General features: G+C 31.7%; 6 protein-coding genes and 1 pseudogene across 10 annotated transcripts; 3 read left to right on the top strand and 4 right to left on the bottom strand.

Moving 5' to 3' along the window:
* The first annotated feature begins 2,610 nt into the window (after window positions 1-2,610).
* On the top strand, window positions 2,611-5,524 carry LOC108336555 (uncharacterized; annotated as a pseudogene).
* A 3,482-nt stretch (window positions 5,525-9,006) lies between these two features.
* Window positions 9,007-10,210, bottom strand: LOC108337186 (ethylene-responsive transcription factor 3). Its single transcript, XM_017573655.2, has one exon. It carries the CDS (start codon window positions 9,965-9,967, stop codon window positions 9,353-9,355), a length of 615 nt encoding a protein of 204 aa, XP_017429144.1. The 5' UTR covers window positions 9,968-10,210; the 3' UTR covers window positions 9,007-9,352.
* An 8,001-nt stretch (window positions 10,211-18,211) lies between these two features.
* Window positions 18,212-22,626, bottom strand: LOC108338505 (zinc finger CCCH domain-containing protein 3). Of its 3 annotated transcripts, none has more exons than XM_017575419.2 (7): window positions 22,131-22,626; window positions 21,468-21,637; window positions 21,222-21,275; window positions 20,256-20,372; window positions 19,850-20,137; window positions 18,966-19,217; window positions 18,212-18,743 (listed from the first exon to the last, which is right to left on the bottom strand). In XM_017575419.2, the coding sequence occupies exons 1-7, from the start codon at window positions 22,210-22,212 to the stop codon at window positions 18,429-18,431; spliced, it is 1,278 nt and encodes a 425-aa protein (XP_017430908.1). In that variant the 5' UTR covers window positions 22,213-22,626; the 3' UTR covers window positions 18,212-18,428. The 3 variants fall into 3 exon arrangements, with proteins under 3 accessions (XP_017430908.1, XP_017430909.1, XP_052736399.1); XM_017575420.2 differs by having other exon boundaries at window positions 22,149-22,626; XM_052880439.1 differs by lacking the exon at window positions 22,131-22,626 and adding an exon at window positions 21,722-22,096.
* Window positions 22,627-35,954: 13,328 nt separating this feature from the next.
* LOC128197929 (uncharacterized) lies at window positions 35,955-36,415 on the bottom strand. The gene is made up of 2 exons (XM_052880796.1): window positions 36,267-36,415; window positions 35,955-36,178 (listed from the first exon to the last, which is right to left on the bottom strand). The coding sequence occupies exons 1-2, from the start codon at window positions 36,373-36,375 to the stop codon at window positions 35,961-35,963; spliced, it is 327 nt and encodes a 108-aa protein (XP_052736756.1). The 5' UTR covers window positions 36,376-36,415; the 3' UTR covers window positions 35,955-35,960.
* Window positions 36,376-45,945, bottom strand: LOC108336557 (uncharacterized; the record flags this gene model as incomplete). Its single annotated transcript, XM_017573031.2, has 10 exons — window positions 45,773-45,945; window positions 39,378-39,513; window positions 39,051-39,302; window positions 37,584-37,755; window positions 37,378-37,439; window positions 37,146-37,309; window positions 36,944-37,041; window positions 36,730-36,788; window positions 36,488-36,622; window positions 36,376-36,405 (listed from the first exon to the last, which is right to left on the bottom strand). Coding segments are annotated over exons 1-10 (1,281 nt in total), but the record flags the coding sequence as incomplete, so codon positions are not given.
* Window positions 45,946-54,289: 8,344 nt separating this feature from the next.
* Window positions 54,290-80,123, top strand: LOC108338123 (E3 ubiquitin-protein ligase COP1). The gene is made up of 13 exons (XM_017574845.2): window positions 54,290-54,725; window positions 55,278-55,355; window positions 60,802-60,957; window positions 61,124-61,483; window positions 62,743-62,900; window positions 63,292-63,357; window positions 69,982-70,060; window positions 70,745-70,900; window positions 71,045-71,143; window positions 71,414-71,518; window positions 78,981-79,160; window positions 79,459-79,569; window positions 79,638-80,123. The coding sequence occupies exons 1-13, from the start codon at window positions 54,414-54,416 to the stop codon at window positions 79,806-79,808; spliced, it is 2,031 nt and encodes a 676-aa protein (XP_017430334.1). The 5' UTR covers window positions 54,290-54,413; the 3' UTR covers window positions 79,809-80,123.
* Window positions 80,124-115,837: 35,714 nt separating this feature from the next.
* On the top strand, window positions 115,838-121,275 carry LOC108338532 (probable tyrosine-protein phosphatase DSP4). 3 transcript variants are annotated; one of them, XM_052880432.1, is made up of 6 exons: window positions 115,838-116,413; window positions 116,596-116,689; window positions 118,944-119,001; window positions 119,098-119,141; window positions 119,237-119,352; window positions 119,475-119,908. In XM_052880432.1, exons 1-6 carry the CDS (start codon window positions 116,151-116,153, stop codon window positions 119,503-119,505), a joined length of 606 nt encoding a protein of 201 aa, XP_052736392.1. In that variant the 5' UTR covers window positions 115,838-116,150; the 3' UTR covers window positions 119,506-119,908. The 3 variants fall into 3 exon arrangements, with proteins under 3 accessions (XP_052736392.1, XP_017430947.1, XP_017430945.1); XM_017575458.2 differs by lacking the exon at window positions 119,475-119,908 and adding an exon at window positions 121,124-121,275 and having other exon boundaries at window positions 115,839-116,413; XM_017575456.2 differs by having other exon boundaries at window positions 115,841-116,413; window positions 119,237-119,908.
* The last annotated feature ends 2,036 nt before the right edge of the window (window positions 121,276-123,311 follow it).

Raw genomic sequence — 123,311 nt, 5'->3', positions numbered from 1 at the left:
TAAAAATAGTTGCATGTGTTTTTATATCATCATAAATATTTGTGTTAAATTGTGCAAAAATTAAAAAAGTGATAAAATAATGAAATTATTCATATTTTAGTATATTTTAAAAATTTTATTACATCTATACAAATAATATAAGATTAGTATAAAATTTAGTCTAGGGGAAGGGAACTTTGAAATTTTGAAAATAAAAATGTTATTTAAATATAAGTAATTAAAATGGAACAGAAAATGTGTAAAAAAATAAGTGTTTTTTAAAAAATAAACTTAATTATTTTATTAATAAAAGTCTAATTTATATACAGAAGTATGAGTTACTCAATTTTATTTTATAAAAATCATTATTTTCTTGAATTTTTTTTCTCTTCTAATTTTTCTTTAAGATTCTAACGAATTTATATAATTGTTTAAAATCAAAATAGAACTTATGTTGTTAAGGTAATATTATAAAATTGATTTATCAGAAGATAAGTTCATTTTGTTGTCCTTTATTTTGGTCTTTTAAAAAGTTTGTTGCATTTGAATTGTTTTAAGCTTTAGATTTGCATGTAATGTTTAAGAGTTCAAGTTGAATCTCTCTTCGTTAGGATCGTCCGAGTATAACCAAATCATTGATATGAGTTATTTGTATAAGTAGAGATATTTAAAGATAACTAAAAATTTTGTATCTGTGGCTCATAATCCAAATAAGGGAAGTTGGTAATATTTTTATACATGTTTATGCTTGCTTTGATTTCTAATGAAATTGTATTATGTCTAGTTTGTAATTTTTGGTTGAGTTAGAAACCTCTCATGAACTTAAGTAAATTAGTATTTGTGAAATGTTTGTGTAAAATTTTGTGTGCTAAATTGATGTATGATTTATGAAATATTTGAGCATATGTATATGAGTTTGGACCAATTGGCTCATAATAGTCCTTTTTCGAATTAATTTGTGTCAAGCATTGTCTGTAAAAAAGATACAAACACTAATTGGAATCAATTGATTAAACTCATAAATCACTCTCATTTTTGTTTATGTAGACTTGTTAAGTGATCCAAAACTCCATTGAATGAGTGCAAAAAATAAAATCACAAAGAGTTTCAAACCTTTCCACTCACTAGGCAGTTAAATTTCTTTGGGCGAGCTTGGTAAAACAAACTTCCAAAGGAAATTGCTGCTAAGCAAGTAGAATTGTAGCTAGGCAAAAATGATTTTTGGAAATTACAGAGAGGCAGAGGAGATTTGGTTGTTGAGCGAGCCTAGCCTTGCTAGGCGAATCTAGTGGAATTTAACTAAAGGACCTACGTTGTTTGGCGAATCAAGGCTTTATTGTGCGAGTATACCTCCACAGGTGTTTTGTTGAGTGAGAATACAATTTGTTGAGCGAAAACATGTATCGTCGAGCGAGTCTAAGTTCAAGGAATAATCTATCTCAGAGTATTAAACGAATTGTATGGTGGTTGGGTGGGAAATCATAGTTTTGAGGAAAGTGATTGTTTTGTTGTATAAAATAAAGGTAAGAGTAAGTAGAACCAATCTTTTATGCTATGAATATAATGGATTGAAACTAGTTTGTATTATGTGTGGATATGTTGTATGAATGAGAAGGGAAGAATAAAGTTCGAGTGGTGATGGTGATGATTTCTCAAATGTGGTTTAAGATTTAATGTAAAAAATCTTTTGAAATTGTGATGGAATGGTATGATTATATGAATATGATCATTTATAAGGAGAAGTATCATATGGTATAATCTAGTGTGTGCATTGAGTGGGGAAGTATGAAGTCATTCTAACTCTACTAAACTAATAAATTCATTAAGAGAATGTAGTTTAAGTGGCAAGAGTTGAAGAAAAATCCTAGTCTACAGGATCCTTATGAAATAGCGTCATGACTTAGAAAATATATAGAAGGAACTAACCCTATCATGGGAAATTTAGAGTGAGCAAAACCAAGGTCAATCATTACAATACACTGAGATTATATGACAGATGCAATATTTTATGAGCATCTGACTCAATGCATGTGTATAATTTGAGTCCAGAATATATATGTAATTTAATTAATGTTATACTAACATTGAATTATGTGATTATGAATATGAATATTTAAATGTTAATGGGTTTTTGAGCTTATGACTTATTGAAATTTTCACTACCGTACTCTATTATATGATGTTGTAGTTGAGCGTTGTTTCCTCCACCACCACGCTATGCTCCATGCATCTCCTTAAATTCTTTTATTTCAAAAATTATCCTTATGTTAAAGGTTAAATTTTTTTTACTTTTACCACAAATTTTTAATTTATTTTTCAAACTTTAATTTTACCTTATTCATATTCCCTGAACGCAGTAGCTGTATCTCCACCCCCACGTCCATATCAATTCAATCTTCTTCTACCTACTTGTATCCACGTCACATATGGATTTTTAATTATCTTTTGTTGATGAAGTACATAAAACTATCACGTATTCGATAATAATTATTAGGTATAATCGAATATGTGATAGTTTTATGTACTTCATCAACAAAAGATAATTAAAAATCCATATTTGACGTGGATACAAGTAGGTAGAAGAAGATTGAGTTAATATGGGGGGGGGGGGGGTGCAGCTACTGAATATGAATGAGGTAAAATTAGGGTTTGAAAAATAAATTAAAAATTCATGGTAAAAGTAAAAAAATAAAAATTAACCTTTATTTAACCTAAGGATAATTTTGAAAATAAAATAATTTGAAGAGGTGCAGGAGCATGCCGTGGTGGTGGAGGGAGCAACACACGTTGTAGTTTGTTTGCATACTATGATTGTATGTTATATATAGGGTGTCAAAATGGACTGCGGCTCACAAACCAACACATTAGCCCGCCAAAATAACGTGGGTTGGGTTGGAATTCTGAACTCGTCAACCTATTTTGGCCAAACCTGTCAACCCGTTTTGGTCATACCCGCCTAGCCCGACCTGTGACTCGCTAATCCATTTTGTTTTTTATTTTTTAAAATAAAAATAAAAATAATTGAAGATTAAACTTTTTATATATTTCAATAAAGATATAAATATGCAGTCTTATTATAATTTAAATTATTAACACTTATCATTTAAGTTTCAATTATTAGTTATAATAGAGTAATTTAACATGTAAATGTAATAATTATTTTAATTTATCCAATTATAAATATTTATTAATCAATTAAAAGCATAGAAAATATTTATATGATTAAATATATGTTAAATATTTATTTATAAATACAAACAAAATTTTAAAAATTAAAAATTAAAAAACGAAAAAATTAAAATTAAAAAAAAGTGGTGAATCAGCCCGTGGTCAGCCTGCGAACCTGTGAGTTTGTCTTGTGGTGAGACATGTAACAATTTGTAGTTTTTTTTCGTAGTATGGCAACCCAACTCAACCAATATTTGGTGAGCCAAGAACGGGTCGAGTGAAAATAGACTGGGGGTGTTGCTCCCTCCATCACCCCAAGTGCTCCTGCACCTCCCCACTATTTTCTTTTATTCCAAAAATACACCTCCCCATTATTTTCTTTTATTTCAAAAATACCCTACACCTCCCCAATATATTTAACAAATTTTCTCTTTCTTTCTCCACATTAATAAAGCATTCACATGGCTCAGATTTAAATTTGTGATATATTGCAAAATTTTATTTACACTTTCTCTTAAATAAGTTTGATTCAATCTTATTTTCACTGTTCAATATATATATATTTTTTCAAATTACTTAATAAATGGTAAAATTTTGTTCTAAATTTCTAGAAAAATGTTTATATATATGTGTTTTTTTTTTTACATTTAATATTTATAATTTTTAACATTATATTATGTTTTAACTTACCGACATGTTTGACTCAAATAGATTGAATAAAGTATTTAATTTATTAGATAAATAATATAAAAATATTATTAAATACTTAAAATATAAAAGAAAAGTTATTTGTTAAAGATTTGGAATTTATTTAGTTCTTTTGTCATTATAAAGTTAGTATATAATAATAATAATATATTTACTATTAATATTATTATGTTTATTATTTTGTATTTGCATCTAACTTTTAAGTTTATAAAATGAAAGTGGTAGAAACACTAATATTGAAGTTTCCTCTGAATTTTATATTTTGCAATATATCACAAGTTTACATCTACACCATATAAATGCTCCATTAATGCAGAGAGAGAAAGAGAAAGATTGTTGAGGATAGTGAGGATGTGTAAGGTATTTTTGGAATAAAAGAAAATAGTGGGAAGGTGTAGAGTATTTTTGGAATAAAAGAAAATAGTGGGGAGATGTAGAATCACTTCGGATGGTGAAGGGAACAACACCCATAGACTGGAGTAGCTTATTTTGTCAACTATGTAAACAAATGACAATAGGAGGGAGACATACAAATGTGAATATTAATAGTCTGTTTATATATTTTAAAAGTTTAAAACTATAATTCTTCATAAAAAACTATAAATACATTTTATAAACTTATATGTTATATATTTATTTATACTCATTGTCATTTGTTACATATGAGATTATTTAAATATTTAAAAGTTGAATTTCATAATAATAATAATTTTATCAAATTATATATTTTTAGGGTTAAATATGTTTTTAGTCCGTGAACTATCAAGCGATTTTGGTTTTAGTCCCTACTCAGAACTTTGATGGGTTTTAGTCCTTATTGTTTTGAAACTCTGAGTAATAGTCCTTAAAATTGGACGGTGTTAAGTTTCAGTGGATGTGGCAAACGGCGTTGCTACGTGATCACTGATCTGCTCTATTCTATGTCTGCCACGTTGGATGTTTAAGTGTTTGAACTGAGATTAAGTTAGTTAACCACTTCGTGATCTTTTATAAATCAGATTTGAAGAAGTTGGGTTGTTCTTCGTGACCGTGAGGACCGCCGCACGCTCAGTCTTGTACTCCTCTGCGGCGAGGAGCTCATCTCCATGACCGTCGAGGGACCACCTCCGCCGGAAGAGTCCCGCTCAAAGGCCGTCGGTGCCGCCGCACTCGTCGGCCCCATCGGTCGTGCCGCCGGAAGAGGCATTCCTCCCGCTCCCGTTGTCCAGGCCAGCCTGGTCTCGCCGGCCCAGTTCGCGGCGTTGGCGGCCCTGTCCCGGGCATGATGCAGCCGCAGATCTCGCGTCCACCGCAGCTCAATGCGCCGCCGTATCCTGGCGGTCCGTTGGTTATGCGTCCACTGGGGCAGATGCCAGGGCAATTGGCTCCTCCCCCATGGCCAGGGGTCCGCCTCCTCCGATGCCACCCGGACAATTTGTTCCTCCAAGACCTGGTGGCGGTCCACCTCAGTTCTCCGTTCCTCCCCCGCAGTTTGGACAGCGCCCCATGGGACCTCCTCCTCCGGGACAGATGGTGAGAGGACCTCCGGCTCCTCCGCGCCCTGGTATGCCTGTACCTCCTCCACCTCGCCCCGGCATGCCCCCACCACCTGGCAGCGGTGTTCCGGTGTTTGGTCCTCCTCGACCTGGCATGCCTCCTCCCCCAAACCCTCCAAACCAACAATAGTAACGAGATAATGGATTGGTAGGTTGTATCTGATGTGTTACTCATTCCCGTCTTTTAGATTTTGGTGAGACCGAGTGCCTCTGTATTTGTGCTTGAGGTTGCGTTTGGAAAATTTACTGTGAAAACTGATTTATGCCTGGTCGAGTTTACTGTAATAGTAAGTTTGATGTAAGATCTAATTTTTGTCTTTCTCATTCCTCTCTTTTAGATTTTGGTGAGACTAAGTGCCTCTGTATTTGTGCTTGAGTTTGCATTTGAAAAATGTTCAAACTGATTTATGTCTGGTCGAGTTTACTGTAACAGCAACCAGCTGCAGCCACGAAGAAGAACCCAACTTCTTCAAATCTGATTTATAAAAGATCATGAAGTGGTTAACTAACTTAATCTCAGTTCAAACACTTAAACATCCAACGTGGCAAACAGAGAATAGAGCAGATCAGTGATCACGTGGCAACGCCGTTTGCCACATCCACTGAAACTTAACACCGTCTAATTTTAAGGACTATTACTCAGTTTCAAAACAATAAGGACTAAAAACCATCAAAGTTCTGAGTAGGAACTAAAACCAAAATCGCTTGATAGTTCAGGGACTAAAAACATATTTAACCCATATTTTTATCATATTTAAAAAACCATACATTAGCCATTATATATTTAATTAAGACATTAAATTATTTTATATTAATGTAAAGTATTAAATTTATTATCACTATGAAGTAAATTTTCTACCTAATAGCGAGTTTTGAATACCATAGACGCAATTCGAATTCCCCTCATAAGTATAATAAGCCAAGGGGGAGACAATGTTCCACTAAAGTAATTTTTATAATGGTTAATAACTTTTAATTGAATCATACTTTACTTTTTAAAGCTTATCATTGGATTGTAAGTTTATATCTCACACATTTTATATATAACTATTTGTTATCTTATTAGATTAAATATAGTTTTAAAAAAATAAAAATAAAAATAATTCGATAATTTTATTGTTATTCAATTTTAAAAAAGTCAATACAAATAATTAAATGCTTAGGTCAATAATTTCATTTTATATAAAAAAGTATTACTGATACAATATTTATTGATAGTTTATTCAATCTCTCCCATATACTAACCCTTTTATTGTTATTTTCCTTGAAAGAGAATGCAAATACATTAATTTTCCAGTAAAAAGATATCAAACAGTAGAAATATTTTTGTTCATTCTCCATTGCTTCACAAATTAGGCCAACTGCAGAAAAAAACATGTGCTTATAGCAATACATACAAACTTAACCTATGTTGTCGAAACATAATTAAGGTACATAGATGCTTTATCTTTGTTGAATGAGATATGTGCCCATTTGTAGGGTCTGGTAGATCTCCATTTACATTCACCTAAGGCCCTTTTTGCAATTTTGGATTAAGTATGTGGGTAAAATTTTTATCACAACTCAACGCAAACTGTCCTTCTCTGCAATTCGTTAAGTTCTCGCAAACCCACACAAGGGGTTAATTTGTAATCTTCTCAAAGGTTCGTCTAATCCATCTTTAATTACAATAATTGTCTAACATTGTTTTATACCCATTTTTGTTAAATTCGTATCCAAGTCTAAACATAGATAAGGTTTCTTCCTGAAATTAATTTTAACTAAATTCGAAACAAATTTTCAGTCTCACAACATATGGAAATAGAATAATGTTTGCTGCACTTAAAAATACTATTGATCTGTTATTTAGAAGCTGAATCTAAGTATATAAAAAAAATTAACGTAGAACCATCCAAACTATATGTGCGTGTAAAGTATTATTTTAATTCATGGAAATATGCTTCTTTTCCTTAATACTTTCGCTATAAGCTTCTTCTTTTCTTTCCAGCTTTTCTTAGTGCTATTCATGAAGGATAAGTTTTGTTCCTTCTTTCTTGTTTTTATTGTAAGTAATATGTTTATTTGTTAAAGAATTACTATTTCACAAGGACGGTGAAGAATATTCGTTTTATACAATCATTACAAAGTTGGATTATTTCGCTTAAATTTACAGAAAAAGATAATGATATCCATATCAACAGAGAAAAATCATATTTGTTCGTATCTTTTATATGTTCAAATCAAAAAACGTTAACACAACACAGATGTTTTTTCATATTTAGTATAAACCAGATATTCTCAATGTTCCTTCTACTTTATTAAAACCATTAACATGATGGGTTTAATATATGTTAACCATTCATTTTCGGTAACACTCCTAGTGATAAAGGTATAACTTTATGCTATTATTGATTAATATTATAGGCAGAAAATAGCACAGTATCCACTTTCTGTTCAGAAATCAATCATCTCAGTAGAAGCTTATTTCAAAACAAAAGCAAGAAAATTCTTCTTGTGCACAACACACTTTCATTTGCCTTATCAATAGGGTTGTTGAGAAGGTACCGATCTCAAGCTTTAAGGAAATACCATGCAGAAAAAGTTTGACATTCAAACCATGTCATGGAATTTTATGGTGTCTAAGTGAAGCCAGAAACTTGATGAAATGAAATATTATTCATCTTCCCTAATTAATCACATGGAGGATGGTGGCGTCCCCCAACCATCACATGTGTGTTCATTTTATTCCTATACACAAACTAAGATAACCAAGTTCCTACATTTTTTAAAACCAAAAATGATCTTCCAAAATAGCGAAAGGAGAAAAATCAAGGTCTGAGATTTTCTCAGAGATGTGAAGACCTAAATTTATGGCCTTCTGGCATGAAACATGCAAGACCCCTGTTAATCATTATAACAAATCAAATACATGACCTAATTTTCCGACATCTTAAAGTAAATGTCTCTATCCTTGTATGTACTTAGTCCTATTCACTTTTACTTTTACACAATTCCTCCAAACTATTGTTTGATTATGGTAACAAAAAAATGGTATTTGTATGGGTAATAACATGTTTTGGTTATTCAAACTATCCTAAAGACAATACTTAATCAAAATGTGATATGCTGTTTTTTATCCCAACATCTTCAAAGAAACACATGGTTTTAGTATTTGATATTCACATCGCTTATATATCACTTTTGAGAAATGTTTACACAAACATGTTAAAATTTTACATGAACTCAAATCAAATCTTGAGATATAGTGAAGGATAAAAAACATATCTTTCTCTATTTTAAGAAAGTCCTTGTTCGAACAAAAAGTTACAGAAGTAATACGAACTACCCCCCTATAAATCAGATCCATATCATCGTCATCAACTAAGTTATGGTCTACAAAGCAATGATGGTGATTATATTTCAAACTCTTTGCAATTAACATCAAAGATTTATTGAAAAAAATCCAGATTCTTGAACGATTTTTTCTCATAACAAAGAACAAGAATTAAGATAAAACAAAGCAGCATCTGAATGCAGCTTCCTACTCACTGTTGCACAAAAAATCCAATCCAAATGCAATGATGGAATGCAGATTATGCAAGATGATGACGAAGAAGCAAGCAAGGACAGTGTGCAATTGATTAGAATGTAATTTATTCTATGATCTGATTGCCATAATTTTTGTACAAAAAGAAAACAAAAAGAGTAAGTTCTAATTGGGTAAGGTAAGGTAAGAAGGAGATCCATGAAGAAAGCATAAGCACCAACCAGTTTTCAGATCAGGTCCAATGCTATGACACAGGATCCAAATAACTTACAACAACACAGCCACAACCACCACAACACAAACCTCCATCCCTCCGTGCCTATAATATTACTCTACAACACCACAACAATCTAACAACTTGTAAACATTAATTAATTAAAGGACATCGATGGAACAAGAAGATCAAGAGGAGGAGGAGGATTATACCGATCCGTCATCAGAGGCAGAGGGCGGTGGCCGGGATGTCATCGTCGGCGCCGGGGGGCGGGAGGTTGAGATCGAAGGGGAGAGGTTGCCGGAACGAGGAAGTGAGGACGCAGTCCTCGTCCTCGACGACGGAGGAAGAAGAGTCACAATCACTGTGGCAATCGTCGAGAGGAGGGACAATAGGGTTAACGATGGGCTTGCGAGGGTGGAGAGTGGAGGAAGAAGGAACCCTAGGCCCGCTGAAGGACTCGACCGTGCTGCTCATGCCGCTGGTGGTGGGCCGGTTCACCTGGACCTGGTCGAACTTGGAGAGCCCATGAGCCTGGTAGAGCGGAATCTGCGAGTGGGAGTGGTCCGTGTCCGGGTTCGGGAAAGGAAAATTGGTTTTTGCCTTGGGCCCGCGGAAGGATCGGGCCGCAGCGTCGTAGGCCCGCGCTGCATCCTCGGCTGAATCGAAGGTGCCGAGCCACACGCGCTGTTTTTTCCACGGATCTCTAATCTCCGCCGCAAATCGTCCCCAGGGGCGCTTCCTGACGCCACGGAAGCGCGTCTCCTTGGTGGGAGGTTCCTGGTCCGCCGAGGGATGGACGGCGGCGACAGCGGCGGTGGCTCTCCCTCGTCGCATGTTTTACTGGAATCGTTTGGAAGAAGAAGATGGTTTCGATCGAGACGCAAGAGACCACCTTTTCCAAACCCCAGTTCTTAATCTCGTTTCTTCTCCATTTCTTTTCCTTTCTCGTTTAGGTTTGGAGTCCCATGATGTGGTCTTGCCTCGTTTGCTCCAATAGATTCATTATGGTGACTTTAAATGTCCTTTTTGCCCTTTTGTCATTGTGTGGTGGTGTTTGGGAGCTCTCTGCCCCTGATGTGATTATGGTGTTAGGCGTTTGCTTGTCGTAATTATTGTTGTTATTCGGACCAAAGCGCAATGTCCAACCACCACAATTCCCAGCAACCGTTTTCCCAATTCTAATCACACCTTTTCACTTTTAACCACACTTCTCTAATTTTCACATGTTTTTTCTTTTCACCATTCATGTTTAAAATCTTTTCATAAAAGAAATATAATTTTCCACAAATATTCACACTTCTTTTTTACTGTTATTCATTGCATATTTATTACATTGCAAACATTTTCTGTTGGTTTAACTTGAATTTGCCTTCTATTGGAAAGTTAAATGAATGGGAAAGTAATAAAGTATGGATAGACAGATGAAATAGCATGGTTTCAATCATAGTGTGTCTCTTGTTCAGTAATTGAACTGTTAGTGATCTTTTAGGTTCCTTAAATCACGATTTATAACCTAAAGTAACGCTATAAAAAGTAAAAGTGTACCACGTAATGCTTCATTTAGTTTGCATGAATTAAGATATTTAGTATTCACACATTAAATTAGTTTGTGTATGGGTACGGTGAGAAAAAGTCTCCTATTTATATTTTATATATTATTATTTAATTTTAAGTTATTATGATGATACATGAGATGCTTCTTCAAGTTCATATGGATAATAAGATTATAATAGCATAAGATTAATACTCTCATTTGAATTCAGAGATGTATTTACAGAAAAAAAAATAACAAAGAAAAATGGTTTATTATTCACATTTCAACATAAAGGTTTGAGGAGGACAAAAAAAAAAGAAAAAAAAAAAGAAAAAAGAAAAAGAGGAGATGTGAAGAAAGAAAAGAGAAATACAATCAAATATTACTATTCTAGTATTTTGTCTATTAGACTTATGTATTCTGTAGAAGTTTTATGGATGAAGGTAATGTAAAAAAAATACTGTTATTTGGTTTGTTAAGTAAGGTTGAGAGTGTAATCAGCACATAATCAATTTTGAAAAATTATTGTGTTGAAGCATAATCCTTTATATCCTTAGACATAATTCACCGTGTCTCTTTTAAAAAAATGTTAAAACACTTTTTGATTAGCACAAAGTAAAAATGTGTTTTATAAAGATTAAAAAATGATATTTTAGAAAATGAAAATAATTTAAAAAGAGTAAAAATTAATTATTTTAATATTAAAATAATTTAATATAAATAATTTTTTTAAGAATTTCATTATTTTAAAAATGTTATTATTATAATTTTTTTTAACTTTCATTGTTTTAAAACATGATAGAATATTTTAATAAATATTTATGTATATAAAATAAATAATATTTTTATTAAAATTATCACAAATTTTATTTATTATTTTTAAGCATAACTAGTCATAAAATTATTATATATTTGAATATTAAAATTATAAGTAAAATATGTTTTAAACCGTTTTAGTAGTATGTATAAGACCAATCTGCCAACAGTAAGACTCGCACACAAAGAAAACTAAAAAATGTATACAAATATTTTGGAATTCAAAGGCATCAAAGTCACGTTCTCGGTGAGGCAACAAGAGGTATGAATGGACTCCACTTAAACTCGGGCATCCCAAAACCTTTTCAAGATTTTAAACGTATATATATTACAAAAATTCCAAGAATTTACTAACAATATAAAATACACTTTTTTTTCATCTTTTAAAGAACTTTAATAATTTTTGTCATTAATTAAATTTTGTTGGTATTATATTAAATTTATTCTTAAATTTTTATCTCATAAAAATATAATCAACTTTTTTCCAAAAAAAAAAAATTCTTCATTGAATAAATTCATGATGAAGTGCTGACTTTAATAAAAAAAATTAACATTTTTTTTGTTATTCATTATATACCTTATAAATAAATAAATAAATAAATATACACTTTACATATTTAATTTCATAATTTAAACCTAAATCTAAATAAATTAAATTTAATGGTATTTCAATAAATGATTAAATTATATGGTTAATTATTTTTTTACACTTACATCCATTATTGGGTGTGTGTGAATTTTACTAATTTTTTAATATTTTTTATGGGATATCTTTTATCGATCAAAAAAAAGCAAAATGCATTGTATAATAATGTAACAAAAGCCATGAATTAATTAAAATTAAAGCATTTTAAGAAAATATCATGAAAGGATGTACAGTAATTAAAATTTAAGATTGAGTGTCTTTTAGGTTCCAAAAATATTTTTCAAAAAATTGAGTGTCTTTTTAAATATATATTTATTTTGTTTGTGCACTTTATAAAAATTTTGTAAAATATTATGCATGTTTATTATGTAACAAATGAAACTTTTCACTGAGTTATATATAATCTTCATGTTTTTGTTTACTGAAAATGATATTTTTTATAAGTAAAGATGAAATAGATATATATTTATAATTTAAACATAGAAAATTAAAATAGTTTGAAAATATAAAACATGTTTAAATATACAATTTATTTATATTTAAATATATATATATATATATATATATATAATGCATTTTATAAACTATTTCAAATATTATTTGATATATTTATAATAATACAATAGAGCTAATTCAATGGATATACAATTTAAAAGTACTGGATGGTTAACCAATTACACCGATGCTTATTTTCTATCATATCATTAACCAAAAGAAATAATAATTATACTTTGTGTTTTGTAAGAGATGTTTGTGTTATTTTATGTATTTTTTTCTTATAAAAACAACTTATTTTCAATTTTGTTCTTTTATTTCCTTCAATAAATATACTTGCTCTTGGAGCTATAATAGAAAACCAGTATTATGTTATTGTAAGTTTTATACTTCAATATTGTATTATCTAGACAAGATGATAATATCAGTCAAACTCTTGAAATTGCAAATTGTTATGATTTAAACATTTATATATCCTGTAATGGAGATTTTCTTTTTTATATACCGATTTTTTTTAAATCTAATCATTTTCATTTTTTTAAATTTAACTACTTTTTAAAACTAAAATAATTATTTCTAATGAATTTGTGAATATTATTTACATTTATTTTCTTTAATTATAGTAACAACAATTTTATTATTATTTTTTTGTTTATAATAATTGTGTTTTCACTATAAATGTAATGTAGAGCGCATAAAATAGTATAAAATGTGTTTGTATTTATATATGCATATGCAATTAAAACTTTATCATGTTTTTCCGTAAAAAAAACATTATTATACTGATATGTTAGCTTTCATTCCTAGAAAATAATTTAATATTTTATCTTAATGTATTTATTTAAATTTTTTTATAATGAGTACATTTTATTTATTATGAATTTAGTGTAATCCCACTTGATGAATTTTGAGATTTCAATATACTAACATGACCTTAAGATAAAATATCATAAAGTTATAATATTTTCTACATTAATCTATCGTTGATAGATATATTACTTTGATATATTACATTTTTTCAACAACATTTACTCCAAAATTATTTCACGAGATCTATAAAGTGTATGGTTGTCTGCACCTTCTTTAGAAATTAAATAATTTTTTTAAAATTCTTACATTTGTCAGATAATATAATTTAAAATGTATAAAAAAAACATGTATAAAACAGTCTCATTATTCTTAACAAATATTATATGAATCATGTATATTGTCTATTGCTTATTGGGTGTAGAAAATGTCATGCTAAGCTCAAATTATTAAGAATCACTTTTATGTGTAAACATCTATTGTATGAAAAAGTATTTAGATCATCTTCTTAAAATGATTATTCAACTGTGTAAGGAATAAAGAGTCATGTAAATTTATAACTGATAGTTTTAGTGGATTAGAACTAGTTTAACGAATTAAAAGGTTAGAAATAACTCCAAGAGTTTAACTTGTGAATTCATCCTTTTGACGTGCTAAGCCAATATTGTTGTCCTTAAAAGGTGACAACTTTTTAGCATATTTTAGATCTTATTTAGTATTTCAATAAAAGAAATGTCTATAAAAAACTTAAATAAAAAAAATAAAAAAATAAAATTTAATATAGTTAAATATATTTTTAATCTCTAAACTATTATTTATTTTTTAGTTTTGTTTTTCTTTCAAATTTTATTCTATTTTCGTTTATCTTGTTTTAGAAAGTTATGAATTTAGTTTTCAACGACCAATATTATTAGTTTTTTTTTTATGTGATAGACATTGTACCACATTTCCAACCTGTTTAAGACATGTGTATTATGTTTCCAAGTTGTCAAGATAGCTTAGTGGTGTGCCACATCTAAGGGTGGTAACGAATCAGGTCAAGTACGGATATGACTAACCCACTACATAATCCGCATAAAAAAATTGTACTCACTACTTGTTTCAGTACCCGCACAAAAAAATCTGAAGAGTTTTTTCAATCCGCAAGTACCCGTTAGATACTCGTTTCAGTCCATAAATATTTTAAAAAAAATTATTTTGAGATAAATGAAAAGGATATACTGGTCATAAAGTTAGGGAAGGACTAACACTAGATGGAAAAGAAAAATGCATAAATAACATAAACATTGAATATGTAAGAGAAGAATTACTAGTCCTAAAGTTAGGGAGGGGCAAAGGCTAAAACTACAAGCACATAAGGCTTAACTAAGTAACCAAGTGTTAAGAGTCTTAGACAAGTATTAATTGGTGGCGGCATGAATTGCCCTATTCACATTGCAAAAACTAAATTTCTTCCATTTCATGCTAAAACCAATCTTCGATTGTTGGAAACCAAACAATGACATCACCCAAAAGGAATTTAAATGTGGTTTAAACACCCTAAAACATTCATAATCGTGTTCACTTTGAAGGTAAAATATATAAACATGAAACTTTAATATAAACAAATTTTAAAACAAAAAAGAACACAAACTCATACGGCCAAACATTGAATACCTAACACATTGCAATAATAATAAATTTGAACTATCACATGCCAATTACACAAAAATCAAAATTCAAACTATGATCATGTAGAAGTTCCACCCTTCTCCCGTATACGCACACCCAAGAGCTTGTCTTTTAGTCTTGCGAAATTCAATTATACACATAGATAACGTCCATTTTTACCTACTTTTGTGTGTTTAATGTCATGAATAAATCAACTTTTTCTTAACTTTAATCTTATTTTATTCTACCTGTACTATATTGTACTTGAAGTATCCATTACCCACACAATATTAAAATAAAAATTTAATTTATATTTTATTAATTTAATTAAATTAAAATTAAAATTATTCTATTTTTTAATAGGTTAAATTTAATTAAATTAAATTTTAATTTATATTTATTTAATTTATATTTTTCTAATTTTATTTATATTTTATTTTAAAAGTTTATAAAATATATTTTTTAAATATTCACTAGCATCCATAAGTACTACTCCGTTTTAAAATACCTACGGATATTTTTTAACAGGATATCAAGTGGATAGTAGAGCGAGTAACAAGTGATTTTTTTTATTGCGGATCAAATTGCGGATTGACACTATTTGTACTTGATTCGACCCATTATCATCTCTAAAATGGATATAGTTCTCTTAACTCAATGAAATTATTTTTTTCTTTCATGTTTTAAATATGTTTCAATCTCATATTTAACTTAAAACGTATCAAAAAGTATAAGGAATTCAAATATAAGTTTAAAACATCATCTAATACATCAAAATTATTTTTAAGACAGTTGAATTAAGAAAACTATATTTATTATTTTTTAATTTTGAAAACCAAATTATATCAAAGTTTGAGATAGAAAAAAAATAATTTTACTTTCAAAATTAAAAACTAAAAACATATTTAATCTTATGTTTAATAAATGTTTTAACGGTTTTTTCTTCCTTCCTAACTAATAATCTGATTGAACTCCGTTAACAAACTTGTTGCACATGATTTAGAGTGCAAACATGTAATTTAAAATTTTAATTTTAAGTACATTGAATTTTATTTTTCTGAAAATGTGAAGATTTTAATTTGTTTTTTATAAAAGGTGAAAAAAAAATTACAAATACGAGGAGACAATAGTCTTTAGGCTCCATTTGGTTTTGGAGACTTGGATAAAGTACAGAAAAGTATGCATATAGAATTTGAACACAAATTTTACATACTTATTGAATACATAACCCCATATCTTGCAAGCATAATTTTCATGTTGATCTCAAAATCGTTCAAAAGTTAAAGACAGTGTATCTAGCATTAATACATGTATAGGTCACAATCCATCGAAACTGATGAGAATTATTATTCAGTAAGTCTTGAAACCATAATCTCAATGTTCCAAATGAATTGTACTGAATATTGAAACGAGTAGGCAACTTGGTCCACGATGTGCAGCCATCATGTTTTTATTCCCAAAGCAATCATTCCATTTTATTCGATGGTGGTGTGACATGAAAACGTATAACCCAACACCCTTAATGCTATTATTCTCTTCTCCAATATTCCAAAATACTTCCACAATGTTGATGTCTCCAACTTTAATGCATCGCCTACTAAATTCTACCTAGTAATATATCATTAATCAACGCTTAATTCTTACAATAAGTGTGATTAATGATGAGTTAATCATTTATTGGCCTAACTCTTCCAACTTTAATGTACCATTGCTAATTGGAAGGGAATGTATGTGATATTGCTTGTCTTTTTCTCCCCTTCTTTGTTTTCATTTACGGGAACATTCCTGTTTTTTTTTTGTATTTCTTTTTTCAACTATATTAATTGGATAATAAACTCCTGCTTAATTTGGAAAAATCAAATTTAAACCTATATATAATGGTTGGTACATCTATTATCCTTTTTGTATACTTTAATCTATCATAGTAATTTTTTTCTCACAAAATTTATTCTGTCGTAGCTGAAGTGGCCAATACAAGAATGTTCTAACATATTAAAATCGAGAGGCATCCATATATATTGATTTAAAATGTAGGAAAGAGAATGGAATAACAAAAGGCGGAGTTAAATAATATAGATTTTATTGTAACCAATCAACACGTGTTTAAATATATGCTTACACGTTAATATGTTTTTTTTTTCATAAATGTCTTACGTAAGAATCAATCCTGTTGAAAAAACGGCGGTACGTAAATGTATTTATCTTATATTACGTAAAAATTTAAACCATAATGTATTGTTTTGTGAGTGTCAGTTTCTTCTACTAAAATCAATCTAAGTACTAAAATTTGATCAATCTAAATTGTAAATTTTGTTGTTTACGATTAGAGGAATCTTAAACAAAATTTAAATAAATTTGTTCAATCCAAAGGGTTTGGCCTCTGTGTTGGCCTTTTATTCCAGCCAAGGTCCATTATCAAATTCATCATAATTTGAACTTTGAAAAATGAGATTGAGACCTTTGATTTTCTTCAATTAGAGATCTTTTTGGAAATAAGTTTTGCCAAGCAAAAACTTGGCAGGAGTGGTTGGAGAATCTCCTAATTATGTAAAAAAAAATATCTTTTGTACTCAAACAAGATCAGATCTTACTATTTAAGAAAAAGAGAATCTAAATCCATTAGAAAACCAGCACCAACACCACCCCATTTGGTAATGCTCATGGATTCCGTATTCTCTTATTTGTCTTCTTTCTTTGTATTTTATTTTCTATGCTTCTTGTTTTTCTCCTTCAAATTGGTATTTAGAATTCTAACCATGCCACAGAACAATTAAATCATTCACGTACTTTTCCTAAATTACAAGATAAAAAGACAAAAAATAAGGTTAATAGACCCTACTCACGTGATAAACAAGTCTTCCTATAATTATTGTCTTTCTTGTTTATACTCACATCAGAGACATGAAAGACACAAATGACCAAATCTGCTGGAAAACACCCGACAATAATCTAGAACTCCCAAACTCTACATAGCCACCACTCTAAATTATTAATTGTTATCAGTTAGGCAGACCCTTAAAAAATGGGGTAAAAATTTGGTGACAAGTTTGTCATGCATCCCTGAGTTTTTCATTTACCATTTTTAAGTGTTATACCAAACCAACCTCAGCAGAGAGAGGGAAAAAAGAAGGGTCATAAACTTTCTACCTGCATTTTATTCACCACAAAAAATGCCTTCCATTCCCCACAAGGTAGCGGTTGTCACAACAACCTCTGAACAAACTATCCAACTCGACAGAATTGCAGGTGAAAAGGGGGGAATAGATGGTATGTGTGTATGATATACTTCTCCTGAAAATGTGGGGAAAAAATAAATTGTCCCAAAGAAAAATAAAACTTGAAGTAGTTTAGTCATGTAAAGGCTCTGAGGAGGCTGGGAAGGAATTTGGTGTAGTATCAGCTTGTTTGGATGAATCTTCTGTGGCAGCTTTTGCATCAGAGTGCTGAAGCTTGTTGTCACTTGATAATTTAGAAGGAGATGTCTCAGGTGGTTGTACACTTGACAACCCTCTTTGGTTACTAATAAGAGGAGCATCAAGTGCTAGAGCAGGTGAGGTCAAGCCATAGTTCTGAGGGATAGTCAAAACTGGATGATCAAATTTGCATGTTGGACCAAATTTGCACATTCCATAGATTCTGTAGTAAGAGCATACAGCTTGCCCCTGCAGATAAGCCAAGTTTGAAATCAGGAATCTAAACACTAAAGAGCCATATTTGGTAGCAATATGGATTGTCAAAATAACTTGTCAGTATATTAGGAGCAATAAATACTCTGATTTTTCCTACTATCATGCAGTCACACTCTGTTACGACAGTTTGTTAACTTTCATAAGAATTACTTTAAAAGTGATATCACAAATTATTTTTGGAGAAGCTGAACTTACAGGTCTCACAGGAAGGCCAAGTGGATTTATTAATGATTGAGATACTCTTTCCTTTGGATGGTGGAACTTGCAATCGGATCCATATTTGCAGGTCCCAGTGCTCATAAAGTATCTACATTCTGGTTGATCAGGTCGATTTGGGAGAGCTGAATTTATCGCCTGCCCGCCGAAAAGTGACTCCCCCAGATTCATGAAGTCATAAACAAGATTAGATCCAAGATAACCAGTAGGCATTGTTGGGTTCATACTTCCCTATTTTGAGAAACAAAGTCAGTCAAAACAAAAGATTTTAACTCAATTTGCAGAAACTGCCGTTAACTGTATGCTCCTTTTTAATTTAGTAACCAAAACCCAACATCATTAATTATCATTAAAAGGCGAGATGCTCCAAAGATTTCCTTAAGAACAAGACACTTTTTCGTTTCAGATATTAACAGGGATATGGATTCCAAATGTGCTTCGCCATCACCATAATAAAATAGATGGAAAGTATGATGAATAACTGTATGTATATGTATCTAGACATGTCAGTCAGACACTTGGAATTAAAACATGGTAACGATGGACTATAATCCCCTTGCATTTATACATCAATCAGACGACAAAATTTTAGATGCCACCAAGTAAAAAATAACTATTGCTTAATGCTTCATTCAGCCATCCAAAACATTATGAGTGAGAGTAAAATTTCAGTAAGAGAGAATAGATATAATAATATCCACTTCCATCTTTTTTTCTGTAACAATTAGCAAACGTAAATAACCCTTGCAATCATTCATGAACAGAAATACTGGCCACACAGGTCGAATTCAACGACAGAATAACACTGAGTAAGGCCAGAGCAAATATATAGATGAACAGGACATTCAACATCCTTAACTAACCATGTAGTTGTTCCAGCTCTGCACGGGTATAATGCCTTGTGAAGAAGAGAGAAAAGGTGGCACATAAGATTGAACACCTTGCCCAGATAAATATGACATTCTTGGCACTGCTGACCATGCAGGAAACCCTCCGGCATATGGTAAACCTGATGTAGGGATAATTGTTGAGGTAGGAGATCCAGCCAAGGGATATGCTCCAATGGAAGCATGCTGTGGATGATGAAACTTGCATGCAACACCAAACTTACAAGACCCGGTTCTCATGTAATAGGGACATGATTTTTCTTCCTAAATGCAACAACAATCAAAGAATGTTGAAAGATTGCAACGGTTTCTTTTATCAACAAAAACAAAATGATCAGCAATCAATTATAAAAATGCTGAAGGTGCAAAGGGATGCGCAAACCTGACGCATTGGAAGACCTAAAGTATTGAATGACACAGGAGCAGCACCACGCCTGTCCTTTGGATGATGGTATTTACATGTGGATCCATATTTGCATGTCCCTGTCTTAAGAAAATACTGCAATGCACATCTCAAACAAGTTAATCAAATTGAAAAGCACCGGAATAGAACAATAAATCTCCCATTGAAATGGACTGTGTAGCATACAAAATTCTTCAGATTACACTTGGGTTCCGTAACCCGATATTTATAGTATGATAGATGTGTACCTCAAGTTCATATATTTTATTCCTTTCCTAGTTCAAGCATGCCATAGCTGGCATCAATAAAATTTTGCCATCATATGAAATCTTATGATTAAGATCTATAAGACAAAAACCGCATAAAATGACCGGTAAAAATCAAACAAATCATCAATAGAAAACAAAATGGTTGACGTTACACTGACAGCATAACTACTCTACTTTTGTCCAGTTCATTAGGTATCGCTACTTCAGTTTGACATTTTCTTTTCCATCATTTAATGGTTTGTTATCAGTGCACCAGTAATCAGTAAGCTAAACATTTCAAACAGATCAGATCTATTATTGAAAGGGACCACAAAAAGGACAAACATAAATGTAAAAGACCAGGTAAAGTTTCTGCCAGAGGGACATTGCAAAATATGAAACGCATAACTTTGGAACTTCTTATGGAGTTTTCTACAGACGCAAGGTATTTTATTTATTATTAATAACAAAACAAACCTCAAACTTCGTTTGATTTCACTGTAGAGTTCTAATATAAAAACGCATCCACAATCAGTTTCATAAAGAATAATCTGTTATGACTAATGAATGAACAACTATCCCTAAGCTTAAGTTGCTAGGCAGAGACACAAGAACGGTTCTAAATTACACTTCTAACAAATTCAACAGAGGGAAAAGTTGCAAAACATTTACATTTTGATCACCAAAATAAACATACCTCACAATCAGGTTGCCCGGTCCTCTGGGGGAGTTCTTCACCATAATGAGAACCCTGAACATCTAATTAAGTATTAGAAACTTCCCTTTGTTTGCATATGATAAAACTGAGAAGCAGATTTAAGAATTTCAATAGGAACCAAGAGATTACAATTATACAAACTAATCCAGTGTTTGGCCAAAGGGGATGCTTAATATATATTCAGAAGACAAGGAATGAAAAGGAAACAAAAGAAAGAGCTCTTACAATTGAAATATGGGCAGGGTGATGGTAGCGACAGTTACTCCCATAACCACACATTCCAGTCCTCAAATAATACAAGCAATCGGGTTCACCGGGTCGATCTGGATATTGGGTAGATTGAGCTGCAGCATCTCTGTCCCAATTATCATTGATTTTCAAACGACGAATCGCTTCTACGAAACAGATCAGTCAGGAATCAGGCAAAGTCTATTCAAGCTCTCATTTGTGCAAATTAAACCAATAGCTAACATTTTCACCTCAAAAAGCACAATAGTGTTCCCTAAAAGATTTTAAGATCAAAACATGTAGGCGATCCTTCGTTGCATCGTTAAAAGAGGTTCATCAACTATGTAAACCCACGGGTGATCAAGCATAAAAGCTCAGCTTAGAAAAGTAAACTTTGAAAAGAAAAAACTAAACCATGTTTTAAAAAATCCCCAAAGGTCTCTCGCAATACATTGTGTGAATCACCAGAATTCTCAAAATCAAAATCGTCGTACCAAAAAAAGAAAGCCACGATATCATAAACGAAAGAAAATGGTTCTGTGAAGACAATCTAATACCTAACATTCCCTAGCGAAACAAAAGAAAGGCATCATGATTAAGCTATGATCAGGACCATTTAAAGCAGGAATCATGACAGAAAAACAGAGGAAAATGAATCACCAGAAAAATCTGCACCACCTTCAATGTTGTCACCAGAAGGTGTAGAATCAGCATTCCTGAGAACCTGCCTGTTTTCTGGCATCTGGTAGCGTTGAAATGATAACAAGAGACTCTTTTTGGTTGTTCGATCAAACCCAGAAGACCCTTTTTGAGCCTTTAAGAAGAAATCAGCGCACAACACTCTCAAATTAACTCACCCCACATGGTAAAATGATCATCAGGAGACAGTGAAAATTGACCAAAGACTGAAAACAATAAAATAAACAAAACTTTGCCCGGAAAAGAAAATTATTAAAACCAACACAAAAACAAAGGTGCAAAGAGAGAATCGGAGGTAAAATTGAGAAGAATCAAATGTGAAATCGTGAAAAGAGATTTAGTAATATTCCAATTGGATGAAAGTTGGCGTCAAATTAGATTAGAGTTCCTGGCTGTGGTTCTGCAATCTACGGAACATTTTGGATCTTTGAATGTGAAACCCGACAAGTTAATAATAATAATGTTAATACAGTAATACTAAAGTAAGGTTCTTGCGCGCGTGTACGAACCAATATTTATTTCCTTCACTTGGCGCGTGCTCTTCAACCACTACTACAAATTTGGATTCTTAACAAAATTTAATTAGCCTGAAAAAGTAGATGCCAATTTTGGAATTCTCAAGTTTTTACCAACTCTTAATATTATCTCAAATCTCCTCAATTAACCACTTTAATTCTTTTCATAAATAGACCTCTCCATTTTTAGCTTCATATTCAACCATTCATCATCTTTTTTCAACAGATAACCCTATATATACCACTTTTATATCATAATTTTCATATCTTAATTTGCCTATTTTTAATTTCATGGCCTCAAAACTTTCTTCTCCCATTCTTTGCACCACAATGCTATTATTGTAAAACAATATATATATATATATATATATAAATATATATATATATATATATATATATATATATATATATATATATTTCTTTTTAGTATTATTATCTGATTAAAATGTACGATAATTTTTAAAATTTAATTATCCAAAATCTGTATTTATTACAATTTCTGCTTAGTTTTCGTATACAACTTTTTACCGTTACTTTCCATTGAACTCTTTTTTTAATAAGACGGAGCCACAAAGTATGACCTTTTGAGACACGGAGAACCAAACATCCAATATTATAAATTTGTACCATACCTTTTTTAGATAGAATTATGCATTTAATACTACCCAAAAATAAGTATGCATTGAAAATGTTATTATTAAATATCATATAAATAATGATTTGTTTTTATATGAGCCTAGTCCTGTTTTTAACTTTGAAATTGATATAGTTTTTTTTTTTAAATTTCTTCAAGCATTCTATTCTATTAGAAAAATAAAATTCATGAATAGTTTATAGTAAGTGTGCCGTTGGTGGTGAAAATAATGGTGCAACACTATTTAAAATCTAATTACTTTGGAGATTTGACATTATGAAAAACCATCGTTTTCTATCAACCATCGTTCAATTGCTTTTCAGTAATGTTATGTAACGTTAGATTTCTAATTCCAATTTTTTTATTGCATTTTTGTTGTCCGTAAACAATAATATTCGAAATTATATTAGAATCTATTCAATTTATTAAATTAATTAATATTAGCTTTTATTATCAACATTGAACTTTGTTGTTAACCGTTGGTTTGAAAGGTTTCGTTGAGCTATGCGTAGATCCACTATACACAATTATATACATTTTTTTAATTAACTGGTAGAATGGTTTGTATCCCACACTCATACACGAAGGATTTTAAAATGATTTGTGAATATTGAGATTTATTTATTATAATAAAAATTAGTTACTGGTAAAAAGATAAGATGAAATTTGCATTATAACAAAGTGAGAGAGTGTTAAATAAAAACGATAAAAAATTATTTATTATCATTTTGACAACTCGTATATATATATATATATATAATTACTTATACATAGTTAAAAGCTATTAATAATTGTATTTTAACATGTAATATAACTTTGAAACATGACATGTGTGTCATTAAAAATAGCATCACAAGTCAATAATTATAATTTGCAATATTTTAGAAAGTAAAAAAATAATATCAACAAACTTATCAGTCAAACCGTGTAACGGTCTCTGCGCATTCCACAGTCGTACAATCTCAGTTGGATTTCCAAACATAATTTGATCCTCAAATTATATTTTTTAATTTCTATTCAAATTTAATTTATTTTTTGTTTTTATGTTTTTTTGGAAGGATTTAAGTCTCGTTTGATATTACTTTAGTCTTTCGTTTAGGATTAAAACATATTATTATATTTCATAGTATAAATTATTTGCTAAAATTGTAAATGGTATAATTAAAAAAATATTTAAAAATGGGATTGTATTTGTAGAATATATTTTGACTTTCAGATATTACCGACGGTTGATGTATTTGTTGTGAATACTAACGAAGAAAAAAATGGAAGACTTTTCAATTTTCTTTCAAAGAATGAGATGAGAATTTGGAGGATCTTAACCGTCAAATTACGAGAAGGAGGACTTCGCCGTCCGATTCACGTTAAGGTGGAACCGTGTAGAACGGTGAAATATTCCAGGTCGTTAAAAGGGCAGAGATGTCATTTCAAATGAGTGCCAGAAGTTCTGGTAAAAATATCAGTGCAGCATTGACGTATCGGTGGTGTTGCCGAAAATCGTCGCCGTTAAAGGGAACTGAGAGAAGCTAACTTAGATACGCGCCACGTGGAAATGAATTGGCCATTGATTGGAAAAGTGAGTGGTGGGCCCTTCGTCTCTTCTTGTCGGCAGCGTTATTTTAATTTAATCAATGAAGCATGCGTTTTTGCATCATCAGTACACCCATGATGTAATATTAGTATGGCTAATACCATAATTATCATTTCAACAATACACGAAAAAATTATAATTTCACCAGAAAATATTGTATAATAAATATAGTTGAAATATAATTGAGACTGATAAAATAATGTATTATCCATTGTTTGAAGGGGAATTAGAAAAGGTAATGAAATAATATTAAAAGAGTGTGATTTGTTTGGGTTAAGAAGGAAAGATTAGGGTAGTATATTGAAGATGTGGTTGATTATGATGATTGGTGTCCTTTAAGAATGGGTAAGGGTGGTCCATGTTTAACCCATTTGAATTTTTTACTAATGGCATTATCTTTGTGGGGTAGGCATCAACCAACTAGCACAACTCATTAACAACATTCTTTACCATTTTTGTTCATCCTCTGGTCAGAGAATTAGGTTGTCTTAATATCAACTTCTGTTCTCCAGTAGTGTCATCCACCATCAAACAATTACAACAATGTCTGTTTCTTTTTCATTTCACAGTTAAAAGAGTTGGAAAGTGAAACCATTATCCTTTCTTGCCAACATATAATACAATTCTTAATCATTATCAGTATATTTGGATACATCATGCAAACTATTTAGACTCCTTTAAGTAAATATCAGGCATTGATTTGAAAAAAAAAATGGACAAATTATGTCATGGGAGAATATTTACAAAAGGAAAATATTCATTTTAGTTCACAAAAATATATTACTTTATATAATTAAGAAAAATCCAGATTTTTTTATGTTTTTTTTTAGTTTTATTTAAGTTATTGACTTGTTTTAAATAAAAAAATTATATGATAACATTTCGAAATATATAATTTTAAGTATACTATAAATAAACAAGGATATATTATTTCTCAAGTTTGATATATATAGTATATTGTCACGTTACATTACCAGAATACAAATAAATAAATTATTTGTTTCCATATCAAAATAACATCATAACAAATTTATAGATGTAATATATCTGAAGCATTATTACAGCATCTCCCTGATTATTGTTTACACGTATTATAACAAAATCATTAAATAAAAATTAATTTTAAAGTTAAAAAATAATTAATTTATTAAATTATAAACAAAACTTATTAATAGTTAAAATAGTTTTCATTAAATAAAGATTTATATTTAAATTGTGAATTAAAAAATTTAATTTATTCTTTAACATTAATTATAAATATATTAGATCAAGTAACAATCCACATTACTTTAGGAATAAGACTAATGCATGAACTATATGTTTCCAGTAAAGAGGAAAAATTGCACCAAAGAATTTGTTTCTAGAATAACATAGCTAAAATTTTGGTAATTAATATTAAAAATCAATTTATACTTTGATAAATAAATTAATTATAACTTTTTATTCATAATATATTTTAATTTAAATGTCAATGATTTTTAGTTTTAAATTAGTTAACACAGTGATCAATTATTTTCTGTCTCTAAAATCTCTAAAATTAATTTATATTTAATGACACTTTTAGGATGGTTCTACGATAAAATTAGAAAATAAAAATAAATATTTTTTAACTATAATAAAAGTATATCTAATCAATTATATTATATTAATTATTATATTTAAAAAAATCACAGCGTTTTTAAGTAATATAGCTTATTATGGGTGAAGATATAAATTATGCAATTAAATAGCATTTTTTTAATCTGGTGAATGAAAATTTCTTTTAGATATGTCACACTTTTTTTATTTTGTTTATATTTATGTTTTGTTTGGATAAGAGGGAGAATAGAAAGGAAAAGAAGTGAAAAAGAAATTGAAAAGGGAAATTGTTTGAATTGAGTAAAAATTGAAAAAATTGTAATGGGTTTATTATTGTAATGGAATATTTTTTTTATACATACACACACACACACATATATATATATATATATAATTTAAAAAATAAAAAATGAAATATAAAAGGTTAAAATAAAATGAAAATAAAAAATATTACCAAATCTGAATATAAAAAAAAGTATATTTCAAAATAATATAAATATATTAATTTTAAAAGTTTCAAAATCTAAATTAATTATTTTTATTTTATTTACTGTTTAAATATTTAAAAATATTTATTTTATTATAATATGAAAACACACACGCATTTAATTATCGGTTTTTCATAATACAGAAACATATATTAATAAAATATTAAATTATTTGATTTTTTATTTGTTATTTTATTATTTATTTTACTATAATATATGAGTGTATATATTAATAATATTTATATTATAATTAATAAAACATTTTTTTTAATGAATGCAAAGATAAATATTAAACATATGTGTTGTATTTGTTTACTGAATTATTACAAAATATTGAAAGTTTAACATTAGATATTTTTTTGCATTTCATATTTTTAACTTTATTTTTCACATTTTATTTTTTGAAGTTGTATAAACAACATTTTTCATACATGAACACAATATTATTATTATTATTATTATTTTTCATTTTTTCATCTATCTTCTTAAGAAAAAATATTTTAAGTTTAATTCGTAGTCATACAATATGTTTATTAAAATAAAGTTTGTATCTATAATACTTATAGTTTATATTTTTATATAGGATCTTCAAAATACTCTGTTATGCTGAAGACATTACATATAAAGAGCAGTATGAGATCTGATAATAAATGTACACTCACTTATATATTATTATTATTATTTGATCATATCTATTGATAACTTTTAACACATCTATTTATAAATGAAAATACAGTAATAAATAAATAAAATACATATAATTGGATCTAAATGGGAAATAGTTTTTCTTATATATACATCAGTATTACTATAGATTCCTAAGTATGGAAAAGTGACACGAAAAGAAGAAACCTAACTTGAAGATATTTGAAAAAAAAAAAATGGTTTTGTTCTCCCACGCTATGAGAAAGACAACATAATCATTGTTTTATTTTTGAAAAAAATATGGGCTTCATTTATGAAAGATTTATGTGTCTCAGAACTTTCTTAGAAATGAAGGGTGGAAGGTAGCTATAGAAGGACGTCTCATACCTATCTTTTTCCCATATGCCATTATACCCTTAAAACTACTATGCATCTTTTGCACCCCATAATCTCAATTTCTTATTTTAATAAAGGATTTTAATACAAAGATTATTTTAAATATTATCAGTAACTTATGGTAACATCTAATGGCTAATTTAGTAACTCAATATTATGTGTTTTACAACATATTTGTCTATTAGATTCTCAAGTCTTAACTTAATGTATAAGTATATCTTTTGAGTCTTTAACCTAAGTATAATTCACAACCCATAATAAAAGTGGATTTGCAACTTTTTCAAGTCACTCTAGTTTGACTAAGTTAACTATTTTTTTACCAACACATGGAAAGAGCCATGCTAATATATTAGTATTTTTATAACTTATTAATTTTGTATTTTATCTTCAATTAATTCGACAAATAAACTTTTTATTATTATTTTTTCTATATGTTATTATTTGAAAAAAAATAAATGCACAACTAAACAAAATTAGTCTGTATTTCAAATTTAATTTGTTAATACACATTATTGAATTTTTTTTAATTAGATTTTACGGGGTAAAAGGTGAACATATAAAAGTTGAAAATTGAAATCTTGATAAAACTTGGACCATAAATCACTCGTATATTAGTATAATCATATACTGCAATGTTTTGAATGACAAATTTAAATTTAGTTATGATAAAAAAAATATGTTTATTTTTATTGAAAAGTTATTTATATTTAGAAATGAAATGATTTTATGTTAATTTGTACAGTAAAGAATTTGAGTGGGCTTGATTTTGTTATATTAGGTTGATGATGAATGAAATAACGTGATGGTGGTGAATCAAAGTGGGTCCCAGTGAAAAAGTGAGCGTTGGATACGTATTACGATGCGAGTGAGGCACGAGGAACGAGGCCGAGTATCTTTCGCTCTCACGGCAGACAACGTAAGATTTGGTGGTCCTGCGACACGTCGGAACAAATGTATCCACCAATGGTGGACGGACACGTGCCAAATGACCCATTCCTCCAAAATCAATTTTGAATCAGGTGGTCTCCAGGAACAGTAAAATATGAATACAACTGTAACTGTATCTTTTGGCCAAGTCAAGAAACTTGATGAGTGCACACTATGATTCATCAACTAGTCACTACCTTCTGCCACGTGTTCTCAGTTCAACACTGTCACCATTGAAGACAGTATTCAGTTTTCCTTGTTACGGAAGAAAACTGTATATATGTCTTTGATTTTGATTGGAATTGTATATTCATGATAAGCTCCTTCAGAATATGTTTCAACTTTAATTTGTTATCTTTCTTTTTTAAATATGTTAGGGTTCACTGTTATGATTCCGAAGAAAGAACTGCGAAAAGTTGGACTGAATAATTAGTGTAAAAGTGATTGGGGAAACAAGTGTTATGAGAAAGAGAGAAAGAACAAAAAAATTGTCTCGACAGAGTTTTTTAATTATGGTAATAGTAACAAATAGATTTATTAATATTAAATAAAACTGTTTTAATTTTATATTTTTATTATTATTATTATTCTTTTAATCTAAATAAATTTCAGTCATTTTATTTATTCATTAGTTTTAAAATGTGTCTACGCACATTGTGGATGATGTTCATTTGTCTGTTTATTAAATAAAATTAGGCATTGAGAAAAAATTAATAAATATTTTTAAATTTATAATTAAATTTTGAACAGAATCAACTTTAAAATTAATTTATAGGTTTAAAAGTTATTGTTTATAAAAACATAAATAATAGATTTTGTAAAAGTATAAAGGATAAAATATGTGTAAAAATAGAGTAAAGTTTTTAAAATTATAAAAGATATAAATAATGTTGAGTTTTATTCGCTAAAAATATAAACTGATGTATAAACAAAATGATGTAATGTAAATTGCTAGACTTATATAATCAATACATAAACAAACTTGTTCAATATGAGTTGTTAGATTGTCTAATCAGTTTATGGACATTTTAGTCTAATGTGTATTATTATACTCGATTAATTAGTATACAAACAAATTTGTGTAATGTATATTGCAAAACTCATAATGTGTATTAATAAATTCATTTATTATGTCAATGAACGAATTTGTCTAACATATATTGTTATATTAGTGTATAACTAAATTGGTGTGATGTGTGTTATACATGCTCATCTAATGTGTATTCTTATATTCATCTAATTCATGTATGGAATGACTCATAATATTTTTTTGTTATATTCATTTAATCAATATATAAATAAACACGTCTAATATATTAATGGACACCTGTAACGGCTTTTGCTATAGTCATATAATTAATGTATGAAAAAATTTGTCTAATGTGTATTGCAATATTCATCTAAGCAGAAAATGAATAGACTTGTCTAATGTTTATTCATAGACTAGTCTTATTTGTGAGTAGAAAGACTCGTCTAATATCTATAATATATATTGATAAAGTCATTTAATAAATATGTGAATGATTTGTCTAATGTATATTATTATATCAATACATCCACAATCTTGTCTAGTTTTTTTTACTTTGCTCATCTAATCAATATATTCTTTAACTTGTTTAGTAATTTTTGTTATACTCATCTTGTATGAAATGACTTGTCTAAATTTTAATAAAGAAGTGAGATAAGAATCTCGTTATCTAACTAATAAAAACATTAAAATTTTAATTGAAAATTTTAAAATTAGAAAAGTTTAATGAAAAATAAATTAATTATTCTTCCTAAATTTGTTAAACACTTGAAGTTTTAATCAATGATAAATATTTTCATTTGTATAATTACAATTGCAATTTAGGGTTAAACATGTTTTTACTCTAAATTTAGATGCAAAATTAAAATTTGTTAATGTTTAAAACTTTAATACATTTTGGTTTTCAACTTAAAAAACAAATGGATACACTCTTACTAACTTATGGGATTATTTTTTTTTACGTTTTAAATAGTATTTCATAACGATAATTTAGATAATATCAAACTGTATAAACAACTCATACATCAATCTGAAACACCATTTGACGTATAAAAAAAAAATGAAAGGTTAAAAACACTAAATCTATTTTATCTTATAAAAATTGTAATTAACTTTATTAAAATTTTGAAAATGGACTAGTCTTAATTTTGTGTTACAATTTAAAAATTAAAAAACAATTTATTGGATAATTATATTTTTTATTATTTTTTTAATATGTCCTTTCATGTGATGTTGTCGTTAATGTACAAATTTAGTCAATTTAATAACATAGTCAATTTAATAACAGGAGAGACAAAACAAGATGAAAAGTGATCTGACTCTTTTAGTAATAGAGAAGAAAATTTATCTTTCTCTTTATTTCATAGAAAAAAATAGAAGTAGTATTTAACTTTTTTTTTCCTCTTCATCTCTCAGCTAGAAATTAGTATTACTGGAAAGTGAAATTATCATAAAAACACACGAACTAAACAATAACGCACGAAATTTAATGAGAAAATAATAACTTAAGAAATTAATTGGAGAAAAGCTCAATGAAAAAAATTAATAAAGATAAAACATGAATAAAAATTGTTGGGATCAAATACTTAACTTAAAATTTTTTTTATTTTATTTTATTTTTAGATAGTAATGGTTATTAGTATTTTATTAATATAGAATTTTAATTGTTATATATATAGAAGTTTTATTAATATAGAAGTTTTACTAATACAACTAATAATTTTTTGTCACCCACGGAACTTACCTTAGATATCTTTGTATGGTATTTGTTTAGATATTTATTCATTTATTTTTTAGTAACATAAAAAAATGTACTTTAAATTTATTTACTTAATGAGTAAGAACTTGATTCATTCTTTTTGTAACTTAAGTTAAATATAAATAATACTATAAGAAAATTACAAGAAAATTTTTAAATAATAATTAATTTTAGTATAAAAATATATTTAAAAATTATTTTTTAATCAAAATTTTGATAATTAATATTAATGACTAATTTTAAAACTAATTTATAGAAATTAATTATAATTTCTTAGAAATATTTAAATTATCAATAATTTCTAATTTAAAAATAATATCTAAATTATTACTTTTGTTATTAAAATTAATCATTATGAAAATATTTCTTTTGAGTATTAAAACGCATTATTGTTTGATTCAACACTCATTCATCTTTTCAGCGTAAGGTACAAAAATATGCATTTAAAACTTAAGATGTTTTATTATTTATGGAAACTTTAAAATGCTGATAGTCTTTTATTTAGAAAATAATCTCGTTTGTGACGTCATATTTAATAGTCAAAGATAAAGACAACGAGTCAACAATAATCATGAAATGTGCAACAAGGCAGAGAGAGTGTTGTTGACTACATATATACCACGCTATTTAAATTATTTTATTACAATGGAAAAAATAACATACAAAACCAATCAGTTTATATTTTTAATTAATATAAAAATTTAAATATATAAAATAAAGACTGTAGAAAAAGAGAAAAAACGTACATGTAAAAGTTCAGTGCTTTAGTTGTTAATTTTTTTTTTCCAAAATAAACTGATTTTAAATTGTTATGTTTTTTTTTTTTCTACTTTGAAGATAGATACTAGTGTTATACACACTAGGAACTGAAATGCAATTTTAAAATTTTTGTTTCAATATTTTAATTAATAATTTTTATAATTTGCATGACTTATTAATTATTTAGTAGATGGTTGCAAGAGAGTCATACTAAAAATAAATAAAGCCGACAGTGAGACTCGTGTACGACAAGCATGTTAAACAAAAACATGAGTTTGTTTCTAAAGGGTCAAAAACATTTTCATGTAAATTGATGAAGGTCAAGTAATCAGCAACATTTTTCAATCAAGAAGTTAAATGTCACATTCACAATTTTTCTATAATATTATTTGGCTTTAATTTGTATATTACGAACAATTATTTAAAATTCACTTGTAAGAATGATATAAAAGAGTTTTTAGCCTAACATATAAATGCTAGATAGATATATGTGTATTTTCTTGAGATTTTATTTAAATGAACAGTGAACAAATTCGTATAAAATATCAGAATAACACTTTTAATCCAAACAGTGATTGAGTTATGAATATTTTAGTTACATACTAATTATTTTATAATTTTTTAGTGTGATTTAAACTGGCATTAAATTCTTAATTTTTTTTATTTACATAAATTTGAGAAATTGAAATACCTAATTGGTATGTTTAGTTTCTGTTATATTTGGGACATTCTTATTACTTTGACATCCCATTTACTATTTAAAATAAAATGTATTTTTTTATTTTAAAAACTTTCTCACTTAAGTTTTAAAAATAATATACTATTATAATTCATATTGTAAGAATCAAATTGAATTCACCAGTTAAAATGCTCTAGCATTTGAATAAAAAACGAGTTAATCGTATGTTTCATGTTTATACTACCTGGACCAGACCAAAAAAAAAAAAACCCATGATCACTTTTAATTCGCAGGAGTGATATTTTTAGGCAACGGACAAAAAAACATACTAAAGTAAATAAGATTATTACAAAAGTGTTAGATAGCAGTTTAAATATTTAATATGATTATAAATTTGAAATTTTTACCACACACCATTAATTAATCTAAAACAATTTTATATTGATTGAAAAGGCACGTATACACATAATATAGATCAAAATTAATAAATAAATAAAAATATTGTGAATCAATTCTTTTCCTCCAATTCAATATTGGAAAACTCAATTATTTAAAACAAACCATAAATAAATTAACAATAATTTGTAACATTTAATAATACACTATTCCTAAACAAGAAAACCCATGATTCTCATCCTCACAATTTCCAATACAGGAATATAGGACACAATGATGTGAAGAAATTTATTTTCACTTCCATTGGGTAACAAAGAAATAAGGTCAAACAAGGAATAAATTTGGGAAGAAGCACTCAGAATTTTCAATGTATCAAGCAAAGGTAAGAAGATATGGTCAAATAATCAATCTAAAGCACATATTCCTTCCTCCATGCACTTGCATATGTTCCCTATCAAGGAAAACAAAATGCTACAATAGATATTAAACTATCACTTCTAACTCAAAATTTTAACAATAAATTTTTAAAATTTTATTTTTATACATTAATTTGATTCATTAATATCACTTGAAAGGAATTTGTTCATCTTTGACTAAAAAGAGAGGAAATAATACCAATAGCATGAAAATTGCACTCAAGCTTGTGCTATTTTCCTGGAATTTGGCCACAAATATTCTGATTCTTTGTATTAACATAACATAGCAAGAAGGGGTAACTTGCATGCAAAAAACTTTGAATGAAGAAGAATAGGCGAATAGGTGCATGAAGAGTGATAATAATCATTGACTTTGAAGGTCACAACAGTAACCATAGTGGGGTCATGGAATTTTAAAAGCACTCCATGGCCACAATGGTCAAACTTTGGCATGAAGCCACCAACATATTATGCACAAACTTGACACCCAAATGCTAAGTAAAATCAACCAACTTTGCATTCGTCAACACATCTGAAAGAGAAACACATTCAATTTTCATGGAAAAAATGGAACCACTTACCACCTATTTCATTATTATCTTGTTTGAGTTGTAACATATTACCAATGTATGGTAAATAAACATTCTTTTGTAATTTGAGTTCTAACATTTTATATGATATTTTATTTCAAGTAGTGTTTTCGCATCTCACTCCAACATTCTTATATTTTTGTTACTTTTTATTTTTAAAATATTTATTATTTTGTAAAGTCAGATGTAAATCAATGAAAATAAGAATGAAAATTGAAAATAACTAGTCCAATAGCATCAAAGTTCTTGAAATAAGGCAATGTTCATTTGGCTGACTATTTTTTTCCTGCCTCTCTGTTTCTTCATTTTAATGGGTTTTGGAAAAGTAAAAAAGCAATAATGTTACTATGGGTATGAAGCTAGCCGATATGTAAGATGACAAATTGCATAGTTAAGGCGCTTTTAAACAGAGCGGGTGGATGTTCAAGAAAACATTCCACAACCACTCAGTTTCGACGACAATCGTTGAACAAAGTTAAGACACAATTCATGTTACAACGACTACTATTAAATGGTTAGGATTTGCATTAATGATCATTAAGAGATAAATTAATTAGTCAAATTCTTTTGAATTCTATAAATAGGGTTACTTTCGAGGTAAAAAGACTTTTTGGACAGATAATTAAATTAAGAAAGATCTACGAATTCAACACAAGCGGTTATCCTCGTCCCATTTCAGAATAAACAAATAATAATTGTGTTTTAAATTTGTAAATGGTAGGATTTAGACACATGTTTTAGATTGTATAATTCAGAAAATATTTTAAACATATAATTCGAAAATATGTCACAAATTACATAATTTGAAATTCATTTTCTATTTCAAAAATATATTTTAAATTTTATATTACGTCATCCAGAAACGTGTTTCATATTATACAATACATAATTTTTAGATTATGTAATTTAGAAAAGTATTTTATATTATATGATATAAAATATATATTCAGATTGTATAATATTTGAAATTTATTTTCGGATTATGTAATATAATTTATCCTGATCTATAGATAATTTGGATTTTTTTCACACTTATGGAGCTGTAGGAAGAAATAACGGGATAGTAAAAGAAATTGTCCGTTGGGCCAAGTAAGTGAGTCCAATAGTCCTATGGGGATTTTCCAAAGCCCATATATATATATATATATATATATATATATAAAACAATTTTAACACATTTTTGAAGAAAACAATAGGTTCTTTGATCTTTCAATTCCAAGCTTTGTTCGATTTTCTCACAAAGTCGAGAATTTCTTACATGAGATTATATAAACATTTGATTTGTGTTTTTAATAGAAGTATAGTCGAAAAAAATATTTGCTAAATTAAAAGCATCGATTGAAGTTGAAATATGAAAATATAAATATTGAAATAAGATTTGATGCCAAATTTTAAAAGCAACGAAGGACAAACAATGCGCTTCCATGACCTGCCACTTCTGCTGATAATGATGCATCATTCGTTGTTACATATGTTTCACTCCAAGTTTCGATTCCCCCGCAAAGTCTCAACATGCTTCCACCTGGTTGCACAATAGCCAGGTCTACTATGTTTGCAGATATTGTTGTTTTCTCATCATTTAGATTGAAAAAAGCAACATAGATATCCCCTGAAAGAAACCAAAACCAAAACAACAATTAATGTTAGTTGGACAAAACTTTTAGTAGTTTCTTAATTTAGTTAACGTTAAGACGAACCGTTTGTTCCAGTTGCAATCCAAGATCTAACTCCATCAGGATAACCTTCAGCTGCAAGATTGGAGTAAGTAGACTGTACTTTTGTTGCGACATTGTGTCCTGCGGTCATGGCACCATCTAATGTTGTGATATGAGGAAACTACATAAAAAAAGCAGAAACAGTGCCAGTGTAAGATTTAAGAAACATTTGCAAAAGAAAAAGCAAGAAATTTTTCACGTGCCTCCTGATTGTTTGAGCTAAAAGAGTTTATCTCCAGAAGGGTAGGATTTGTGATAAGATCATAGGTCTGTGGATCAATGTTCCGTAGATCCCCTCCATACATAATGGGAGACTTTGCCATACACCACAAAGTCATCTGTGAGATGAGAATAACACCACTTAGAATTCATTACTTTACATGAATATATGTCCTCTCTCCAATATACAGTAATTCAATTATGCTGTGTGCTTTTCCATATGTACCTGAGTTCTTTGCTCATCTTGAGTAAGGTTAGTAAACCTGTGTGGACCTTCATGAGCGTCTATGGAAAAACAAAACAGAAAAAAAAGAAGTTTTTGTACTTTATATTCTTAAACATCTAACAAAAAAACTCACTGAATGTAAATTAGAAAATTATTATGCATTGATCCTAATGAATCAAGGAAAAAGTAGAAATGCAAGGGAATTTAGGCTAACCTGGATCAGTTAGCCATCCAAATGGTAGCATGTCCAAATCAGGCCAAGATTGTCCCTTTAAACCTTGTGCTCCTGTTAAATTAGATGCGGCAAAGTCTCTGAAAGGTAAATGAAACGAATGAAAAATGTCGAAGATTGACATATTTTGAAGAGAAATTGACATGTTTTGAAGTCAAACATTGGATGGCATTTTATCAAATACCTTGATACATTAAAATGAGATAAGATTGCTGGCCATTTATCCCAGTCATCTTTTGTTACACGGTACATGTTAACTAGACCACTAACCATCTTAGCCATTTCTGGTGTTGCACTGACTCCAGGAGACAAAGAAAATGCAATGGAATTGTTAAGGCCATTCAGAATCTGCATACAATGTAACTTAAATGAGGAAATGTTTTCCACGTCTTGGCTTTTAAAATTTTGCAGTATACCTCTGATACATATGTTATCTCACCCAAATCCAGGTCCTCACCAAATACACAATCTAGTTTCACTGTAACAGATCAAAGCAGAAAATTCGTATAAATGTGTCAAAGCTGAAAGTAAAATGCACGATCTACTGTAAGAAATGAATGTGTTGCATAATTTGTGATAGTACAAACATGATAAGAAGAATGTATTATAGTGGATTGAATACCAAAATCAACTCCCCAAGAAGCATATAACTCATAAATTGATCTTAGGAAGGCTTTTCCAGCTCCTGTTGTGTTTATAGCCATGAAACCATTATTCATCCATCTACAAGCCCTTGATGGGATTCCAATGTCTTTCGCGTACCACACTCGACCAGATTCCATGTAAGGTTGTCCCTGGTAAGGTTCAAAAGCAGAAAAATAAGTTCAAATAAAATTGACCGGTATATTATACACCAATATTTTATTTTTAAATTATATTGTCATATTTATGAATTTATATATTTTTATAATGTTTATATAGATATACGTGTTAAACCGAAAATTGTATGACTAAAAGAAGTGTTAATTAAAATAAAAAAAAAGCGTTTATTAAAAATGTAAGGCTATACTATTTTGCATGTATTATTATTAAGGGCAATAATATAATTTTTTGAGAATATTTTGATAAAAATACATGTGTAATCTTTTTATTGGATTTAGAGTATGTCAATACAGTAACAAATAAATAATGAATCAGTATCGTGTCAAAATCTTATAAAATAATCTACGAAAATATATTTTTCCTATTATTAGTACTTTATATCTTTATTGATGTCATTTTAGTTTATTTTTTTAAATAATATTGATTATGTTTTGGACATAAATAAACCTATGACATTGAAACACTAATGTTATCTGCATGGAAAAAAAAGTTTCACCCCATCATATTTTCTTTTAGATTTTTTAATTTTTTGATTAAGTGGGTTGAATTATCATAAGCCTAAGTTATGATTGGAGATCAAAATTAGTGAAAATAAAGACTATCCAGTGACAAGTAATTGAGTAATTAGTAGGCCATGTTTTTTAGTCAATAGGGTTAGAGTTGTTGATAAATTTAGCCTATAAAGAGATATAGTGATGATAGTATATGAATTTTGAATCAAAATCAAAATGTTCTTTTATAAGAGCCTTATAGAATTTTGACATAAAAATTCAAATTTAAATTTTATCATGCTAACATCATACTGTTATAGTTCATTATTCACCTTTTGATCTCTTATTATTATGACATTAATATCCTAGATTGAAAATAAAAATATTTAAAATTGTTTATTTACGTTAAGATTATCAGTTTTCAAACATGCACTTTGATTAAAAAAAAACTATTTATATTAAAATCTTTTTTACATAGAAAATCTTAAATATCGACATTTTTTTATTAAAAACCAAACTACTTACGTTTTTCTATTTCAACTTGGAGTGGGTGAGATATTTGTTAATTTAATATTATATTAATAGAGGATAAAAACTAAAGATAATTAATTAGTTAAATTGTAATTAAAAATACTTAGTTTAAATATTACAAAAATTTATCAAACTAGAATCAATAATCTTTTATCCAAGTGTAGAATTAAGTTTATGTTTTAAATAAGATATCATGGAGTTGGAATGTAGTAGAAGAATGAAAAGATGATGGAGAAGCAATATACCGTAGTTGTATCTAGTATTGGCGTGTTATGATTGAATGCCTGTGTACTGATTCCAGCCATAAGATGAATCCCAAACTTCAAACTCATATTATGCACTTTGTTAGCTACATCAGTGAACCCTCTTCTTCCTCCCGAAGAAGGCCATCTTTCAGTGTCAGGGAGCATTCTTCCCCATTCATCAATCATATCAAAATCAATAGAATTTTTGTCACCCTTCAGACTCCTGTACCAGAGGAAATCCACAACAGCATACTGCATGAGAGGAAATGTTACACACAGTTTTTTCATTACTAAACATATTCAGAGTATGAGAGTGCAATACAACACCTCATATCCATGACAAAGTAACTTCTGAGAAACTATATTTGCATTCTGTAAGAATTCTTCTTCGGAAATCACCCAGCTAAATGCATCGTAGGAGTTCCAACCTCTCGGAGGGATCATAGCATTTTGAGATGACACACTGAAATCAAGAGTAAATCAACGGTTTGAGTCGTTTCACATTAATACTTTTTCTCATGTTAAACACAAATTCTTGTCTATCAGTTCATTATAACGAGACACACTTGTTTAACCTTTTGTAAAGAATATTTTCAATACAGAGATAATGACAGAGACACTGACTAAAGAAATACAAGAGAATGAACTTTTTCTAACCCAAAACTTTTAAGCTAAAGCAGTGTTCATAAGATCATAAAATACTCTCTTTTCTTTATCTTTTTGCAATGAATTAATATTGAAACCCACAGGCAAGGGAATGTGATGTTGAAATACCTTTGAATTGCACAGAGACATAACAGGAAGGAAAGAGAAAGAGGTGAGATGCATTTCATGTTGCAGCCAAGACTCTTCTAACCATTAAGTGTTATCCATAGGAAATTCTAGTATTTATAAACTTGGATTTAAGTTTTTATAAAAAAAAATAGATTAAATATGTTTTTAGTTTTTAAATTTATATCTTAAATGTAAAATTGAAATTTGTTATTGTTTTAAATTTTAATATATTTTACTTCTTAAATTTTAAAAATTAATAGATATTCTTTCTAATTTAATTAAGTTAAATTTGTTTGAGGTGTCAAACACAAGATAATATTTGAATTATTTATATATTTTTGACATATTTAAACTCAAATACCAAGTTAAAATATAACTGGAATCGAAAAACATTAATGATTAAATGGTTAATTTAAATTTTGAAATTTTACATTAATATAGGAAGAGAAGTCCAATAACTTTTTTAAAAGGGATCGGTTCAAATAACTAAAGGTATAGAGTTCTATCGAAGAGTATTAAAGACTAAATGATTAATTTAATTTCGAAAATTTACGTTATCTCAGACTGAATAGAAGTTAATTAATTTTTTAATAGGATTTGGTTTAAATAATTAAAGTTAATCTTTTTTATTTATGTTAAAAATATGTTATATTATTACTTAAATATCCAGATCAGGATTATAAAATGAAAATCAGGAATTTATTTGATTTTTTTTCTTTGTTGCAGGGGCCAGGATGATAAAGAAAAACAATTTGAGAGCCTGATTAGACCATTTATTCTACTATTTGATAGATAAATGAGAAATTTTTAACTATTTTTATATGTTATTTTTGAACTTTATTATTGTCAATATATGATTTACTATTAGAATGAGGAATGGAATAGCTTAAATTTGTGTTTAAGATAGTTGTAAAGATTAAATTATTTTAATAATTAATTATAATTAAAATGTAATAATTTTTAAATAATTAAATTTCTCTGGATCTAGAAAAAAACAGTTTTTTACCTACAAAAGATATACTTATATGGTTGAAACAAAAAATAAACTATCAAAATAATTACAATTAAAATTAAAAATAGTTTTTTATTCTAAAAACAGAAAAAAATCTCTAACGAAAACTATTTCCCAAAATATATTTTCTTAATCCGTGTTAGGTGATGATGGAGAACGTTTTCTAACTCTTTATTTGGTCTTGAATGTCTGATAAGACATTGCACTTCAATCTATTTAGGAACAAAAAAGATGGCTTTCTCTTTCCTTGACAGAGAACACTTGTAATGCCCAGATCATTTAAGGCAATGTGGAAAGTTTTATAAATTTAGATGAAGTTCACTTTCCATTCAATGTATTTAAATTTAATTTTTACTAATTTAAATTTAATGAAGAAATAAATTATTAAATTAATATTGTGTATATATAACTTTTATAATTAATTTCAATTTAATATTAACCACAACATTCTATTTATTATATAATTATATTTTAAATAAATACTAAAATATAAATTTAATATTAACTTATATTCTCTTTATATAGTAGTGAAAACAGTGCATATGTGTCAACTTTTTATATATTTTACTTTAGTAAAAAAATTAAACTATACAACGCTTTTATTAAAAATAATATAAAGATAAAAAATTTGTATAATTTTTTATTCTTAAATAATTTTTTTAGTTAAAAATTTGTATTTATTAAAAGAATAAAATGATAAACCTAATTCAACCTTATAAAACCAACTCATCTTTAATTATTATGTGAAACTTCTACAATACTAGCTATGTCATTTTGTTGATAACAATATTAGATAATATAAATTTAACTGAAAACTATAAATTTATTGAAAACTCAATAAACCATAAAAAATTATTACTTGTACAATTTTGTATATTTCTTGTATCTTAACAATTGTATATTTTAAATCAGTTATTACTGGAACCAATGTAGTTTGTTGATCGCATTTAGGACACAAATCACAGATGCACTTTTTCAGTTTTACCCTTTTATTTTAGTATATACAATGTTGCAAACATTTTTATCTTTGTGAGCAACATTTTCAACACAAAATAATAACTCTCTTCTACCATACTACTATTGTAATTTTTCCATTCTCTCTATTTCCTTTCACTATGTCATTATTATTGCTTCTTCCATCATGGTCCACTCTAATTTAATGTCACACCAATTACACATTATAAATCTTTTTCTCACAACATTTCTTGTTGAAGGTGTCTAAATTAGAAGTGGAAAAAAAAATCATACTAAAAAATATCATTTGTTAAATCATTAGTGTATGACAAGACTAAGATAGGGAGATAATATGTTTTTTTTTACTAAAATGTATTTCCTTTTTCAAATTTATAAAAATGAATAATTTTTTTCTTAAAAAAATATTTAGATGCATAAGTTGTCCTACTATCTACAAGAACATTTAAGACAATAAAAGACAAGTTAGTTAGAAGATATATTAAGTATAACATTCTTTTTTTAGACAATAAAAGACTAGTTATTAGAAGATATATTAAGTATAACATTCTTTTATTAGCGCAAATGCAAATTTAGTCTTTTTTTTATCTTGTATCTTATAGCTCCAACATATATGTTTCTTTCAAGGTTTGCAAAGTTATGTCTAAAAAATTGTGAAAATATGGCCAACAAATATCTTTATGTTCACAAACTAGTGCAGAAAGGGCTTTAGACATCCGTTCTTTTGGCTTTTTGACGTCCGACCTACCTTCGACGTCTTTGTGAGTGATGTTACTCAGACGTCGGGGGGTCCACAACGGACATCTATGTAGACGTCCGATGTGTCAGCCCCGACGTTTACGTAGACGTTCGATGTGTACTCTTGGACGTCCACATAGACGTCCGATGTCCCCTCCCCCGACATCTGAACAGACGTTCGAGGTGTATCTCCCGACAGCCATATGTCTGAATGGTTTTATGCTAGGGATAGGGGTTGGAAGTCGGTTTGTGCACTGCCAGACGTCTATAGACGTCCGACAGTGCACTAACAGACGTCTATTGGGCGTTTTTTTTTAAATTAATTTATTTTTGCAATAAAACTACACCTGAAAAGCAGAAAATTATCCCAGAACAATATAATATAATATATATATGCGTTTCATATAAAGAAAGTTCTACTTAATGTAAAAAATAATCCACTACCAAAACTATCAAGATTAAACTTAAACTAAAACTAAGCAATGTTCAACAACAAATAAAACTATTCCTAACTCCATCTTTGTAGAAGATAAGCGGTCCACTCCTACCTTATATGCCTAATTGTGTCCTCTGGTATAGGAGATGTACTCTTGAAGCGCTGCAAAATTCAAGAAAGATTCATTATGGTTTCATATATGTTTGAAGATGAATTTGATTTGTAATGTATTCAAGGTAAACATCATTACCTCATTCCAGTCATCTGTAATGACAGCTCGAATGATGGTCTTAATCCAACACATCACATAGAAGCCACATTCCCATGAATCTAACTACTGGTTACACTAAAATGACAAACTAAATAGTTAAGAATTTAGATCATTCAATAACATAGAAAATGAATTAGAACTATAAATGACTTACAACCTTTGGATACAAAATTTGAACCAGTTGACCTCGAGATTTACCAATAACTCTGTACAGATTGAAAACACAAAGTATAATTAATATGACTATATTTATCATAAAAGTTGAAGGTGAACATCAAATTCAAAGTCATTTTTGGAGAAACACTTACCCTTGAAGCATTGTTCTCAAGTCATTTTTCATCTTCCTATGCAATGAACAAAACCATATAATTTTACATTATTTGGGAATGATGACCATCAGCTGCCAGTGCAACCTATCACAAAGGACAAATAGTTATTTAACTAATTAAGGAAACTATAATAATGAACTTTTACATATAACAACACCTACCCATCAATGTATGACACAAGATATACGTCTCTTTTTGACTCATCCATCCATGTTTGCAAATAATGTTGTCTGTTTTCAAGTGTGTTACCAGACGGTTGAATGGTCTGAGGTTCAACAAATCCGTACATGGAAGACCGACCTTGGTCTACAACGATTGTGTCCATGTACCTAAAACAACAAAGTTAAGTTGTTAGAAACTATAAGAATCTAAATAAAAGTAATATGAAAGACAAAATTTATTATCTTACATGCACCACAGTTGAATGATGGAAATATTCAACATCCTGTCTCCCCCAATCACCTCCAATGCATCAGACAATGTGATATATACTGGCACATGTGGGGGAAGACCAATTACTCTCAAATCCCAGTATAGTTCTAATGGTGCTTTCTTCAACCTGGGTAATCTTGTCATTAGCTTTGATAGAGGAACATCCTCCGCTTCAGCCATGTCATCATCTTCATGTATGACTGTATCATGAATTGGCTGCTTCTGAGGACGTGTGAACTGAAGATAAGAATTTACGTCAAAGAGTTATCAACAAATATTTGAAGAATAAACATAGAAATACTAATAAAAAAGACATTATACCTGTGGAGTAGCGATGTGTGACATGATCAATGCTCTAGGCCATGCTATAAATGATCCTATGGCCTCCCCCACAAAGTTAATTTCTGGAGTGGGTACAGGCACCTAAGCTTGGGGATCCCAAACCTCGTCAATCGTCACACGCACGTGGTGGGGTAATATGGGAACACCATGAATAGTCTGCCCTCCCTCAAGCACTCGTCCGACAGCCACAATGCGTGGGGGATCCTCATCAATCAACAACTCATATTGACCGCTATACTGAGTAGGTTCTACAACAGAGCATGATCCTCTAGTGCTGACACAAGGTGGTGTGGGAGTTTCAGCGGTCCTCATGTTGCCTTGCGTCATGGAATGCAACTTCTCTTCAAGCGCTCTTTGTATTTCTTTTTGTTCTTGTAGCTGCTCCATGAATCGTTGCTCCATTGATCTCATGCTTTGGTTGAGTCTTTCCTCCCACTGAAGATCCATCTGCCTCAGTGTCTCCTGACTCATTGATGTTGGGGTTTTCTGTGTAGGGCCAAAGTAGTCACGAAGACCAATCGCCCCAGGAACTCCACGTACACGTCCTGGGTGCTCGGGCCTTCCAATGACCATTGTTAGAATGTTGTCCCTACCTTGGCCAGCAAATGTGCCCTGAGTCTACTGCTCAACCAACTCATCCTGCACATAAAAAAACCAAGTTACTTAGAAGACATGCTGTGATAGATACACAATCAAACAACTGATTAGAATTTGAACTTACAATTCTTTGTGAGATCAAGGCAGCTGAGGAAGATGTCATGTTCCCATCAGATTTAGTCCGAGTAGCCTTCCACAGCTCGTACCTTGCAGGTGCAGGTGCAGGTGCTAGGTTTGGCGACTCAAGTCCCAAGGCATCCGCTCTAGACTTTCTAATTTTCTTTTCCAGTTTTGCATAACCACCTCGTGATAACAAGTGTGGTGCATTGTTTAGCCTTTGTCTTTCTTGGGCGGCTAACCTTTTACCCTGTGAAACCATGTATATAAATAAGTGTAAAATCATAAAAACTCAATGAAAGACTTTTTAGATGTTAAGAAACATACCTTCCATTCGTCAGACTCTCTAGATGCACAAAACTGTATCTAGTCCTCCTCTGTGAAGGTATATTGCTGACATGGATTTTTATGTTGCCTGTCTCCAAAGACATATAGTCGTGTCAGCCTTGTCTTGAAATCCCTCCATCTTATCGCTATATGCAATAACACTTTCTTTCTAATTTGTATTGTGTTTGGAATATCATAATGTTGCTGTTTAAAACATAAAACATGTTATTGATAAGAAAACATGAAAGATATAAGTATATCACAAATTGCATGACGTATAAACATACCTGAATATCTTGCCATAAGAGGTTCTTGTCGACCTCTGGGACGTCATCCCAAGTTGCATGAAGGATAGAGACATGGATTTTTGCTAACTTACCCAGATAACTCCTAAGCCTATCAACATTTGGCCCTGATGGATGATCTGATCTGGGGTCGATGTCAACATGTCTCCTCTGCCTATCCACGCATCCGGATGTCACATCTGTCAATCGTGTGACGCCTCGACCACGTTTGGTCTGTCCCGATCCTGAGTCTGAGGCCGACATACCTAAAAAATTATACAAGGTTAGTAATAATTCAATTATGATGAACATACATATAAAGTCAATTAAAAAAATATCACAACCTATTAAGATATTGTTTTGTCCCAAATCCCTTCATTGTGATCACTACGAATTGCCTGGATGACATCGGCAACGTCATCAACTGGGTCTTCAATGGGTCTAGATGCAACAGATGTTGTCTTAAGTATATCAAGAGAATCGTCATCATCATGTCTATGCATGTTTTTTCCTTCTAAAACCACTGACCATTTTTTATTCGCTGGATCATTTACGTAGAATATTTGTCGTGCTTGACTAGCCATGATAAATGGTTCATCAGTGTAATTCATCTTGTTCAAGTCTACCAATGTGAAACCAAAGTCATCTGTCATGACACTAGAATTTATATCAACCCATTTACACTTGAAAACTAGGACTCTAAAAGTGACGTAATCAACTTCCCATATTTCTTGTATTATTCCAAACACAATGTCAATGTTTTTGACTTCGTTGTACACCTTTTCACCATTCCGGGGTGTGCACACAACCTCATCCTCAACACTTCCATTAAATGTTTTTTTCAATCTACGATAAGGATGATTACGAGGAAGGGATTTTCGATGTCTTGTATATACCGTCTTCTGACCATGCTTCAATTGAAGGTAACTAGTGTTTTCTTCACATATGGGACATGCAAAATGACCTTTAACACTATAACCGCTCAAGTTTTCATACGTTGGGAAATCATTTATAGTGCAAAACAACATTGCACGCAAACGGAACTGTTCCTCAACTTGTGAATCAAACACGTCGACCCCTTCTTTCCACAACAATTTCAAATCATCAATTAAAGGTTTTAAGTAAACATCAATGTCATTTCCAGGTTGTCTAGGACTCCATATCATCATGGACAACATCACATATTTTCTCTTCATGCACAACAAAGGAGAAAGATTGTAAATCATCAACATAACTGGCCATGAACTGTGTTTGTTACTTAAGTTTCCATAAGGATTCATACCATCAGTTGCAAGTGCAAGTCTTAAGTTTCTTGGATCTGCACCAAATTCTGGAAATTTGTTATCAATCTTTTTCCATTGTGGTGAATCAGCAGGGTGTCGAAGAAGATTATCGCACTTTCTTTCGTCAAAGTGCCATTTAAGGTTCTTTGCATCTTCTTTAACAGAGAACATACGTTTGAACCTAGGTATTATAGGTAAATACCACATCACCTTAGCAGGTGCACCATCATTACCTTCATTAGCAGTGATTCTGTCAGATTTCTTTTTAAAGCGGGATAAACCACATGTTGGACAATACTTTAGCGAAGCAAACTCCTTTGTGTACAAAACACAATCATTAGGACAAACATGTATCTTTTGATATTCAAGACCCATTGGACATACAAAAAAATGTCTCGTAATTACGAATAGGTAGAGTATTATTTTCTGGAAGCATCTCCTTCAACGACTCCAATAACTCGGTGAAACTTTTATCGGTCCATCCATTCCTTGATTTTAAACTAAACAACTTTAAAGTTGCAGACAGACGTGTAAAGTTCGAACATCCTGGGAACAACAGTTGCTTTGAATCATTAATAAGAGAATCATACAAATTAGCTCTTCCAAAATTATCTTCACCGACATCACGTATCATGTCCTCTAAATGGTCACTCATCCATTCTTCCACATAATCTATTCCTCGTGACGTGGTAGGCTGGTCCAATACTTCTCCATGCCAAGTCCAAACGGTATAAGTCCTCATTATGCCGAACATGAATAGATGGTCACACACATTGCCTAAGTCTTGCCGTATTTGATTAAGACAACGAACATAAGGACAAAAATATGTCCCGTTCACAGACTTCACATTTTGTTCAACGTATTGCAAGAACTTCGAAACACCCTTATCATATTCTTCACTGATGCGACGTTCATTCATCCAGCTTCGATCCATACTATGTTCGTAAAATCATCATTATAAGTTTTTTAACTCTCACAAGGTTAGGCCCTACCCATTCAAAAAAAATAATTTTCATAATTTGCTAAGACACGTGCAAAGAAGTCTACATCATAAAATTGATAAGATTTCGGCAGCATTTCGCATTGGTCTCCGAAATACACGAAATGAGAGTAGTCAACGATGACCACAATCAAATATGCATCCAGAGAACAACACAAATACTGAACCGAAAATTTATCAATCTTATCCATAAACTCCAACTTACATGTTATTGCAAATTATGAAAATTAATTTTCTCAAGCTGTCCAATCGGACAATTCAAAATTTAACACAAACGATTAAAAGATTAATCGTTTGTGTTAAATTTCAAATGAGAACTAAGTGTCACTAAATGATTTGATACTTATATTCTAACATGACAATTATAATAACACAACTAATACATGCATATTCAAAAGCCAATAACACATGCAGACCTTAAAGTCAAAAACATGCATACACAAAATCCAATAACATGCATACAAAAAACCTTATCAACGAAGAAGCTAACCTGAAAAGCAGATTCCAAATGAAACAGAGGGAAATCGAGGAGGGCACGACCTAAAACGTAGGCCAAAAACAGTCAAAAATGCCGCCCAAGAACACGCAAGAAACTGCTCCAAAACGCACCGAAAACAATTTTTAATCGGTTCAAATCAAAGATATTTCATCACAGAGTAATTTAATCTGATTAAAAGTAAATTTAAACGGTCCAAAAGAGAGAAAACGCAACTGGAAATGCAATGCCGCAGAGAGAACTCGCGGGGAAGACAATGAACGGTGAGCGTAACTTCTCGCGGGTTCGCGTTTTAGTATAAATATCATTAGACGTCCGGTACTTGGGGGCCCCAACGTTTATAATACTATAGACGTCAGGGCCATCACTAATATGACGTGTTTTGGATTTAAAAATTGATATTCGCGGGGGGTTTTAGACGTCCGTTGGCGGGGCCCCGGACAAAATAAACTCTTCAACTACCCTATCAGCAACCTAAACGTTCGTTGTGGAGGGGGCCGGACGTCTATAATATTATAGACGTCTGCCCCCCTCCACAACGGACGTTTAAAGGGCTAGAACAATTAACTCTTCAACTACCCTGTCAGCCCCTTAAACGTCCGTTGTGGGGGGCTGTACGTCTATAATATGATAGACGTCCGGTCTCCTCCACAACGGATGTTTAAGGGGCTGACAGGGAAGTTGAAGAGGTAATTGGTCCAGCCTCTTAAACGTCCGTTGGAGGGGCCCCGACGTCTATACTATTATAGACGTCCGTCCCCCTCCACAACGGACGTCTACAGTTCCACTTATTTACGGATATGTCACCGGTTAATTATTTACGTTGGTGTTTTTGTAGACGGACATCTATAGGGAGACGTTAAAGGCCAATTCTGCACTAGTAACATGGATCAACAATAATATGTTGTATTAATGATTAAAAGTTTGATTCAGTATAGTAAATATGAAAAATACAATAAAAAAAAGTTAAAATAGAAACAAACAAACAAATCTCTCTCAAGAGTCTCCTTGAGTAGAAAATGTATACGTATCAATTAATTGCATGAAGTATGATACTGGAAGAAGCTTCAGTAAATAAGCATTGACCTTGTTAAAAATATATGATAATCAATATTGATATACTTAGTTATTTTTCATGAAAAAAACTTGATTTGAAACAATTTGAATGATGAATTGTTTGTCCCAAGGTTGAACTAAGAAAATATGAAAATATTGTAAAATATAAATGAGCTATTGAATTTCACATGCTAAAGCATAATGTTCAATCTTAATAAGCTTTGAAAAATCTAGATTATTTTCTTAAAAAGATTTGAAAAATCTAGATTATTTTCTTAAATAATTCAAAATGAGAGAAGAACAAAGATAGACAAGGAAGTTATGTGAACCACAAAATGATGTTTTCAACTAAACAAGAACTTGTATAATAATTCAGTAACAAAAGTGTACATTTGTAAAAGTTAAAATTGTAGATTTTAACAGTTAAAAATAATCGAAAATAAAATTTCTGACAATTAAAATAATTATCAAAATTATATGTTAAAAAGTATTTGTGACAACAAAAATTTAAATGTTGATATTATTTTAGAAAAAATTTACTAATAATTAAAAACCGTCCAAATTTTACTCTTATTGTATAATATTTTATCATATTTTGACAATTAAAATCTATCACAGAAATATATAATATTTTATTATCATTTAACATATATTAAAGGTTTTAAAACATAAAAAATCGTTTAATATATATATATATATATATATATATATATAATTTTTAAAATAAAAAATATTTATTAACTATTTTTCATTAATTTTATAATCAATAATTTATTTATCTATTTTATTTAAAATTATTTTAAAAGATATTAATAATTTTATCATATTAAAAAAACTAATAGTCTAATTGTATCATATAATAAATAGTTATTTTAAAATAATCATTATGAATGCATCAAATAATAATATATAAGTTAGTATTTTAATTTTTTTTCTTAAAATTGGTTAAAGCAAACTGATAGTAACATACAAATTTTAGTTTAATCTTTGTGAACAAAAATGTAAAATTGATTCAGTAGCTAATAACAATATTGAGTTAGCAATCTTAAGTTAGCACATATTTTATCAGAAACACCACTTATTACATACTTTGCTTTTTTGCAAATGACCTTTTCTATCCACGAAATCATCCAAATAATTCTTAAGTTTTTTCTAACCTAAGTAAATTTTAATTTCTTAAAAAAATTGAGTATCCATTAAATTTTTTCATGCAATTATGTATTAAATTTTAAAATTCTTTGTCCAAGATCTTTTCCATTTGATCTTTCCATTAATGAGTGACATGATCATTATTGTTATTATTGACATGTTGCCAACATGTTAACAGTGTATTGATTAAATTTTCTTAACACATGATAACATGTTGGTTGAGGAATTTACAACAACAATGATATGTTAAAACTCCAACACGTTTTTATAATTATAATTAAAATACAAAACACATTTCTTTAAGGTGATATTATAAACTAAAATTATTTTGTATGACGAGAAACAAAAGCCAAAGTAAGTAGTGGTATAGAAAAGGGAACATGTTATTAAATGTGATGATAATGTTATGGTGTATATTGAAAGTTGAAGAGGACACCTAATTGTAGGAGTTATGACTCATACATGCTAACTGAAAGTGGTGAAATCAACATGTTCATTAGGTGTTAGCTTGCACTCACACAAATATCCTCATGCATGTGAAAATAATGGTTTCATAAGATAAATTTTCAAAGTCTTTTACTTTTTGTTGTGATCCTTGTTGATATTATTTTTAATTTTTACCTTGGTAGGAAGCACGTATTGTCACTACAAAGAGGAGTAATATATTTTTTTATGTTTTTTTTTTCTAAGTTTTCAAAGAAATGAGTTTGCTCATACAAGTTTAACAACATGGTAAATTAGAGCATGAGTGTTAACTTTTTGGTAAGTGTATCAAATCGTTCAAGTAGTAAACTGATAAGATTGAATATAGTTTTCCATGGATATAAAAACTCACATCCTTGCCATTAATATCCTAATGTCGACCCGCAAGTCTATTCAAACCCTTATTCCTTAGTAGAACGAGATTATGTTTCCTTATTATAAGTCAATCCCTTGAATAAGCAAGCCCATTTTATGAACTAGGATTTAAGAAAACTAATGGGTTAAGTTCCATCCTTAGATACAAACTCCATTAGGTATCTTGTTTCAAGTATAAGTTTCAAAAGATATTTTCCAATACCCAATGAACAAAGCATTAAGCTATGAATGACCACATAAAACATTTGCAAAACACACAAGAGTTTAGTGGTTACATCTACTCCAACAAAATGGGTTTAACTTTTTGTTGTCATGAAGAGCTCAAGCTTACAAAATGGAAGATGGAAGAAAATGAAGATATTGCCACATCAACATATGTGTCGCTAAGCGTTTAAGCCACTCAATGCTACATTTTTCTGAACATAATTGTCTTTGATGCTGGGATTCTGCCACTTAGCATTGGATGTTGAGTTTCCAGGTTTGACCTATGTAATGCTAGCGCTTAGCGAAAAAGAGTTGGTGTTCAACGCTAAATATATTAATTGCATGGAGGACTAGAAAAATTACACTGACCTTTCACTTTGAAGTCTTATCCGGGTTCTTCCCTCTCTAGAGCCAAGCATCAAAGGAAGGATATCACCCCTACAATCTTATTAATTCAGCGCTTATAGCCATGAAAAACAAAAACACTGATAAGAAATAGTAATGTTACATAAAAAAACGAGTTGAGATATTATTCAAACACTACACTACAAACTTAGTAAAAATCATAATTAAAATCCAATATAAACGTTACAAAAATGTCATTTTTTTTCTTAAACTAAATATTAAAAAAATAACGAACAAATACATAAGAAAAATATTATATAATGTAATACGTCACTTTATTTGAAAAAATAGACAAAAATATTTTGAACAAAAATATAAAAGATTTACAAAATCAATGACATGAACACTTTAATATATTAGATATTTATAACTTATTTAAACTTTTATTTTTATTTATTATGATCATATTTTCTCAAAAAAAAGATGTATGTCAACCTCTACTTAATAAAACAAAATATCTATGTCGACATCGATGAGTTGGAAAAGTCTACCTATAGAGGCTGAAAAAAAAAAGATATTAACAAATGTAACCTTTTCTTCTTTAGTTCTAATTAGAATAAATTAATCTAACGTGAAAAATATTTACACAATCAATTTATCATATACTTAGAATGTATTGGCTTTTAAAATATCCACTTAAAAATAGTATAAGTTTTAATTTTATATCATGAACGTATTAAAAATTTAACTCATTATCACGTAAAATACACATCATTGTTTTATTTATTTATTGTTATACAAGTGAAAGATGTATATACAATTTTTGGTCTAAACCAATCCACAAAATATCATCATACGTACCTACCCTCAATTAATGGAAGGATGTTTTACAAAAGGTGAGTCCGACCTTTCATTGTTTTGTTGTACAAACCTTTATGCATTAATACTACTAACTGCTACCGCTATCTCCCGTCAACTTTCCAAATTCATTATAACTATCTAACACTGACATATATGGTTAAAACGATATTTTATTTTTAATGTGATAGATATTTTTTTTTGCTAAATTTTTACTTCTTTTTTCAAATACTTTAGTCAATCCCGATATTAAAAGGTAAATACACAATAAAAAATAAATATAAGAGAGATACTTTTTAAGGAAGATTAAAATGATATTTACTATAAAAAATAATTATTTTCATTCTCAAAGTTCATAGTTCATAGTGATATATGATTTTTGAAAATTATAATTATTTTATTACTTTTTTATCTTATTTAATTACACTAATATTTATTATTATCAAAAATTCAAAAAATAGTCAATTAAATATAGTTTCTCCTCTACTAACAAATTGTAAAATGTGAAAAGTATCAAAATAGACTAGAAAGTTGATTCGAAAAAGTCATAAATAATGTTAATTTGGATAAAAAAGTATTGAACATAAAGAGATGCTATCTTTTTTTTAAGTGTGTTACAATAAGTTACGTAATTTATTTTTTAAATAAATTTTAAATTTGTAAAAATCACAGATTTTGTTTTTCTTAAACTCACAGCTATCCTTTTTATGCATAACCATTATATCTTCCAAACATAACGAATATGCCGCTTCCGTTTCGTGTGATCTTATAGGAAAACGAGATTACAGTCTAGCAGAAACATGAAACTCAACGGATAAATAAAATAAATTCGAAAATTAATCGCACAACTTTTAATCTACTGTGCTGATTTTTGTATACATATTATTAATGAATTTTATCAGAAAGTTATAAAATTGAGACAAAAGATATTTAATTTTGTGTACAATGAGAGGCTGCTCAAGAAAAATAGACTATTATAAATAATAATTTTCTTCATATATATTCAACTCAGATCTATAAATTTCTATTTATTGGGCATGTCTTACAATAAAAAAGAAAAATATTTATACGTTCAGCCTTTCTATCTTTCTACAATCCTAAACTGTTTAATAAAATAATTTTAAAAATGAATGTTCATGTATCATCCACCACTAAATAGATGTTGATATTCATTATGTTTTTATTTTCTGCTTTATTTATATTAGCACTGGAGGTTGGCATTCTGTGACGTGGCTTGCAACATCATGGTGCTAGCGTATCCGTCACGTGGAGTTCTCTCACCCTCACATCACTACAATGTGGGCCCCACTCCCTTCCTCTCTCCCTCAAATCTCAAGAGCAAGCCATCACACCCACACGCTTTCTCTCTCTCTCTCTCTCTCTCTCTCTCTCTCTTTCACTCTCTCCAAAATCCCAAAGCCGAACCAAAACAACTATCAAGTTCTCAACCTCAACTCTGCGATAAAAAAAAGTAACTAACCTCATGGAAGAGCTCTCCGCGGGGCCTCTCGTCCCCGCCGTCGTCAAACCGGAGGCTTCCAGAGCCGCCGCCGCCGACACAGGCGCATCCGCCGCCGCATCTGGTGACACGTTCCCGGCCTCCACGTCGGAGCCGGACAGGGACTTTCTCTGTCCGATTTGCATGCAGATCATCAAGGACGCGTTCCTTACCGCGTGCGGCCACAGCTTCTGTTACATGTGCATCATCACTCACCTCCGCAACAAGAACGATTGCCCTTGCTGCGGCCACTACCTCACCAACACCAACTTGTTCCCTAACATTTTACTCGACAGGGTTCGCTTCCTTTTTATCCTCTTCTCTATAGAATATACTTACGTTTCATTATGCAATGTTCGTTTTCACTTGCGAGTTTCCGGAAAGTGAAGAATCGTTTAGTTTTTTATTTTTACTTTTATTTTATTTTTGTGAGTAATGTGTGTGGCGAAAAATGCTGGTTCGAGTCCCTAGATCTTTCTGTTTGCTCTTGTAGTGCTTGTAATTACTAATTTCTCCTTGTAATGTTGCTTACTAAAACTTTTAGCGTGTGATTCGTTCATCACCTCCTCTATAGTTCCGTTGCTTTTGCACCGAAACTTGAATTGATTTTCGCTTGCGAGTTTTCTTAAACCCTGTGTTTAAGAGAAGAATCGTTAAGTTTTCAGCAGAATGTGTGTTGCGAGTGAAGCTGTCTGGAGTATTTTGATCTTTCTTTTGGCGCTTGTAATTAATTATTGACACTTGCAATGTTGCCGACTGAAACGTCGTAGTTTTTTGAGTGTGACTTTTATCTTCCAAATATATTGGAAATGCAGCTCATTGTTGTACGGTTTATGTACCTCATTGTAGCTACTGAAGAAGACTTCTGCGCGTCAAATATCAAAAACTGCTTCACCTGTGGAACATTTCCGGCAGGCATTGCAAAAGGTTAGTTGTGCTTTCACTCTTTTTCTTGATTAGAATTTGTCCATTGGTGAACATGTTACTTGTGCAATAGTAAGAGGTTTTTGTTGTATCTTAGTCTGTTCATCTTACTTTTTGTGTTCTGTTAAATTATGAATATAAGCGTAGAAGAATGTCTGTAGATGTTTCTATAATTGGACCATCTAATAATAGTAGAGCAGATGGAAGAGGATTATATTATAACTGGAGCGGGTTTTATTCCTTTTTGGTATAACCAGGAGGTGTAGTCTCCCTCGTAGTGGGTCACAATTTTTGAGGTAAAGTAGTACCTTAACTTTGTGTCCAAGCCAGGGATTGAACTGTAGACCTTGTTTAAGGAACCCCAATGCCAAAACTGTTTGTGCTACTTAAAGTGATGAAAAATCAGTGATTATGTATTCTCAGCTGACGTATATACGTGTTTGTGTTTGTGTATATATATATGTATGTATACAAAGCTGAGTACAAGTACATCCCAAAAACAACTTTATGTAAGCTGCAGAGGAGTCATACTTTTAAAACTCTCCCTCAAGCTAAAGCATATTAATTGTATGCACCATGGTTGAAACATATAAATTCAATTTTAGGTCTTCTCAGGAACATAGTGAAAATGTATGGAGGCTGGTCGTGGCTGATAAATCCAATACTAAATGGCAATAAATCTCTATGTGTTTGGTTCTTTCATGAAACAAAGGATTGAAAGCAATATGAAAGGCTGCTTGATTAGCACAATACAACTTCATTTGCTCAACTTCACAAAATTTCAACTCGTGAAGGAGTTGTTTAATCTACATAAGTTCACAAGTAGCTAGAGCCATAGATCTATATCCAACTTCTGCATCAGATTGGGAAACAACATTTTGTTTCTTGTTCTTCCAAGGGACAATGTTCCCTGTAATGAATTCACAGTATCATATGGTGAATCTTTAGTCAATGGGATAACCCACCCAATCTTCATCACAATACCCTTCATTTTAGTATTTCCTTTGTCTTCATACAACAATCCTTGTGTTAGGTTTCCTATCAAGAAACCCAGGTAAAACTCTCTCTAACACCCCAGATCAACAAGTCAGAAAGAATGAATAACCTCTTCTTGTATTATCACAGTAAGAATCCAATGTATAGGAAAATAGAGAGACCCTAACCTCCCCCTTCAGGATGACAAATCTTGTTAGAACTATAATCAAACAATCAACAAAACAACTATCATTGTTTATTTGCTATTTATACAACCAATAACCCCGCTCCTCCTAACTGCTAAGGCAGTTAGGCATTTAATGTTTTATTCCTTCTCTCGTAAACTCTCCATCTTCTAACATTACTCTCCCCTCCTTTAACAACCTTGTCCTCAAGGTTGAACTCAGGATATTGGTCTTCCATAGTACTCCTATCCTCCTAAGTTGCTCCTTCTCATCCTCCCTCTTGCCATTCCACCAGAACTTGCTGCACCAGTTCTTCTCCCTGTTGAATCTGTCTACTGTCCAGGAGTTTGACTGGGCGAAAGGAAGGTCCTTCAGCCTGCAACTCTGGTGGCAGCTCCTTCTCCACCTGCTTTTCGCCCACTGCCTTCTTTAGCTGGGACACATGGAAGACTGGGTGTATCCTAGTTGTTTCCGGCAACTTGAGCTTATACGCTACTTCTCCCACCTTCTGCAACACTTGAAAAGGGCCGTAGTAACGAGCTGCTAATTTCGGATGAAGCCTTGAGGGCATAGAGGACTGCCTGTGAGGGCGAATCTTCAAGTAAACCCAGTCCTCCACCTCTATGTCTGCTGGTCGTCTCTTTTTGTTTGCTTGCTGCACCATCAGCTCCTGATCTCGATTCAAATGAAATTTCAACTGTTTGATAGCCTCATCCCTCGTCAATAAATCCTGGGACACTGCTTCTACTGGAGTCTCCCCCGGTACGAACCTACTAAGGGAAGGTGGAGCTCTCCCATACACCATCTCAAAAAGATCCGTGGGACTATTAATAAGCTTGCAATTCACTAACCTATAGAATGTCAAGAGCATATTTTCTTGGTGAAATGATAACACTTTCCTATGATTGACTAACTTTGGTACCCAAAAGGTATTTCAAAAACCAAGATCTTTAGTCTGAAAATGGCTAATTAAATGCTCCTTTGGTTAGAGAGGTCCTAGTGGTATCAACATGGACTAATATATTAACAAACTTCCTAGGAGAAGTATGGAAATAGAAAATTGAATGATTTGTCTCACTTTGCTTCAATCCAAAAGCCTCCATAATATAACTTAATTTACCAAATTAAGCTTGGGGTTATTGCTTAGTGGAATCACAACACCAGACTTTTACCGAGCAACAAATCTAGGAGATTTCTCCATGTAAGTTTTCTCCTCAAGATCACCATAAAGTTTAATGTTATAAAGTTTAATGTCATAAAGTTTAATATCAAGTTGGGGAAGTGTCCAATGACAATAATAGCCATTGCAAGAAAACATCTAACAATGTTGATTTTGGCCATGAGAAAGAATTGTCATTGTAGTCAGGTCCATAAATTTTGTATATATCCTTTGGCCACCAATCAAACTTTAAGACAATTTATTTCACCATTAGGTCCAAGTTTAATAGCATAGACCTATTTACAACCAATAGTATTCTTTCCAAATGGAAGAGGAACAAGCTCTTACGTGCCAATGCTTGTAGGAGCTTGTTTTTCACCAATAGAATTGTCATTGTAGTCAGGTCCATAAATTTGTATATATCCTTTTGCCACCAACCGAACTTTAAGGCAATTTATTTCACCATTAGGTCCAACTTTATTAGCATAGACCTATTTACAACCAATAGTCTTTGTTAAGAAGTGGACTTTAAGCCTGACTCAACCTCACAAAACTGGCTTCTAAGGTGAGGTTTGCACCCACTTATATATTATAAATTAGCCTTATCTCTAGTCGATGTGGGATTTCCAACACCCCCCCTCACGTCAAGGTATATACATCTCGAGTGTGAGACTAGACATTAATGGGTGGTCCAATAACGACTTGATAGCGGGTGGAACAACATGGTAGCAATTCAGGAGTCAAGGTCGCTTGTTTTCCTGGATTTGTTCCTTTTTCGTCATGCATGGTGGCATGTCTAGTAGCTCTGATACCATCTTAAAAAGTGGACTTTAAGCCTAAATCAACCCCACAAAACCGACTTGTAAGATGAGGTTTGCATCCACTTATATATTATAAATTAGCCTTATTTCTAGTCGATGTGGGATTTCTAACAGTCTTCTTTCCAAATAGAAGAGGAACAATCTCTTACGGGCCACTTTTTTGTAGGAGCTTGCTTTTCATCAATCGTAGCTTGTCATCATCTAGGATGATTAAGTGTCTCATGAATAATTTTAGAACAATGGGGACAAACAAAGAAAAAGCAAAAGAAGAATACAATGTAGACGAGTGATGATAACCCAACAAATTATAAATAGGATATGGATTATGAGTAGATCAAATACCTTTCCTTAAGAGTAATAGACCAATTTGAAGTGGATTCATGTGAGAGTTGATGGAGAAGGATCCATGGTAGGAGAAGGTGTTGGAGGAGGATTTGTATTATGCGAGACTTTTGAAAGAGTGGGAGGAGTTGTGTCTTGCATTGGTATGTAAGGAAAGGTCACGGGGCAATGTTAGATTGGTTTGAATTAAAGTTGGAATCTATAGAGGACTAAAGGTTGGAAAAGGGAGAACATGTTGAATGGACATAGGAGCTTCCACAGAGGATGAGAAAAAAAACATGTTTTAGTTACTCTTGGTAGTCCTTGTCAGAAAACCATTCGAGGAGTTCCAACTCTCTTGCGTATGACACCCATTCTTTTGCAGTATCTACATTGAGCATGACCACTCTAGTCACTATGTCCTACTCGGTTGCATTGACCTCCTCCACTTTCTTGTGATACCATTGTTGATGTGTAAATAACTTCAATTGAATTTTCATTTGTCAACAAGGTAGGCACCCAAAGAAGTTTAGTGACTAAGTTGTTCATTGAAAGAATTTGATCACCAATTAAAATTTGGTCATGTACATGATCAAAATCTGAGCATAGAATTCTTAGAATTAAGACCATGTATAACTTATCACATTTTTTGTTGACATTCTTCAATAAATTAGCCACAACAAATCTCGATAATTCTTCTTCTATTGCTAGTGCCTTTGCTACATGGGAGATCATATCGTGATTGGTCTATGTGAGAGAGACTACTCTTTGAGTTGCATCAGAGAGATGTTGAATGTTTATTACTAGAAATATCCGGCACATTTTTTTCCAAAATGAACATGTCTTAAAGGATCTATGAATTTCTGAGACATTCTGATCATCTGACTGTCATAAAGCAACATGTAATTGGAAATCGATTATTTACCTTTGAGATTTTTCTTCATTTGGAACAACATAAACTTCCTTTACCAAATGGTCACTATATCCTTGATCAAGGAACCATGACTCCATGAATGTGGACTAAGATGAATAGCTTTTGTAATTGAGCTTTGTCGCGATAATAGTGGAGAAAAACTAGTGGGCATTCCAAAGACAATACCCATAGACAAATTTGAGGAGAGAGGGGGAAAACCTCGCCATGAGGGGAAGAAACCCTGTCTATAAGGGGAGAGAGTTGTGTGCAATGAACTAGGAGGATAAGGGAAGAAACCTACCTAGAAGATGTTGATGAAATGAACAACGGTGATATGGTGTGATTCCGGTGCTGGAGTGGTGAAGGCGACCCTTGGGACACACACGTTTGGTGAGGGGCTGTGGTAATCAACATGTCAAAGAGCTTTTGGTCAGGCTACCATTGAGGTTGGCTCACACTCCTCAAGGCACACCTAACCATGACTTTATTAGACAAAACGGCAATAGCTGATTGCCGGAGAAAGTGAACAAGAGGTGGTCTGGTGACATGGCTCTTGATACTAACTTGAAATGTTGAAAAATTTGTGTGTATTCTCCGCTGATGTACATGTATATCTATAAAAGAACGTGTACAAGTACAGCTCAAAGAGGAAGGTTACAACCTGTGTTCCTTAATCTATAGATAGGTACTCCCAGAAACAGCTTTATGTTTGCTGTACAATACTATAACAGCCATAATTTGAACAGGGCTAACAACTTTTGGTCTGAAATTGGTTTTTGACATTCTTTACTCTATATATTTCTTGCATTTTTTATTGTATGTCACTAGGCTAGATCAAGGAATGTAATATTTGTTTTTAACTCATGTCATTTTATTGTTGAATATAATTTTGGAATGGATTTTATTTAAGTTGTGGAACCAGCTGTATATCGTTTTTTGTTTGGAGCTCATACAATTTAGAATATTGAAGATCACTAGATTATTATATATTTCTGTTTCACATGAAACTGTGGATATCGTTGATGCTTTATCTTGTCTGTGATTCCTTTTTCTGTTTTTTATGTTTTTAATACAGGGTTGTGATGTGACAATTAAAGAGCTAGACACTCTTTTGTCACTTCTTGCTGAAAAGAAAAGAAAAATGGAGCAAGAAGAAGCAGAGAGAAATATGCAAATATTGTTAGATTTCCTACATTGCTTACGCAAGCAAAAAGTTGATGAGTTGAAGGAGGTGTGCTGGTTGCAATCTCTCTCTACCCTAAATTATTGCTTAGTTGCTAATATTTTCAATTTTTCTTTCTTCTTTTTGCACTAGTTGGTCTTTATAGTACTACTGATTTCTGTTACATTTATCTCTGCTTATTGCTACAATTGGTGTTTGAAATTTTCACTTTTAGGTTCAAACTGATCTCCAATTTATAAAAGAGGACATTAATTCTGTAGAGAAACATAGAATGGATTTGTATCGAGCACGAGACAGGTACTCTGTAAAATTGCAAATGCTTGATGATTCCGGTGGAAGAAAATCGTGGCATTCGTCACTGGACAAAAGCAGCAGTGGCCTTATATCTAGTCCGCTAAATCTTCGTCGAGGAGGGCTGTCGTCAGGCAGCCATACTAAGAAAAATGATGGAAAGTCCCAAATTAACTCTCACGGGCATGGAGTTCAGAGAAGGGATGCCGTCACTGGATCAGATTCACCACATATAAATCAATCGGGTCTTGCCCTAGTTAGAAAAAAGAGGGTCCATACACAGGTTTTCTTGGTTTAATATTCCATGCCTAGAATTTTACATTTCTATTTTTATTTCTATGTCAATTGGTTTCAGATATTTTATTAAAAGCTTTTTGCCTCAGAATAAGTTTATTTTCATGATGGGTAAAAGCAATTATAATTTTGGAAAAAGATTTAAATCTTAACTTCGAATTTTTTAAAAAAAATTGTAATTTTTGGGAATCATTTATTCCAGAAGTAGTTCTGCACTTTTTCATAAACATGACCCATTCAAATGTACGAACAATAATGTTGAAATTTTCTGCTTGATCAACACAAGTTGAGCTTAGACTCTTCATTTTTTATATTTAATTTTTGGTCATTTATGTTGCCACTAGCTTCTGAATTAATGTGGCTATAGCACATATTAGGAGAGACTTAGACTTAGCTCCCAGGCTGTTTGGTTCTACAGAACTTAAAAAGACAGCTACAAATTTAGGATGCGCGAAGGCTAAAAGAGTTAGTTGACATGATAAAAGGTAGAAATCTTGTTTTTTTAAATTCTAAAAGCTGTATATTGGGTAGATATTGAATAGGGATGGCTTGTATGCAAAAAGATGGTTAGCAAATATCAATATGGAGCTCCTGTGAACTATGTGTCTGGACAACAAAGGCAAAAAAAATAAGAAATGATCTAAGTGGTGTAAGTAGTATACATTGAGGAGTTTAGCAAGGAAACAGATTTAAAGGATACTTATCATTTTACAGAAAAATAAAATTGATGACAATAAGATATAGATCTATGAGTCATGCTTTAAGATTCAACTGTATCATGATTGTGCTGTACGCACATTGACAGCCACATATGTTATGAAACTCTCGTTGACCTAAAGACGTTATATTTATGTAATAGTGCTAGTAATGCATTAAGCAAATTATCTCTAATTCAATACCCTTGCAGGCTTTGTTTTTGAGACCATAACTAGAATTAACTAATTAAGACAGACACAAATATCAATGTATCATGATACAATTTCTCGAGATACAAATTTATAATCAATCTCAATTAAAATGAATGTCTTATCAGTCATAGAAACGAAATACCTTTAAAAACTTAGCTAGCTTAGAAAAGTAGTTTCTTTATTATTGTCATGTGACTTTGGTCATGAATTTTGTAAAGAGTTTTAGCATATACCTTTTTTTTTTATTATTTTATTTTTATCTCTGAATTTGCAACCATAAACTTGGTTTACTTTTTCCTCCCTGAATCCTTTCCTTTTTTATTCCCTTCCCGTGGTCTAGTTTAATGATCTACAAGAGTGTTACCTACAAAAGCGACGACATGCAGCTGATAAGCCCCATAGCCAACAAGAAAGGGAAATGAGTCTCATAAGTCGAGAAGGTTATAGTGCTGGTCTTGAAGATTTTCAGTCAGTCTTGACAACTTTCACACGCTACAGGTATAGTTATCAGTTTATTCAAATATCCAGTTTTTAGGACTTGAGGGTCAAAGGGTACTTTGCATTGAGAGTGAAAGAGAGTCAAATTGGTTAGGAACAGTTAAGATTTCTGTTAGATTATTCGAGTAGGTTCAATTAGATGGCCTTGATTTTGTAGCCAGGCACTGCTTCGTGAGGAAGAAAGCAGTCATGTAGGAAATTGTATCTTGTATTAACTAAGGAAGGTCTCCTTCCTTGCTTTATTCAGTTCTGGCCACTAAATAAATCGTTCTTTCATTTCTACCTTTCCAATGGGGTTCTTAACAAAAAATTCTGGGCTTAATATCAATTACTACTATATTTAGTTAGCTATATACAGTTATCTCTAACCATTTTGCTTCATTTGAAACAGTCGATTGAGAGTCATTGCAGAACTAAGACATGGGGATATATTTCATTCAGCAAATATAGTGTCCAGGTGAATTTTGAAATTGTTTATAGAACACTTGCGTTTTGATATTCATTCAGTTCCAACCTATTGTCACTTATTGCGTTGTGGTTGACATAACTCAGAAAAGCATGCTATGGGTAAACTATAGTTGTATTTTTAATTTAATCAGTAATATGTGGCGTTGTAATATTTTAATAATGTGTATCATCAGATATACGAGAGCATTTTGTTGGGATGAAATTCTATTTCTCTTTCTTTTTAATATTGGATGCAAACGAATTTTTCCTATATTAACGTGACTGTGATTATCTTCAATAGTTAACGTTATTTATCATCATTGCCCCATTCACTGATTTAACTTGAATGCTCCGTTTGGTAGAGGGGAAAAAAATAGTGGGAGTGGAATATAAAAGAAAAGAAGAGAAATAGATGAGAATTGAGTGGAAGGAGAAACTTTTTGGTTGGAAAGAATTGAGGATAAAGAAAGATGATTTTATTTATTATTATTAACAATATTTTTTAATTATTTATTATTATAATAATTAAAAGAACAAAAAATAGACCCATAAAAAATAATTATGGCTGTCTCCATAACATCAAATGCTCACATTTTCTTCTCTTTTCATCACACATCTCGCCAACCCAATCACCACACCTTCCTCACTCATCAACTCTACGAACTGGAAAAGTCAATGTTCTGTATCACCACTCATCTTTTATTTAGTAAAAACACTTTTATGGTTGTTATTGATTTCACCCACTATCATATACAAAGAAAAATATCTCTACCAACTCAGGAAAATAGGAAGAGAAATATCTCTAAAACCTGATACCCCAAGCTCAGGGTGGGTGAGACACAGTAAGTAGATCAACCGGAATGGGTTTGAATGGTAGAGAAAGAAATCTGGTAGGAGATAAAGCTTTAGTAAGCATTGCATGTTTCATCAGAAGCATTATTTTATTGGGTACGGATGGATATATAAGTGAAGAGTTTGAAATAGGTTAAGTGGTTCGGGTGATGAAGACGGTTTCTGTGATGAGATTATTGACATATTGGATTAAATAGTAGAAAAAGGTGTGGAAGCAGGTTTAACGGGTTTAAAGAGTTCAAAATAGGGAAACCTGTTTTCATTTAAAATAACATATTCAGAAAAGTAAAGTCGGTCAAAAGGAGATAAGAATTTGTTACCCTTGTGAGATGCTGGGTATCCAGGGATGAGACATTCTTGAGATTGAAAATCCAATTTGTCTGCATTATATGGTCTAAGAAAAGGCAAGCAAAGTGCATCCAAAAGTCTTGAGAAATCCATAATCAGGTTCTGTCTTGAAAAGAAGAATGAATGGTACAACACAGTTAACAATAGTAGAGGGTAAGTGATTTCACTTGAGATTAAAACTGATAAAATATATTCTTGAGGGCTTAACATATCCCTCTCATTATCTTCTATATATATTGAAAACACAAGAGTACATGGAACATCAAAAGTCTGCACTAGACCTCTAGGTACAGAACTAGGTACAACTTATTAATGGTCTAGCAGACAAGCCTTAATGATGATATATAACAGTAATTATTCTAACACTCCCCCTCAAGCTGGAGCATACAGATTGTATGTACCAAGCTTGGAACAAATAAACTCAATCCGAGGTCTCCTTAATGACTTAGTCAACACATCTGCGAGTTGGTCATTTGATCCAACAAACTCGGTACATATTTCTTTTGACAATAACTTTTCCCGAATAAAATGACAATCAATTTCTATATGTTTAGTTCTCTCGTGAAACACTAGATTTGATGCAATGTGAAGAACAACTTGGTTATCACAATACATCTTCATACTCTGGATGTCACAGAAGCTAAGCTCTTGAAGGAACTGCTTCACCCATATAAGTTCACATGTTAGTGACGCCATTGCCCTATATTCAACTTTAGCTGTTGATCGAGCCACTACATTCTGTTTCTTACTTTTCCATGAGATAATGTTTCCTCCAAGGAAAACACAATATCCAGTAGTAGATCGTCTATCCATAGGAGAACCTGCCCAATCGGCATCACAATATCCTGATACCTGAAGGCTTCCTTTTTCTTCATATAACAGTCCTTGCCCGGAAGCCTTTTTCACATACCTTGGAATGCAAATGACAGCATTCCAATGGCCAACACATGGAGCTTGCATGAACTGACTAACCACTCCAATTGCAAAAGATAGATCCGGCCTTGTAATACTGAGATAGATTAGTTTTCCAACTAGCCTCCTATATCTCTCCGGGTAGGAGAATAACTCACCTTCTGTTGTTAATTTTTGATTTGGGTCCATAGGACTGTCAACCCTACAATCAATAATGCCTGTTTCTTGCAAAATATCCAGAGCATACTTCCTTTGGGAGATTACAACTCCATCTTTTGACTGAGCTACTTCAATGCCTAAGAAGTATTTGAGGCTTCCAAGATCCTTGGTTTGGAAATGTCTACACAAGTACTCCTTCAATTGAGATATTCCAACAGTATCATTTCCTGTAATGACTATATCATCAACATATACTATTAAGTAAACACATTTCCCGAGAGACGAATGATAATAAAAGACTGAATGATCTGCTTCACTGCGTTTTAGTCCAAATTTTTGAACAATAGAGCTGAATTTTCCAAACCATGCACGTGGTGATTGCTTGAGCCCATATAGAGATCGGTGCAATTTGCAAACCATACCAGACTCTCCCTGAGTAACAAACCCAGGAGGTTGCTCCATATAAACTTCTTCTTCAAGATCACCATGGAGAAAGGCATTTTTGATATCCAATTGATGAAGTGGCCAATGACAAATTGCTGCCATTGCAAAGAAACGACGAATGGTAGTCATCTTAGCCATGGGAGAAAAGGTGTCACAATAATCAAGGCCATAAACCTAAGTGTACCCTTTTGCAACTAGCTGGGATTTTAGCCTATCAATGTCACCATTAGGGCTGACTTTAATTGCATATACCCATCGACAACCAACATCCTTTTTGCCCGGGGTAAGTGGCACAAGCTCCCAAGTATTACTGTGGTCAAGTGCTTCTTTCACATTTTTGGGTATAATCACAAAAGACACGGAGGATAAAAGGGAATAAAAGGAGGGCAACAATATGTGATAGCTAAGAAAATTATAAATGAGATGAGTGTTTCGAGTGGAACGAGTACCTTTTTTGAGAGAAATGGGCCAACCAGAATCATCTTCACCAGGAGGCGGTGAGGGAGAAGAATCCGAAGGAGGAGATCCACCATTTTCTGGAAGAGGACTACCCATCGGAGTACTGTGTCGGAAGATATCAATATGTGGAGAGGAAGGTTCGGGAGGACCTTGAGCATGACTTGGATTGACTGAGACATTGGAGATATTGGACTCAACCACTGGAAGAGGAAGGACTTGTTGGAGGATAGGAACATCTTGAACAGATGGAGAGAAGAAAGGTGTCTGTTCAAAGAATGTAACATTGGTAGACATGTAGTACTTCTTGGTTTCAGGAGAGTAACACCGGTACCCTTTTTGAAGCCGAGAATAGCCCAAAAAGACACATTTGATCGCACGAACGAAGAGCTTGTCTAGCCCCGGAGACATGTCGTGAACAAAACATACACAACCAAAGACTCGAGGAGGGGTGTGAAAGAGAGGATCATTGGGAAAGAGAATGGAGAAAGGGACTTTATTATTGAGAGAGGAGGAGGGCATCCTATTAATAAGAAAACATGCAGTTAAGATGGCATCCCCCAGTGATGCAAAACACCATGGGAGCTAAGGATTGCAGAAAAAGTGGATGAGAAATACTCTTTAGCATTATCACTTCTTAAGATTTTAATGACTTACCAAATTGGTTCTGGATTTCATTCAAAAAGGATGTGAAGATGGGTAACAATTCAGAGCGATCTTTCATTAGATAAACCCAAGTACATCTAGAATACTCATCAATAAATGTAACAAAATACCTAAAACCAAAAGAAGAGACGTGACTAGGTCCCCAGACATTAGAATGAATAATAGAAAAACTAGAATTACACATTGATTGAGACCTTTTAGGAAAGACAGATTTAACATGTTTTCCTAGTTGACAAGACTCACATTCTAAAGTTTGAAGACCACTAAGTTCAGGACACATCTTTTTTAACTTTGAAAAGTGAGGATGGCCAAATCGGTCATGTAACACTTTAGGGGGAAGAGCTGCAACACATGATACCCGTGGATTAGTAGGGCGGAAAACTTCTTCGAAGTTCAGAGAGTGGCTGATGAAGAAAAATTACAATTGGCTTTCATTAGTATGGAGGGGTACGCAGGGAGTTGGTTTCGATTTTGGAGGGAGAAGACCAAGAACCATTCTTGGGAGGGGTTGAAGAGAGCGATGGTGATTAGGTTCGGAGGGGGAACTCGAGGGTCAGTCTATGAGAGGATGGCGGCCATTAAACAGGCGGGGCCGGTGGACGATTACATTCGGGATTTTGAAGTTTTGGTGGGACAGACGACCAAAATTCCCGAAGACCAACTTTTGGGTTACTTCATGGCGGGTCTCCAAGAAGAGGTGTGCGATCACGTGAGACCGCATGATCCACAAGATTTGATGACAGCCATGCAAGTCGCGCGTAACATGGAGAAGCTGTGTAACCTTTCGAAGATCGGAGGCGGACTGACGATCAAGAATCAGAGTTCGTGGGGGAGGACGACCGGGGTGGTAGCGTGAGTCGAACACATTCGCGATGCGCAGGGTCGAGGAGGGGTAGCGGAGAGTGTAGGATCAATGGATAAGGAGGCGACCCAGGGAAGCGGAATAGCGAAACCTAGTTTCGATGGTAGGGGGAGAAATATCCGAAACTTACCTTACTCGGAGTTCGTGAAGAGCAGGGAGGAGGGAAGGTGTTTTAGGTGCGGAGGGCCGTTTAGTCCAGGCCATCAATGCTCGGAGAAGGTATTACAAATGTTGATATTGGCCGAAGAAGAAGAGGAGGATTTGCCACTACCCAAGCCTCCTGACTTGAATTGGAGGGCATAGCCATGGATTCCCTTCATATGGTAACCCGACGAGGAAGAGCAGCCATGAGACCAAGCCTCCCAATTCCAATCTTGAGGACAAGGTTGTTCTGCAGCGGGGTGTAATGTTAGGATATAGGGTATTTGGATATAATGGGAAACATGATTAGGATAGAAGGCAGAGAAATTGTATAAATAGATTGATTGTACGGTTAGAAGGGACTTTTGGAGAGATCATTGTTGACAGGTAGTGACCTGTGAAGAGGGTTAAGCCTCTGTATCCAGATTGTATAGAACTTTCTTTCTGTGAATAATACTCAGTTTCATTCTTTTCTTTGTGTTTTGCGGTGAGAAGAGAGTTCTTGATTAGGTTCCCTGTTCAGTAACCTATCATTTCCAGACTACGGTGGTGCTTTCCTTTAATAGTAGCATTATGATGATGTGTATGAGGATATATGATTCTTTGATTAATGCTAATAGAAGTAAGATAATCGTGAAAAGGATGAAATTCATCATCCCTGTCCATTTGCCGACTTTAGTTTTAGTATTAAACTGAAGTTTAACCATGATCGAAACTGTTGAAAATGGACTAGGCGTCTGATATGCGTTTTAAAAGAAAAATCCTAGTAAATCTACAGTAAGCATCCACAAACAAAATTGTAAGAAAAGTCATTAGTGGATGAAATGTAGAAGGAAATTATGATAGACGAGAGAACGATATGAAGACCTATATATAAGGACTAGAGAATAGCCTTTGGGAAGAGTTAGTTGTAACTGATTACACCATCCATTTAATAAACACAACAAACTAAAAGACACACTTAACAGAAAAATACAAAGAGAAATATCTCTAACAACTAATAGAAAAATGCAAAGAATTATCTGTAACAAATAGTGGTGGTAATTCAAGGTGTATGTTATAATTCTTTACCTTTGCTTGAATTCTTTAAGCTCTTGTAATGCCAACTACGTCTAAACAGTATTTTTAACTTTACCCATGGAAGAACTTTTGTCATGATGTCCTCTGATACCAATAATTCCTTTTAGAATGTATAGTAGATAGCCGAGTAGTTTCTCAATACATAAATCTGGACTCTGCAAAATCCTTTGATAATCAGTAACCCAATATCCCTCCTACTACTTGTGAATTTGCTGGAAATTATTCCATTGATGAACTGTGGTGTCTACCTGTCTGGACACAGGTGTTACTGGAACAGTTTAAGCAATGACTTTTAATAAAAATTTTATTCTCATTATTGTTATGTTCCTAGATTGGAATTCTCATATATGGTTATCATAGGCATTTTTTTCAAGTTTTTTGATGTAAAGTTTAGTGTATAAGGCCTTTGTTATCATATTGGTTATAAAATATGGGGTTGTGATTGGCTGAGTACTATATCGTGACAGTGTTGTCATGCTGGTACTAAACTTGCTGTTCATACTTGTTCACATTTTATGCTGGAGATAGTTCACGTTGAGATAATAATACTAGGCACTCTGGCAGACAAGTAGGACTTTATATGTATAAAGTTAGGCAGAATAAACTGTATTCATTGAATAAAGTGGCCATATTACATTTATACATATATTTGAGTACTCAAATTTTCTTATAAATATATTTTCTGAATGCGTGGATTTAACATGTATGTTGCAGCATAGAGTTTGACCGTGATGATGATTTGTTTGCTACTGCGGGAGTTTCTCGGCGCATTAAAGTTTTTGACTTTTCTGCTGTAAGATGGATCCCCTATTACTTCGAATTTAAATATAGTTTTTTATTTATTCTCTTTTCATTGTTAATGTTAGCACTTTTGTAAAATGTGTTTTTATAGAATCTGTTAATTGATGTTTCATCTATTCTTAGGTGGTAGTGGGGTCCCTTCATAGTTTACTTGGAATAAAACATATTCCTCTTATGACTTATGACGATGAAATTTTCACTGATATTATTACATAGACAATGTCTTTAAATTTGACCGATTTGTCTTTAATTCAACTACAAAACCTTGTTCTCAGCAAAACCTTTATTCTCCTCTTGATATTTGACAGAACATATTAGTAACCCTTCATGGGACATATGAAGTATATCATAAAATCGGAAAGAATTAAAGAATTTCACATACTTCATTTAAAGTAGAAGCATCTCCTTGGAAAATTGGAATTATTTGATTTATGGTCTTTTTTTCGTTAAATTTGTGTTCTAGTATAACTAAGTGCACCTACACAACCAAAATGAGAAATTTGTGCACTATGTATAATATGATGCTTGAGGGGTTGTGTATTTAAACAAAGCATAAGGCACGCTTTCTGTAGGATTTTTGAACCTAGTGTAAGGGTTCACCCTTTAAATATTTCTTAAACAAATAATAATAGATTATGAATACAAAATAACCTTTCCCTATGTTATTGCTTTCCAGGTTGTGAATGAACCCACAGATGCTCATTGTCCAGTTGTGGAGATGTCTACACGTTCAAAACTTAGTTGCTTGAGTTGGAATAAATATGCGAAGAACCAAATAGCTAGCAGTGATTATGAAGGAATTGTGACTGTTTGGGATGTAACCACTCGGAAGGTAACTGTTGAATACACATGGTCAGTTTGTTCTTGTATCAGCTGTTTTGTTGTCTTAATTCATTAATATCGTTTTTGATGGTTATATGCTTGTCGAAATGTTCTACAGAATATTTACCCATGGCTATTATTTTTCCTGTTGCAGAGTTTAATGGAATATGAAGAGCATGAAAAGCGAGCATGGAGTGTTGATTTTTCAAGAACAGATCCCTCTATGCTTGTATCTGGTAGTGATGACTGCAAGGTACTCAAACATTTATTTGGTAGTTTTGATGGCTATTTCCCTGGATTGCTTCTGTAATTTCCAATATTTTTGTAATGAAACATACTTAAAATATATTTGTGACATATTAATTTAAACTTCGCCTTTTACAGATTTTAAAAGTTTTCCCACTTTTTTGCACTTTGCTTACTCGAATTTAATTTGTATTGGCATGGTATCTGTTGTATGATTGGAAGTGATTGAATAATCAGATACCATGGTATCTATTTTAATATGTGTCTTTTCAAGCAGGTCAAAGTTTGGTGCACAAATCAGGAAGCTAGTGTTCTAAATATAGACATGAAAGCAAACATATGTTGTGTCAAGTACAATCCGGGATCTGGCAATTATATTGCAGTATGTACCTTTCATTCAGTTTTAAAGTATAGAAACAAGTATCTAGATTTAGTTCATTTTAGATTTGATCCAGTTCATACTATCTTCTATCTATTATTCTGCTGTGATATTACTTTATTATACTTTATATTACTTTATATTTACTTTATTATAATTAATGATATACTTTATACTATCTATTACGTTTGTCATCACAAAGCAATATACTTTATATTTACTTTATTATAATTAATGATATTTCTGTCATAATTATTTAACCATGTTAAATATGTTAACTTATGCATTGTATTACCTATTTGACCTATGTGTAGTTGGATCATTATTATTTTGTATATCTTTAATATAAGGGTTCCTTTAAATGAATAACTTTGCCAAGAGATGAAACAATCTCTCGTAAGCATTTTCCAAATTTTTCTCTCAATTTGGTATAAGGGTGGGTTAATCCCGTCTTTTCTATCATTGTAACGTGAGTCCATCACTGTCTGCCACCAGCTAGTGTCACCATTTCTCTATGACAAACATCTGGTTAGCTTGTAGTTCACTGCCTTCTGTCACTAGCTACCACAGTTTTCTCCAGCAAGCACCAGATCTAGAGCACCTCTTTTTGAGCAAAAGAGAACCAAGGCAGTCTAGGAGGCAGATTCTGCTCATGATAACTTTCTTGTGTAGCTAATCTACGGGCATGCTGTCCCCTTGTTGCCTTGCATTACTGGAATGATGTCGCACCACCACTTGTGCTACACTGAACTCTTTATTTCCCTTTACCACCCTATTTTTTTTCCTCTGGAGTTCAGGCTCTCTTGGATACCATGAGGGTTTCCCTTTTTGCCCCTTCATTCCCTGTTTCTGATCTGAAATTGCCTTTGGGATTTCCCACTCCTAGTTTGGGTTACCAACCATTACTTCAGCAAAGTTTAATGAGAAAGATAACCTATCTTGGTCTGCATTTGTTGAACTTTGGTTTCTTGTCAAAGGTTTCCATAATAATTTGGAAGAAGATGATAGTAAAATACCATTAGACAAAGTTGAGTAGTGGATGAAAACTGATTTTCAGCTTTGTACCTTGTTGTGGCAATATGTAGAATCCAATATATTGGGAACTCTTAGAGCATTCAACACTTGTAACTCCTTTTGGAAGAAGGATAAGAATAATTTTGCAAATGATATTCAACATCTTAATGATTCTCAAACTGTCATCTCTTAAACAAACATGACGTGACTTCTTTTATTGCTGAAGCTCCATAATTTGCTAAGGAACTGAAGATTTTTTAGAAGTTAATTCTTTGAAAGAGATTGGGAAGAAGTTGGATAAGTTCTGTATCGTGATGATCCTCCATTCCATGCACCCAAACTGTGATCATGTTTTGGACCAAATCCTAACAGGTCAAGAAATTGCATCAGTGTAAAGCCTAAAACAATGTTATCAAATGTGTTTTACCAGGATATTCCCATCTCCAAAGAGGATATTGTTGTTATTCTCTATAAACTAGAAGGTACATGTTTGGCAATGCAACATTGTTTGAGCATACTTCTTTCCTTCCTTCTTTATTCCAAGATGCCAGTTTTGTGCAACAAGACTTGTCCCATTCGTTGAACATTTGCCTTTTCCACCTCATGCAAACCTAATCAAATCACTTCTCAAGGTTCCTCTCCTCCAATTCTACCTAAACCATCATTACCTCCTTTGATCACTTGTTAGTGCAGGAATACACGAGATTGGTCCAATGTTACCTAGTAAATCCTCTTCTTCATGTCCTTCACCACCCTCTAAAGTACCACCACTGTAGATAATGATTATCTGATTGACTCCACTCTTCGAAAAGGTACTGACTCTCCTTCTTTTCTATCCTTCATCTCATTTGTTTTCTCTATTACTAACCAAAAAATGTACACAAACATTTTATCATTCTAGATTGTGACAAGCCATGATTATTGAAAGGCAAACTCTTGATAAAAACTAGACATGGGAGCTTATTCCTCTTCCAACTAGAAAGAAGATAGTTGGATGGAAGTGGGTTTATGCTATTAAAGTTGGGTCAAGTGGTCAAATCGACCTCCTTAAAGCTAGACTGCTTGCCAAAGGATACTCATACATATATGGTCAAACTCTTTTTTGTGGTCACTATTTTCCATTGGCCTGTCCATCAACTGAGTATGAAGAATTTTTTTTTCATGGTGATCTAGAGGAGGAAATCTACTCATAGCAATTTTTTGGGTTTGTTGCTTAAGAGAAGCGTGGGTTAGTTTGTAAATTGTGTTGATCTCTCCGTGGTCTTCAACAATGGCCACATGCTTGGTATGGAAAATTCATTCACATTGTACAAACTTTTGGGTTGATACATGGTAAAATAGATCATCCAATCTTTCACTATGATACTTCTTGATGTGTCTGTTTTGAAGTTAGGATCTATCAAACACGACTTTCACTCAACTATGAACCATTGAAACTCAAATCTATTCGGTTAACATGACATTTAATTGGTTAAAATTGAATTATAACTTGTTTGAACCTATTGAAGTGAAGAAACAAGTGAGTCCATGCATTAGAAATCAAGAACAACGAATTCATTAAGTAGAAATGGTTAAGAATCCTTCAATGCGATTGGATTGGTTTGGCCGTGGACATAGGATGTAAAAACATATAGAACAAAACATGAGTCAACAAACTATAAAAGATTGAAGAGAATAAGAATGAAGAAACACTCACATTCTAAGAGAAAGAAAAGTTCACTAGGGAAATCATCACTTGAATCTGGAAAACTTAAGAGAAGATTCATTAAATGAGGAATATGCCTCAAACATAACTCAATGTTTGAGAGAATTCTCAACACTTTCTATTTCAAAGTATGGGTTATGTTACATATAGATGTATACATGCTTATATAGGCTAACTAGAGAAGGAAGAGTTTATGACTTGTTTGGTTGGTGCACACACCTTTCTAAACAGGGTCCTTGCATGAAATATGAAGATTCTAGGACTTAGTTTGGTTGTTGCACATAATTTCTTAACCAAGGTCCTTGTTTTTGAAAGCAGCCTAATATCCAAACTATGTCTCAAAATTCTAAAGAACACATTTTTTACATTTTTATTTACAAGAAAATTAGAGGAAATATTTTTATATTTTTTTATAATCTCTTTTGCATTCCTTTTGTGAATCTCCCTTCATAGTCTTAATATTGACTTTGAAGTTCCACTTCTTCATTTCTCTTTTCTTGAGCTCTTGGTATTAAATTCATCTTCTTGTAACATAGATCATCCATGACTTGGGATCACATCACTTCTTATGAGAAATGAGTGAACTTAATTATAGATGTTGATGGTATAGTCATTACAAAGAATGTTGCTACAAAAATTTCTCAGCTAAAGAAGCATTTATGAAATCTGTTAGGTTCCTGGGTTTGGAACCTAACAAGAAAACACTCAAAAGATAGAAACAGAAATGAAAGAATGAGTTTTGCTATTATTCACCGTAAACGAATCTCTTTACAAGGACTGGGTTTGGGAGCATAACCTCCCTCCTCAGGATGACAAACCCTGTTAGACTACAATCAAAACAATCCAACCCTCCACTACAATTGATTATTTGCTATTTATACAACTAATAACCCCGCTCTTTCTAACTGCTAAGGCAGTTAGGCATTTAATGTTTTATTCCTTCACTCGTAAACTCTCCATCCCTAACATTACACCCCGATGCCAAACAACCTTGTCCTCAAGGTTGGAAACAGGAGGCTTGATCTCATGGCTCCTCTTCATCATCGTGTACTCATATGAATGGAACCCTCTGGCAACTGCCCTCCAATTCAGGTCTGGAGGTTTGGGTGGTGGCAATTCCTCCTCCAATGACTTCCATTCTTCTTGGATTTTATTAGCTTCCAGCATTTTGGTCACCTCTTTTCCAAAATTATAATCCCTAAAGAAATGGTCTTCGATGTCTTTCAAAGCTTCAAAAAGTTCTCTCCCCTCTGCAGGTGCCTCACGAACGACAAGGCCATTCTTTTGTTCGCTGGTCCACCTCTTCACAAAATCCATCCTTCTCTCCCGGCCATTGATTCTTCCATCCACCTTTCCCTCCTTAGCCTTCATTCTAATTGTAAGCCCGTTCGGCCAATTACTGAGAGATTGTTTGGACTGTAAGACCGTTCGGTCTTTGAATGTAACTGTAAGACCGTTCGGCCAATGACTAGGAGATCGTTGAGTGTAAAACCGTTCGGCCTTTGATTGTAAATGTAAGATCGTTCGGTTCCTCCTGTCCTTTCACGTTCGGATTTGGCAGTTCTTTCCCGTTCGTTTCCGAACCGTTCGACTCCTTCAGTCCTCTTGGGTTCGCAGCTTGTAGTGCTAGCCCGTTCGGCTTCGTCAAGCCTCTCCCGTTGGGTCCAGCAGTCTTCTCCTGTTCGGATCCGACCGATCGCTCGGCCACTCTCGATCGACCTGGGCTATAGCGCTTGGCCTCCGACCGTTCAGTAACTCTCGATCGGCTTGGGTTATAGCGATCGGCCTTAGACCGTGTCACCTCACCGCTCGTTCGTCCCCAAGACGACTTGTCTTCTATGGCCTCAGACCGCTCGGCCACTCCCGATCGGCATGGGCTATAGCACTTGTCCTCAGACCGCTCGACAACTTTCGATCTGCTTGGTTTATAGCAATTGGCCTCGGACCGTGTCACCTCACCGCACGTTCGTCCCCCAAACAATTGGTCTTCTATGGCCTCAGACTGCTCGGCCACTCCCGATCGGTATGGGCTATAGCACTTGTCCTCAGACCGTTCGGCAACTCTCTGGAACTCCTCAACATCCCTTGCGATCCGCATCGCCACCATCCATTCCTGCAGTTCATGCTGTCGGACTTGATTCCGGATGTCCTCTTTCAATCCCGCAAGAAAATATCCCAACAGCTGCTCGTTCGATACCCTCTTCGTTCGACCCGCCAATATCTTGAAGTATTGTACATACTCGTCCACCGTCCCCATCTGTCTCAATGTTGTCAACCGCTCAACAATGGCTCCAAACCTTATCACCAGGGCTTCCTTCAAACCATCCCATGAACGATTATTGGCTTTCTCCTTCCAAGCTTTGACCCAGTAGCCGGCGCTCCCCTCCATTCTCACATATGCTAATCGTACCTTCTCCTCTTCCGCTACTCCTTGAAATTCGAAGAATCGCTCTGCCCAATTGATCCAGTTCAATGGATCTAATCCTTCGAACACGGGCAGCTCCACCCTCTTCCTCCAATTGAACCGCTCACCTTCTCCACCCCCAATTTCGTCCTTGTGTCTCGTACTCCTATTGGTGTTCACAGGCGCCTGACTGTTGTCAAACAGTTCCCCTTGAATGCTGTGCCGTCCCCCCGATAATCGCCTCACTTCTTGAAGATCCTGGCGTGTGGCTGCCGATTCTTGTCGAATTGCCGCCGTTTTCACCTTCATTTCCTCCCTTGACGACTCCATCTCCGCCTTTTGTCCATCCATTGATGGCTCCATTGTCGCCATTTGTTCCTCCATTCTTCCTTCTAGTGCCTTTAATTTTTCCCCCCTTTGTCTTCGCTCTCGTTCCTCCCCCGAGCATTCCCTTCTCCTTCTCTGATTCTCGTTAACAGTATGTTGATCTTCATCTACAAACCCTGGACTGCCTTCTAATCCCTTTTCCTGGTTCCCCACCCTTCCTCCAAGAACTCGCAAGAGTTCTCTGGTTTCCTGCCGCATTTCTTGCATATTTCTTCTCCATTCTGCTAGCTCCCTTTTCTGTTCGCTGATCCTCCTTTCCCAAGAATTGTCTCTTCCTTCCATGCTTCACCCCTTTCTTGACCACTTCTTGATCCGTTCTTGACCCCTCTCCTAAGGATATCTGGCAGGTCGGACCAATTGTTAGGTTCCTAGGTTTGGAACCTAACAAGAAAACACTCAAAAGATAGAAACAGAAATGAAAGAATGAGTTTTGCTATTATTCACCGTAAACGAATCTCTTTACAAGGACTGGGTTTGGGAGCATAACCTCCCTCTAGAGAGCCTAACCTCCCTCCTCAGGATGACAAACCCTATTAGACTACAATCAAAACAATCCAACCCCCCACTACAATTGATTATTTGCTATTTATACAACCAATAACCCTGCTCTTCCTAACTGCTAAGGCAGTTAAGGCAGTTAGGCATTTAATGTTTTATTCCTTCACTCGTAAACTCTCCATCCCTAACAAAATCACTTCTAGATCAAAGGTTTTGGATATCTTAAATACTTTATGGCCATTGAAATAGTTCAAGCAAAGGAAGATATTGTAGTTTCTCAAAGCAAATACACCTTCAATATCTTAAAAGGAATTTGTATGATTTATTGTAGACCTTTGAATAGTCCTATGGATTCAAATCAGAAATGAGTGACAAAACAAAGTGAGCTCTTCTTGAACCAAAAAAGATACAATAGACTTGTTGAGAAATTTATTTCACAATATTACTGGACTTGAGTTGTCTTTTTGCAGTTGGAGTGGTTAGTTCCTTTATGCGGCCTCCATGTCTTGACCATTGAAATGTTGTAATTCACACTAGAACATGAATGATATGTAAAGATAAGAGAAATACTTAGGTGATGCTGTATAATGATCTTGATTGAACAAGATCATCTATAGATAGACAATGCATTACTGGATGTCGTGTTTTCATTGGAGGCAAGATTGTTCTATGGAAAACCAAGAAACCAAATGTGGTTGCTTGAACTAGTGCTAAAGTTGAGAATAGGGCGATGACATCAGTTCCTTGTGAACTTGTGTTGATAAAACAATTCTTCTAGGAGTTCTAATCTTGAGAAATTTGACATATGAGCATGTATTATTATAAGCAAACAGCTATTCACATTGTATGTAGTTTCATGAGAGAACTAAACTAAGAGATTGATAATCATTTTATTTGAGGGAAGTTGTCAAATAAAATTTATGCTCCAATGATTAGCTTACAGATATTTTGCTAAGTTCATGGGAGAACCTCTAATTTTTGTGTAGATTGATCATTACTTTTCTAAATATCTCTGATGTAATGGTTCCTTAAAGGTTGATAATTATTTTTCTATATATCTTTGATCTCTCTAGCATTTTCTTTTTCATAATTCTCACAATTTTATTGTTTTTGTAGTAGTAGTTTGTGCTAGTTGTACTTAATAGATATCAACATGATTGTGTTTCTTGTCTGCCCATATTTATTCTGCATATAGAAATTTTCTTATAGAAAACATTAGACTAAGGACTACTTGTATGCATATTGATTTTAGTACCAGTGTATGGGAGCATATAAATATTGTTGATAAATGTTATAAATATCATTCTAATAATTAGCAATAAACATGTAGTATAATTGTCTGCTATTATCAAATTTCAATGGTTCATTTGAACTTGTTTGCAGTCTGAAATTAGTTAATGACTGATCATCTTTAATTTTGATATATCTAATACAGGCATCTTTGTATATTTTTGCAGGTTGGATCAGCAGACCATCACATCCATTATTATGATTTGAGAAATATTAGTCGGCCAGTCCATGTTTTCAGTGGGCACAGAAAGGCTGTTTCATATGTGAAATTTTTGTCTAATTATGAGCTTGCTTCTGCATCAACAGATAGTACACTAAGATTATGGGATGTGAAGGAAAACTTAGCAGTGAGTAACGGGAACAATGATTTGTTTCAAATTTATCCTACATTTTATATTTAGTTTGTGGATAATATTAACTTTTGTTACTTAGTTTAATGTTACAGTCATCACTCTGCTTCTAGATGTTACTATGTCATACTCCTAAAAATCTAATAGTTGTTTATATTAGACTAATTTCATGTATATCAATATCATACCTATTGTCTACTATAAATGTATATCAATATCATTGCACCAATATGATACCTATTGTCTAATATAGATGTATATATATTTTTTTTCATTTTCACTCAAATCTGTGCAGGTTCGCACTTTCAAAGGCCATGCAAATGAGAAAAACTTTGTTGGTCTTACTGTTAGCAGTGAATATATTGCATGCGGGAGTGAAACAAATGAAGTATTTGTCTACCACAAGGTTTGTGGTGTTAAATTGTCTTTTTCTTGTGTATTTTATCTTTTACTTATTCAATTGGGGCTTTGCAGGAAATCTCAAAACCTTTGACTTGGCATAGGTTTGGGTCCCCTGATATGGATGATGCCGAAGATGAGGCAGGATCATACTTTATTAGTGCTGTATGTTGGAAGAGTGATCGACCAACTATTTTAACTGCCAACAGTCAAGGCACCATTAAAGTGTTGGTGCTTGCAGCTTGATCATGAGCAAAATGAATAGAATGTGGATTTGGTATTATCTTTTTCCATGATGGTATCATTTGTTAATTGTACATAATATTCAAATGTATATTGCAGGTTTTAGGATCTTAATGCAACATCTGAACCTGTATCAATAAACCAATTGAGGGACCGATCATTAAATTTTACCAATTGAGGACCTCAAATGTATTAAAATTTTGTACTAACAAATCCCCCGGATACTAAAAGATACACTTTGACATGTGATAGGAATAATATTGGCAAAGTGCATGATATATATGATTGAAATTTTTAAATTCATAATAATTATTATTACTATTGTGTTTGTTAGAATATTTATCCTAATTTATCATGATTATATTGTGTCAAAAGTTATCTTATTTATTATGATTATATTGTGTTAAAGGTTATCTTATTTATCATGATTATATTGTGTCTAGGATTATCTTATTTATTATGATTATATTGTGTATAAGAATATTTTATTTATCATATATTTTTGTATCAATTTATTTTTATAAATAGAAGATTATGAGAGAGATAAATAAAGTCTTCTAAAATTATTTTAGAGTTTAATTCTCAAGTGTGTTAAAATTGAGGTTTCCAATTAATTATGAAAGTGAACTTAATTTAACTTTAAAGTTGTCGTTTGGAGTTACATAAAGTTAAGATCCTTGGAGAACAACACGAGACTTCTCATTATATTGTCATTTTTCTGTAAGCACATGATGTGTTAAGTGTGTTATTTTATTTTTTCAACTTTTGGTTCTCACTTCCATCCTTTGTGTTTCCGTGGGAAATAGATGTCATTGGATTTTTTTTATGGAATGAAGCTTGGAAAGAGATTGTTTTAATACAATTGTGATGGTTTTTACTAAGTGGCTACTAGGTTGTCAATTATTGCTAACTTCAGGGAAATAAGGACCCGTTGTTCATTCATACAATTATGTATACTTTACATTTCAAAGCTTTTATTATCTGATTATAGCCTCATCTAATTTTAATAGTTAATAATATCATCCAATTCCAATTTTAATACTTAATAATATCATCCAATTTTGACCGTTAACTATTGACATATACTCTCTCAAGAATGCAAAAAGTACCTTTCGGAATATAAACTGTGTAGAAGACAAGTACGGGCATGCATTTATCTCTTGTTATCATATCTTCTTTAGTAGGTGAGAGACCATGTATGTGTAATGACTCAAGTAAGTGTGGTGCATAGAACATCCAAACTTCTTTTCTCTTTTTACTGTCTTTTCAAAATTTCCAATTAGTCCCCATCAAATGAGAAATTCTGAATGTTGCATTTGGTAGTAATTACACATTTTCCCTTTACTTTTGGTTTAATTTTTAGTCTACAATAGTTTTTACTGAGCAACAGATTAGATTCACTTTTCAAACAATTTGGACTGGCTGGAACCAAAAGAAAAGGATTCAAAATAATCAGTAAATATTCTGATTTATTGCTTCAAAAGTGTTCACTTGATCTGACAAAATCACAAGACCTGTAATGTTAAGATTACTTAGAATTTTAAAAAGTTTTGATCTATATATAAGCATAATGACCACTAAAAGTCACATAAAGCAAATTATAGAAAACAATTACAATTATAAAATAAACTCATTAACTCTTTTTTTTCTTAAAAGGAATATTATTCAACTAGCTGGGACTAACATTTTATTAGGTTCAATATTTGATTGCAACTTGCATAAATAAGTTAATATAATATAGGGACCAACCTTGTGGACATTTATAACCACAAATTATTCTCTATCAATTCTTATATAATGAATTCCTTTTTTTAAATGAGTAAAAATATACCTATTTTAAATATTTTCTTATATTCTTATATTACTCTCTTATTAATGAAAGAAACTTTTTCCAACTCAAAATCAACTAAAGAAGATACTTTAATTCCTTATAATGTTTTCATATATTTATCTATTTTTTTCAATCAATCTGGAATGATGGAATGCTGGAAAAAAACATTTTTTTTTGTAATGTGCTTGCTTAAAGATCAGTTTTACATATCTTGAGCAAAAATCTTAAATTGGATACTGAGCTCACTAAGGATTAATTTCTCATCACGAAGAGAACACGCTTAACACTGAAAAAAAAATTATTACCTGTATTTTACCTTTATCTTTCGGCACTCTTTTATTTTACAAGCTTTGTATTTACTTTGATCACGAAGAAAACAAGTTATCGTTAAAAAAAATTGCTACAGTATTTTATCCTTTTTCATATTCCGACACTTTTTTATTTTCCAACCTTTGTATTTTTGTTTTTCTTGCCTTCGTAACACTGACTGTTATTAACAAGAATGATTAGTAGCTGTGTAAGTTCCACGACGAAGGCTAGAAATAAATTCTTCAACTCAAAAGAGACAAATATATGATGGTATGAACCATTCACTATCTTCACTTATTAGGAAAGGAAGAATACATTTATTGCACAAAGCAAAATACACATAAATAAAAGATAAATGGTAAACCAACAAGCTCAAGGAGGGATAGCATCAAATACTTAGCTTCTAAAATATCCTACCTAATCTACTAAATCTCATACTTTTATGAACAAATTACAAGTAGTTTTGACCTGACTACTCATTTTGTGGACTTGCAAGGTCAAGAAAACTTGAACATTATTCATAAAGTTGATAAAATAAAATAAAAAATGTAAGAAGAATAAGCTCAGGAGAGATACCGCCTTAACATCTACCACATGATAGGACTTGGAGTATTTTGACCTTCATTACGAGGAATCATGACCAAGAGCTTCAAGAGCTTGTCCTGCATTACACAAGACATGTTGAAAACCTAGACAAAGGTGGTTGAAGTTGAGCTGAAAGAGTGTTTCTTGTGAGTTCAGCTCAGCTTTGAACAGTGGCATGAGATGTGAGAGCAAGGGAAGCTATATATAATGAAAAAACTCAGCCTGTCAGCCCGGTCCATAACAATAAATGAAATAAATTTAAGAGTGAGAAAAAGAAAATGAAAAAAAAAAGACATCAAACACTGAAGCGGTGAATATAAATGATGATTACCTGCACGTAAAATTAGGGTTGATGTGTCCCTTTCTAGCTAGGGTGAGACAGGAAGGATAATGAGAGTTTGTTTTCTTGGGATTCAAAAAATGAACCCACTATTCCTGCTTGGATATGGACACTCTGCCCTCTTAAATTATGATGTCAGGTTCTGCTGACATTCTCTTCCTATCAAACTGCAAAATATTTTGGTTTCATTTTAAACCGTGAATGCTATTGTTTCTTTAGGTTTTCGTACATATCAGTTCTTGGCTTGCATTTCTATCTCCATGTATCTTTCTTCCTTAAAGATTATTCAGTACGCTGGATTTAACAATCATCAACATTAATCATCTTGTTTTGTTGTTGGATACATATAATATGCTCAAAATTTGTTCAAAAGTGAATTATTTAATGTTAATTGATTAACATATTACTAATTTGCATTAACTTGTTCTGGTTTAACATCTGACTTTTTTTACTGATATAAATAGTTAGCATCCCTTCTTCCCAAACCCAATCCACAAGCTGCATGATACAACAGTTGTGTAAGAAGTTAAATGAATTGAATATGAAGAAAATAAATATAGATTTCATAGACTGAAAGAATATAGTAATGCTGAGATGTTAAAAAAAATTCAATCATGGTGTTTAACAGCTCTATATATACACAAGGTGAGAATCTAGATGAGTTAATTTCATAATTATGTCTACTGAAAAAACTGTTAGCTAGCTGCTGAGATATATTAATGATTTAAGTTCTGACTTTTGACCATTGAATTTACTGTGCAAGTTTTTAACCATTCCTTATTCGTCAAACCTGTGTGTATCAATCCAATAAATAATTACTTTTATGGGATGCTCTACCATTCTGATTTTTTACCCAGCTGGGAAATCACAGGTTTTGTTTTCACCCATTTGAACTTTTTTTTAGTTTCTGTTTTAGTTTATTTTTGGACACTATTTTATTTTATTTTATTTGAAGAAACAAATTCTAGGACATTCTGTCCCATGAACAAGAGAATCTACTCACATGCATTTTTAGAGAAACACAGTTAATTTACATCAGAAATCTAGAAATGAGAATATACTCACGTGTAGCTTGTATGATAGAGGAACTTAATTGTGTTATTCTTAATTTTATTCTAATTTAAAAAATTATTAAGTTGTTTCCAATTAAATTTTGAATAATGGGTTTTTAAATTTATTTTTATGATAACCTTTTATAAAATATAAAAACTTATAAACCCTAATGTAAATGATTCTCCTGATTTATGTAAAGTTTTAGATAATTTATATATTAACACTATATATTATAAGAAACCAATAATAAAATATGTTTATATAGTGTGTTTTATTAAATAAAATAAAAAGAGTGAATATATATTTTTTGAATTTACATAGGAATAATTTGAAAGTAATAAAATGAGAATTATTGAAAATGAAAAGTCGGAGAGAAGCATATGCATGAACAGACATTAACTGTAGGGGAGGTTTGAATTTGAATGGGGCCATGCAGGGTGTGGAATCGATGTTGAATAATAGATATTAGTAAGCAGAGTGTAATTGGACATTGCAGATGAAGAGAGTTGGCACATACAGATATATACATAGCAGATTGCAGCATCACAGAAAAATGCATAAATTGTTGGGTTTTTGGTTCCTACCATTCTGATTGACAGAGAAATAACATAAACAAAACCCTATGAACTTAGCTACAAAGGGATCTTCCCCACCAGTCCTACTTTACTGAATGTTGCTTTTGTCCCTTTGCCTGCTATTTCCAAATTCACATAAAGCAAAGCTCAAAGCCCTAATTCTCACGTCTTATGTAATAACTCTACGTTGCAGTCTCATAATTGAGCCCTGCCCTGCAGTGTAAGGTCAATCTCAGATGGGGTTCTCATTAAATGTTCTCTCTCACTCCTCATATTTCTCACACCTAATCAAAAACACATCACCAACAACCTAAATAAAACTTCAAACTTTTTTTTAAGGAAAAAAAAACCTCTCATTTCATAACATGTTTTATCTCATTTTATACATCTAATCTTTTACAACAGTTACTGTGTATATTAATGGTTGTTTCTGCATAAAAAACATAATAAATTTAAACATTAATGGGTGTTTCTGCATAAAAAAAAACAAAGGGCTGTGTTGGGGACCAGTAAATGTTTACCGTGGGTGTAGTACTGAGACACTGACCAATTTTGGATTTCTGGAGTAGTGTCTGAAACAGTGTGGGGTATTTTAATTCCCAAACTCAGTGCTCTAACTGATCACCTTTTGCTGCCTGATTCCAAAGCTCGTGAAGTCATCATGAAATTTTAACGCCATGCTAGGTCAACCCTGTATTAGTTTTCACCTACTCATTCTGTTAAATATTCAATGACCTTAATCATCTTCATCACCTTTCTTTAAATTAATTAATCCACCAATTAGATCATCATCATCATGTAATACTTCACAGTCAAAATACATAATAAATTTCAAAATTATTTTCGAAGACTGTGATAATCTCGAAAGAATTTCCAATCCACTGTTTGAAGAAACAACCCACAGAATTTGGTGAGAATTGAATGCTTATGCATCCAGAAAAAAAATATTTTTTTCTTCAGATATTGTTTAGAGTGTTTTTAAGATTATCCAATACAACAACTGAATGAATGAACATGAGTACAATGCTATACATACACCAGTTCAGATTAAAAAAAATGTGTAATAAGAGATTCAATTAATTAGTTGTTTTATGAGATTAATTATTTCTATACCAAATAACAGTGAATCCTTATGAGAGGTTTTGATGTTTGAACCAAGCACAAGGGATCCTTTATCTTACTAGTAGCTGTAGATTCTATCAATTGCTACCAGATATTTATGTCCTTCAAACTTTTTCTGTGAAAACATAAATATCACCTAAAAGAACTTTTATACAATGAGACTTTTTTTGAAGTTTTATTGAAAAGTACTGTGCATAGAGGGAAGAAATGCTGGAACGGTTAAAGAATATTTTTAGTAGTATATCACAAATTAATAATCTTAATATGGGATAGAACATTAGTTAACCTTTTACTATTTCTATAACTACCACTTTTTACTCACTCATATAAATATAATATTATATATATTAATTAGTTGAATGTTATTTTTTTTTTCGTTTTTTTGGTGTTATTATATGTATGTGTATAAGAAATTAGTTAGGTTTTACTAGAGATATCATTGTTAGTGATTATATAATATTTAAGGTTATAATATATAAATATAATATTCTACTTTTTTGTGTAATATTGTGCAAATACTTATATAAGAGATAACTTTGGCAATTATCTCATATTTTACCATCATATCCACAAATAAGATAGCTACTATGTATTTTGTGCTATGCTTCTATAAAATGATAAATCACTGTTTATATAATTTATACAAGTTTGTTAAACAGTGATTAAGTATGTTAAATACTTATAAATGAATTTACATAGTTTTGGCATAAACTGTGGTGAGAATGAATGTCGACATAAGTCTGGAACAGTTAAACTGAATTGGTCAATTTTTGGTCCTCTGGACGCGCATGCTTGTTCATTAGGCGATGCTGCTAAAATTAACGTGTTTCAAGAAAATCGGGTGAGAATAGAGGCAAATCTCTTCACATGCATTTAACGTTTGCATCTCATTCGTACAGAGAAATGCCATACATCTTTTTGTTTTGTGTCTCATCATCAACTCCAACATCATGTTCCACCTCAAAACTAACCCAATCATATTTTTTATATATCTCTAAATTACAAATAAAACATAACTCTGTAACCAACCTAAAATGATGGTAAAAGTCATGTCATATATAAATACTAGTAAATTATTCATATATAACAAAACCTTGTGGCAGGATGTCGGAACAAAACATTCTGAAAAAGAAAAGGAAAACAGTGATGGGGTAAATATCTAAAACAGTTTTTGTAAGTGCAGATACAAGTTGTTTCTTGAATTTAGATAAATTCTAAACAGCTTCTCAAAGAGTAAAACGTTAAATAATTTGTTCTTTCTATGGTTTGATGTCAGATAGCATTATTAATTGTGTTTATAAAAACAAAACATGTCGTGTCACGGTTTAACATTCATGCAAACATTTGTGTATGTAACTTCTATATCCTAGGGATTCAATAACACTCTTGGAGATTGTGTCGTTGGCAGGTTTCATATCTCTGTTTTTCATATTACTTTATCGTGACACGAAGAAGTATTAGTCAAATTAGTATCTGCATTTATGTTGTATAATATTGATTATCCAATTGGTAAAAATCAAATGAGATAAGAATTGTTTTTGACTAGTGATAAGAGTTTCACCCAACTCATTTTGTAATAATTTACATAAATTTCAAAACCAGTTAAATAGAATGAACTATAAATCAAAATTATCCTAAACTGATAAACAAAAAATCATTTCTAACTTTAATACTTATCTAACAAAAATTTCTCTAATATTCTTAAGTAATAAATGGCACATCAATAAATAAAGAAAAAATAATTTTTATTTTCTAATTATAATACTCATTAAAATTACACATTTAAAAAGTTATTATGATAATTCTGAAGAATTCTCATAATCTCTTTATTCATTAACAGGAGAATCCATTAATAATATCTCTGTTTGTAGTAAATAATCATTTCATTCAGTTGTCTATACCAAGATGAGATTAGTCTTACATAGAGGTCTCAAAGTGTAGGTCCTCTGACGTAGTTGTGGTATAATAAGTTCTCCTTGTACCACACTAGTTTTTGTACTCATAGGAACTTTGGAAAAAATAAAAAATATATTTACTATGTAAATTTTAAGTTATGTTGTTCCAAATATGCTCATGTTAAAATTTTTACATCTTAATTATCTTACCATTTCAAAGTTCATCAATTATTTATTATTATATTAAAATTTATTAAATAAATAAATAAAAACAAGTACGAAAGGCCATATCAAATATAATAAAAATTACATTTTACAAAACATAAACAAATTATATTTATTATGTAAAAGATTTAAATAAATATATTGAGGTCAAACATTAAGTTACTGGTAATGTTTTCTAATATTTTCTATGAATAAAAGTGAAATTGATTAATTTATCTACATAATGATTTTTCTCACTTTGTATATATTTAAAATAAAAATGCAAAGTGTTGATATAATTTCTCTCTAAATTCTAAATAAATACTTATTGATAAAAAAAACTATAACAAACTAAGGTATGATTCTTCAATTACTACTTCTAAAAGTGTTTCCTTTAAATATACTATAAAGCAAATAACTTTCTAAATTAAAACCTCATATATAAACTATTAGCCTTTAATTGTTTGAATCTCATATGACTTGTAAGGCGTACCTCAACTTAATTTGTTTTTTTCCTTATGGAAGAATTAAAGACAGAATGAAATCATTTAATTGTTTTCAAAATTCAATAGTTAGAAAAAAGATTTTCTAGTCATTAAAAAGTTCCAACAGTATAGAATATTTGCTACTATATATCAAACATGGATAAATAAATTTAACCAATGAAAATAAATATAGTTGACTATTTTGTGCTAAAAGTTCTTCTAGTATATTAGCCCAACCTTCACCATTTTATTTCAAATGCATAACTCTATTTCAATCTAGACTATCCAATCAATCAATATTTTGATATCTTGTGCACTTTTGTTTGTTTTTGTAATATTTAAACTCATGTTTTTAGTGAGGTTTAAACTTTGCAATTATTCCAAACGTCAGATAATTGATTGACGACTTAATGTGATGTTTTAAATCATATTCTCACTACAACAAAAAAAAACTGTTTAAAATTCCTTTCCAAAACAAAAATCTTACAACCCAATCATTTTTATTTGGGTTCATTTTAATCTCTTGTAAGATTTATCAAAGTTCAATCAATTACTTTAAAATATAATTGGTCACCTATCAGTCTTTTTTTATCTTAACATTTGATGTCATCAGTGTAAAATATACGTTCACCTTCACAAAAATAAGTGACTTACACTTATTTATATATTATAATTTAGTTATAATGGATATAAAATTTTTAACTTACTAAAAAAAGTTACTTTTTATATGTTCCAAAAAATCAAATAAATATCCTAATTAAAGTTCTCTTTCCAATTGGGTGGATTATGTCCCTGGAAAATGTAACAGAACATAAAGGAGATACAAAATATTACATAAACCTTGATATAAAAGACATTCAATGAAAAAAAAATATCAATAAAAAGAAATATATTAAATAGAGATAAATGAATTGTCCGAAACCATATACAAATACTATATGGTCATAAAAAGTTTTGAAATCATGAACCTTAATATCTTGTAAAACAAAGTCCACAAAAAAAAAATGAGATTTTGTACTTAAGGAGATCTTAAACAAAGTAGGGTTAAATGAGCCTAGCCATGATAACGAGATCTCTTTTTCAGCAACAGACACTGTGATCTTAATCATAACTTTCCAAATCAATAAAATCTGTGTTTGACGCTTACTACCTTAGACTCGGCTACATTTTCATGCTAGTTTCCTTATAGAATGATTATAGAATGGTTCAGTATTGTCTAAATCGGGTTCTTGCCCTCATTAAATTATTTTTCACCTATTTCATTCATCTTCTACAAGCTAGATGATTGATGTATCATTTCATAGTTTCCTTAAAGATGTTATATTTACTCTTTTATTTTATTTATCATTACTTATTCTCTTAACCTTTTGCACTCTTAAATTGTTATTTTTTTCAAAATTATAAGAATTTGTAGGAGGCTTATAAGTATTGTCCCTTTCACTTCCATCTATTCTCCAATTGGACGATCTCTTCATATTTAGGTGTCAACTAATTGGTGTTTCACTTTATTTTTATTTCATAATTAGTGTTTTAATTTATATTTTATTAAAGATTTAGAATCACTTAAATTTCAACAATGCACTCTCAATAATACTAGGAAAATGCATTCTTTAATAAGAATGACAATATGATCATACACCAAACTATGGCAAATCTCAAATGAATCAACAAAGAATAACATACAATGTACTCCTAATTGAAACAATATGAATATGAAATAGAGTTGCAAATGTAATAACATGGACCAAGAAAATTGAAAAAGTAATTGGGATGAAAATGTGAGGATAAAAGAATGAGAAAAAGAATAATGCTAAAAACAAGTTACCTTGAAAATGAGAAAATGATGTGATCTAATTGGGAGTGATCAATGGACCACATTAATTAAAGTTTTGCACTTCCAAACAGGACAAAGACAGGATTTGTGTTCAAGGCAGACCAACACAGACTGTCTTATGTTTTCTTTCCACAAAATTTTTTTATATTATAAATTTTAAAAGAAGTTAAAATTTCAGGAAGTGACAATGACATTCTAGGTCACTCTTGCCTCGGCTAATCTTTCAAAAACCATTGTTAACTTGATCCTATTGTAAAATCAACTAAAAATCATCTTGCATTTTCACATATCAAATCACTATTTAGTCATAAAAATTCATCTATAATGTTAGTTCATCCATAATAGAAAATATTGAGATAAAACAGCAAAACTATATATATATATATATATATATATATATATATATATATATATATTTTGAAATACATTAATTTATATTTAAATAAATGTATATAAAAAAGTGATTTTGAGAAATCTCCTCAAAATTAACTACTCCTTAGAAGAATTAGGTAACAAATTGAACATTGTTATTAAAAAATAAAAATAACACATATAAAGAACTTCTATTTAATTTTTAAAAAAAAATTAACACATAGTTTCTATTTAATAAAAATATAAAAATCTTTATATATAAAAATTAAATTCAAATAAAAAAATTGTGAGAGTGAAATTGGATGACCCGGCATGATTATAAGTAATCTACCTGTCTATTAGGCCAGAGCTCGGCCTCATACAAAAACATGTACCCATCTTTTATGGGCCGTTAGTCTATTCTAACTTCGGCTCTCGTGAATTCTGAGTAAAAATTTATTTGTTTTAAGCTGTATAATGTTTCATCTTTTAATATATAATTGTTTATAAATTTGTAATCAAAATAATTTTGAAAAAGTAAAAAAAATTAAAATATTTAAGAATGTTAACATAATTTATCTAAAATAAAATTTATTAAGAAAATTTTCAATTATAATTAGTATTATTATATAGATATAGAATATGAGTCCATTGAAAGAATTTATCTTGGTAAAACTTAATTTGAAATGGTATGTCTTATAAAATTTAAATTAGGAAATGGTGTTTGATTTTTTTATTTTAAATAATAACTTATTAAAAAAATTATTTATAATTTTTTTCAAAATATTAAATTTTCTGTTTCAATAAATCTTGCTCAGTTTAATAAGTCAGTAAATACTGTTTCTATATTTCAAATATAGTTTTTTAAACAAAATTAACACTATTAAATGTAGTACCTTTTTCAATTAGTGAAGAGTAATTATTTTCTTATATCATATACAAAAAATTTATAGTGTTTAACTAATAGTAAAGATAAGATAAAATATATTTCAATTTTCTCATTCAATAAATAGGTCAAATATTTGTGTTAAAACATTTGATATTTTCAGTTTTTATAGCAAAGAGTCACGTCTTTTGCCTGGGGAAGTGTGTGGAGACCGAGATGCAAGGTTGAAGTACTACATTAAACAAATGTACCTTAAAAAAAATTTAACCTAATAGTGTTTGGTGTCTTGGGGAATTTACATGGAAGACATTTCCAACTCATAGAAAAACATTTATTATCGAAGAAACTTATCCATTCAGTTCAGGTCTTAAAACTCGGATTGTTTGGTGATAGATTAACTGTGGAAGAAACCAAAAGCGAATTGAAGTCAAATTTGCCTGCATGTCTCTCATATTTTACAAAGAGAGTGAAGAATAATTTTGTAAGGTATTGTTCTTAATATGTAGTAGCATGCGTAACAATAATTGAATATTAGTCAATCATCTTCTCTATTATTGAGCCATTTGGATAAGGAGAACGTTTTTTCTAGTCTCCATAACACTCATAACTTCAAAAAAACATTGTTTTACTCACTTTGTATTCTACAATCTAATATTAGATTTTAGCAAAAGCATAAGGAAATTGCTTTGAGGATTATTTTTTTTAAAGTTACATGAGAAAGCATTAATTATGGTGATTTTACCTCTAGATTCAAATATAAAATAGAACTAATTAATTGTGTAGTGATTAAGAATGGTAGTTAGATTCTCTTTAAAAAATCATTTCATACAATAAAAAACATGTTTCTTTTTAATTATCTTTGATAATGTTTGTGGTAAATGATGTTTAAATTTAAACAATATATTAAGTAAGTTGAGATAGCTATAATTAACTATAAAATATCATTCTTTTTTTCTCTTTATTTGAGTAGGGAGTACATTTCTCCTCATCTTCATAAAAATTTATTTAAATTCATAACTAATTCCATAAGGTTATTGATAGCAGTTGTCTATATATAGATTATAGCACTTCACTATAGTCCCAGAATGAGTGCAATTTTAGTTTTCTACTTTAAAATAGTATGTTTATTGTTATTTTCAATCTCATGCAAAAGAAAAGAAAAAACTTAAGTGGCAGTTATTTTAAGACAAGGGGAAGATGGTGCAAAACTTAGAAAGTGAGACTTTCAACCTCTCTTTAGTATTATCTTAAAACAATTAATTAATTATCTAATAAAGTTGAATTGATTGATTGAGTGACAGAATAAACTTAAAAACAATAAATCCGATTTTCTTACGACATAATGTGAAGAAATGTGTTTTATTACAATTTTTAATATGTACCGATATTGCAATAATTTTACAACTAGTAAGTTAAATACATTATTTCTTACATAATCAATTTAAAATAATTATTTCAATATTCGATTATATATAGTATTTCTCATGGGTTCTTTTCACGGATATCCTATTCCTCTAAATTAAATGTTAATTAATTTCTCTGATAATATTATCATTTATTGGAATGAAATTGTTTTCACATAAAAAAATTGAAAGCGGAATTCTCAGCAAAACCTTTTTTTATCGACTTTAAATATTGTAAATAAATAATAAATATCAATGATATATTTTTCAAAAATACTTTAATATGAAATGTTAGATGTGTCGTTGGTTTAATTAACATGCTTGATATTAATTAATGAAAAAACCACAACATTTAATGAATTATTTTCCCTTATTTGTGTCATTTGTGCAGCACGTAACCTTGTTTGACTAATCAGTTTAAGAAAACAGTGGCTGCCTCATATTTTGAAGCAAAACATTATCCATAGACACTATGTAGACAACTTAAGTTCATTGTTTGTTAAATTTCATGGTTGGAATTTGAGTGCTAGGTCTGCTAAGCTTGTGTTTGCGTACTCAAGTGTGATTAATTATACAACTTACACACACTAATAAACGTATGACATTGAATTAGTGAATAGCTTATTGTATCTTAATTAAATTACTAAAATGTTTTTTAATCAAAACTGAAGTATTTCAACTAAAAAGATATACATATAAATAGTTTATAGCTGTCCTTTCCGATATAAACAAATTTTGAAATGCATGGTATTAATTTAATTGTGCATTGCTTGAAAATGATTATGACTTTCACATCGACATTGCCATTGGAGGAACCATTTTATCTGCAAGTCACATTGCATAAAGTTAATTCTTAATTATTGTTTCAGCAAATTGGTTTTGTAGGAGTGGTAAATAATAGTTTCCCTACAATCATTTAATTTAATTTATTGCATAATGGCTACGTATAATGTATTGAATAAGATGCAAACCGTCCTTGATTTATGAACCAGACAATTTGCGCACCATAAATTGTGGGACCAACAACCCAATCAATCCAAAACTATATAGATACATACTAGAAACAGGACAAATAAACGACATAATTAGACCCATTAGTTTGTTTAGTTAGCAACAAAATAAATAAATAATATATATATATATATATATATATATATGGTAATCAGTTATTTGTCTTTGATCAAATTACCTTAAATAGAGTAATGAGTTGTGTGAAAAAAAAAAAGTGGTAATGTGGATCGGTTTGACTTGTTTAAACTTGATTCACACTTAATCCACAGTATACGGATTGTCCTAACTCATCTATATAAAATATGCGAGTTGAGAATAGTGACCTGATTCATATTGAAATTAGTATAAGTTCACATGCATATTTGACTTAATTCTTTTTCTCAACTAATAACAAATTTTATATTTTATAAAATTTATTTTTTTAACTTGTATGTAGTGGTTCAACAATTTTTACAAATTTTATACTTGATTCAATTGTTTTATTAAAATAAAGTGATTGAAACTCTATACTATTATATTCTCATCAAATTTAATAGTTATGCATGAAATAACTAAGATCACTATGCAAGTATTGTTGCGGGATGGGAAAAGATAATGAATGAGACACTTTGTATTATGATTTGTGAGAGAGAAAGAAAAATGTAAACAAGGAATGAGAAATACAAAAAATAAGTGAATGAGGTGTGTTTTGAAAAAAAGAATGAAAATTTTGAATTGTTTTGGAGCTAGCGGACCAACTTGCTCTACCTCATCACAAGCTCATACAGATTATGTTGGTTAGACTTATGTAGGCCAATGAATACAAAACCTACAAGTTTACCGACTAACCCGTCTTGTATTGTCATCTATATATTAGTCGTATTAATATCTAAAAGTAATGTGCTAAACTATTAATGATTTAAATTCACTTAAATATACTTATTTTAAAAGTCAATACTCCCTATGTCTTTTTTTTATCATTTATTATAACATTTGAAATATCACATTCTTACTTTGAAAAAATAAACATTAATTGGTTGGAATTTTGTGTTTGGACTAGAGGTTTTTAGACAGAGGCATGGATTTTTGGTATGATTATGGAATCCCATTTTGGATAAGGGATGATTAATTAAGTTTTGGGTCTAGATGTTGTTTGCACGCATAGAAAAGCATTAACAAGATTGAATGTGGATGTGGATGTAATATTTGAACACGTCAAAACAGTCTTTATTCCTTTGTGTGTAACTAATAACTACGTACGTAGGTGCCTTGAAAGTTATCCACAAAACCTGTTTTCTCTTCACATCTAAATCGGTAAGTCAGGTTTTCAAAGTTTTACTTTCCAACATGTAATTTTCAATGCCATATCTCTTCTAGTAAATTCTTCAATAATTTTAAGAATTAATATATAAATGTAATCTCATGTAATATCTGTAATTACTAAAATGTGGAATGCGTTAAAATACTGTATATCATTAAAGCCGTATTACAATCAGAATATAAAGATAATCTAAACCAATTTTTTTTAACAATTTTTTATAATAGACTATGTATCACTATTTTATTGATTCGTATATTTGAAACGACCAATTACAAACTAACACATGAACAATTATAAAAAAGTTGTTAAAATAATTATTAAAAAAACATTTTCTTTAAAGTTATAACATGGGAATGACGGAAAATCACATTCTCTTTGTACACTATCATACAATTCACAAATTCCTCTACCATACTTAACCTCGGTATTTTTTTTTTCCTAAAATACTATTTATTAAAAAAGGAAAATATAATAATAAAAAAAAGTAATAAATATTTTGAACTGCTACAAAGTGAGTTATTGAAAAGACATGACTTGTTAAAGCCTTTAATATTCTTCAATTAATGGGTTCCTTTTCTCTATTTTTGTTGGTGACTTGTTCATTCTTCCCAGTGTGGCTATTACTGTTTAAATCGAATAAAAATAGCTGAAATGGGTCACAAGATATCATGGACAAAAGAATATCACGAGTGAGAAAAAAAAACAGACAATAGAGAAACTTTATACTTTTCTTCTTCTTAGTAATTTTAGAAAAGACAACAGCAAAAAGAAAACAACAATTATTGGTCAATCAAAACCCTGCATTTCTTTCTTATTTTTTTTAAGGAAAAAGCTTTATCAATCGTTTTTGTGAACTTTATTCCATGTGTATAAAGAGCCTGTTCTCAGTGGTGTACCATGTGAGCTTTTGATGATACCGATATTGGCCTTAGCAAAAGGCTTAAAGAAAACAAACAAATTCTATCATACGTGTTAATATATATTGTTTTTTTTTAAATAATAATATATTGATTTGATATCTTTTATTTTCAGTCTTTCTCTGATTTTTAACTGTTTTTTATACTATGTCACATCTAATAAGTTAAACTGTGTAAAATTTAAAAATAAGTCTCGCGTATTACACCATCTTAATATTTGTATTTTTTTTAAAAAAAAAGTTGACAAAAAATAACAAGTTCTTACGTACGAATAACTACTTCTACCTCAGTCTTGATGAACTCAGACAAGAACATGTTCCTGTATTTGGAATTTATATATTAATTATGTGTAGAGATGCTCTTTCGGCTCAAATTATTTTGAGAAGCATTAATTGGATTCTAATTTTTTTAAAGGTGATTTATGTTTTCTTTCTCAATGCCTTTATGTTTGAAACAATATTTGTAAAATTTCTGTTCAATAAATTAGTTTTATAAAATTTATTTCAGTTTAAATTAATTTTGAAGTATGATATTTAGATGTTCTCATCAAAAGAAATTTTTTATTAATATTTAGACTCTAAGTCCGCATAAAATTTAGGAATAGTGTATTGAGGCAAATTTATTTTATCTAACAATGATAAAGTATTAATTTTAATCTTAATAATGATATTTCTATGTCTATAGGTAAAATTCGCTTTACGAGGGAAAAAATAGTAAAAGGATAGAGTTTCATAAAATGTACGAAAAAGCTAGGGTATAAATAAACGCTGCTTATTAGCCATTGGAATTGAAATTGAGTATATTGATAGCATCACCAGACACTTGTTCAACATCGCATTTGAAAATATAGCCATCCTTTTACTGACATTTTTTCATCATTGACAATGACATATAGTTTTTAATAATGAGAATTTTAAAGTGACATTAAAACTAATCTCGTTTTGAAAATGTGATAAATTTTCAATTTATTCAGAATTTATTATATATTTTAATAAACTTATAGTAAAGAATTAAATGTGTTACCTTATAGTGAATAATCTAATTAATTGATATAAACTAAATTAAAATTGGTTTAAAATTTTCTTATTTGTTTGAAAGGTCTTTTTATTAGTTTTAATTGGATTTTATTTAGGACATTAGCTCATAAGTCACGTGTGGGTTCGTTTTTTCTAATGTTTTAATTTCTTTTAATTTGTATTATATTTTTTTCATTTTTGTTAATTAAAAAAAAATGTGTTAAGTGAGAATCTTATCATATAAGCAATGTGACATGGTAATGATAATATTAAGTGTCGATGTTGCACTAAGTATTAAGTAAAAATCTCAATTTAAATTTCATATTTTTTAGTATTAAAGACTTAGGTTAAGTTCGCAAACAATGTGAAACAATTGAAAATGATAACAATCAAACTCTCAAGAAAGAAAATATCTTAAAATTTAAAACATAATAAATGAGGGTTTATATATAGGTCATTTATATATAGAGTTGGCTGTCTAAAGTTTAAAGGAAGAATCATAAGTTGACACCTTAATGCAAGATATTTTATATATAGGTCATTTTTGTAATATTAGATGTAACATTCCAAAAATACAGTACTAAACTATATATTAGAATAATCACATTAATAATAAACTAAAATCAGTCTTACACTAGAGTCGAGCGCACGCTCATGGCTGAACGACCTTACAGAAAGGGTTACAAATTTAAGCCGTACAAGATAGGCAAACCTGACCGAATGGTTTACAAAAGAAAATACCGAACGGTCATTCTTAACAAAAGGGAAGGTGATCGAACGACCACCTTAAAATAACTAGGCAATGAACCGAACGTTCCTACCGCTCAATCCTTACTTCAACTTCTTCCAAATTTTCTTCTTCCAGCGCCTCTTCCAGCCGCTCGTCTCCTTCTGCTCACATCCACACGGATGATCATTGCAATGACAAGGACGGACGTACAAAACCAGACACGACAAGAAACGCAGGGTAAGCTTATGTAATTTAATTCATGCATAAACATACATTTCAAATATTCCAACACCAAATAAATTTCAACGTACGTATCATACAAAGCCTATCACTAGACTGACTGTCCGGACTGTATGACATCTGCGTAGCTACAGGCGTTCGTGCACCCGGGTGATGTAGTAACTGGAATACTCTCATCAGCTGCCACCCGAGGTTAGTCCTATTCATCCAAAGTACCCCTAAGGACGGGACCTCCTGCCGTTTCCACACATGACCTACCCTCCTCTACGTGAGGACGAGTACCCACGAAACATCAGGATGAACAGCCAGCATTAGCTTCCCACAGGCATACTTTACAAATTCCAACATTCATCCATGAGTCGTTCCTCCCTGGAACGCTCGTTCAACTTCACATTATTTCATTCATATCACATTCTCTTCTTATTTCATTCATAATCATTCTCAATTCCATCTTTCATTATCATTTTTCTCAAATTCATCTTTATTGTCAATAAGTTAAATTTCATCTTTGTTCAAAGGTTTATAAAGACACCAAATACCGAACGTTCTATCCTCACTCAGAACGAGGACGAACGCTTGGAACGAGATAGATAGGTCTCCAGTTCCAGAATAGAGTAAGACCGAGAGGGTTACTATCGGATTACCAAAGGAACCGAGGTCAACTGCATACCGCAAAAAGGACTAGAACGGACGTTACTTACAAAGTGAGTCAATTAGATGAACTGACCCTTGGGAGTTCTAACCGAACGCAAAAAGAAATAGGCCAAATACTAAAGCTCTAAGCCGGAACCAAATGGACGTATACACTTCAAGATTTTCAGAGAAGAATACTTTAGAAGGATTCACCTGAAGAAAATGAACGCTTAAAAATGTTTAGCTTATTTGAATTTACATCAAGAAATCCGAATGTCAGTCCAAGACCGAGCACGGTAGAGAAGAAAATTCTATTGAAGTTAGACGAACGTTATTTTTCATCAAGATAGATTATATAAGGAAACGAGCACGAGCACTTGGTGTAAGACCGAACACTATTCAGTACGAGCGCTAGGTGTAAGACCGAGCACTACCCAGTACGAGCGCTAGGTGTAAGACCGAGCACTCAAGCATAGTGTTTACGAACGACGGAAATATACCATTATATATATATATATATATATATATATATATATATATATATATATATATATATATATATATATATATATAAATTGAGTTTCTCACAAGATACCCAGATACAACTATGCTTGGCCAAACGCTCAAGCATAGCATTACCACCCGAGGACGCTCGTCCTCAGCTAGGATTCTCTCCAAATGAAAGAATCCCGTTTCAACTAGGTTCACCAAGAAAACCGAACGGTCAATGACCGTTCAGTAACGAACGTACACTTTTATATGAGAAATTTCATACCAGACTTGTTTATTTTCAAACTCATTTCTTAACATATAGTTTCATAACTTTATACATTTATATCATAATCAACTTTCATACTTCATACAATCCATATCATATAAGTTTCATATTTTTCATACATCTGACATGGCAGCCATCATATATCATATAATCAAATATCACAATAATCATACTTCACTTTAATTCAGTAACTCAACGAACGTTCATTCAATCCAAACACATCAGTCATCATGCATCCAAATCATTCAATCAACTAAACGAACGTTCAAACATTTCAACAGCATACAAATTAAATTAAATAAGCTTCCCTTACCTTTGAGCGTGAACGTACGTCCCTCAACCTGAAACTCAGTTTGCCGAACTACGATCCTTTCTACCCTCAACGCTCAACGACTCTTCGATCCAAAGTAAAACAACAGACCAACTCGTTCAGAATGAAACTAAGGGCTCATGCAACCAGAACTTGGTTTGCATGCTTACAAGAACGAACAGTTAAGATAAGAAAAACTTACCCGTTCAGAATTTGAAACCAATCGGATCAAACTAAAGCTTGGAACGCCGGAAGTGATCCTACGGTGCCGGAATAGTGATCGGAGGAGAGAAAGTGAGTGTTTTCTCAGAGAGAAGATGAAGAGGTTGTAGAGAGAAGGAGGAGAGAATGAGATCCTTCAGAAATCTGAAAAGAGGGTGCATGCAGAGAGTGGGTTAGATTTTTCTGAAAATCCAAGTTTTGCTCCATACGTCAGAACGAACGTCCCCTCTTCAGTCGACACCTGTTTTCCACTAACTGACTTTCTGATCCTCTTCGCTTGACACCTAGCGATCGTCATCTGCGTGTCGAGCCTCCCTCTAGACACGTGAATTCCACTAACCGAGGTGTGCGTGGATTTTACTGGTTCTGACATTAGATATTATAACACTAGTACGAAAATTACTATAATATTTTTTTTTCTATATTAGTTATAAATAAAACTTGTATAATTTACATAAGACCTTTTAAATTGATTAGAAAGTAATATATTATTCTTTTTTAACCTATATCATATTTAATTTTTATATCAGTATCAATTACAAAGATACTTAATGAAGAGAATCATTCCAAATTTATAAAATTATGTGAGTGTATATATTTTAACATCGATATTTTAAAACCAACATTATATTATTAGCATAAATTTATGGTTCTATATTAGCCTTAATTAATTTAGTCATTTATATTTTAAAAATGAAGTGTATTATCAATTTTCATTATTAGTAAAGAAAAATAGTGACATTAGAAAAAGTAATTCGATACTTGACCATCAATCACTTTATTCTTAACTTTAATGTAGTCAATTTCACGTAAGGAACCAAAAAATAATTACGCATGTCTCATTATCGTCACCAAAAATGCAAATTATATATATATAATTGTTATAAGGAAAAGATTGTTAATTGATATTCATTAACTTCTAAAAGTTAATTTTTCATTTTTAATATTAAATACTTACTTTACAGGTATGTATAATTTTAGGCAGTAAATTTGACATTTTAGTCCATATTTCTTTCTTAAATCTATAGTTTATGCAAATTCAAACAATAAATACTATATATTAAAATATAGTTAACACTGATGAAAACTTACACATGTGTATTAATAAAAATAATTAGATTATAATTATAAAAATAAGTATATTGTTGTTTAAATAAAATAGACAAAAACATATTATTGTAACTAAATGAAAATGGTGTATGAGTGATTCTTAGAAAAAACAAAAGGGAAAATTTGGATGCGTGGGTATATGAAAAAAGAGAATCTTTTTGGAACACTTTCTGTTACACTTTGTGGCTGAGATGGGAAAGTGATAAAGAAAACAAATAATAATAATAAAAAAAAAAGTAAAACTATAAAGCACGTTTGTATGTGGCGCAGAGGCACCGCACTACTGGCCATCGCTGTTATTATTGCTATTACATTTAATTATTTCCTTTTATAATAGCCAAAGTACATAAGGGATTATGAGTACAAAGCATATTCCTTGGAATGTTCTATTTTACTCTTTAGTCTTTCAAAACCATTAATCATTAACAGTTACATCATTAAATTTTCATGTTTTTTTAATGAATACTTGGTGTTTTTAATTGTTCTCTTATTTATGTGTTTAGAATGAAGATTATGTTATCTAATTCACAAATACTTGCTATCCTTTCTTAATGTTTTTATTTGATTTTCTTTTAAATTTAAGTTATTAAAATAAAATCATTAGATTCATTTTAAGAGTAAATACTAATTTTTTTGTGCGTATTCATTGTAAGAGAAAACGATTTGGACAGTACTCATCTTCCATTTGTATTCTATTGTGAATTATGAATTATGAATATGTATAAAAGGAAATAAAAGAACAAAAAGTGAAGCTTTTGTAGTATTAAAAAAAATCTTAATAAGCTTAATTCACAATAACAAACACTAAATTTAAGTTTAGCCTAAAATTATACAACTATATTACCTTATCAGATATATGAATAAATAATGTCAAATTTATAATGATATATTGTGTGGAATAAGTTAGTTAATAATTGAGTGTTTCTTATTAATAATAACATGGATAAAATTAAACTTATTTTACTTGTAAATATAAGTTCAAATTCATCTTAACAATATTTATTCAAATACGAAGTAGGTATTATATAGTTTTACTTTTACTTTTAATCTTTAAATAAGTTAGTTGAAGAATTATTTTGAATTATCTATATATTTTAAGTAAATTTATATTAAATATTATTACAAATATTTAAACGTTATAAAATAAAATAGAATCATTCTTCAATTAAAGTTTTTAAAATTCTTTCTCCAAATATGTTTTAAAACATAAATAACCATAGTGCCACAATCAAGTTAGAACGAGACAACACAAATCATTTTATGAAAATAGAAGAATTTATTTAGAAAAATTACATAAAAACTTTAAAACAAGACATATCTATGAAAACAAATTTTTCAACCCATAATAAACAATTTTTATATATTATTTTTTTAAAATTGAAAATATTTATTTAGATCTGACAAAGATTAATCTTGTTCTTACCTAATTTTTTAAAAACTATCTAAAAATGTTTTAAAAAATTTAAATTTTTTGAAGGTGAATCCACTCATACCTATTTTAATTCAGGGATCACAGTAGAAAAGTTGTTTAAGAGTATGGTTACATGAATACTCGCACATTTAAAAATAAGTATTTTTTTAATCATTTTGAAATGAAAAAGATACTAAATAGACATCATACAAATACTCATACATTTAAAATGAAAATACCACATAATATGGACGGCCGTATAAATATAGATAGGAAAACATGGAAAACATTTTCCATCATTATTTTTTAAATTTATATTTTTATATTTGTATTACTTAAAAGGATTAATAGCCAATTTTATCCCCAGTTCGTTGACAAATCTCAATTTAATCCCTCATTTTAAAAGTGTTTGAAATAGATCCTTATTTTTAAAATTTTGAGTCAAATTAATCTCTTCCGTTAAATATAACCAAACGAAGTTAATGGGGTGATGATGTGACAGCGGTTAGTAGTTACGTGTTATATGTGAGTCCTGACGTGTTCCTTAATTACATAATTTTTGCTTGCCTTTGTGTGAATCTCGATTCAGAGAAGACAATCCTTTTCTCCCTCTTCCCCAGAACCCCAACTTTCCCTTCTTCTATAAGAAAAACTCTCTTCTCTAAATCCATCACCTTCCAGAGACTTCCATCATCATCACCGCTGCCGCCGCCATCGTCATCATCATCGTCATCGTCATCCAATTCCCTTCAACCCATCGAAGACCTTCCTCCGAAGCTCCAAGAAATCGTCCACCTTTTCCAATCTGTCTGTGAACCCAAGGCCAAATACGAACAACTCCTCTTCTATGGCAGAAACCTCAAACCCCTTGAGCCGCACTTCAAAACCAACGCAACAAGGTCCAAGGTTGCATCTCCCAGGTCTGGGTCTGAGCCTACCTCAACCCCAACCGCAACGTGATAATGCTAAATTATACCATATTTTAAGCATCATTTTAATGGCAAAATCAACTCCTTTCTTACTTATAACTTGCTTAATCCTCTTGTTTTGTCTTATTTTCTAAATAATTGTGTTTTTGGCTACTTTGATGTACTTTCATCAATAATCCCTTATTTTGTAGCTAAAAATGAGCTTGGAAGACTCTCCAACAATGTCTAAGGCTGAACCAACCACTAGAAGCGAGCAGATCTGCAGAAAAAGTGAAAATGATGCAGTGCTGAAAAGTCAGGCCCGGGCCCCCCCTGGCTGAGGGGCGCCCAAGCGCGACTGCACCAGGGCCAGTTTCTGCACAGAAAAGTGACCAGGTGCCAGTTTTGTGTGCTGGTCGCGCTCGGGCGTGAAAAAGGGGCGCCCGGGCGCGACTTTTTGCGAGAAGCTTGCGCCCGGGCGTGAGAAATGGGGCGCCCAAGCGCGACTTTTTCCGAGAGGCTCGCGCCCGGGCGCGAATGACAGAAGGCGCCCAGGCGCGACTTTTACTAATGTGGCAGACAACTTATTTAACCCTAAAACGCGAAGGGGAAAGGGTCTTTGGTCATTTGGAGGCGCGATTTCACTCAGAGGAGAGCTTGGAGGACTGCTAGGGTTCGTGGGAACACTCCCTTCTTCCTCTTGGGTTCTTCGTCTTCTTCCATGGTCATCTTGTAAGCTTTAGGGTTCTCCATGGAAATGGAGAACCAAACCCATCTTTGTTGGGATTAGTTGTAGCCTTTGAATTCTTGTGTAATTGTTGAATGATTTGATTATATATATGCCTTTTCTATCAATTGCTAGTATTCTTGTTTCCAATCTTAAAGCTTGCATGTAATGGGAACGTTCATGGCTTGATTTTGGGGTTTTATGGATTATGGGAACGTAAGATGAAACCCGGAACTGAAATAGGAGTCCTTGTGGGTCATTGATTCTAGGAATGGAAGATGATTCACATGTTGTCTTAGATCCCAGCTCTTTAATGCGGGTTTTACTTGTTAGATTGCCAAGGAATTGGGGTTTGATAAGGAAAACCTAGGCTCTTTCACCTAAGGAATTAGGGCTAGAGTGTTTTAGTGGGTTGACTTTAGTAAATTGATAGAGAGGAGACGAAATTGGTCATACACAAGAGTGCATTGGTGAAAACTAGCCTTAACAATGTCATTTCATATCATTTCTAGTCTTTTCCATTTCCAAGTGCCTTCAATACCAAAGTCCAACCTTGTAATTATGTATGAATTTACATTTCTACACTTGTTCTGTATATTGATGTTATGTTATTGAGTCTATGTGAGTTGTTAATCGCACAATTCTCTAGTATTACGAGTCTCTTGCACTACAAAAAAAAGGGTATTACTGAAGGCCATAATCCCTCGGAAACAACCAAAAGCCGTCGGAAAAAGACATTTACAGACGGCCTACCGACGGGCATCGAGCCGTCGGTAAATCTCTTGTCGCTAACTATTACCGACGGCTTTTGCCCTTCGGTAATTACCGAGGGCCAAAAGCCTTCGGTAATTACCGAGGGCCAAAAGCCTTCGGTAATTACCGAGGGCCAGAAGCCTTCGGTATGTGGCACGAAAAAATAAAAGTTTACTCTGCACGTGAGCTGCCTACTACAAAGAATAAAGGAGCAATTTTATTTGTCTTGCAAGAAGTGGCACATCACTATTGGAAGCAAGAATTGATGTGACACACACGGTCTTGGAGAAAGTAAATGAACATGATTTAAATTGAAATGGAAGAAGGGGACCACATGTGCAAGTGTCCACGGTTTTCTCAAATAATATATGTGATTTTTCTATTGTGCAAAGGAGCTGCCACAATTCCTCACGGTAGTCATCTTCCAATTATAATGGGCCCATGAATAATTCATTTTACAAGCAAAGTTTTGGATGGAAACAAAAATGGGAGTGCCACCTAGGATTGAAGAATGTTTATTTGGCTTATGACAAATGAAGGAGACCGTGAAATGATGGAGGGGCCACACGGTTTTGTTTTATATAGCATGCATATGTATTGGAATCAAATGGGAGATTGGAGAATTCTTTTTAGACTATGTAAGCCGTGCTTTATGGAAGAGGGGGCTACCAATTTGAAAGTTCACGCCCATGGAGCTCTAGTATGTGCTGAATTTTATTATTAAAGAAGGAAGTCCAGAAAACGATTTTGAGAGACAACAGCAAGTTTGGTCACGGCTTGGTCTTGGAGAAAGAGCACCCACCATCTTTGAAGAAAGCAAATGGCCCTCATGAGAAGCACATTACACGTCCAACAACCACACACCTCTCACTGCAAATTAAAGAAGTTTTGGAGTGCACAAGAGAGCCAACACACGACTCGTTGGAAGCAAGAAGAGGTGCAACAGCTGTCACGGTTGGAGAAGCAGCTCATGGAAAATTCACGTCCAGTTGAGATGGAAGACAAGCTCACGGGCCTATAGAGGAGACAACATCATGGATTTATTTTTGGTGCTGTCCAGCCATATGGAGGCAATTATTTTCTTGGCTTACAAAATGTAGCAGCAACCACCTCCAACATCTTCACGCCCACAGCCTTCACAGCAGATCCAGTAACGTGTAGAAGAGAACCAGCAGCACCAGCAAAGTCCAGCAAGCAGCAGCTGCCACACCCAAGCTCAGACTGTCACGGCTGGAAGGAGAAGTTGATCATCAACTTCACGTAAGGTGCATCCAGCAGCAACCACCTTGGACAACACACGTTTGAGGCAGAGGAAGCACAGAGAAATGAAATTCATCAATTGTTTATTTGGTAATGATGAGCAAATGTTTGTCTTCTTTTGGAAATGGTGCACGTAGAAAGTGGAGGGCAGAAAAGTAGAGACAGCAACCGTAGGGGAGAGCACACAGAAGGGAGCATTTTACTTGGAAGAAAATAAAAGAGCCATGTGTAGAAGTGAAGTGGAGCAAGGCAGCAAGCACAATGTCATGGTCAGTTCCACACACACTCACGGCAGCAGCAAGCATGAGAGTAAGGAAGTGGTTGTTGGTATATAACAAAAGGGAGAGAGCCGTGTAGCAGAGGGTTCCAGAGACCAGAGAGTTACGGCCTGGGAGAGGTCTCCCATTCCAATTACAAACCAATCTTTCTCAATCAAACACAAACAAGCACATACATTGATGCCACAACAAAATCATACAGATTGAACAAACCAATTTTTAAACGAACAACTTACCTTAACCGAGATAGCCTTGACAGCGACGCCCCACAACAGCCACTCCAACGCAGCCCTCAACCAAGTTCCTTCAACCGTATACTAAGAAGTTAATGAAAAGTAGATGAAGGCAGCAACACTGTCTAGGCTTTACCAAAATGAACATGACAGTATGAATGACGTTCTGTGAAACATACCTCTGACAAAGTCCCTCAACCTCCACACCACCAGCCCTCAATGAAAGAACCAACCTAGGACGAACCCTATCCCCAGACTCCCGAAAACCACCACGCACCGTGAACCAACACCGATGGACGCACCACTGACCACTATGACCAACAACCGCGGGTGACTCACCGATAAACTGACAGAGCGTGAACCAACGGAGGCAAGTGTGTGAAGAAAGGGAGGATACGCACAAAACGACGAGGCTGATGAAAATGAATTTGGGGCACGAGGAACCTAATTTCTGAGTTAAGTTAGTGAGGTCCTTACCGACGGCTTATAAGCCTTCGGTAATTATCTCTATACCGAAGGCCTTGAAGCCTTCGGTAAAATGCCGTCTGTAAATCCAAATTTTCCAGTAGTGTTGGGAAAACGATACCCGGTCTTACCGGTTTATTACTTGAACGATTCGGTACGCTTGCCGAAATCGAGCCCAACACAACGTCATCTACGAAGCTGACCGCGACTCTGTTCTCACCAAAGGCCTCGCCGCGTTGCTCATTCAAGGCCTCTCGGGTCGACCCGTTAGTGAAATCATTCGGGTCACGCCGGATTTCGTCAAGCTGTTGGGTTGCCGTAGAGCCTGACCCCCTCGAGGAACAATGGGTTTTTGAACATGCTTAAATTGATGCAGAAAAATGCGCTTATGCTGTACGTGGAAGCTAAAAGGGGTGGTGATGACAAACTCCTAGCTAAGGGTCCAATCACAAGAAGCATGGCCAAACAAATTCAAGAAGGATTAAAATCATTTCCAAAAGAAGGAGCTAAACTCTTATTTACTTGGGCTATCATGAAGTATTTCTAGACCTTGTATTAAGGGTCAAGTAGTATAGGGTATATTTTTAGGCCTTGTATAATGGGCCAAGTATTGTATGGTTTGTAATATTAGCTTAAAAGAGTGTGTCCCACCATGGGACATGATGGCCACATGGCAAGCTCTTAGTGAAGACACTTCTTAAAAAGGAAGTGGCCATGTGTCACTTTCCAAATGGAGAAACTCTTCCTAAAGTGGATTGCCACATGTCACTCTAAGAGTGGAAAACTTTTGCAAAAGTGGATTGTCACATGGCACTTTAAGAGTGGAGGAACTTTGCAAAAGTGGATTACCACATGAGTGGAGAAGACTTTACAAAAGTGGATTGCCACATGGCACTCTAAGAGTGGAGAAACTTTGTAAAAGAGGATTGCCACATGTCTCTTTAAGAGTGGATAGTTTTTAGGGTTTCTTGTCTACTTTGGAGACACCTTTCTCTATAAATAGAAGGGTCTCCTTCCTTGTAAAATCACTTGATGAATTTGAATGTTATTATGCCAAAATGTGTGCAAACATATCTTGTCTCAAGTCAAGGCTAGAGCATCCCATGAGGTCCCTCTAACCACCCTTCTCTAGAGTTGGCCCAACCTCTCCGGAGATCCATCAAACACCTCCATCCTACCACAAATACTCACCAAAAACCTCACCAAAATTGTGAGCTCACCACCATATCCATCGCTTCCGCACAAATTCCACCTCCATAGCTTCATCTTCGTGCTTTGGCCCAACCTAGCTCGAGGAGGACGCTATCAGGTGGTGAGTTCACTGAATTGAAGTCACCCGAGTCGAATTCTGATAGCATTGTTGAAAATCCTTCAAAGGGTGGAGAAAGTTCTGAACTTGGTGAGGGTGATGTTGATTTGGATTTTGTGTTGTCCTTGGCTGAATGGAGGCATTGGGGCGCTTCTGCGTCGTGGCTTGCGCGAGGTGGTGCTCCTGTGAAGATGCTTCACGGTGGCGTGGACTGTGGCTGAACCGGGAGAAGCGAATCGTTGGGGCGATCCCTGGGATTTTGGTGGGGGATTTGTTCCTTTTCATAATGGAGTTGTGTGTGCTTGGGTTGCATGGTCAGATGCAGGCTGGCATTGATTATCTTCCTGCAAGTATGAGCTCTAGTGGGGGTAAGGGTTATTCGTGGGATGAGGTATGCGGGGAGTGCTTATGCTTCTGGTAAGGTGTATGTGTATGATGGAGTGTATAAGATTACTGAGTGTTGGTTTTAAAAGGGGAAATCTGGTTTTGGGGTTTACAAGTTTAGGCTTTCCAGGATTGAGGGGCAGGCTGAGATGGGAAGTGTTATTTTGAAGGAAGCTAGGAATATTAGGAGGGGTGAAATGAAATCGAATAATGTTCGTTTTCTTTCTGTTGATATGTCCAGCTAGAAGGAAAATGTTCCTGTTCGCCTTTTTATCAACATAGATGATGATCGAGATCCCCTTAACTATGAGTATCTTGCCATGACAAGTTTTCCACAGTTTGTGTTTCATCAGAGTGGGAATGTTACTGGTTGTGACTGTGTGAATGGTTGTGGTGATGGATGCTTTTGTGCTATGAAAATGGGGGTGATTTTCCTTACACTCTACAGGGACATCTTGTGAAAGGGAAGCCTTTGATTTTTGAATGTGACCCTTTTTGTTATTGTCCTTCTCAGTGTCGTAATCGTGTTTAGCAGAAGAGACTGAAATATAGGTTGGAAGTGTTTAGGTCCCTGCAGACATCTTGGGGTGTTCTTAATAAAACCCTATATTTCCTCTAATTAACGAACACGTCAGTATATTTTGACACGTAATCAGCCAGATCATCACTCCATTAACTTCGTTGGGTTATATTTAACGGAAGGGACTAATTTGACTCTAAACTTTAAAAGTGAAGACTCATTTCAAACACTTTTATAAAGAGAGACTAAATTGAGATTTGTTAACGAAACTAGAGATAAAATTGGTTATTAAACCTACTTAAAATGAAAGATACGAAAAACACGAAAGGTATGATGTATGAAAGAATTAGAATAATAGACATAAGTAAAATTAAAACTTCACATATACTTGGAAAGCTATCAATGATATACTTGTAACAAAAGCAAATAACTATATTAAATATCGGGCCCACCACATTGTACATATTTCAATTTGGATTAGCATTATGACGCATAATAGGTATCTTTCTTCAAAATTAAAATGCAATTAATGTCAAGTAATTGAAAGATAAAATTAAAATACAACTGATGCCCTGCAATTGTGCCTTTAAATAATATTTAAATGAGTGACAATCATATGGCAAAATAAATTATTTTGAGAATATTTTAATACAATAAACGTATTATTTTTTTGTTAAGTTTAAAATAAATCAATAAAATAATAAATTAATGAAAAATAATACCTATACTGTCTAAATATTTTTTTCATTCACATATACAGTAATTATTCTTCTCCCTTCCTCTTCTCAGCTTTGCTCTCCAAGAAAATGCCGCGTGATTGCACTATTCGCTCTTTTTCTTTTTACTCTCGCTTCCTTCTGTTGCTTCTTTTTATCTTTCTATTTTTCTTATTTTAATTGTTATAAAAGAAAATAATTTTTAAGCAATTCATATTTTTTATTATTATAAAATTATTTTCTTATATATTTTAAGAACTGTCTCAAATAAAATATATTTTCTATTTTGTACTTTTTCTTTATAATCTATTTTTAATTTGTAAAAATACTTTGTTTGGTTCATTATAATTTTCAAAAGATTTGTATAAAACGTGTAACATCCTATTTAAAATAGTATAATATATTATTAATGAAACATCACAATTCAATAAACTAGAACAATTAATAAGTATACAATATCATTATATTTATCTAAATATAACTATAAATCAAATTTTATATACAAATTTTTAATCCAAAATTATTAAAAAATTTGACCTTTTAAAACAAACAAAAAAAAACATTTACTAGAACATTTATACATTTGCACCATCTCCACCTAGCATCTGCTATACAGAAACATCATTTTTCTCTGCTCACACTTATTAGATGATCATTATCCAAATAATCAATCACACACGAACAACCAAACAAAAACACACACAAAAAGGATAAGCTATTGTAAAAAGAATCAAACATAGAATATTAAGAACTCATCATAAATCACAATTCACACAAACTTATCCAAACATCCTAATCATGTCATAGACCTAGACATGACCATCTGGATATAATATAAATGTTGTTCTATGACGGGTCATGCACTTGTGGTATGACCTTTATTGCTCTGCAGATCCATTGCCAATGGGTTTCACCTTACCATACACACACATGATTAGTCTGTTTCACGTCTTAGACCATACTGGAGCACCTAGACTATGACCTCTTGCTACTCTCACTACATATATCACTCATCTCTAATTGAAAATGAATGACCATTAGAGTGTCAGGATAACCTTTAAGACTAAGCTTCCTACATTCATACAAATAATATTTGATACAACCACTTAGAATTTCTTCTTTAAAACTCTAATTCAATCACACCTTTATAACATTTCACAAAGCATACTATCATATAGTATCATCCAATCCTTAAGAGAAATCACAAAAGTCAAAGGAGTAGAAAACAAAGATAGGAAACTATGTAAATTGGCGATGAGTGGCACCTCCTTGCTGATGAGCGTCATTCCTCTCACATTTCTGGCACCTGAGTGCCACCCCCATGCACTTGGACGCCAAACCTCTCGCAAATCTATTGCTCAGGCTCCGCTGACTGTCGTTGAACGTCACACCAGAATAACACAAACCCCTATTTTCTAGTCTTGGTTGCCTTTTATACTTATCTAATTGGTTAATATGCTATCCTAGACATTAATAATGCTTTAGAAACAGGTTTTTAACTTAAAATGGATACCCTACACCAACTTGCCCACTCTAACTTACCTAAATTCATTTTCACCTTTTCTCATGCATAGATTACCCTCCTAAGGGTTTAAACCAGTTCGAAATGCTCTAGCAGCAAACCCCAAACTCTTTTCTTCAGTCCAAACCTACTACATTATAATCTCACTAGCCAAAACCTCTAAAATTGAACCTAAAATCTTCCAAAAACCACCCTATTGACTCATACTTATTTCTATATCGGATTTCTATTAACTCAAGGTGCCAACAAGTCTCAAATGATCCTAAAACATGTCCTAGATTACCAATTCTCTCCTTAGACCCTTATCTATAAAACTCACCTATCAAAACTTCCATTTTTGACCAAAAATGACTTATAACTCAACCTAATCCATTTCTTCTCAACATTATAACAATTTGACACTACCAAACTTCAAAACAACAACATATATGACAACAATCCAATCCTGACAAAATTATCAAAATCCACAAACATCACTCAACCAAGTACATGCATCCAAACACACTTAATACTAAAAACAATCATTTTAAGCATAATAATCAACATGCATTAATCTCACATGCTACCAAATATCAGTTCATACTTCTTAAACATATTTTACTCTATTTATTTTATCGAGAAAAAATTGAGTTTTGACATTTAGCATAAATAGATGTTGCACACCTAAACAAATTAAGAAAATTACTTATATATTCAACTTGACTTTCTCTAAGTATATCAACACATTTAGTTCGAATATGACAACTCCAAACTACACCATAAGTATTCATCTTCATAATAATTATTTAACAAATTATATTTTAATATAACAATTTATTAAGTCATGAGTTTCCAAATATACACTCTTATGTTGATATAATCTTAAATAATTACAAGAAAACCTAATCTTCTTAAACCTATATCGGTTTTATAAATTAATTGATAAGTATGATAATTACTTATTACTCACACTTATTAGTATCTTTTATTTGTCTTTTATCATGTGTTTTGTCTTGAATTTCATGAAAAGAGGTAGAATTTGTATATATTATTCATAGATAGATATAATTTTTTGCATATGAATTATTTTACAGGAAAATGAAAGATTGGAGAAGAATAGAGAGTTGTTTCCAGAAGTCTTTTACCCAACCACATGAATCCCTCACCCAACAAAACCACTAGACACTCACACTTCTAGGACTTAAAGACTCCATCTTTCTTCATCCATTCCACCATTTCAGTCTCCTTTTGTGTTTTAGATGTATAAGAGTAGCTAAAGTTCATTTCATTGAAATTATATATAATATAACAATTTTTTTTTGTAACTTTTTCTATATAATAAAATATCTTTCATGCACTTACTTCATAATTATAGTGATCTCCTACTTAATAATATCCACTTTAGAGAAAAGAAAATTATCTTAACCTTTCCCTATAACAAATCTTAAATATTAAATCTTAAATATGTTTAATAGTTTGAACATCTCGCTTGAGTGTATTAAATAATTCATATAATCATGATATTATTTAAACAATCAGTTAAGCAACAATCCACTACATAACTTATATTTGTTTAGAAAACAAACTTTGGATAAAAAAATACATCTTATTCTTAAAATCAATACAAAAGCTCCCTTTTACCTTTAATTTACCAATTATTATCAAATTAATATATACTTAAGGTTTAATCCTTTTCGACATCCCTATTTATGTACGAATGTCTCAATTGGGTCCTCATTTTTTAAAGTGTATCAAAATGGTCCCTAATTTTGAAAATTGATATCAATTGAGTCCTTTCCGTTAAGTTGGCTGGACGGCGTTAAAAAAATTGATGAGTGGATACTGAGATGGCGAACGAACGCTCGTCCACCAGCGAACGAACGCTCGTCCACCAGCGAACGAACGCTCGTCGACCACCGAACGAACGGTCGTCCAGTGTGGAACGAACGGTCGTCCAGCAATAAGAGGTCGACGAGCGTTCGTTCTCTGGTGGACGAGCGTTCGTTCGCTGGTGGACGAGCGTTCGTTCGTCATCTCAGCATCCACTCATCAAATTTTTTAACGTCGTCCAGCCAACTTAACGGAAAGGACTCAATTGATATCAATTTTCAAAATTAGGGACCATTTTGATACACTTTAAAAAACGAGGACCCAATTGAGACATTCGTACATAAATAGGGATGTCGAAAAGGATTAAACCTATACTTAATGTAATTATATCCCATCTTCAAATATCTAATAAATACAATCATATATCACGTCTAGTTCAATTTTTAATTTAAGTATATATTCAAGTTAACTCTTGTTATAAAACAAACTTTCTTAATCCTTTCTAAAATACAAGATTTTCTGGTCATCCACCTATCACATCTTGGTTTCATCTTAACAAAACAAAAATAAGTAGTCCTTACCAGAAAATAAACTACTTACCCTCAATGTTCAGTGCACTCCTTCAACATAACAATAATTTGATTATCCTATAATTTTAGAGAGTTCAAATAAACTTAAATATAAAAAAGATAAATTTCTAATAAAATAAAAATGAACATGTCTTTATTTTTAAATCTTCTATTTTTTATTTATTTAATTTTTATCCAACAGAAGTTTACGAGTATAGGAGCATAAAATAGCTAAATAAAAATAAGTTACCAACGGAATAATTTTGGAGAGCACTGTGAAAACTTAAATTGGTAATATGTCGTTTTCATAGACCAAATAAATATCTGGAAATTCTAGTTTCTGGCGTTGTTTATCTAACGCTATGCACAAAATTCAACTTAACACATTCAACAAAATAGAAAAAATGGAGAGACAGATAAAATCAATAGAAGAATAAATATGAATGATAATGCAAGATACTTCATTCTAGACGTAACTATTATTCTCTTAAATATTTGGCTAACTTTTCAAATGAGCCTTAGAGATATTGTTTGTTCCTTTTTATTATAAAAAAATCCGAAGTTATTTGAGTTTATAATGAAAAAAATAAAGATGAATATAAAAATTACATTTATATATAGGTAACAAAGTTGTTGATTTAATTTTATCTTAATTTATAATTAGGAGATTTGTAATTTTTCTCATATCGATTTGTTTTAGTTTATTTGTAGTTTTAATTTTATATTATCCAAACAAAATAGTCAATAACTTGTAAGGATCACATTTATATATAAAAATAAAAATAAAACTTAATAGTAAACATACTCATATGTATTTATAATTAAAATAGTCAACTATAAAACCAGTAAGAATCTTAACCAAATTGACAAAAAAAAATATAGTGATTTCTATTCTACAAACTAGTGATAATACAGGTATTGATAAGTCAGTTGTGTCTGTATATTTTTTTATAATTATAGAAATCAATTATTATAATAAAAGTTTAAAACAAAAAGTAAAATAGCAAGAAAATGGGTAAAAAAGATAGTTATAATATAGATAAATTGGAGTAAATATTTGATACCAAAGTTTATTTTTAAATATATGAATTTTTAAGTTTATTTTTTAATACGGTTGATGATGGAATATTAAATTTTTAAAAAATAGTTAAATATACTTTAATTTAAAAATATATGTTTAATTTTATAATTTAATTTAAAGATGAAATATAATTTTTATTAAAAATATATATTTAATTATAAAAAAATCTTAAAATAACTTCGTGAGTACATGGGACAGCTAGTTAATTCAATATTGTTTCCTTTTTTAAGTGTTGGTTTTCTTTGGAGAAGTTTTAATATTATTTATTTTAAAGTGAAGATGACATTGATTATTCTTACACAACTATTTTATTATAATTAATAAAATTTATCATATTTTTTATTTTTTTATAAATTAATTTCAAAAGGAAAATTAAGGGTAATATAATTTTCTTTAAGGATAATTAAGACATAATTGATTTCAGTTTCATTCTGTTTTTTAATGGGGGTTGTTTGCATATTCTGAATAAATGTCTTTAAAGGAAATCAATGTATTTCAATGAATACTTTTAGATAAAGAGTGGTATTATTGATTATACATTACATATTAAATTTACTGAATTTTATAATAACTACATTAAAAATCACTTCTAATTAGATAGAAAATTTGTCTTCAAAATTTCCACATCTTACATAAAAACTCAATAAATTGAAGTAAAATTTCAATTTTTTATTAAAAAAGGAAAAACTAAATGCTTACGTTTTATCTAATTTAAGGTTCTTAATATGACAAAAAGAAAAACTGAGTTGAAACATATCCAAATGTAAATAAAGTTAAAAAAACTATGTTAAATATCGATGAAACTAAGAAACTGCACAGATGATGTTATCTGGAATCATATTTTGTCAGATGATAGGTTAAAAAGCATAGGAAAAAAAACATCCTAGTCCTAAGGTGCTGTTGAATTGTTTATTTAGAAGGAAAGAAAATGTGAAGGGTGTGCAATGTGTATATATATGTGTTGTCCCTCCTCATCCCTTTCACCTCTTTCACCTCTTTCAGCACTTTTGTTTCTCTCTTGAGTGAAAAGAAAGGCCTTTGAGCTTGAAGGGGCACCACCAAAGGCCATAATACATCACCACCACCTTAAGGAATATCCCATTTGATCCTTTTCTCTGTTACTACTACCATTATTCTAATATATAAATCTCTCTCCTTCACATACTTTCAATACTAATAATAATTATACTTCTCCTTACACCCTTCTCTCTCTCTGTATTGTCCTAAAACAGACATATACTACTTCAAACAGACTTTGATATGCAAGTGGCGGCAGAACTTCAACACACCCATCACCGCCAAGACACTCCGATGTGCCGCCAAATCCAGCTCACCATATCCGATCACACCCTCTCGCACACTACTGCTGTCGCCGGGGATGGCGTCTCCGACAAGCTTGACGGGGAGGATCTCTTCATTCCGCCTCTCAACTTCGCCATGGTTGATAATGGCATTTTCCGCTCTGGCTTCCCAGAACCTGCCAACTTCTCCTTCCTCCAAACCCTTGGCCTCCGCTCCATCATGTCTGTCTACTCATCCCAATCACTCTCTCTTATGTTTTTTTATTGTTTTGTTTTTCTCTCGTGTTGCTGTTACCGTGTGTGTCTGTGTCTGTTTTTGAGTACCCAATTGAAGAATTGGGAGTAAAGTCTCTTCCTTGCATGCTGTTGCTAATTGTTTGCTTGTTTGATTGGGTGTTTGTTAGATATTTGTGTCCCGAACCGTATCCGGAGGCCAACATGGAGTTCCTCAAGTCAAATGGGATCAAGCTTTATCATTTTGGAATCGAGGGTCATAAGGTCTCTTTCCTTGGCTTCAACCTCTTTTTGTGCTCTTGTGATTTGTGACTTGATTTGGGTTTGATTGTTTTATGATTCAGTAACTCTTTAAATAATATTCTTATCAGAGAATTATAACTAACAGACATAAAATCAATCAAGTTTTTCTTGGAAGATAAAATTCACTTGCTCTCCTTAATTTTTCCGTGAATCGAGTTTAAGTTTTAACTTCTCTGAAAAAGCAGAGGTGCATGAATTGATTTTAACGCCAAATTTATCTAAGTTCTGAATCTGGCTTTGATTGTTGTGTCTTGGCAATTTGCACAAAGTTTACTGCAAAAAGAAAAATTAATAGCTTGCACTGAGATCAATGGACACATATCTAATCCAGTTGACCTGTCATTCTCATTCTCTTTTATATGCTTAATATACTTTCATCTCTCGAGGAGTGGCTGTGGATATAATTAGTGACCTGATGAACTGTTACAGTTGTATGGATGCTTTGGTTTCAAGTACTGTTTAACCAGATGAGTTTTTGACAAGCTTGGAAGAAAAAGAGGGGACGTAAAGCTGGTTTTTGGCATTATTACTTCTTCAACTCGTTTTCTTGCTATTCCTCCTCTTCCTCTCTTCCTCTCTTCCTCTCTTCCTCTCTTCTTCTTCCTCTCCTCTTGCTTGAGTCTTCTGGGGTAACTTTTTGAAATGTCCGTAACTTTATAAAGTGCTTTAGGAAAATGTTTATTTGGAAACTTGTGCTTGCTAAATTTTACTATCTCAGCTTTTTAGGTACTATTATTATATTATCATGTCAGTTTTAGTCTCGTTATTGTTCTGGATTAGATCCGTTGTTTTATTTCTTGAGCATATTTCTGTGCGAGAGAGACCTCTTCAGTCCTCACCTGTATGTGGACAGTGGAAGTATTTATTACCAACTTTAGAAAATGTAAATCACAGTTGATGGAATCCAAGCTGGCACGCCAAGTCTTTTTCCCTGGTTATCTAAAATTATCACAATCATTGGTTTTTCGAGAATAATCAACAGTTGGAGATCATGTATTATACTTGCTGTCTATATAATGGGACCATTTGAAAACCAAATCTGCTAAAAAAGAGCACAGATTTGCTATTTGATTATACTGCAAGTACAAGGTAAAGAAGGGGGAAAGAAAGTAATAACTGTAGAAAAAAGTATCACCAAAGTCATGATCACCTAGGAAAGATAAGAAGGTAATATCATGGAAAGGAAAATCTTAAGAGTATAGAGAATATTACATCAGTGCATTTGGATGTGGAATTTATGTTACTGGAAGATTAGGGCTTTTTTGTATGTTGCATTTGGATTTGCCAAGTGACACAATTCTTGATCCAAAAATAAGCTTGGTGATTCTAATTAATTTTAAGGTTTGTTATATACTAATTTGATTTTGTCAAAAATTTTAACAGTGTCTAAATAGTACACGTTATTATCTGAAGTGTATTTTGTCACTCTAGAAGAATCAGATCCGTTGAATTAACATAGATATGTTTTACCCTTATTGTTGAATTCTCAACTCTCAATTTCATGAATTTTGTTTGAATACTAACTTTTTGACCAATCTACATGTCAAGGAAAACAAGGGGGAAGCAATTATTTTATTAAAGCCCATTTTTTATAATGATATCTGACTTGTGTTCCTTAGTTTTGGAGTTGCTTCATGCGCTTTTCCTATCTTTTTTTCATTTTTGTGTAACTTCTATGACTTGGAGAATGTTCTGACGTCTGCTAATTTTCATGGTTATTCATGTGACAATAAGAGGAATAGATGATTGTTAGATGAATGGGAATGGAGTGATGGTTTATTCTATTGTGTTTATTGTGTGGGAGTTAGGTCTGTATAAATAGGTTAGTAATAGAATAAAAGCTTATCTTGGATCCCATAAATAATAGTTAGGTCAATCAATATTGGTAGTTAATGAACTCAGAAGGGAACAGTTTTTGTACACCAGCACTGTAAACAATATTACACTATCAACTAATAAGAAATAGTTGTTGGTACAAATTTTAAGGTAATTCTCAAAGCTACCTTCTGTAACAGTTTATAACTAAAGTTGCATAAGCTATTTATTCTTCATAAATTGTGTAATATTATCTTCAAATAGTATTAGCCACGCCCTCTCATCTCTTCCTTTTCTTTACCATCAAGTTTAGTTGATAGAAGATGATAATGGAACTTTGATTTTATGTTGGCGTAGCAAGTTTCTGATAATTTTGATATTATGAAACATGTGCATCCAGGAACCTTTTGTGAACATCCCAGAGGACACAATCCGTGAAGCGCTGAAAGTTGTCCTTGGTATGATATATAGCTATTTAATGTTATTAATCATAATTCTGTATAGTTTCAGCAATTCATTTTAGCAGCAATAACTTTTGGTGGTCAATAATGCAGATGTCAGGAATCACCCAGTTATAATTCACTGTAAGCGGGGAAAGGTGAGATCTTTTCTGGATTTTTTTCCCCACTTTTGTAATATCTACACATAAGAGTTTTTAAAAAGTATTCAAACTGTTCCTTTTTCTGTGTGCAGCACCGAACGGGTTGTTTGGTAGGATGCTATAGAAAATTGCAGAAGTGGTGCTTGTCATCTGTGTTTGATGAGTATCAGCGATTTGCAGCTGCGAAAGCAAGAGTTTCAGATCAGAGGTTTGTAGAGTTGTTTGATATTTCCAGCATGAAACATTTGCCTATAACCTTTTCATGTCTGAAGAGGTAACAGACCAAGTTATGTATGCTGAGTTGGGTTTACTTTCTTTTGTTGGTGAAAGTGAACTCCATGTTCTTCCATTAAATAAATAGGAAAAGGTGATGAACTCCTTCAATGCATTGCAGCGGCAAAGGATAATTCTTCTTCTTCTTCCATTCTTAAAATAAGATAAGAAAATCGTAGGCATACTAGATCATTACCTACCCATATATGTATGTGTTATTATATATCCTTCTTCCATACTTGGCCCTTCGTGTACCTCACCAGTCACTCACTACCTTTTATTATTTTCTTTCTCTTTGCTTTATGTTCCTTTTTGCTGCTCTACTATTCATCAACAATGAGTGTAGAAATATGTCTTGATTTTTTCTTGAGACTCGGAGAAATTCAAGAAGGCCACAACAATGCCTTGTTTGTCTGCCTAGAATCTTGATGGATAGTAAAAGCAGAGAAATTATTGTAATCTTGCTTTCCTTATTGAGTTGAGATAGTTCAGTTCTGTGTGTGGTGGTTATTCTTGCACTAGTTGCATGCTGCTGCTGAGAAACTGTTTTTAATTCTATCATACAATTTTTTTTTCTTCTAAATATACATAATTTTTAGATTTTGATCGGGTCTTATTCATTTAATGTCTACTATAGTGATAGAAAGATGAACATTTTTTGCACGAGAATATTATGAAACGTTAGATGATAAACTTTTTAACGAATGTATGCTAATGGGAGGTGTCAAAATAGCAATAAAAGAAGGGAACTAAATATTTTTCTTAATTTTTTTTTATAGTGGAACATGCTTCTTTTGAAATAGAAGTTTAAGAAGAAAATGATGAATAATAATGTTTCAAGTGATATTGTAACACGTAATTTGGATCAATTCGACATGTTATATTACCTTAATCTTTACAAATGTTTTCTTCCCACATGTTATTATAATGTTTTGATTTCTAAATATATTTGTGCGTTATATTAACATCGTAAAAGTGAGCCTCCAATTTTTACCAGCTCTAAGAGAGTTTTGTGCAAAGACAAAATAATCACCAACAGTTAATATCTTCAACCCAATTTTTTCCATTGTTTGAATTACATTTTTTTTCCTTCTACCATTTAAATGTATTTTTAGCTATTTCCCTGACGTTGTAAGTATTATTATTTTTCATCAATAGTTTTATATATATATATATATATATATATATATATATATATATATATATATATATATATATATATATATATACACACACACACGAAAATCTATTAATAAACTTGAATGATAAGTTGGACATGTGCATGCTATTATTAGAAGGATGAGTTATTTTAATAAATGAAATTTTAAATATTATTCTTGTTATATTCGTCGGTCTCTCTCCTGAAAAACAAAATAGTTTCGTTCTAATGCAATTTAGTCTTAAAATAAATTTACACCTACATGATACAATATATTGATTATAATATTATTATTACCATTTAACAAAGTTAAGATATTACTAAATTCAAATAAATTATTAACACAATCCAATGTGTTAAATGTAATGTCAATAAAAATATTAAAAAGGCTTTGCCTGGACTCTTATTAACATTAAATTCTAAAGAGAAAATAAAACTGTTTATCATATATTTTAAGTCCATGTGTGTGAATTCTCTAGATATATATGTACAATTTCTTTATGGCCAATGAACTTATTTTGTTTGTTGGTATGTAATATGTTTATAGTTTGGAGTGAAGGAAGGATAGCTGCAATGTGAATGTTTCTTTATGGCCATCTTGAGCTCACACTGTCACATATCTATGGCTGAACTCAAGCTACCACTGTGAAGGATAGTTTTTCTATTGGGCTGCACACACAAAATATGGACCTCAGTTTTTTTTATATATATATATATTCCTTTTTCTTTAGGCCCTCTAACACCTTGGGTGGTAGGGTACAATTTGCAACTTTCTTTCTATATTCAGGAACATCAATAAAGTACACTTTCACCCTCCTAAACCATGTCATTTTTAGCTTATTTTACCTAGATTAATGAAAGAACTTCAAGCTTTTTGATAAATCAAGGTTAATGAATATCTAATCAAGGACCTATTTTATGATTAGCCAGCCACAGGGATTTAAATTGTCAAGCAATGTATTTAGCTCTCCAGTTGCTTAGTTAGGGAGTAACAGTCAAGTTTTACAGTGGTGTTCAAAATTCTCATTTCAATGTTGAGCTCAAATATCAATAAATTTGTGAGATAATAGTACTTAATCATCAATTCTCCAAACTGGTATTCTATATTTCTCTGCTTTAATTGACATGATTGATGTATTTATCATTGATTGATATGGTTGGTGCATTTGTCATTGATGGTTATCATTAGTTAAGTTTTAAAAGAAAAGAAAAATAGTTGCAACAATAAATTACAAACAGTGTTATATTATGTTTATAAATTATTTAGCAAATAATATCTTTTCGGTTCATATCATATTAGTATTATTTGGAAGGTTGACACACACATATATATGATGTTGTGATCCAAGATTTAAGTAGCTATGCATGGTCGGCAAAGCTTTTATTGTTATGGTTTGGACATGACCTTAGAACATCTTTGATGGGTATAGTAGTCATAGTTTGTACTAGATGAATCATTGATGTAGTGTTTATTTAGATCCATTCCTTTTAAGTTCATTTTAATATTGTTTCAATTTTACAATTAATCATTTTTTCTTGGAATAGATTAATTTAATTTCTTCTTTTATTTTGTATTTTAAGTTTATTAGCTTCTTAATAAGGAATGCTTTGTTTAAAGAAATTTTTAACTTAAACAAATGGTTGAATATTTTTTATAAGTTGTAAACGAGAGCTTCACCTAATACATGATAATAAACAGATTGATATATTTGTTGTTTGATTATGTCAATAGTTTTCTACTAGTTTAACTCTATGTTTCATAATACGATCATAAGCATTTCAAACTTATACATCATACATTGATTGTTCTCTTATTCTTCATGTTTGGTGACTTTTCTTCGTCTCTCACTCAAGACATTCATAATTTCTATCTATTTGTCTTTCTCTTAAAAATATATGCAAAATATTACATAATTTTAAATTACATAATGGAATGGTAACCCGAAATATTTTTTTTTCTTTTTCTTAATTAAGTCGGTATATGAATTCAATAAATTAGCAAGACATCTAATTTGGGATATTTGTATTTATTTTACATGCACTATTTAAAAACTTAACATTCTCTTCACGTAAATTACTTATTGAATTGTATAAATATTAATTTCGTCTAGTTTAAAATATTTCTTATTTTAATGTTTTTATTTTTATACCGTCATCAGCTTGTATAAATTTTACATTCAAATAATTTATTTTATCTACCATACCATTGCAACTCAACAATATTTAGTTATAGTTCACAAATCTATTTTTTTTATGCATATATGAACTTTACGATGTTCATAACATTGCTCAAACAAATGGAACTAACATACAAGATTACATGAGATCCAAAAACATGTTTGGTTTAGAATAGAGACTCTATAATCAAGTTTTTTTTTATTTCTAAAAATAGAGCAATTATCAACTTCTTTACAAACGTTGAATTTAATCAGTCTAATAATTAAATTACATTATATTATAATGACGAAGTATCATTAATCATTAAGTGACAACTTTTACAAATTTAATATATTTTATCATAATGTTATCAAAGGTGTCATTTGTCCATGACACTCGAAGTGGATAACATCTTTATATTCAAATTGATCTAAGAAATAAAAAAAAAGTTATTCATTAAAGAGAATATGGTCCCCAATAATAATTTACATCCTTGATTATAACTGTACCAAAGAAGTGATTCATGCATATTATATAGAATAGTGGAAGTGGTCCAAATCAACTCCCAAATTGTGAGG

Source organism: Vigna angularis, chromosome 7 (genome assembly GCF_016808095.1).
Source record: "Vigna angularis cultivar LongXiaoDou No.4 chromosome 7, ASM1680809v1, whole genome shotgun sequence".
Taxonomy (NCBI): Eukaryota; Viridiplantae; Streptophyta; class Magnoliopsida; order Fabales; family Fabaceae; genus Vigna; species Vigna angularis.
This window is presented reverse-complemented; position numbering and strand designations above follow the sequence as displayed.

Coding starts and splice junctions, on each gene's coding strand:
- LOC108338123 (XM_017574845.2), top strand. CDS start 54,414: ATGGAAGAGCTCTCCGCGGGGCCTCTCGTCCCCGCCGTCGTCAAACCG. Junction 63,358..69,981: donor TCAGCAAATATAGTGTCCAG/GTGAATTTTGAA, acceptor TGTATGTTGCAG/CATAGAGTTTGACCGTGATG. Junction 70,901..71,044: donor GGGATGTAACCACTCGGAAG/GTAACTGTTGAA, acceptor TTCCTGTTGCAG/AGTTTAATGGAATATGAAGA.
- LOC108337186 (XM_017573655.2), bottom strand. CDS start 9,967: ATGCGACGAGGGAGAGCCACCGCCGCTGTCGCCGCCGTCCATCCCTCG.
- LOC108338505 (XM_017575419.2), bottom strand. CDS start 22,212: ATGCCAGAAAACAGGCAGGTTCTCAGGAATGCTGATTCTACACCTTCT. Junction 21,638..22,130: donor AGGTGGTGCAGATTTTTCTG/GTGATTCATTTT, acceptor TCTGTTTCGTAG/AAGCGATTCGTCGTTTGAAA. Junction 20,373..21,221: donor CCGGGCAACCTGATTGTGAG/GTATGTTTATTT, acceptor TGTGCATTGCAG/TATTTTCTTAAGACAGGGAC.
- LOC128197929 (XM_052880796.1), bottom strand. CDS start 36,375: ATGACCGCAGGACACAATGTCGCAACAAAAGTACAGTCTACTTACTCC. Junction 36,179..36,266: donor GATTGCAACTGGAACAAACG/GTTCGTCTTAAC, acceptor GGTTTCTTTCAG/GGGATATCTATGTTGCTTTT.
- LOC108338532 (XM_017575456.2), top strand. CDS start 116,151: ATGCAAGTGGCGGCAGAACTTCAACACACCCATCACCGCCAAGACACT. Junction 119,002..119,097: donor AGCGCTGAAAGTTGTCCTTG/GTATGATATATA, acceptor TCAATAATGCAG/ATGTCAGGAATCACCCAGTT. Junction 119,142..119,236: donor TTCACTGTAAGCGGGGAAAG/GTGAGATCTTTT, acceptor TTCTGTGTGCAG/CACCGAACGGGTTGTTTGGT.